This window comes from Excalfactoria chinensis, chromosome 3 (assembly GCF_039878825.1).
Source record: "Excalfactoria chinensis isolate bCotChi1 chromosome 3, bCotChi1.hap2, whole genome shotgun sequence".
NCBI classification, from domain to species: Eukaryota; Metazoa; Chordata; class Aves; order Galliformes; family Phasianidae; genus Excalfactoria; species Excalfactoria chinensis.
In genome coordinates, this window is record NC_092827.1 from 54,497,940 (window position 1) to 54,642,118 (window position 144,179).

Sequence of the window (144,179 nt, forward strand, 5' to 3'; positions counted from 1 at the left end):
TGTTATCTGCTATTGCTCCGTAGTGCCTGTGTGATACTATGGAGTTAAATCCAGCTGGTGACCCATTACAAGTGGTGTCCCCCTGGGTCGGTTCTAGGGACCTTCTTGTTTAATATCTTCATTGATGACCTGAATAAGGGAATTGAGTGTACCCTCAGTAAGTTTGCAGATGACACAAAGTTGGAAGGTGGTGTTGAACTGCGTGAGGGTAAGGAGACCCTCCAGAGGGATCTGGACAGACTGAATTGCTGGGCTGAGGTGAATGGGATGAGGTTCAACAAGGCCAAGTGCCAGGTCCTGCACTTTGGCCACAGTAGCCCCATGCAGAGCTATAGGCTTGGAGCTGAGTGGCTGGATAACTGTGATAAGGGACCTGGGGGTATTGGTTGATGCTCGGCTGAACATGAGCCAACATGTGTGCCCAGGTGGCCAAGAAGGTCAACAGCATCCTAGCCTGTATAAGAAATAGTGTGGCCAGCAGGAGCAGAGAGGTAATCATCCCTCTGTACTCAGCTCTGGTGAGGCCACATCTCAAGTATTGTGTTCAGTTTTGGGCTCCTCACTACAAGAAAGACATGCTCTGGAATGTGTCCAGAGAAGGGCAACGAAACTGGTAAGGGGTCTGGAGCACAAGCCTTATGATGAATGGCTCAGGGAGCTGGGATCGTTTAGCCTGGATAACAGGAGGCTCAGGGGAGACCTCATTGCACCCTACAACTTCCTGAAGGGAGGTTGTGATGCAGAGGGTCTTGGCCTTTTCCAGGCAACAAACAGGACCCGAGGAAATGGCCACAAGTTACATCAGATGAGGTTTAGACTGGACATAAGAAGGAACTTTTTCTCTCAGAGAGTGCTCAGGCACTGGAATGTCCTTCCCAGGGAGGTGGTGGAGTCACCATCCTCGGCAGTGTTCCAGAGGCATCTGGATAGAATCATAGAATCATAGAATTACTCAGGTTGGAAAAGACCTTGAAGATCATCAAGTCCAACCGCAGCCTAACCAGTAGCCTATCTCTTAAAAAACAACCACAAAACAATACCACAACAACAAACCTCTGCTAAATCATATCCCTGAGTACCACATCCAAGTGGCTCTTAAACACATCCAGGGATGGCGATTCAACCACCTCCTTGGGGAGCCCATTCCAGTACCTAACCACCCTTTCTGTAAAGAAGTTCTTTCTAATATCCAACCTAAACTTGCCCTGGCGCAACTTGAGGCCATTTCCCCTCGTCCTGTCACAAGTCAGTAGTGAGAAGAGACCTGCCCCACTCTCACTGTAAGAACCTTTCAGGTACTGGAAGACAGCAATAAGCTCCCCCCTAGGGAGCTAGGAGATACAGTTTAGTGGTTTTCTGTAGGTATGGTAAAGGGAGGACGGTTGGACTAGATTATCTTGTAAATCCTTTCCAACCCTGTGATTCTATGGTTCTATGATTCTAAGTCTGCAAAATATGTCATATTGAAGACAAATTTTATGCAGAAATGAATCTGGTGAAATTCCACAAAACAAAATGAAACAAAAAAACAACAACCCCCCTCCCCCCCCCCCACTTATTATCAGGTGAGACTGAAGTCCTGAGGTTCAGCATTCTGAATAATGTTGGAGATAAAATTCTTCCTTCTCTTCACAAGATTTTGTACAGTAATTTGATTTTTAAAGTACAACTCAGTAACTTAGTCAAGATTTTCCTTGCTATACAATTTTTTCTTTTTTAAGTGAAAAACAACAGTAACAAAACAAACAAAGCATCTGAATCTTTATGTATTTACTTGTGTAAAGCAAGGTAGTAAGCACTAATTACCAATCATCTCTTCCAATCATAGTAGCTTTAGAACCAGAAAATCATCTAGGTTGGAAAGACCTTCAAGATCATCTGGTTCAAACATCAACCTGACCTACTGAGTCCAATCACTAACTGTTATCCTTAGAGCCACAACTGCATGTCTCTCAAGTACCTCTGGAGATGGGGACTTTATCACTTCCCTGACCAGCCCATTCCAATGCTTGAAGTGTATCCAGCCACTTGTGCTCTCCAGTTGTTATGCCAGCAGTGAATGTGACCTCTGAAATGGTCTCTCAGGCCACTTGATTGCTGCTGGAAATAAAGCACACTACGTACATATATACAGCAATTTCAGAGGATCCTTGTGTAGAATTCCCTAAGCAATACATGCAGTTCAGCAAAGTTGGGAAAAAAATACCTCCTTATTATAGGTGCAGTTCTGACAGCATACTGGGAACAAACAATTATTCAAGTAGGTGTGTCATGGTTTACCAGGGATTCACAGGGCAATACAAACTCTTATCATGGATAAGAGCAAGTGTTTCTGAGCAGTCCAATTTTTCAGCTGGCTGGTGTTGCTGAGCAGATATCAATCAGGAGGGAGAGGTAGCAATGAAATCTGCACAAATATGTGAAACAGAAGACATGCAACTTCTCCCCTATGAGTAGAGGCTCTGAAATAGGGAGAAATACATTAATAATGATTTAATTCTACAAGGTGGTAAGATGATGTCAAATGTTTGTTTGTTTTTGCTTATATCCTGTCTTAGGAATAAAAGAGCAAAAGTCTGACAGAGAGCCCTTCTCTCTGCTATCAATAGCTGAGGTGAAGAGATAAACTCAGGTAAGACTCATGCTGTTCTGTGGGATTTTGCACACATGTAGGCTGGTTGATCACTGTGGGATTTTGCACACATGTAGGCTGGTTGATCACTTCTGTTGGTCTTTCTGTAGTTGAATATTTCAGCCTTGCTACTGACATTCTCAGCTCTTTTAAACTGGAAGGAGAGAGAAGTATAAATCACAGGTGCGCTGCTTATCTTGGATGTAAGTGCCATAAACATGTGGTGTGAAAAGAACATGCTAGCTACAGAAAATGATAAGTTTATCTTTAAAATAATGATAGAATCTGGTAAGATTTTGTTTTTCAAACAAAGAAATAAAAACCCTGCTAATAGAAAAACATATATTACAGATAAAGGAATGGAAATATAATTGTTAATTTTATGTTTTTATTTTGAAATTATTTTATCTACCATTACTCTGTCTGAAACACCTGCTGTTGTCTGTGATTAAGATGCTCAAATTTAGATTTTTGACATTATTTATCATTTAATTCTCTTTATTAATAGAAGAATTTGCATGATAATGGGATCTTTGCTTTTAAGAGTTCATGAATTTCTGCCACTTAAATCCCACTTGAAGCCATAATCCTCTGTTTATAATTTCATAATTGTTTGGAGTAGAGGTGATTAAAATCTCAAAAACATAGCATTATGTTGACTTCAGACAGGGAACAGTCAGGGAACTCTGAAAGAACAAGAATGTTGTTATCATATGAATAGCCCAACTAATGCAAAGTAAGGCAATGATAGCTCTTATAAAACTGCAAGTTTCACAACATGGTAGGGTGACATCTTCCAGCAGAATACTTATTCTTTCACAAAGTTTTTCTGTTGTCCAGTCTGGATTCATTACAATAAGCACTGGCAAAATACTAATTAATCATAGAATCATAGAATCACAAGGTTGGAAAGAACCTACAAGATCATCTAGTCCAACCACGGTCAATTTTTAAGAAAGGTAAAAAGGATGAGCCTGGGAACTACTGACCTGTCAATCTCATCTCTGTGCTGGGCTAAGGCAAATGGAAGACAGGGAGGTGATATGGGAGAACCAGCATGGCTTCACCAAGGGCAAATCCTGCCTGACCAACCTAGAGACCTTCTATGATGGTGTCACTGAATCAGAGGACAAGGTAATGTGACATTTGTGCCCAGTGAACCTTTCATCTAAACTTATCATCTAAACAATTTTGTTGTGAATTTTGCCCATCACAGTATGCCTATCAGGAGCATCTGAATTTTAACAGAAAGCATCAAAATTCAGTTTGTGATGTTATCTGTTCCCATATGTAGTCTTTACAGCTATCTTTCCCTATTTCTTTCAGCAGAGTACAGAATATATTTTCTAACTATTGCTGTCAGTGTTTAAACACATAGAAGAGGATCTGTAATTCAGGAAGTCAAATCTTGTGCAGCTAACCGCACAGCATCTTGCTTCTGGCCCTCATCACTCACTGCTGCTTGCCATATACATTCTGTTGAGATTGGAATATGTTTCACACTATGTAAATAGGCAAAACATGGAAATTCATAACATCTATGATCTATCTGATGAGTTAGACAAGCAATTAAGAATTCAGGGTGACTCCTTCCTAAGCGTACATCCTTCTTCAAACACAATACTGCCACAAGAAAGGCAGGTGCAATTTTGAATGTTTATATTGATGAATACCAATAAAATTATTTTTTCTCCTCAAAAATCCTAAAGTATCTTGAAGCTTCTCAGATCCAAGTTCCCTCTGTATGGTTCCTGTGCATCACTTACCACAGAGAAGAGACTGGCATTATTTGTCTCCTTACATCAAAAATTTTAAACTCAACTGGTTCATAATTACCATGGCCAAGACAGCCACCTTCTATTCTCCCTTCTCCCACAAGGTCTTCTCTATTTTTAAACAGCAGATTCAGGAGGGAACCTTTCCTATATGGCTCACTCAATACTTGTGACAGGAAATTATCTTCATTAAGAAGAACGAAGAGTTTGGTAGAACCATATCTTCTCAGGATGTCACTTCAGGAAGAGGAGATTTAGGGACATAAAGGAAATCTGAAAAGAGTGGAAAGGTTTTCTTCATTAGTAAAAATGTATGCATCTTTTTTATTTTAATATTGAACGTGGCACAAGTGATGGATTTCTAGATATTGATGCAGAAACTAGGGATATCTTTTTTTTTTTTTTTTTTTTTTTTTTTTTTTTTTTTTTTTTTTTACGAAGTACCAGCTTATAAAGAGAAAAACAAAACAACAAATATCTAGTTCAATTAGACAGATTTGCAAGGATCTTTGACAATGTGAAAGAAATGGTAAGAAGGGAAATGTCTGCTTTACAATCTGTTTATGTCTCTGGAACTCTGTTTTATCTTGACTAATAAGATAAAGATCATTTGACAGCTATCCACTTATTCTTATCTTGCCAGCAACTTAAAAACTGAATTATTCATCTTCAGTGTGAAATTTCATGTTTACCATTCCAAATTCAACTGCATAGTTAGCATCTAACCTCCACAAAAATATGTCCAATGTAACCTTTATTCAAATAACCTCCATAAAACTGGCATTTACAAAAATTACAAACATTCTATGAACTCAAAAGCTTTCTTGAACTTCTGTCACATAAATATATGAGAGTTACATACAACAGAAACATTCCTCTGGTTTCTTTCAGAATCTTTTTTGATTCGAGAAGGGGTTAGTGAACTCTTAAGCTTTGTGAGGTCTCTGTGTGAGTTCACTTCAGCCACATGAAGCAGCAAATACATGTTAGTTTTGACCATATCATACAGGTGTATGTACAAACACAATTACTGACTGCCAAATCTAAGCTAAATTCCGTAACATAAATGTCATTGTACCACAGATTTTATTTTTCTTGGAAGATATAATGATGAGTAAAACAAAATTTGTCAGTGACAATATCATACTAATTAAAAAAAAAAAAATTAAAATATTTTATATCTGTAATAAAATTGGTGCTTTGTAAATACAACATGTTTATAATCTATTTAGTACTGTTTATAACTGAATCAAACAGAGAGTGGACATTTTAAAATGAATTACAAGAACTTCATGAAAAAGCTAATAAGCCTTGCTAAGAAGTCTTTCGTGCCTCTTGGTAATGCTGAACCATGCAAGGCTTTCCTTAAAAAACTAATTTCCTTCTTCATGCTTTTCCTATTGCTCATATGTTTGTGTATATAGATCATATATCATTTAAGTATTAGCATGTCTTGAATGAAAATCAATCAATGTTAAACATATGCAAGGTCAAATAAGTCAAGCTAGAGAAAATTCTAGTCACCACTTTTCAAAACTCTCTTTTCTAACATTTGAACGTCTACAGCCTTATATTTTTTTCCAGTTTTTTATTTTAATGACATTTCTTTGTTAATGCAAGCTTTCTCAAATCAGTTGTGTCTGTGTGGAGAGTGACGGTGAATAGTCTCAGCTCAGAAGGAATGTAATTTGGAAAGGTACAAGCAGCTGAGAAGGGATTCTTGTGGGCACAGCGTTTGAACACTAAAGTGGCGGCTATCTTTCCCACTGCAATAAAAGGGAAGCTGGTAACAATGGTGTGCTATAAAAAGCAAAGGAACATTTTTCTTTGTCAAACAACCACACCTCTCTGGCAGTGCTGCTGCTGTTGCTGCAGTACACTGGCTGAGATCCACTCTGTCTTTGAACTCTGCTTTTACAGAATTTCAATTAAAACTGAAAACCATGCAAAGGTTGTGAGCATAAAGAATAACAAAAAGAAATAACACATCCATTTTGTTGGTTGTTTTTGTTTTTCTTGGTCTGATTAGGAAATAATAATTTAAGTTTGATGGTGAGAGCACAGGTATCTGCTGTATAGGAAAATTTCACCTCATTAAAGATAGGGAAGAATTACAGAAAATTCTCCAAGATCAGAACTGTCATTCAAAAGAAAAAGTCATACTGGGGTTCAAAATCCCTCCAGATACTGTTTTATTCCTTTTAAAAAAAATGTATTTGAAGCCTGGAGGAAGAATACAATTTAAGAGAGTTTTTACCTTATGTAATGAACCCAACAAGGCCTTATGTATGCTGCATCAAACTACAGTACCTGCAAGGTGCTCATCTACTCTGGAAGTCTTCTATTATCTCATTCTTTACATGAATGAAAGTTGAATAAAGTTTCTTCTTTCTCAGAAACCATTACACTGATTTGATTGGGTCTGGAAGCAGTAGAATGTTTTCTTTGTATGGTTTCCCTCATAGGTACTCTGGAGTTTCAATGACTATGTGAAGGACAGTACTTCCAGTAACATTCAGAAACATTCTGAGTGGAGAGAAAATGAAAAGAAAAGCTAAAATCAAAAACAGGATCCTTTAAGATAAACAGACTGTATAGTTCGCATATCTTACCAAAATCTGATTCAGAAAGACAAATTTCCATCATTCTAATAGAAGTCTTTTATAAATTTGACCACTGTTATTATAAAATTAGCCTTTTGCAAGAGTGAAATTTCAAATTGCTGAAACATTTTTGTCTAGAGTCATGAAGTGAGAAGAAAAAACTGAGAAGTATTTCTGCCTGTATGAGGAAACACATGAACACTGATTCAGAAGGTGTTAAGCCGGCTTGCTGACCATCATTTCTAGGACAGCTGGAAGATCATCTTAAGATCATCTAGTTCCAACCGCTCTGCTATAAACAGGAACACCTCCTACTAGACCAGGTTGCTATGTGCCCTCATAAAAAGTCCCTCTCCATCTTTCCTCAGAGGGAAGGCTTGGTGGGTGATGCAAAGAGATAAAAATTTGTCAGTGCTCAAGAACTATGGACATTTTTAAACACTAAATTGCCTGACCCAAACTAGTGGCCTTCCATGATGGTGCAACTGCATCAGTGGACAAAGGAAGAGTCACTAACATAATTCATCTGAAATTCATTAAGGCCTTTGAAATGGTCACTCATTATATTCTTCTGACTAAGTTGGAAATATGTGGATTTGATGGGTAGACCATTCAATGAATGAGGAAGTGGCTGCAAAATCATACCCAGGGAGTGGTGGTTAATGACTTGATGTCTGGATGGAGATCAGTGATGAGTAGTGTCTCTCAGGGAACAGTACTGGGACCAGTTAACATCTTCATTTAATGACATCTGTACTGGGATTGAGTGCACCCTCAGCAAAATGCAGATGAAACAAAGATGAGGTCAATATACCTGAGGGAAAGGATGATGTTAAGAGAGACCTAGACTGGCTTGAGCAGTGAGCCCAGGTGAATCTCATGTGGTTCAACAAATCCAAGTACTGGGTCTGTTCAGCCTGGGGAAAAGAAGACTGAGAAGGGATCTGACAAACATTTATAAATATCTAAAGGGAACTGGGAGGAAAATGGGTGAGACCAGGCTCTTCTCAATGGGCAAGGACAGGACAAAATGTAATGGACTACAACTTGAACATAGGAATTTCCATATAAGCATTCAGAACTTCTTTACAGAAAGAGTGATGGAGCACTGGAACAGATTTCCCCAAGAGGATGTGGAGTCTCCTTCTTTGGAGATATTCAAGATCTGTCTGGTTGTTTACATGTGCAAACCAATGTAGACTGCTTTAGCATGGGATTTGACCTGATGGTCTTTTGAGGTCCCTTCAACCTCTGCAATTCTGCAATTTTGTGATTCTATGATTCTGTGAATCTGTATTCAGTCTTGCACCTGGGTCAAGACAACCTTTGCTATCAGTACAAGCTGGGAGATGAAAGGATGGAACACAGCCATACTGGAAAGGAATTAAAGGTACTTCTGGATAGCAAGCTGTACATTAGCCAACAATGTGCCCTCACAGCCCAGAAAGTAAACCTTATCCTTGTCTGCCTTAAAAGATGCATGGCCAGCAGGTTGAGGGAGGTGATCTTGCCCCTCTACTCTGTGCTGCTGAGGCCTCACCTGAAGTGCTGCATTCCAGATGTGGAATCCTCAGTACTGGAGAGGTGTAGACCTGTTGTAGTGCATCCAGAGGAGGGCCACAAAAGAGATCCACAGAGTCTCCTGGATGAATCAGGAGAATCAGGATGTGGGAGCTGAGGCTGCTCAGCTTGGAGAAGAGAAGGCTCTGAAATGACCAGATAGCTGCCCTTCAATATCTAAAAGGGACCTACAGGAGAGAAGGGGACAGACTCTTTGGCAGGGTCTGTGGTGATAGAAAAAGGGGAAAAGATTTCAAACAAAAAGAGAGGATATAAGGAAACAGATTTTTACATTGAGGATGGTGAAACACTGGAATATGTTTCCCAGAGAAAAGGTGGATGCCTGGATATCCCTGGAGACACTGAAGATCAGGTTGGAGGAGTTCTGGGCACTGTGATCCATCTTTAGATGTCTTTTTTCATTGCAAGGATGATCTTCAAGTGTTCCTTCCTACTCAAATGATACTATGAACTTGAGCACACCCCTTCTGTCTACCATGATTACCCTCAGAATATGAAAGTAGTAGAATGTCTACTGTATACTTGCTTTCCTTACCCCTGTCTGTCCCCAGGTTTTGCAGATTGTATTTGCAGTTGCATTTCCATCACCGCTTCTTGAGATTGTGGCAAAGTGAAGATAAAGTATGACATTAAAAACAATTTGACTCTAAAAGGAAAAACAATAAGCCAGACTACTGTTAGAAAAGCATTACTTAAAATCCTGTGAAAAATTTTAAAATAGAAGAATTAAGCCCAAGCTGTTTAACTGCATGTCGAAATCAAGGTGAATTTATCTTCATTTGGTGACCTCATCAAATTATTCTCCACTGGTGTGATTTTTTTGAAGACAGCTCAGTAGCATTTGACTCCCAGTTTTTGTTAGAATTTAATGAGAACTGGGCCTCTAAGTTCCCCAGATTCCTTTGAAATAACCCAACCCATGATAAAATAATGCACTTCTGTACATCCTTAATTTTTGACAGCATGTTCATGTCTGGAATATTGATTGCAACTGCTACTGCCAAGCACACAGATCCCATCACTCTTGCCTGCTTTTCCATTATGTCATAAATAGATAGCACAGCTCAATAGATGATACAAATAGATGGAGCTGGACTACTTACATAGGCTTGCAGGAAAAAAAAAAAAAAAAAAAAAAAAAGACTAATAATAACCAAGTATCCAACTTGATTGGAAAATTTGTTTGAATGATTTTTAAAAGCTCTGAAATGAGTAACTTCAGAGAGTGAATAAGAATGAAAGCAAGACCAGGTCCAACAGTAGTAATTAGTTTCAAGGAAAAAATAAACTCAATTGGAAAGTTTTAAAATTTGTATTATGCAAGAAACCTGGCAAGTGTGTGGTAGCAAAAATGGAAGTTCAATTAAATGTTTGGAAAGGCAAAAACAAACAAACAAACAAATATGCAAGCAGAATCATTTAGTATCCTGCTAAGTTGAAAACTCATTCAAACTAAAATGACAACTGAGTTGGTTGATTAAGCCATAGGAAAAAAGGGACAGAGTTGTCAAAATAAATTATATGTGAGACTGGCTTGAGTGAAATTTTAATCCTTGATTCCATTTTTTATGTATTTGTTCCCAGCAGTAAAATCACAATATCATTTGACGAAAAGGTAAGGAAAGGAAAGGCAAAGAAAAAATGCTGGTGATTCAGCCTCCAGGCTCTCCATAAAACCAACTAGATAGCAGAATGTAAAGTTGTTTGCATATGTCTAAGATGGCTTGTTATGTTATTAGAAGTCTATTTCTTCACCTTTTTTGGGGGAAAAAATGGGACATCTCAGGAAGATCACTTTTGGTCTTCATTCTTCTTCCATGGAATTAAAAAAAAAATAAAAAAAATAAAAAAAAATAAAAAAGCCAAAGAAAACAATAAAAAAGCAACATGTACTCAGCAGCTGTGGTTTATAACATCGCATGAAGATTAGCCTAGATATTCATTTTATGAGCAGGATGAGCAGGCCATTTCTTCAGCACTTTTGCAGGATTGAGACTAAGGAACTAGCCTAACAGGTCTTATTCATGTGCAGCAACTCGCCAGTCTCAGTAGATGGGATTAACTTGGAGTCTAAACAGGGAATCCATTTTTAAAATTATTTTGTTTTATTATTTTATTTTAATTCTATTTAATGAATTAAAATGAAAATATCTAGAAAACTATCAAAAACTAGGACTCCATTTTATCCCCTGTGTGTGTGACCTGCTGTAAAACTGCAAAAACAAAATTGTGGTTCGTATTCTTTTAATATTTCCAATCTAAGAATGAGGAAGGACAACACGGGGACACAGAGGACTTGGTGTCTGAGGAGCCTGTGGTATACCTAAGAGATGTTTGAAGCAAACTTGAATGTTTACACAGTCTCAAACCACCCTTCTTGTCTGAACATGCCAGGGGAGACAAAATTTGTCATCCTAGCAAGCAGGAGTGTAAGTCCATCTTCTGCATACCTGCTGCCAAAGGGTATTTGTATGTTTGAAAGTTATTGTGGCAAAGGAATGTCAAGCAATGACTTAAAGACTGATGAAGTGCTTTCTGGACATCACTGACAAAGTTCTCCCTAAAACAGGTGGCCTAGAATCAAACAAAATATAAATACACCTGCTGGAAAAATAGAATGGTTAGTTAACATTATAGGGTAGACAAAAGTTAAAGTGACCTCAAGTCCAAATGAAAGATGAAAGACAGATGTGGGCTTATGACGGGGGCCGGTGAATGCACTTGATAATGTAATTGGGAACCTTAAATCTGATAGATAGGGAAACAGGAACCTTTGGATAGATGGTTGTATAAGTGTAACAAGGTTGAAGCTATGGAAATCTGAAATACTATCCTGTGGTACATTTGCATTTCAAGAATCTGATCACTTAAATAGAGGGAGGCAGTGATGGTGAAAGGAAAGTTTTACTCAATAATTAGTTGTGATTATCCATAATATTGTGTTAGATGGAAAGCGTTCATTTAGGAGAATGATCAGGAAGATTAGTTAATTTTTCACTTGTATCATATAATGTATGAGTACAACAAATTCAACAACATATTGAATATATATACAATTATTTTAATTTATATCAAAGGTGATTTACTTCCTTACACATGAAAGATTCCTATGACCATTTGCAGTCATAGAACTTAGCAGTCCAAGTTCCAAAATTGAAACTTTAATTGGAACTATAGGAAATCTCCTCTGATAGTTCTGAGAATACATAGCTCCTCTGATACACGAATAATTTCACATCCATAGATTTTTGATGCAGCCTTTTAATGTACTTTAGGATCCTCCTGTGTGATGATGATTCTGGTATTGCAAGCTGCTCTGTGTAGGCAGCCCCCTGACACCAGAGACCACTGCTGCTGGAGTTAGGAAGTCTGTGTGCAGATGGAAAGGTCAAACTGCACAGAATAGCTTGCAGGTTCAGAAGCCTGCCTGAAATAATCTCAGCTTAGAACAAACCTGAATTACTTTGTGAGTATGAGACATTCAAAATGAGAGCCTGCAAAAAGTGGTGAAGGTTTTGTATAGAACTGTCTAATGTCAGCTAGCCTGAGGCTTAATTAGCTATTATATACAAAGAATCTCTTTTTAATAATTAATTAATTAATTAAAATTCTGGCATGTGACAGTAACAAAATCAGTTTTGCAGTTGAAAATCTACTTCTGTGTTTTCTTTATTATTAAGCACATCATTTTAAGAGGGCAATTTTGAACTGAGTAGACATGAACCTCAGAACACCAAAATTCACTTTGTTTCCTGATATAAGCATTTTTATTTTTATTTTTTCCCCCTGGAAATTTCACAGCTCTTTTTTAACTTTCTTAAGAAATAACATTACTTTTGTTTCTCTGGTTATCTACTTGTCAAAACTCCAGAGCATATTGGTGTGCTGCATAGTTTGAACAAAGGTTAGTATTGTAAATAAAAACCTTTACCTCCAAATCTGCAGAGGAACTGTATTTAAAGAAATGAAACAAAGTAGAATTTAAATGCTCAGATACAAAATAAAGAAAACATTTGGAAACTTTATCTGCCCACATTCAAACAGTCCCAGCTGAGGTATGATTACTCTGGTTTGCATTTATCAGATACTACAAAAACAGAAGGATTAGTTGTCATGGAGTTGTTGTATAGTGACAAATAAAATACCATGTTCTAAAAAGAACAAACATCAACCCAGTACTACATACAGTATGGATGAAAGAAAGCCCTTCTTACCGAGCTTCAAATTCCCCACAGCCTTCTGGATTTTGCGTATTTACCACAGGCACCCATAGAACTGAATTTTTTTAAATGAGAAAATATCTGAATGTGTTTTCAGGAACAGCCTGAAAAATGTGGACAGCACATCCTCAGAGAGCAAAACTAATATAGATACACTGAATAAAAAGGACAGAGAAAAAGATGTAGATGAAAATACACAACAATAGGGCATAAAAACAGTGTCAATATCCCTAGCTATTTAATTATTGTTGGAAACAAGTTCAGTTACAAATTATGCAACAGTAGTTAACTATCTAATTGTAGATTCACATGCCATTGTTCATTTTTAAAAATATTTGATACAGTGGTCATTAATGAGTTCTGTATTTTTCTAGTAGCCTTGCTAACCCCTCACTATTCACTTACTGGCCTTTTTTGCCATGTGGTTTGATCAACTTTGAATTATTAGCATTTAATTTTTCAACAGATTATTGAAATCTCATAATACAATGCTTTTTGTAGCAAAATTGTTTATGTGATAAGGTGAAGATCAAAAGGAGTGTTCACCAAAGTGAATACAAACAATATAGTATGGAATTAATATGAAAATATGAAGCACTGTGAACAACAGACTTCCATTAACGTATTAGTGAGCATATTAATGACAAAACTGCTGAAAGATATGATGAAAAGTCTCAACTAAGAAAAAAAAAAAAAAAAGGAATATTTCTCATAATATAAATGAATATCTAAATGAAACAATTTAAATGTTGATTCTGTATTTTTTTCTTGGAAATGCGTGTCAAATTTATTCATTGATCAAAAGCACTCATCTACACAAATGAACAGATAAATGGCCTTGATAATAAAAAGAATTTGAAATGGTACATTCAGGTGATAGTGCAGACTACTTTCCTTTGGTCTAGTGAGTCATTCAAGGAATAAGGCTATCTTATCCACACAGATCCAGTGTATTGAAATTTATGACAGTCATTCACAGTTTGAAGGGCTGCTAGATCACATATGTTCTTTCAAAGAGAGCTTATTAGGTATTCTGCAGCTGAGACATCTGCTGGTCAGGGTAATCCTAATGCAGGTCATGTAGGAAGACTCGTGGACATGAAAAACAGCATCTTTCCATTACTAGCTTGATTCCAAAACCAACGAACTATTAGCTATGTTGGAATAGGAGGAGACTTTTCACTAGTGTTTTATTAAGAAGTCCAGGATCTCTAAATTTGGCAGTGCCCATGGGCCCATGGGTTACATTGTGCTAATAAGAAAATGATGATACTGACATCAGCTTCCCAATCCTTTTCCCTAAAGAAAATATGTAGCATATTAATCTGTATAATTAATGTCATGCTTCTTCATATCCTTTCTCACCATTTATTCTCAAAATAATTCTGTTTGACTCCAAATACCTGTAGTCCTCAAAAACTTTGTACCAAAATCTCTATGGTAGATCTTTTTGAGTGCAGCTGTAACTCACAACAAAAATGGTGCATTTCTGTTAACATACAGATAATTATATAAAAAGTCACATACAGACCATCATGAGGATAGTACTCATTCCTATTGCTGTATTTCAAAATTTAAAGATCCTTAGCAGTGAGTTAGTGACAAAAGTGTTTACAATAAATTTGTACTATTCCTTTTAAACTCATATCTGCCTTTTTGATAGTAGAGAACAGTGCAAAAAATAATTAAATTCCTATAAATGTATTTTGTTTGTATGTGGCATTTTGGAGAGAGAGGTAGGTAAAAATCGTTTATTCTAATATTGCGACACCATTCTATGTACCAGAAACTGCATAGGCAATGCACTTGAGCTACAATGAAGATTTTCAACATTGTCAAATGAAACTTTTTCTGATTTGATTTAATAAAGTTGAAATATTTGGTAACAGTTTATTCTTATTGATGGAGAGTTTTACTTTCCATATTTACATTGACTTAAATTGGTCAAGATATGTGATTTTCAGTGGTTCACCTAGAAAGTTACATAGGCCAGTGTTGAGAACAAGATAAACAGGAAGGAAATCAGCAAGAGACATGTAAAAGTGACTGACTGCAAATCACTGGCTTCAGACATGATCAATCAATTGCTACTAGATGCTTATGAAGTGTAGCAGGCTTGAAACTGAGAAGGATTAGATGATGATCTGAAAATTTTTAAATGCAAGCAGCTTCTATAAGCCACCTGGAAATGTGACACATAACCAGTGTTGATTTTTTATTTTTTCTGATATATCAACAGATGCTTAGAAGAGAACAAAAAGCACTCTAGAGATGTCTCAAGAAAGGGGAAGACCTGATACCTTTCTCTTTGTAATAGAAATACTTTGTTATGGAGATCAACTTCATTCAGATCTTCAGAGATAGGGACTTGCATCCTGGAATGTTAAAATAACACATTTTCAACATGAACTGAAGGAACTGAGGCTGGTTAGTCTGAGGAAAAGGAGGCTGAGGGGAGACTTTGTTGCTCTCTTCCAGTATCTGAAAGGTGCTTACAGCAAAAGCTGATCTCTTCTCCTGATGACAGGAGGAGGGGAAATGGCCTCAAGTTGCTCCAAGGTAAGTTTAGGTTGGATATCAGAAAAAACGTCTATACAGAAGGGGTTGTTAAGCACTGGAATAGGCTCCCAAGGGAGGTGGTCGAATCACCATCCCTGGATGTGTTTAAAAACCATTTGGATGTGCTGCTCAGGGGCATGATTTAGGAGAGGGTTGTTAGTTAGGTTGTGGTTGGACTTAATGATCTTTAAGGTCTTTTCCAACCTGGGCAATTCTATGATTCGATGATTCTATGTTTCTGTTATTCCCATTTGAAAAATAATGTTGTCAGTCAAAAAACAATGTTGATGTGAAAACTGTAAAATTCTTGAGTTTTTTGTTTGTTTGTTGTTTTTATGAAATAGGCCAACAGCATGAACAAGGAACACTTTGAATATTCACAAAATCAAAAGCAAAGATCTTTAATGACTAGGAAGTACAGGTGTGCAACTGGAATGCTTTCATTGCAAAGAAAATATTGCTCATAAAAAAAAAAAAAAAAAAAAAAAAAAAAAGAGAGAAGTGGGTTTTCAGTAAATAGAATGGTATGCTTCTGGACAACATATGTTTATAAATATTTAAAACTGAATCAAACAGTTTCTGAAGAAAAGAACAAACAAAACCTGGTTTCCTAAGGATTTGTGCCCTAATCCTTTTACAAAATTTCTCTTCTATTCCCAGTACCAGCCTCTCCTGAACAAGCTGCTACATTTGCAGTGGGTAAGCTGTGCTGCATGTGTGCCCCTTGGCTATCCCTCTCTGCTGCTATGTGGGACTGTCTGCATCAGCTTTTGGGAAGGTAATAATTCCAGAATTTCCCCCAACTAATTTCTTACTTTTTCTCAAAATTCTGATGATAACTTACCTATCAGATTCCGATCTGCATTTCAGATTTTGTGGTTTACAAATTTATTAAAATATGTTGGACAGAATGAGCAAGCAAAATTTATTGCCTTAGAATGCCAGTCTGGAGAAAAAAACAAATAAAATAAATAATAATTGTAACTAGAGAAAATAAAAGCAGACAATGATCAATTTCTAACACAACAATAAGTAAAAAAAAAACAAACAAACAAACATTAAGATGTATAATCGCCATGGGCTGTGTTACTAATCATGTACAAATAAGCCAATGGTGTAAAACTGTGGAAAGGTAAGTAGGCTACCAGGCCAAGGTAAAACAGCTTTAAGTGACTTTTGTGAGCAAAGGTAAAATGAGATAATCGTGATTAAGATACAGTGCAGGCAGGTATTAGAAAAAAAAATAAGTCCACTAAACTGTAGGAATTCTGAGCTCTTCATTTCTTTACTGAAGTAGATAATTTTTCAGATTGTGTGTGCTTGGGTCTGCTTTTTAAATGTAACACGCAAATTTGGTGGCCTAGATTCTGATTTTTTATTTTATTTTATTTTATTTTTTCCTTTTTCCTCACAGTGTTGTCGTGGATAGACACATTCCCAGAAGTCGTGGAGATGTTTGGATTTGCAGTGTAAACAAAAATCTGAGCTGGGGTCTTCTTGTACAAGTATCTGCTTGATGGTTTTTTCAGTGTTGTAGGCTGCCATTTTCCTATGCTGTCTTTATAATCCAGAAAGATTACAGAAATCTATTAGGCACAAAACATTAAAAGCCAGCCAGCAATGTAATTGCTTAAATAGTGTAGAATAAACAAAAATAACCACAGCAAAAACTCAGAGCCCCTACTCATTTCTGAACATTTCAGTCAGCATGAAACATTTTACTGTGGTCTCATGTTCTTAAAAAATATCAAATGAACAAACCAAAATCTAACCTCCAAAAAACTTTTTAATTCCCAATATTGCAAAGCTTTGGTATGGTTGATTATTTCTGTTGTATAGCTTTTTCAGTTACAAAGCTAGAAGCCTGCAAACAACTGTTTAAAGCAAAAAGATTTCCCTTGTTCCATTTCACTAGTAGTAATTCTAGGTATAGGTGCTGTTAATACGCCTTTTTTTTTTTTTTTTTTTTTTTTTTTTTTTTTTTTTTTTTATGTAAAAAAACTTGGAATTCCTTTCATAGCATGTGTTGAATAACTTGTGCTTGTTCTTGTTCTGTAACTGCTTCTAAGCTACTTTAGAGTACCATTTTGCTAGAAGTGGAGATTCTGGAGATATTTTTTAACTCCAATGAGCATGCACTGTGCTCTATTCGTGCACATATCTGATGGCAAATTTCAAACTTGATAGATGAATCTGAAAAGCACTTAGGCTATTGGACGAACTCTCAAATTGCAATGAGTTGTTGCTATGCTGTTACTAATCCAATGCTGCCTGTTACAATGTACCAGCTAAAGGCTTTTTCTAGACTGCTCACCTTCACTTTTTCTGTTGTTGTTGATTTTTCTCATTCTCTATATTTGAACTACTTTAGCTGGAGGTACTTAGCTGAGAGATTCACAGAAAGAACACATAGCATGGGGTGGGTGACCTATGAAGTCAGACATGAAAGGCTCCTGTTTGGATCTTTTTCAATGCTGTTTCAGTTGTATCTGTGACATTGCACAGCAGTCATTTTGTTTCCTCATAGAAGCTAGACAGATTTATCAATTTCTTTTTACCTTGTTCTTTATGGCTTTTTTTTTTTTTTTTTTTTTTTTTTGAATCTGAAAGACAAATTCAATCTTCTTTTACAACTAGTGTTCTGAGAGGAGGTTCACACTACAGAAAAATCTGAGATTGGGGTAAAATAATGAGTTATCTAGCAAGTGGCAAGTTAAAAGCATTTGCTACTAGTATTCCCCTCCCCTCTGACATTTCATTTTCCCCCTTCTTTCCTTTTTTTTTTTTTTTTTTTTTTTTTTTTTTTTTTTTCCCTTGTTTTTATATCAAGTAAAAGCTGTTCAACATAGTGGAACTGAGGGTCAGAGTTTAAATACAGTTTGCTATGCCACCTGGTTTTGATCTAGAGTTGGAGTGTGTGACTGGCAACACTCACTGTCACAGCAGGGAAACCTGGTCAAGGGGGACAGAGCAACGTTTCTCTATTTATTTCTCAAATCATGAAAGGTGCGAGATTGACAGGCTTGGAAAAGCAAGTCCCCTGTTTTATTCACAAAGAAGAAGGAAGGCAGGACAATCATAATACAGTCTTCTTCCACAATGCTTTGCCCATTTGTTTCGGGCCAGCTTTCGCTGAGCTGTCTGGAGGGGGTGAGGAGATCACTTTTTCTTTCAACTGATTCAGTCTTTGTACCACTGCTATGACTCCTCACCAGGGTGCCAATTGTGGTTGCCTTCTTTTCTTGGGTAGTTGCCACCTGTCCATTAGAAACTGGCCAGGCACCAGGAATTCACTTCACATTGGCCTTAGATTAGGAGACAAAGCCTCAAATTAACATTTTAGACACAGGATCTAGGTTTGAAGCAGCAATTTAGATTTGATTGGCAATGTATTTCTTCCTCAATTACTTATTTATGCAGTTACTTTGTATTTGAGCTACATGTACTTGAATAATCTATGTCTGTTGTACACTTTTTCCAAAAAGGTTTGTTTGTTTATTTATTTATTTATAAGTACTAAAGTTCTGCACTGGATTAGAATATGTTCTGTTACAGATGGTATGCCTGTCTTCCACAGCTGACAGAAGACACTTGCCTCTGGTCCGGGGCTGGCTTAAGGGTATCCTGTACCATAAAGGTTTGCAATCACAGCCTGATCCAAGGAAATTAGATGTCCTGAAAATCCATTCCATTCATTCTTTTGTTCATTCATTATTAATTTATTTATTGAAGGGATAAATTATTTGTTATAGTGTTTCACAGTCTAGATGGTGATTTAGAGACCTCTCAAAATTGCACAGCTGTATCCATAAAGTCTGTAGTCACAGTGGCCATTTGTCTGCAAGACTGCAACACTTAAAGAACTGTAGTATACAAGAGCTAGTAAAGTATGGTGTTGTGGACAGTAAGATAAAGATGTGCCTAATCTGTCATTCCTCTGTCACTAAGAATAGGTATCATAATAATATGGAAATACATAAATCAGGAGATGGAATACAAGGAAAGAAAACAAACCCAAAATAGACAAATAAGACATACATGGACAAACACAGATGTACTCCTCTCACTTTTAGTAAGTAAAAGGAAAATAACATGAACTAGATTAAAAATAATGATGCTAGGAATAAATCTTTTCACATTATGGCAGGTGGAGATTGCAGCATCACAAAAACATAGGAGCTGGAAGGGACCTCTAGTGACCATCTAGTCCAAACCAACTGCTAAAATAGGTTCCCCACAGAAAGTTGTACAGGAAAGAGTACAGGTGGGTTTTGAATATGTCTAGAGAAGGAAACTCCACAATCTCCCTGAGCAGCTTTTTCCAGTGCTCTGTCAGCCTCAAAGTAAATAAGTTATGTCTCATGTTTGTATAGAACTTGTTGTGTTCCAGTTTGTGTCCATTGCCCCTTCTCTTGTTGCTGGGCAGCACTGAAAAGAGCCTGGCCCCATCCACTTGATGTCTGCCTTATGGGTATTTGTAGGCATTTATAAGATCCCCCATCAGACTTCTTTTGTCCTGCCTAAATAGTCCCAAGTCTCTCAGCTTTTTCTCATAAGGGAGATGCTCCAGGCCCCTCATCATCTTTGTAGTCTTCCACTGAAATTTCCCCAGAAGACCACTGTCTTTCTTGAGCTGAGGAGCCCTGAAATGGTCCCAGTACTCCAGATATGGCCTCACCAGGGTAGAGGAGTGGGGGAGGATCACTTCCCTTGATCTGCCATGTTCTTTTGAATGCACCCCAGGACATCATTGGCCTTTTTGGCCACAAAGACATGCTGCTGGCTCATGGTACACCTGTTGCCCACCCGGAGACCCGGGTCATTCTCCATAGAGCTCCTCTCCAGCAGGTCAGTCCCTAAACTGTACTGATGCATGTAGTTGTTCCTCCCCAGCTGTAGGACTGTACATTTGCCCTTGTCTCTCTGAATGGCAGCACAGTCATCATCATCATCATCAGTCATCATTCACCATCAGCCTTGCTGAAGGTGCACTCTATTCCTTCATTCTCGTCACTGACATATATGTTAAATGAGATAAGGACACATCTTTTCTTTAACCTTTACAAGAAACTCATTTTGTTTGCTTTTCAGTCTTGAATGAGGTGCTGTTTCCTGCTGAAAGTATGTAAAATTCAACTTTGAAATTATATATTTATTTGGGTTTGGTAAAGACTGCAAAATGGTGTTGGATTTTGTCAAGACAGCTCAATTTTTTCTTACCTCTTAAAGTATAAGAAATTTCTACTATATATTTAGGTAGCTGTGTTATACCATTATTCTCTGGAGTGCTGTAAAACAGACAGTGATAGACCACTGAAAGTGTGAGTGGAAACTTATTTTTCTTTTCTGATAAATGGTTGCCCAAAGTTGTTCCTACAGTTCTTAGCTTTAAAGGTTATAAACCTACAATCTGTTTTGTTGTTGTCATTGTTGTTGTTGTTTGGTAGGTTTTTGTTTTATTATTTTCAGTGATTGTATAATTTTTGTGTAATATTTTAGGCTTTTTTTTTTGTTTGTTTGTTTTTGTTTTCAACAACTTCCTTAATCACAACAAAGTTAACCTAATCAAGAAATAATATCTTGTTTGCTATTCTAAAAGTGCCCACTCAGTCAGCCCACCAATAAGAGCCTCAGCAGTAATATTGATTACATGGTTGATACCTCTTAGGAAAAGAAATGATCCCACAGCATTCATCCCAAGGAAAAGATGTATCCACAGTAACCACTCTTAAGACTGAACAAAGTGTTTTATTTTTCTTTCATTCAAACTGCATCACTCATACTTTTTATTGGAAATCTGATCCCTGTAATTAAGAAAGAATACTCTCACTGTAGTGACAGTAACCAGTTAGTTATAAAGAAGCAATGTTTAAGACAGTCATTTCAATGAGTTAGTGCATCAGCTTTCCAAACTATGTACTTCCTTAGTTCACTCATCATACATGATCAAATGTAATGTTTTGTCAGTTTTTAGACACTTTGCCATTAGGGTTACGTCTACTATTTCATTTAACTAAGGCTTTGCTGAAGGACAGATTGTACAAATAAATATCAACTGGAATGCTTTTTAAGAGCAATTGTTTACTTACTGAAATACAAAAACTGTTGCTCATGCTTGGAGATTAGATTACATGCTTAAGAGAATGCAAACTTTGTGAGTCATGACTCATAAGAAACATCATATCAAAAACATCTTTTGATGTGAAGAGTTACATAATGTTTTGTCTTTATTACAGAGAGCAGTTGCTGACATTTTTCTTAACAATAATTTTGCTAAGTACAGAAATCACATAGCCACCTACATAATCTCTCTAGATCTGTGAAGAAGATTATTGGTAACACATTCAGGAGTTTCAGTTAGGTTTATTACTGTATTATAAAGTCTCATGAGGTTTAAGATGAAGTCCAGTACTGTATTCCTGGATGGCTCCTTTTTTTTAATTTTTCTTCCCCCCCCCCCCCGAACACCCTCCACCCCCACACACACACACTTATTTTGGGACACTGGATAGCAGATGTGGAACATTCATGCAAATTGTGAGGAAAAATTGGTGGATTCCTTTGTCCACACCATATGAAACCATGCTGGAAGAGGCAATGAAATAAAAGAGAAAAAGTAAAGAATGAAAGAGAAAGAAATAAGAAAAGGGAAAGAAAAGGAAAAGGAATAAGAAAAGGAAAAGGAAAGAGAAGAAAGAAAAGAAAAGAAAAGAAAAGAAAAGAAAAGAAAAGAAAAGAAAAGAAAAGAAAAGAAAAGAAAAGAAAAGAAAAGAAAAGAAAAGAAAAGAAAAGAAAAGAAAAGAAAAGAAAAGAAAAGAAAAGAAAAGAAAAGAAAAGAAAAGAAAAGAAAAGAAAAGAAAAGAAAAGAAAAGAAAAGAAAAGAAAAGAAAAGAAAAAAACGTTTATCAGTCATATTAAATGTCAGCTGAGCTCAGAATTCTGTCTCTTAGCATCTAATAGGGAACACTTAGCAAGGTGAAACACGCAATGATCTTTGCCCGTTGATTACTTCTGCTACACTGTGGATTGTAACCCAGGAACTTGAGGTTGGGTCTCTTTGTCCTTTACAGTCTTTAGTGATGAATGCCACACACTATCCATTTACCACCAATATTTCAGTAAAATGAGGCCCTAAAAGAGATGAGGTGGGGTCTGTCACAGAGATGTATACATATTGGTATTGATTCCCATATGTGCCTTTCAGAGAGGCCCAGAATGTGGACATGGAGAAAGGACTTGAGTTTCAGTTGAGACTGTTAAGGGAAATGGAATGAGTATTTGCTCAAAGTACTCTTTCCATATTACTAATTACTTAGTATACCCTTAATAATTTACAATTAAATATGAATGGTTAATAGTACTGGCTGTGTCACCACAGTTTCTGTGATCTAACAAACAATAAATACATTTGACTGTGAAGTATGCGTAAGTATATTAAAATGTCTGAGAAAAAAACTTAACCAATTAAAATTTAAACTCTTGAAATGGATCTACCTGCTAAGACATAACTGGAATTGACAATAGTGATGTATTTAATGAAGTATCATTTCTGCCATTATTAACTTGGACATTGGTAGGGGATTTTCTAATAATCTAAGGTATTTGTATCCTATGACTCCAAGAAGGACACAAATTAAGAAATAATAGATCTATTTTTCATGTCTATGAAGAAAATCTTGAAAACTTGATCTTAATTTTTATCAGAATTCGTAACATTCATACAGTGATGCTCAGATATCTATTTTTAAGGCAATGGGCTATATTCTGTGAAGTGGGAAGAGCAAAATGGGGATTCAGTTGGAGAATTTTAGTCTTTGTGATTCATGAGTAACATGGTCTGATCTCATGGCATACCTTGAACAGATTTAACTAGACACTTCCCGAATTATGCTGTGATGTTTTAGTTCCGTGTTTCTGCAGAAGTCTGTACATCTGTTGGGAGGTAATATCTACTGAGCAAAAGCCCAAGACTCCATTCAATTTTGTCATTATCAACTCTAGAATATATACTTGGACATTTGAAATACTCAGAAGAGATTATATACTCCTGTCTTTTTTGTTATGTTGTTGTTGTTTGTTTGTTTGTTTTCTTTTTTTTTTTTTTTCATTTGTGAATAAACAACGTTTAGTTCATTTACTATGGCCACAGAAAAATACCAAGAGACTGGTATCAGTGTGATCAAATATATACAGTACCTTTGTCCAGTCTCATGTCAGTCATTTAAAATTACCTCAGAAACAATGTGCTATGGGATACTAATGGTATAATCTCATTTGGATACCACATTTAGTGTAAGGTGATTTACTTGCTAAAAGGTCCGTTTCTTCCCTCTGACAAAAAAAAAAAAAAAAAAAAAAAAAAAAAAAAGCGCTAAGGTAGCAAGTTCAGAAGCTGAATCATATCCTTGCTGACCTGAATTCATTGTACCTTCCCCCAAAAAAAGATGGGTGAAAGAGAAAATGGAAAAAGAGCTGATTATTTCATTTTCATGCTGAGTATCAAGTGAAAGACTTTTTTCTGTGTAGCAAAAGAACTGCTAAAGACCATGAATTTTCCGGCTATGAGGAGAAAGCAGAATCTCTATGTCCACAGCTCCATCCCATTGTATTTCTCACACAACTACCTCTGTATTTATTTATTTATTTTTAACTGTCATAGCAGACAAAGCATGCAAGCCTCAGACGTGCAATGAGGTACATACAGATCTTCCCACTTGCCAATGAGGGCTGCATCCATTTCAGCTGCACCACATTTACTGCAGAGAAATGTCTTCTTTAAAGGCATGAAGTAAAAATAAAGGGAAGCAGAAACAGAAATTATTTATTCAAAGAGCAACATAGAAAAATTAAGAAGGAGGAGATTTAACTTTCCATGCATTAATCAGGAAGAAAATAGTCATATATTTTGTGCACACAACCAACAGGTCATCTGTTAAAAGAAAATCCCCATGTTTTGTTATTTGCATTGCTTATAAATGTATAAGGGATAATAAGAAAATACTTATAATAAGAAGATACTTATTCCAGAAAATCCCCTCTGCTGTATGGATTTTCTATCCCCACCCCAGAACTTGTTTCCTCTCCGGATACAGCCTTTTCCCATGTTCTGCAGCCCCAGACTGTCTGGGTTATGATTCTTCTCTACTTCTGATATTATAAGATCATCGAGGGGTTATTTGAAAGCAGTAGTCTCAAACAGGAGTTCAGTTTTGTGAGATATGAATAGCCATAGATTTAGACCAAAAAAGTGAAGTGTGTGTGACCAAATGAAAAACAAGAGAAACTGAATGTGATCCTGTATAAGTTTCTCCATGCCTCCTATTTATTTCTGTGGAAACTACAACAGATACAAAGAGCATAATAATACTATTTGATAGAACAAATTCTATGCTTCAAATTTTCAGCTACAATACACAATTTTTTGCAGTCTAGTTCCCACCATTTGCGATGTATTTTCATCAGTGATGAGCAAAAGAATGCATGCCATACTCATGAAAATCTACGCTTATGGAGATGCCCACATCCACTATTTGTTCTGTTTAAGTGTTCAGCAAGAGTCTATGAAGGTCAATATGTCATCCTTTTCTGTATGGAGGAATTCAGTGATAGACCTTTGCTCCAAATGCACTTTCACGTAAGTTCCGTCAGATTGCCCCTGTGTTTCTCTGTCACATGGTAATAAAATGCAATGGGATATTGGTGGGAAGGTTCAATGTCTACTGCCATACCACCACCGCCTGCCTCAGATGTTGTGGACCAACATAATAAAATAGGAGGCGTTACTTTTGGATCTGCCCTCACAGACAAACCAATCCACAGCATAGGAAAAAAGCCAAGAGATTTATAACTTCTATTAAAACCGTTGGACAGGGAACTGAAAAATCTATATATCTATATTGCCCTTCTTACTTTTATTGTCCTTTTTATATCTCTTGTTAATTAATTTTATGATCTGAATTAGGATGTCAGATTTCAGTTTGGGATGCTGAAACATATTTAAATATAGGGTTAATGGGTATTACGACTTTATTTCAGATCACTGAATCTTCCTTGTGGTAGCTGGGATAGCCTGGACTAGATGTAATATCAGGACTTGTGGAGTCACACAGCTGTGAAGGTATCTGTGCTTCTTTCTACAATCCTGTGCAAGACATGAAGTTCAGAGAGATGCTAGATATTCATCTGACAAATTCAGCTGAATAGCAATCTGCGGATTTCCATTTCTGTGAAATCTTCTCTAGTTTTGTGACACTACAAGCGACATAACTATACAGTCATGCTACCTTCAGAGACTTAGCCGCATGTGGTAGTTGAATATACTGTAGGGTAAATACTATAGATTATCTGTGAGATGAGTTCCCAAAACACACTTATTGAGAACGTTTTATCTTTTGGAGCGTCACTGCTAAACCATTTGATATTTGACTTACAACGTTACCATAAAATCTCTAAGGTTTCTTTTATTGATCTGTTATGAAGAAGTCCCTGTAGGGTAGGCTATAATGTCTGGAGGAGTACTGATCACTAACATTACATAACACAAACACATCAAACACTGATATTTAAAAAGTCAAAGTTTTGTGTCAATACAAATGTTTGTAATGGCCAGTCTGAGGTCAGCAGTTCAGATATGCAAATAGGCATAAACTCTTATGTCTAAGCTCAAATACTAATAACCCCCTCCTAATTAATTCCTCAGAACATATGTTTCTTGAAAAAAATGCTTTGATTCTTATTTTTAATCTCATCTGTTTTTCTTTAAAAGTCACAATTAAACATTGGTTAGATTTGTTCTTAGTCTCTGTAAAAACTGTAATGACAGTGATCTGCTTAAATGGAGTAGTGCTAAATTCTGTATCATTTTCTGAAATAGTGTCAGACATCTGGTCAGATTACCTATTCCTGCCTTCATGTTATTTATTTATTTATTTATTTCCATTTATTTAATTTTATTTATTTATTTATTTTGTTTATTTATTTTGTTTATTTATTTTGATGATGTGGCAATTACTTTCAAAACTAGCTTGTCCTCTTGCAGAAGAAGCTTAGTCATTTGAGAGTTCAACTCTAATCAAAATCTGACTGTAGCTCTGAATTCTTTTCTCTCTTCTGCTTTCCTACCTAATTTTGAGATTTGTCCACAAGAGATTTTGCTAAACTGAACCATTTCTCTAAACAGCATAGTGCTGGAGAAGGCAGTGAGCCACTGTGGATAAACACAATATTCTTCCTGTCTCAGTGATTTCTCACAAGCTGAAGGCTGATTTTATATGTACTGGCAGATGACCAGGGTCATCTCCACCAGGGTGGAGACCATAGCCATGTGGAAGCAACGTCTCAGAGAGCTGGAGCAGACTCAAACATAGGGGAGTTTAGACCTGTGACAGGGTAGTACTGCTTGGAAGAGAGATGGATTTTCTTCATCCAGCTCTTGCTGGGCATAGAGGAATGTATTAACCTTTATATTATAGCCTTCCACATAAGCTATAGCTAGTGAGTTTATGTAGTTACAGAGAATGTGCTGTTTCTTTTTTCTCCACAAACAATAGTAGTTACATTAGACAGTGTTTTGTTTTTTTTATTATTTTAGAAAGAAATTTTTATGAATAAAGAGCTCCTACCTTATCCCACTTCACTGCCCTCATCCTTATATTTTGTGTGATTAAAATATATATTATAAGCTTGTTTTTGCACATGTGAAAGTGGCTTTGTCTTTACTGCTGTTAAGGCCACACGAAAAATCATGTATCTCAGACAGAGGATAAAAGTGACAAGGCAAAAACAGTTTGATTTTTATGATTAGAAGTAACTTTGAGTGATGGTATATAAAAATTATATGTAGGGACAATGTCATAGAGGCGTGAAGCCAGCAGAATACAAAGGAAACTGATGAAATGTCTGAGATTGTTTCATATTAGTTGGTATTGTGGAGGACTGTATGCTGTCTGTACTAGGATGTGCATGAGAATCCTGTGAAAATGACCACCATGTATGGCTCAAGGCAAGGAGGATCTGAACTTACCTAGACCACACATTAGTATTGGGCAAGTTTCAAAGAAATTACAAATCCCAGGTTTTCATAAGATTCAAATAAAATGGATCTGGGTTAAAAAAAAAAAAACAACAAAAAAACCCAAAAAACCAAACAAAAAACAAACAAACAAACAAAAAAAACAAACAAAAAAAAACCAACAACCCAACTCATTTAAGGTATCAGATAAAAGATAAAAGCATGGTGGTTTTTAAAATAAAGTTGTTATTTGTGTGACTATATCCTCCCCTCTTCCCCTTCTCAGTGGTTGACAACAGGGTGCAAATAAAAGTACCTTTGGATCTTGCCAGCTTGCAAGTACAACTTGCACAGGCAATCAAAAGGAAAAAAGAAGAAAAAGATGGAAGATAATATTATTTAAAATCTCCAGTTATTCCCAAATGTGTGCTTTTGGCAGTGTGAGCAGTTAGAATTTCTAGCAATATAAACCAGTACATTACTGAAATCATGCCTAAGCATTAAAATAATAATAATAATAAAATAAATCAACAACACAGAATAATCCCACAGACAATTTAAAATTATCCTTGCAAGCTATTCGGTAACCAGTTATTTGAACTGCAGGGCTTTTATGAATAAAATTGTAAAGTAAACCTACAATGTAAATATCTAAACCAAAATGCCCTAGCTTTCCAGATCTAGAGTCCAAAACAAATTATCTGCATGCTGTGTCTGAATACTGAAGTGGACAGAGAGCTAGTTTACTCCTGGGTCAGAGGATGAAGCTTTCAATTGGCTCACAAAATGAGATCAGCTTGGCTATCCTTCCCTATCTGCAGAGCTTTAGATTTTTCTTGGCACAGAAATCTTTTTGTTTCCTGGCATAACCTTGAAAATGTTTTCAAGCACTGTGAACCGTGCCTGCATGTTTCTGAGGACCCATCTACTTGGGATGTGCACAGACAAAGCTCTGCTCTAAGGGGGTGGGATCTGAGCCTGTGCTGCTGTGTATGAATGTTAATTTCTGCCCAAGAAATGAGAGGTGTTGAGCAAACAACCCCTCAGTTATGGTAACACATCTTCAGAAAGATGAGCAGTGTATGCCTGGTTGCCCTTGAATGTGGTTAAAAACTGCACTGGACTGTCTGCTTCCATTCTAACATACTCCACGTAAGCTGTCCTATTTCTGAACCTTGGCAGGACATATTTCTATGGCCATCTTCAGTCAGCTCAGAGATGATCATCTCCTGGAGTTCTTCAGCAATGTCAGTCATCAGTTTTCCATAAGTTTTAGCAATTTCATGAAAAAGAAGTCAGCTAAGATTCTATTTCAGAGTGTACTGGAATAAACTAGGAAATAATCATTCTTATTTACATCCTGTTTAATTTAAATTTCATATTTGAGAAATCCCAAATATCTTATCACACCTGAAGTGAAGCAAAACACCTCTGGATTCACCCTACAGACCCTAAACTATCATTCATAAAGTCAAGATGATATTTATCTTAGGTCAAATCTCTGGAAAATTTTTCCAGAAAACTCCAAGAAATTTTCTTACGGATCATCTTGCATTTAATAAATTTCTAAAAATACCCTCCTTAATGTATTTTCACAATTGACTTAATCTGGTATACCTGTAAGAAGCACTCTCTCCACCAGAATGAATAAAAGTCCAATTTTATGTCATAATAAGAAGAAAAGAAGAAAGATCTATGATGGATTCCACCAAATGTCCAAACATGTTATGAGCCTATGACCCTTGATACACAGGAGGGAATGAATGAAAGGGAACAAAAAAAATGTAAGAAAGAATTTTCTTGAAGACAGCATGTAGCTCCTCTGTTAGCAATAGGAAATGGCAAAAAGGATTCTGTTGAGGAAAAAAAAAAAAAAAAAAAGCAAAAAAAAAAAAGCAAAGATTTGTATCCTTGAAGCCAATATGTTGTAAGAACAACACTTCACAGCTACTCTGCCCTCTCCAATTTAGTATCAGATGTAAATTAACAGAAAAATCTCTTGCATTCAGATCTCAGGAAAATAAAAAATGGGCATAAGTATTATACATCTAAGTATGCTATCCAACCAGATCTATTAAAATGTACTCATTAAAATAGTTTCTTTTGAGGTTTTTTGTTTCTTGTTTTGCAATGTCTTGTATATTAACTTTTTGGAAGATAATATTTCCTTCACTTCAAACTTATTCATCCTTTGAAGAAGGATATTTTCTAATAGAGTCATAAAATGCCTTATAAATATCTAGAATCAAAGCCAAAACTTCATTAAAGAAGATAGTCAGTATTAAAATATGTTCTCAAATTGTGCTGGTAGAGGTTTAGATAGGATATTAGGAAAAAATCATTGACAGAGAGTGTTCGAGCGTGAGAAGATGATTCCAAGGGAGTTGGTGGAGTCTGCATTCAGGAGATATTTAAGAGACTTTAAGAGAGCAAGGAAAATGGTTTAGTGAAAGAACTCTGTAGGTTAGGTTGGACTTGTTGATCTTAAAGGACTCTTCCAACCAAAATCAAAGAATCATAGAATAGTAGGGGTTGGAAGGGACCTTCAGAGGTTCAACTGCCTGGCTAAAGCAAGTTCCCTAGAATATGCTGTACAGGAAAGCATCCAGGTGGGTTTTGACTATCTCCAGGGAAAGAGACTCCAAATCCTCTTTGGGAAGCTTGTTCCAGTTTCTTAAGGAAAAAATATTTCTTTCTGATGTTCAGATGGAACTTCCTGTATTCCACTTTGTTCCTGTTACTCCTCAGTTACCCCTCTCCTCCCCTTATGGGTAGAAATGTGACATCCTGTTGCTGGGCAGCACTGAAAAGAGCCCTAACCCCTAACCCTCACCCTTGTCTCACTGAGTGGCAGCACAGTTTATGGGTGTGTCATCCCCTCCTTCCAGTTTTGTATCATCAACAGCCTAGCCAAAGGTGGACTCTAGTCCTTAATCTTGGTCATTCATGTTTATGTTTAACAAACATGGATCAAGTTCTGACCATGTCACTATTGGAATATCACTAGCTACAAGCCTCAAACTAGACTGTGTGCTGCTGATCACAATCCCGTGAACTCTTCCAGTTATCCAGTTTTCAATGCACTTCACTGTCCACTTGTCTATCCCACACTTACTAAGTTTATCAAGAAGTTTATAATGGGAGATGGTGTTAGAAACTTTGCTGAAGTCAAGGTACACAGCATCTACTGATCTCTCCTCATTGATCCAGCCAGTCATGACAGCCTACATGGACAGCTTCAAAAGTCATTGAAGTTAGAATGATATCTCACAGTTCACAGCAAATTAAAAAAGATCCCCAGTGGTAACAAGTAAAATGTCAGGGTAAGAAAAGAGTGATATCTATTCTTTGCATACTGCATCTTTTCTTCATACTGTGACTCACTGTAGTGTGAGACTGCATGGGAAAACTGTGATACTAGTACCTATATGGCAGTGTATTTGCTAATCATATCACAGTATGCATAGTGCCAGTTCTCTGAAGCCAACTTGAAAATAAAAGCCCACTTGAAATGAACACCTGAACTGCAGTTTCTTTTTCTGAAGAGTCTCTAGTTACTTCCGAGCAGTGTCTGAGAAAGGATCAATAGAGAGGATCATTGGCATGCAACAAAACCATGTCAGTGCTGCGACTAACAATTTTGCCAACCAAATCTTATTTGGCATATAACAGCAAAAAACCTTCCCTTGAATCACTAGCATAGATGTGCTTAGTGAGACTGAGGGCTATGAGAGTAAGTTGTTCTGACGTAAAGGTTGTTGGCTTTGTCTGTTCCCTTTTGTAATAAGCCTTTTTCATCTGTTGTAATCTGACCTTGTTACAAATGAGGACAGTGTGTGAAGTTATGAACTGATGTTTATCTTTTGTGTAGCATTTATTTCACTGCCTCTTTAAAGAGCTAAGCAGAAAGTGGTGGAATGACTTTTTTTTTTTTTTTTTTTTTTTTTTAATTTGAACCTCTAGTATATCAATTTTATTATTTAATTAAGTTTTGGAAATGGCATCAACTTGCCTGTTATTTTACAGGTCAAATTAATACTAAATCCGCCTATGTTATGCCTGGAGTTCATCAAGTGAATGCCTTGATTTGGTATAGTCACACCTTAGTATGTAGAGAGCTGAATCACAGAATCACAGAATGACCTGGGTTTGAAGGGACCTCAAGGATCATGAAGTTCCAACCCCCTGCCTGGCAGGGCCACCAAAATTCCACGTTTACTAGATTAGGTTGCCCAAGGCCCCATCCAAACTGGCCTTGAACACCTCCAGGGACAGGGCATCCACAACGTCCTTGGGCAGCCTGTTCCAGTACCTCACCAATCTCCTAGTAAAGAACTTCCCCCTAACATCCAACCTAGATCTTCCCTCTTTCAACTTAAAACCATTTCCCCTTGTCCTACTATTATCAGCGCTTTCAAAAAGTTTACTCCCTTCCTGACTATAGGTACCCTTCAGGTACTGAAAGGCTGCAATGAGGTCACCCCGCAGCCTTCTTTTCTCCAGGCTGAACAAGCCCAGCTCCCTCAGTCTGTCATCATAGGGCAGGTGCTCCAGCCCCCTAATCATCTTCGTGGCCATCCTCTGGACCATCTCCAACAGCTCTGTGTCTTTCTTGTACTGAGGGCTCCATACCTGGACACAGTATTCCAGATGGGGTTTCACAAGAGCATAGTAGAGAGGGTCAATCACCTCCCTATCCCTGCTGGTCACCACTTTCCTGATGCTTTCCGAGCTGCAAGAGCACACTGCTGGCTCATGTTAAGTTTCTCATCTGTCAGTACCCCCAGGTCCTTCTCTGCCGAGCTGATCTCAAGGACTACTCCTCCCAGTCTGCACAGGTGCCTGGGGTTCTTCTGGCCCAAGTGCAAAACCTTGGACTTTGCTGTGTTGAACCTCATTAGGTTCACCTGGGCCCACCTTTCAATGCTGTCAAGGTCCCTCTGAATGGCATCCCTTCCTTCCTCCATGTCAATCGCACCACTCAGCTTGGTGTCACCATCAAACTTGCTGAGGGTGCACTCAATTCCATTGTTGGTGTCATTGATAAAGATGTTAAAGAGCACCAGTCCCAAGACAGATCCCTGGGGGACACCGCTTGTTACTGGCCTCCACCTGGACATAGAGCCATTGATCACCACCCTCTGTCTGTGGCCTTTCAACCAATTTCTTATCCATTGAGTGGTCCTCCCATCAAATCCACATCCCTCCAATTTGGAGATAAGGATGTGGTGGGGTACCATGTCAAAGGCCTTACTCAAGTCCAGGTAAATGACATCTGTCACCTTCTCTTCGTCAACCAATGCTGTCACTCCATCAGAGAAGGCCACAAGATTGGTCAGGCATGACCTTCCCTTGGTGAATCCATGCTGGCTGTCTTGGATCACTCATTCCTCATGTGATTGAGCATGTCATCCAGGAGGATCTGTTCCATGATCTTCCCAGGCACAGAGGTGAGACTCACCGGCCTGTTTTTCCCCAGGTCCTCCCTGCTTCCTGGAAGACATCATCACTCTTTTTGTTTCTCTCACTGCTCTCTTACTTATCACCAAACAGCTGTTCTTGTTTCTAATGATTTGTGCTCTGATCACCCACTGCTTCTTTTCACTCTTGAGTATGAACAGCTGTTTCTCTAAGTTGGTGGTAATTTTATTTTTCTGTCATTTGAAAGTTGCTCAGTGATTTATATAAAGAAATTTTGGTTGGATCACCCCCAAACCTAGAGAGAAAGTGACAACATAAATAAATAAATAAATAAATAAATAAATAAAATACTGCTGTCACTGGCACTAATTGATATAGTTAGTAGGAGTCTTCATGAGCCAGAGACAGAACAGGCAATTGAATTTGGTCACATCCACTATCTGCTGGAGAGTCCTTTGGTGGAGCACTGGAGGTACTGCAAGCCATTTAAGGTCTGGCTGGTCAAGCTCAGGCTTGTCATTTTCTTAGATCGAGTTGGGCTTTTCATTGAAAAATCCACATATTCCATGCTGTAATTGACTCTTAAAATAGAAAAAAAAAGTGAAATATGTAGTGATATAAATTTATAAGTAATGTAAATGATGTCCATCTCTGTTTTTCCTTTCAGTTGGTTACCATTAGCAGATATATCTTTTCTTTTCTTTTCTTTTCTTTTCTTTTTTTTTTTTTTTTTTTTTTTTTTTTTTCCTGAAGAACTGTTTTAGGTCCACTAGAACCTATTTAACCAACCTTTAAAGTCTATGAATTGTATTTGATTGTAGATCACCACACACATTTTTTTCCCTATTCACACTGCAAATGTTGTTTCCTGTCTATTGATATGCTTGGCATTGGTTACTGTTCATATAATTCTCAAGTGGTGTAATCCAAGCTGTTCATATTCTTTGGCTCAAACTTTATTTTGAAAATCTGTAGTAATCTAAGTTAAATAAACATAATGCTAGAAAATATACTTCAGAGAATAAATCTGCATTGACTAGGAGATGGGTAAAATACAACTTCTCCATCTCTGCATCTAACTTTCTGATTAAAGAAGGTAATAGCAAAAGATGGATGACTGCCTAATTGGATATTAGTAGGGAAGGAGTGACACATGTTATATGATACTGCTAGAGAACGAGTCTGAGTGTTGCAAAATGAAGTATTTAGGACGAATGAGCCTGTCACATTAGATAAAGTAAAAGAGACAGTCAGGTTTCCAAGAGCTTCTCTGACTCGCAATTAAAAGAATGTCTCCACAGGAGCCCGTATTAAGCATATCACAGATAACAGATACAATATGTTGAGGGTATCTAGCCACCTGTATGGAGAAATCTGCCTTTCAAAGATTACCAGAAAGAAAAAGTCTTATTATTACTTATTTTTTTCTCATGATGTACGGAATATATCTGAAAATGTCGTTAGATAATTATGGCTATTTTTAATATGAGGATATAGTTTTCCTGTGTGAATGTCTGTTTTTTAAACTGAGAAGAATTATTATTATTATTATTATTTTTTTTTTTTTTTGTTAAGAAACAAATGGTGAGATTCAGAGAAAATAAAAGGTGTCCATAGTGAAGAAACTCAGTAACTGAGATGGAAAAGACTTTTACTATGGATTTCCTTGCAATTTTGTCTCACTTGTTTTCACTTAAAAAATGAGATTGTGAGAAAAAGCTACACATTTGAAAACAGAATTTTGGGTGGACGACAGGTTGGCCATGAGCCAGCAGTGTGCCCTCCTAGCCAAAAAAGCCAATGGCATAATGGGGTGCATTAAAAAGAGCGTGGCCAGCATGTCGAGGGAGGTGATCCTCCCCCTCTACTCTGCCCTGCTAAGGCTTCATCTGGAGTACTGTGTCCAGTTCTGGGCTCCCTAGTACACAGAAGACAGGGACCTCTTGGAAAGAGTCCAGTGGAAGGCCACAAAGATGGTGAAGGGACTGGAGCATCTCCCCTATGAAGAAAGGCAAAGTGAACTGGGTCTGTTTAGCCTTGAGAAAAGACGACTGAGAGGGGATCTAAACCAGGTTTATAAATATCTGAGGTGTGGGGGCCATAATGGCAAGGCTTTCAAGACTCTTCAGTGGTACGTGGAGACAGGACAAGGGGAAATGAACATAAGCTGGAACATAGGAAGTTCTGCACAAATGTGCGCAAGAACTTCTTTACAGTGAGGGTGACAGAGCACTGGAACAAGCTGCCCAGGGTGGTTGTGGAGTCTCTTTCTCTGGAGATATTCAAGTCCTGCTTGGATGACTATCTGTGTGACCTGGTGTAGGGGAAGCTGGTTTGGCAGGGGGGTTGGACTCAATGATCACTGGAGTTCCCTTCCAACCCCTACAATTCTGTGATTCTGTGATGAATGGTGACTCCAAATTGGTATTTAGATCCATCCTGTTTAATACCTTTTTTGATGATTTGGATGAGGGAATTGAGTGCTCCCCCAGTAAGTCTGCAGATGACACTGAGTTGGGAGGAATTAATTGTTGATCTGCATGAGAGTAGAAAGGCCCTACAGTGTAATCTATATAGACTGGGTAGATGGCCTAAGGCCAACTGTATGAGCTTCAACAAGACCAAGTGGCAGGTCCTGCACTTTGATCACAACAACCCCATGCAACACCACGTGCATGGGAAGAGTGGTTGGAAAGGTGAGCAGAGTGGTACAAAACAAAACAAAAAGATCTGGGTATATTACCTCTTGCCCAGGTAGCCAGAAAGACCAGTGGCATCTTGGCTTGTACCAGAAATAGTGTTACCAGCAGGAGCAGGGAGGTGAATTCTTCTGTAATTGGCACAAGTGAGGCTGCACCTTGTGTGCTGTGTTCAGTTTTGGGCCCCTCACTAATAGAAGAAGACTGAGGCCCTGGAGCATAGGCAAAAAAGATCAACAAAACTGTGTAGGATATGGAGCACAAGTCTTATTGGGAACAACTGACGGAATGGCAGTTGTTTAGACTGGAGAAGAGAAGGATCAAAGATGTGACCTTATCACTTTCTGCAATTCCCAAAAAGGTGGTTGTAGTGAGGTGGGGATTAGCCTCTTCTCCTAGGTAACCAGTGACAGAATAAGGCGCTGTGGCCTCAAGTTGGACCAAGGAGGTTCAAGTTGGATACCAGGAAAAATTTATTCTCAGATTAGCAATGCATTTGAACAGGCTGCCTAGGGATGTGGTAGAATCACCAGACCTGGAGGTTCCCAAGAAAGGATAGAAGTGGCACTTAGAGTCCTGTTTTAGTGGACATATATTATTCTAATGATTGTTATTTATATGAAATAAAAATTATTTTCTTCTAGTGGTATTGTGGCAACTTGCATTAATGCCTTAAGTTTCTTCTGTGAAAGTGGCAACAAAACCCAGGATGGCTGAAAGTAATGCTTTTAATTTTAACTGCTGAGTCAAAATAACTAGGATGCCTGCTCTGCAAAGGCTTCTGAGTATTGGAAATGAAGAACTTTTTTTTTTTTTTTTTTTTTTTTTTTTTCCCTGATTCTTATGACAGTAAAAAACATTTCCCTTTTTTCCCTTAATGGTATTGGAAAATGATTTTTTTAATTGTGGGAAATATTCTTTACATTATGAGTATTAAGTAAAAGAAGAGTTGTAGAATTGTGATAGAGTAAGTCGTGTACAATTAAGGTGAACAGTAAAAAAATGTCTAAATTAATAATAAGTGAAGAAAAAAGTGAAGTTAAGGAATGGCATGAGAAATAATAATTAGTAGCCAGAAAGATATTTCTTTAAGAGAAAACTATTCCATTGATGACCCTGGGTGGACCACATATGCACAAATAAAACATCAGGCCCTGTGAACTGTTCCCTGCAGTTGGTCACATAACATCCTGGCAAGAGCATGTTAAAAAGGAAGAGGGAGAGAACAACTTTTTCAATTGACCTGACTGGGTCTCCAAATGTTTCCTAAAGGGTGTATAGTGAATTCATAGTGGCATTAGATGAGTTGATCTCTAATGTATAAATCCACCTTTAAAAAATTTCCTGCACTGGTATCCATTTTACTAGTTAAATGATTTTTCATATCATACATTTTTCCTATGTATGTATTCTATTATACTGTAGGACATTATTTCCATGCAAGTTATTGCATTCTGTATATGTGCCTTGGGACATGTTAGGGCACATTTTCTAAAACAGTTGATAAATAAATGAGACTGTTCAACCATCACTGATGAAAAATTGAGGTAGATGTTACATATGGAGATTATTATGACTGGTGTGGTCAACAGTGTTTTGCACACTTGAGTACTAAATATTCCTAATTGTAGCATTTCATCTGATCTGCTAATTATTCAGCAAACTGAGAGGTCACATACTTGATATCCAGAAAAATTACTGGTTAAATTGTATGAGAGTTTGTCAGAAGATTTTAACCAATTTTAAAGGTTGTAACAGTTTCTAGTACTAGGAACTGGTATTTCTGATTTGTTATTCTTTTGAAATACTGAGAAAGATATCTATTTATAAGCAAGCTGAATTTGGTTTGGGAATCAAATATCTGAATTTAACAAAGTATTTCTTCTTCCCTTGAGGTCATCTGTGTATGTTCCGTAGTGTTGGTTTAAATGAGAAATCACTCCCTCTTACATTCTAATTGTAAATCAACTTAATTATGAACAATTAGATAACTTTTATTATGTTCTTCTGACACTGCTTTTGGAAATGTTATGAAAATGCATGTTACAAACTTGTCTTTAAATGTCTCCAGAGATGGGGCACTTACAGCATCTCTGGGCAACCTATGTCAGTGCCTCACCATCCTCAGAGTAAAGAAGGTTAAGTTATAAGTGGTTAATGAGTTCAATTTACCAAACTGATGGACAGTAACAGTTTCATTGTGTTGAGACTCTTTAGCTTAATGTAATTACTTTATATTCTGAAGTGTAAAAAACTTGTGTAAACATTTTAACTAGCTTCTAAAAGTTGGATTGCTTCCTTGGTTGATGTGCAGCACAGCTACATGTTGTGTATATAGTTGTTTAGTGAGCAAACTTCATTAGGTTTCCCAGACTTCATCTACTGCATTACAAACATACAAATTAACAGTTACTTAATACTCTGCATGCTTTATGTGGCAATGTTTTAATATTTATGTTAAATGTTAGAAATGTGACAAGTGAAATAAAGTGAACTATTATATATGTCTCCAGATTTTGTGGTGTCCAAATATCTCTCAAATAAGGGTGTTCAAATTGGGACTTCAAGTTGCATAAGCATCTTTGCAAATTACCCTTTTTACAAGATATTTTTCTACTGTTCAGAAGGGCATTTATACTATTTTGCAAGATCTTTGATGTCTAGAATGTAAAATACTTATTTAAGAACAATACCTAAGCATTTTCCACTTCCTACAAATTTATGACATCCAGGGGCATGGACTAGAGTTTTATAGATTGTGTGGCAGAAAATAGGAGAGGAAGAATAAACTAGCATTTACTTGAAATGCTACTGAATGCCATGCACTCTTTGTTGAGTTTCTGAAGGAAGTTCTCTGCACAGAAAAAACGTTATCTCAGCGTAACAAGTCTTCTGCTCTATTTCCATCCTTCTGAGATCACAATCTGTAAATCTCGTGCTGGTCTGGGTCATACTGTGTGGGTCATCTCCTGAAGCATGTTTGCATCCTATTCTGCATGACCAGATGTGTGTTTTGTAGAGTGATCCATGTTGGTATGGGTATGTATGCTTGTATCCATGTCTCCTTAAAAATACCAGCTTTGTATAAGCAGAGCTGCTTTATCCTCAGATCAGATAGTGGCTAAACCATACAGTAGTAGCATTAACTTCCCAAGTTAATAGAATAGATACTACTGATTAAGGAGACGGTTTGATTTACCCAGAGTTCATGACTGGAACTCTATACATGCAGAGTAGCTTTTGGGTCTGAACTCACAGAGACTATTTAAACATATATATTAATCAATTAATCAATTTTACAGTTTTCTACAAGTTAAAAATTTATTTCCTTGAAGTCAGAGAGAGTTTTGCCTTTGCCTTTAATGAGTATTTAGAATGAAGACTTGGCCCACAGAACTTTGTTATAGCTTAAAAACATACTTAAATGTTTTGTTGAGTCAAAGCCACATATTTAGTATAGAAAAGAATATTTTAGACTGCAGTTAGTATGTATTTAGTCATCAGCTTATATAAAAACAAAATTAAATACTACTCATTTTAATCCTTTAATGGTTAGATCTTTATGGTAAATAAAAAGAAATAAACAAGACTTCATAGGAATATGAAATATAAAATCTAAGTCACATTTTAACCAAAAACTGACTTGTGTTGTGGACCCATGCACATAAATAATTATCCCAAGTCCATTTTAGGAAGGTTTAATTCTTATATTTTAGCTATTAAATATTTAAGGTCATTAAATATTCTTTAAACAAACTATTACACAGGTCACTCTGAAATTAATGCCAGGAAAAATACATCAGATACAAAGAACATAAATAATACATCCGTCCAGTGAAAGAAAGGATAAAAAAAAAAACAGAAAAAAAAAAAAAAAAAAAAAGAGAGAATTGAGTTGGAGCAACCCAGTGCTAACCAGAGAAGTCAGTAAAAGTTTCCTTTTAAGATGAATGTGGGTGCTTCATCAGTTGTCTGATGTTCATATAGTAAATATGTCACAGCATCTTTTATATTTTATTAAAACTGTAAAGTATATTTTAAGCCAGCGATAGTTATTTTATGCTAAAGTGTCCTAGCAACTGTTGTTTTTTTGCTTGCTACGTATTTCTCATTTTGTCATTATTTCTCCGGTTAGAAGCATCTGCTATTATTCAGTGGCTTACAGAGGTCCATCAGTATACATGAGAAGAAGTGAATGCTGCAAAATCTGGACACAAGCTCCTGTTTCCACCTTTGCAAATTTCTGCATTCTACATTTTTAACATCCAGCATTAGGAAAAAATAGCTTGTACATTCAAACTGGTAACCATTTTATCTCCAGGCTGAACTTTCCAGCTGTTCTCAGCACAGATTACCAACCTTTTCATTAGCCTTTCATCATAAACCTAGCCAGGTGTTTGATAGCCAAAGTTTAAATTTCTGATGTACACCTGAAGGAGGAAGAAACTGAACAGGATGAGCAGCAAGTAAAGATCTTTGTGACAAGGTTTTCCTGTGCTGTACAGACTATTTAATATCTGGGTAGCAGACTTGCAAATTCATCTGTCAGAATTGCTTTTGAATATATTTTTCAGACAGATAGCACTAGTGACACCTTAATGTCTTTATCAATCTTGTCTCAAAAGGGGAAAGCCAAACTCTAACATTATGTTCCCCTGATTATTTTTCTGCCAGAATCAAACGGAAACAGCAGGTATCTCTTGACTTCAAAAATCTGCTTGAATTTTTGCTAAAATGAATCAAGAATATTATCGAGTTTACACTGATATTAGGCAAAATATTTCATTTCAGAAAAAAACCATGCATAATTACACTGAAGGTAGAAGATGTTTTTGGTAGCTGAGAGTGACTGAGAACATTCAAGCAGATAACTGACTGTCATTAGCTTCTTAAGTACTTGTTGCCACATTGACTATGTGATTGTTGAGACAGTCTCAAATACAAGGTATGATTCATTCTCAGATGCTGATGCCAGAGAGCTTCAGGGTTTTCATATCTTCAAAGATGACAGCAATAAGCTCAGAGGTCATGCCTGGACAGCAATTTATTGGTGGAAGTTGTTTTTTGAGTAAGAACTGTTATAATAAGTATAGTGATTGACAATAGGAAAGAAAAAAAGGCACAAAAAAGCACAGAAAAAAAAACAAACTCAAGTGGACATACTGATTGAATAAAATTTACTGAGGTGCCAGTTGAGAGTTAAATGCAGGTAAATTTAGTCTTACCAAGCCAATAGCTAATGTAAAGAAATGAAACCAGGAAAAAATCCTTTCCTTTTTTTTCTTTCTTTCTCTCTCTCTCTCTCTCTCTTTTTTTTTTTTTTTTTTTTTTTTTTTTTTAAATTTAATTTAATTCTTTTATTATTTTTCTTTTTTTGGAGCCATGAGCAGAAAAATTAGAGATGAAACAAGACAGATGAATGAAGCATTCTTGATAATGTATATTTTCGTCAAATATGGAAGACTGCAAAGATTTGTTGAAATAATGTTTTTGACAGATGTTTCCAGTTTTCACATCAACATGATTTTTACCAACAAAAAGTCTGTTTGGGCATATTTGCAGTACCCAGCTTCCACTTATAACGACAAGGATATTTTGTTAACTTGCCTGTCATTCACTCTTTAAACTGCACTCTCACTTGGAAGAATATTTCCCTTCTTGAGCTATCTTACCCCAGACTGAAACTTAGATAGTGAATTATGGTAATAAACATCTATGGTGAGTAAAAAGTGCAAAAAATGTGGAAAAAGATTGAACTGGGATTTTGAGTAGGAAGATACTTAAATTAACTTGGGTGAAGGTACATTTGAATTACTAAGGACTTTTTTGCATAAGGCTCACTACAGTGAGGAACAAAAATCCCCATGAAGGAAAATAAAGATGCAGGATATCTGGATATCTGAGAAATACCTATTTCTATGCCCTCCACTTTTTTTTTTTTTTTTTTTTTTTTTTTTTTTTTTTTTTTTGAGTGGAATGAACAGAAAATGGCAAATGGCAAATGCCCACACCCACATGGTGTGGTGTGGCAAAACTACACTAAACAGTGAAGGGTATCCTTGTCTGGAAAAATAATGTCAGGAGTGGTGCTTTGCATCTTTTTATTTGTATTCTCATTATTTTAGGTATTTTGTGTGGGAAATGAGGCAAACATTTAAGTCCATTCAAACTTGTATCTCTGGATTGTGTCCACACTAACAGACTTCAGGACATTTTGGAAAGGGTGAATTCTTCTTCCTTTCCTTGCATTTGAGCAGAAGAGTGTAGGAACAGATTCATTAAAGGACATCTCAGCTTCTCAAGAGAGGACAAACCACTTGCTTGAGCACCTATTCTTATAATAGAGTGTGATGTTCTTTCCCTATCTTCTTCAAGCACTCACTTTCTAGTTAGGTACTTATGTGGCTTTCATAGGGAGAGTACAGCTTTCTGCTCCTTGGCCTTGGCCCTTTAACATACCCAATATATAGGGTATTTCTCCAGAAGATAGTAAAGTTGAAGTAGACTACAGTTCTGGACCAAGGAGTGAAAATCCTAGATGTGGTTATATTTTGAAGATTGTCAAGGCTTCTGATGGAAATATTTTGGTACCATTGGTAGAGATGGGGTTTCCTGGGTCACCTGAGCAGAATGGGTTGCATTCATTACTTCAGCCTAAGTCTCAAGAACTGCTAACAAATTTGTGAGCATGCCAATGTTAATTCTTAGAATAACTGGAAGTCTCTAATGGTTTTGTCTTATCTACAGAGTTGCTATGGGAAAGTAGACTGACTCAGTCTCTCATTATCCTATAACTGCAGATGAGCAGAATGAGACATTTTGAATTATTTGTGATTTGAAATATAACCCTTACAATAATCCCAACAATGCTTTTTTTTTTTTTTTTATAACCAAAGGAACTATAGGTCTAATCACTGACTTGTAGACTGACTTGTAGGGTATTGCATAATATATAAAGGTGAAAATAATTTTCAGAACCTTATGAATAAATCCAAGCTTGAGGCTTCAAGATACTGCATAAAAATAATTTTCATTTTTCAATAAGCTTTAATCTTGTTCATGGGGGACTGCCATACAGCGAGAACTGGACAGGCTGGGGAGCTGGGTGGTAAGAAACCGGATGAGGTTAAACAAAAGGAAGTGTAGAATCTTGCACCTAGGGAAAAATAATTGCATGTACCAGTACAGACTGGGGGATGACCTGCTGGAGAGGAGCTCTGTAGAGGGACCTGGGTGTCCTGATGGACAACAGGTTGGCCAAGAGCCAGAAGTGTGCCCTCCTGGCCAAAAAGGCCAATGACATTATGAGGTGCATTAAAAAGAGCGTGGCCAGCAGGTCGAGGGAGGTGATCCTCCTCCTCTACTCTGCCCTGGTAAGGCCTCATCTAGAGTACCGTGTCCAGTTCTGGGCCCCCCAGTACAACATGGATCTCTTGGAAAGAGTCCAGCAGAGGGCCACAAAGATGGTGAAGGGCCTGGAGCATCTCCACTATGAAGAAAGGCTAAGCAAACTGGGTCTGTTTAGCCTTGAGGAAAGAAGACTGAGAGGGTACCTGATCCAGGTGTATAAATATCTAAGGTGTGTGGGGCAAAGTGGCAAGACCAGACTCTTTCCAGCAGTGTGTTTAAATGGGACAAGGGGAAATGGCCTGAAACTGGTGCATAGGAAGTTCCACACGAACGTGTGTAAGAACTTCTTTACAGTGAAGGTGACTGAGCACTGGAACAGGGTGCCCAGGAGGATTGTGGAGTCTCCTTCTCTGGAGATATTCAAGATCTGCCTGGATACCTACCTCTGTAACCTGGTGTAGGGAATTATCTTTGGCAGGGAGGTTGGACTTGATGATCTCTGGAGGTCCCTTCCAACCCCTACGATTCTGTGATTCTGTCATTCTAAGCAATTAAAATCTTTACTAGCAACTAGTTCACACAGAAAGTAGTTAATTTTAATCATTATCTCTGTTGACTTGAAAGCTTGTTATGACAGAATTTTTAGAACTACTACCATCAACAAGAATGTCCTGAATGCTGGGTGAGGTTCTTCAAATCTAATATTTATATCCATATGGTGAAATGTAAATCTTTGTGATTGTGTTTTTTTTTTTTTTTGTTGTTCCCTTTCCTTTTGAAAAACTGAATAACAGTCATTTTAAAAATATTTTGAGATTCTTTGATGAAAGGTACTATATGAATGCAAATTACAACACTTTTAACATTCTGGCTTTCAGTTTACTATTCTCTGTGTGGGAGTTAGCCACTATGATTTTACTGTAGAAAATCATGATTGTACTAATATAATAAGAAGGAACTAAATTGAAGGAATGATCAGGATCTGATGCAGTTCTGTTACAGCAAGGGCATTTTCACAATGAGAAAATCCATACTAAACTACTACCTTAAGTCCCTTTGTGTATTTTTTTCTTTTATTATGAGAATCTGTAAATTGCTGCTAGTAACAGGGCTCTTGGCATCACTTACTATATTTCTACTGAGAGTTTTCCCAAGCAAAGTGGCTGGCCCTGAGCCCATGATTCTCTGACTTGAAATCCTAAACCTAACTAACATTAGTGGATTTGTTATTACGCACATCACCCCCAAGTCACCTTTCAGAATGGCCAAGGTGGGAGGGAACTCAGATCCTTATACTCTGAACGGGTTGTTTTTGATTTTCATTTAAAACTGATACCAACCATGTAAGCCATTCTACTAGTCTCTTTCATCCCAAATAGAAGTGGCAAAATAATTTAGGATGTAGTGTTTTTTATTTGTTTTGTTTGTTTTTGTGTGTCTTTCTTTGTCCCCTTCAAGTTAATGTATTAAAGGGACTATTCTTAATGCACTCATTATCTCACTATGGAGATATCCATCCAGTTCTTGCATTTGCCTGTGTCTTAATTTGGGCAAAACGGTGGGTTCAGCATATGTCTAGCCCATAGTACAGGTTGGTGAATAAGATGCAAAGCAGATAGTCAGGTATCTTGACTAATCCGTGTGTATGGTTTTGAGATAGCTTTATTCAAATAAATGTTTGTTAATAGAGAGTTACAACAAACAATGTAAGCGTTATCATTCTTTAATGCTTCATCTTTGTTACTTGCATTTATAATTTTCCCTTATGATGTGTTTTATTTCCTCACCCTTACCTCTTTTCAAATACCTTGGGTGAGTTTCTGTGATTCCAGAATCTATTTGTTTGTTTACCTAAGTTTTCTATTGTTCTCACTTTCCTTTTGTCTTTGTTCTTATCTTCTGACACAAATTCTACTAACAGGGAAAGAGGACAGAGAAAGACATATCCCACCTACATCACAAGATTTTACACTCTAAAATAAATATTCAGAGAGAAAATACTGGATTTGATGTAACCTCATGACCATTATACTTAGCATCACTACACTGTGCCTAGATCTGCCCCCAAGAGAATTGACCCAAGTTAGGCAATGGGTTTCTGGCAGGATGTAGGATTTGCTTAAGATGAGTGTTAGCACTGAGAAAGATAAGCAGCTCAAGAGACCCATAATGGGATATAAACACTGATGTGCTGCCAATCTTTTCACAATGGGCACCAAAAAAATTTTCCCACTGGCTTATGACAGAATTCATATCAGGCACATACACTTGCAGAGGAGTGTCAAGGGACTATCAAATTTATTCCTTTGCTTTTGAACGCCAACCAAAATATTCTTTAATAACCAAATAAAGAGGCAGCAGCACTTGCAAAACTCCTAGCAAGTGTACTTCTATTTCGCAGTGTATTCCATTCATATTATTTGATTAAGAAAGAAAATGAAGATATTTTAGGAAATAAAATACTGTGATAAAATCTGTTGTGGTTCAGAGACAAGAAGGTGATCTGAGAGTAAAAATCAGAGTGATGATTCTGACTTAGGAATAACCAGAAGAGCAGTGAAAAAAAACAAAAACAAAAACAAAAACAAAAAAAAACTAAACTAAACTAAACTAAACTAAACTAAACTAAACTAAAAAAAAAAAAAAAAAAAAAAAAAAAAAAAAAAAGTAACCCCATATGTTTAATTTTGACAGTGAATTCGAGAGAGCATCCCTGACTACACAAGGGCCTTCATATCTGTATCATGTATGTAAATTTTGGGATCAGTGACAAAATACTGACAAAACCAGCTATGTCACTGAATCCAGTTTGCTTACTAGAGCAATGGATGGACCTATAATAAATGTTTTAGCTGGATCCACTAGAAAGTTTACTCTCTTTACCTCCATGTCAAAATCCTAAAACTGTCTTTTGTCTCTCTCTCTCTCTCTGTTGCAAATTGAAGGCTTTAGACAAAGAAGGGTTAAAGTTTGGGAGAGAACAGAACTATTTCTGACATCACTTTCTGGAGTATTTTATGTGTACAATACTGTTGGCTTAGTGTTTTGGTCATTTGCATAAAAATATATTTTACACATATTCTTCATATTAAATTATTTCTTTACACTGACACCCCACTGTCATGTTATGCATAATAAGAATAGAACAAAAATACCTTACTATATTTAAATTCAAAGTGTAAGATGAGATACAAACATTAGATCTCCATAATGAAGCTGACATTTTGGTGCTGAGTCTAATAAACAGTTTGCACAATATCTCAGAAGCTTAGTTAAGTAAATAGTTAAGTAAATTCATTGCAGAAATTGGGAGAAAAATTGAAGCAAAAGATTGTTAAAGAAGGAGTACATTTAACTTTTTTTCCCCCCTGGGGAGCTGTAGAGCATCCTGTCCATTTAAGGAGGAATAAATGAGTCTGTGACAGAACCCATCCAATCCTGACAGTCATTTACAGCTGGCTTTTACTGGCCAGGACTTATAGACAATAGCATATTGGGGGCATTCTGCTGCTGCTTGTCCAGATGGTATTTGTCTTAATCATACATCAACATCTCCAGGAATGTCAATCCAACAACAGGAATGTCAATTTCAACAGCAACTTTCCATTTTAAGATGTAGTCTTATTCTTACACCTTTTTTTTTTTTTTTTTTTTTTTTTTTTTTCCAGCTCCTATGGTTAAAAGCTCTTGAATGGTGCTGACAAGGAAATTTTTCTTGTGAAACTCCAGAGATATTTTCACTTGTAATCGGGTTATCTAGATTTATCCGTGATAGAGGCTGCTGCCCCTAGAAGGGGAGAAATGAACAAAAACAACGGCAGCAATCTAAGGAAAGAAATTATTTTACTAAATACGAGACACAATATGATACAATATAACTACAACTACTATATCAAACAAGGCAGAGAAAAAAGAAAGAGAGAAAAAGAGTCCCGGAGAACCGGGGGCCTACTGCAATCTCTAGGCGACAGGCTGGAACGTTGCTGATAGAGCGAGACGGCAGGGATGGAGCGCTCCAAAGCGAAAGACAGGGCGAAAAAAGGGACGTTCCAGCCTGGGAGCGAGATTATATGTGTGTCCTCATCCTCTGGTGATTCATCTCTGGCCGCGTTGTCCCCTGGGATATGTAGTTTCCTCCAAGGGCTGAGTACTCGGGATGCTGCCATTCCACAGATCTGGAGCATGAACCTTCCACACTTCCGCATACCCTCTGTTACACTTCCACATACCCTCTGTTACACTTCCACATACCCTCTATTACACTTCCACATACCCTCTGTTACACTTCCACATACCCTTTGTTACACTTCCACATACCCTCTGTTACACTTCCACATACCCTCTGTTACACTTCCACATACCCTCTGTTACACTTCCACATACCCTCTGTTACACTTTCTTATACCACCAAAACAGTTCATACCGCACATGATGTCATGATGTAGAATATTGACAGCACAAAACCATGACATTCCACCCCTTATTCTACATTATTACATCATGGTTACACAGATACATGGAATTACTGACTGCACTCCCCCAGCATCAATTTGCCCTGTGGTACACACTGAACATCCCCATCCTTCTGCATCACCCACCAGGTGCACCCAGGTCCCTGGGCAAAAATAGTTCCACGGACAGGTTTGCCATTTCCAGAGGCTGGAAGGACCCAAACAGCTTTTCCCAACATGCTCTTCACATGCACAACAGGGACTTTATCTCCTTCTATGGTGTGTAGGGGACTAGATCGGCTAGGACCATCGCGATTGACAGATCCTCTAGTATTGACCAACCAAGTGGCTTCTGCCAGGTGCTTCTCCCAGTGCTTAAATGTTCCACCACCCATTGCTTTCAACATCGTTTTTAATAACCCATTATATCGTTCAATTTTACCAGAGGCTGGTGCATGGTAGGGAATATGATAAATCCATTCAATGCCGTGCTCTTTAGCCCAAGTATTTATAAGTGAATTTTTGAAATGTGTCCCATTATCAGATTCAATTCTTTCTGGGGTGCCATGCCGCCACAGGACTTGTTTCTCAAGACCCAATATGGTGTTTCGAGCGGTGGCATGGGGTACTGGATATGTTTCAAGCCACCCAGTGGTTGCCTCTACCATGGTAAGCACATAGCATTTACCACTGCGAGATCGTGGCAAGGTGATATAATCAACCTGCCATGCCTCCCCATATTTATACTTCTGCCATCGCCCTTCCTCCCAGAGAGGTTTCATCCTCTTGGCTTGTTTAATTATAGCACACGTTTCACAATCATGAATAATTTGCGCAATAGTGTCCATAGTTAAGTCCACCCCTCGGTCTCTGGCCCACTTATATGTTGCGTCTCTTCCTTGATGGCCCGAGGTCTCATGGGCCCATCGAGCTAGAAATAGTTCGCCCTTATTCTGCCAGTCCAAGTCAATTTGAGCCACCTCAATTCTGGCTGCTTGATCTACTTGGTGGTTATTTTGTTGTTCCTCTGTTGCTCGACTCTTGGGCACGTGGGCATCTACATGACGCACCTTTAGGGCCATATTCTTTGTTCGGGCAGCGATGTCCTTCCATAGTTCAGCGGCCCAAACAGGTTTACCCTTCCGCTGCCAGTTGTTTCGTTCCCATTGCTGCAGCCATCCCCATAAGGCATTGGCCACCATCCATGAGTCAGTATAGAGGTAAAGCACTGGCCATCTCTCCCGCTCAGCAATGTCTAGGGCCAGCTGGACAGCCTTTACCTCTGCGAATTGGCTCGATTCTCCTCTTCCTTCTGTGGCCTCTGCAACTTGTCGTGTAGGGCTCCACACAGCAGCCTTCCATCTGCGATGTTTCCCAACAAGGCGGCACGATCCATCAGTGAACAGGGCAAAATTCTTTTCGTTTTCCGGAAGTTCATTGTATGGTGGGGCCTCTTTGGCGCGTGACACCTCTTCTGCTGGTGATGTTCCAAACCTTTTACCTTCAGGCCAGTCCATGATTACCTCTAAAATTCCTGGACGATTGAGGTTCCCCATTCTTGCTCGATGTGTAATCAAGGTAATCCACTTGCTCCAGGTGACATCGGTAGCATGATGGGTGGAAGGAACCTCCCCTTTGAACATCCAGTTCAGCACTGGCAGTCGAGGTGCCAGGAGGAGTTGTGTTTCAGTTCCAACTACTTCGGAAGCAGCCCGAACCCCCTCATATGCGGCTAAGATCTCCTTCTCAGTTGGAGTGTAGCACTCTTCAGACCCCTTATACGCTCGACTCCAAAATCCCAGGGGTCGGCCTCGGGTCTCTCCTGAGGCTCTTTGCCACAAACTCCAAGTGGGACCTTTCTCTCCAGCAGCAGTGTAGAGGATGTTCTTTACATCCTGTCCCGTCCGTACTGGCCCCAAGGCCACGGCACGGGCTATCTCTTGTTTTATCTGCTCAAAAGCCTGCTGCTGTTCAGGGCCCCATGTGAAATTGTTCTTTTTCCGCGTTACGTGATAAAGGGGGCTTACAATGAGGCTGTAGTTTGGAACGTGCATCCTCCAAAAGCCCACCACACCCAGGAAAGACTGTGTCTCTTTCTTGTTAGTTGGTGGAGACATGGCAGTGATTTTGTTGATCACATCTGCTGGGATGTGACGACGTCCATCCTGCCACTTGATACCTAGGAACTGAATTTCCTGGGCAGGCCCTTTTACTTTGCTTCGCTTAATAGCAAAGCCGGCTTGTAGAAGAATGTGAATTATTTGCTTTCCTTTTGTAAAAACTTCCTCTGCTGTATTGCCCCACACAATAATGTCATCAATGTACTGCAGGTGTTCGGGAGCACCACCTTGTTCCAGCACAGTTTGGACCAGTCCATGGCAAATGGTTGGACTGTGTTTCCACCCCTGGGGCAAACGGTTCCAGGTATACTGAATACCCCTCCAGGTGAAGGCAAACTGTGGCCTACATTCTGCAGCCAAAGGAATGGAGAAGAAGGCATTAGCAATGTCAATGGTGGCATACCATTTGGCTGCTTTTGACTCCAGCTCGTATTGGAGTTCCAACATGTCTGGCACAGCAGCACTCAGTGGAGGTGTTACCTCATTCAGGCCACGGTAGTCTACAGTTAGCCTCCATTCTCCACTGGCTTTACGCACTGGCCATATGGGGCTGTTAAAAGGGGAATGAGTTCTACTGATCACTCCCTGATTCTCCAGCTGACGAATCAAATCATGAATGGGGAGCAAGGAATCCCTGTTAGTGCGGTACTGCCGTCTATGTACTGTCTTTATAGCAATTGGTACTTGCTGTTCTTTCACTCGTAGCAGCCCCACAACAGACGGGTCCTCTGACAGGCCAGGCAAAACAGACAGCTGCTTAATATTGTCTGTATCTACAGCAGCTATTCCAAAGGCCCATCGATAGCCCTTAGGATCCTTGAAATGCCCCCTTTTGAGGTAATCAATACCCAGTATACATGGAGCCCCTGGACCAGTCACAATAGGATGTTTCTGCCAGTCTTTACCAGTGAGACTTATTTCGGCCTCTAACACAGTCAACTCTTGAGAGCCCCCAGTCACTCCAGAAATATGGATTGGTTCTGTCCCTTCATGACTGGAGGGCATTAGAGTGCACTGTGCGCCAGTATCCACCAGTGCCTTATATTCCTGTGGTTCCGATGTGTCAGGCCATCGAATCCACACAGTCCAATAAATTCTGTTATCCCTGTCCCTCCCCTGACTGAGGGTAGGGCCCCTCTATTGGTTACCTGTGATAACCGGAGCAGCTCTACTGGTGGTTGGTCTATTCTGTAGTTCTCTCACCCGTGCTCGCAGTACAGAAGTAGGCTGGTTATGCCACTTCCTCATGTCCTCTCCACAGTCACGTAGGTAGCGCCACATGGAAACACGCGGTGCGATTATACTGTTATTCCTTGCTCGAGCTGGGAAGCGTGTGCGTCTAATTGCTGAGACTTCTGATCTTACAGGTGAGGAGTAGTGTTCATCACCTTTAATTAGTTTGATCAGTTCCTTTAGTAGACTTCCTTGATCGTTCTGATCTTCATTGGACAGTGCTGATACCTGTATGGGTTTGTCACGATTGGTCAATGGAAATAGTTTCTCGTGCATCTCATCCAGCCGGTCTTTTACTTGTGAGATGGCAGAAATAGTGGCAGTGTACAGTGGGGAGAACTGATGTTCGAAGTATTGAAGTGTCCTAATCAGTTCACTAACTTCGGGCCTTCTGTTGTGGTCCACATATTCTTTACACGTTGTTGCCAGTGATGACGCGTATTTCTCTGGTGCTGTACTTGTAAGTTTCTGCCATATGTCAGGATCGGTCTTCACATTCTCAGGATCACGTTCGTTTAAATTCGCAGGGTTGTACAACAGTTCCACCATGGCCATTTCCCTCAGGTACTGGATACCACTTTGGATTGTATCCCATTTAATAACGTTAAGCTTCAAAGCTGCCTTGTAGGGGTGCCTTACTTTCACAGCTGCTAAGAGTCGCTCCCAGAGGGTGGCATCTTCATCTGAACATCTGCTAATCTCTCTGTCGATAGCTGTGTCTCCGGAAATGTTTCCTAGCTGGCGTGCCTCATTACCATCTAGTGACAGGCTGTGGGCCCCGTTGTCCCAGCAGCGAAGCAACCAGGCAAGGATACCTTCGTTTTGACGCCGTATGAACTCCTTTCTTGAGCCTTGGATCTCAGTCAGCTTTAGAGGTCGACGATAAACAATTTCCTCCTCCTCATCAGCCTCTTCTTCACGCCTCTTAGTCTTTCTTTTTGCCTTTCTCGGTGCCAATCCAGACGAGGTACCTTCTTCTGCTTCCTCTTCTTCTGCTCCTCCTTCTCTTCGTTCTAGACGCGTGGACACCCGTCTCCATTTCTTGCCTTCCACAGGGGCAACTGATATTGCTACTGATGCCTCCCGTGGCTGATTAGAGTCGACCTGGATATTATCTTTGTTGGTCTGAATCTCAGATCGGAAACTCTCTCTCTCCAGAATAGTATTATACAGAGCACGGTATGCGCAAGCCAAACCCCAAATAATGTTTACCTCCTTAGATTTCTGACCCAAGTACTCACTTAATTTCTCAGGGTCCCTCAGGTGTTCAATAGTGAAATCCCACGACACTGCGGGTCCCCACGCTTCTAAGATCTTTCCTAAACCTTTCCATATTCCCTGCCAGTCAGCATTCTCTGGTTTTGGAGGAGACTTCTGCATAGAACGAATGTATAGGAATACATATACATTCACTGATATTGATAACATGAACATGAGTATGAGACCAAGAATTAATATTACCTCGGCTGTTGAAAAGCGTACGACAATCTGAGAGTACAGCCTGTACACTGGATTGAACATCGTGGTGTCTGTTAAATTAGCTATTCCATCTGGAATGTATGTGCCGACAATTAAATTATACCACACTGCATATAAGTACCAGGCAGGTGTCTCCATCACGGTTCTTATTAGGTTATATAGATACAGAATTCCGCAAAAAGAAAGCACGTATGGACAATATGTTGAGAGGATCATGATTGCTTTCAATCCCCTAAACAGAGCGACTGGAATGAAGAGTGGGTTCATAGCTGATAGTAGCTAGCAGGCCCTGTGAAAGTCAGAGCTAACTAGCTGTGCTCTGAGAGAGCAAGAAATCTCTTTGTTTTCTTTACAAAAGCAAGATAGTAATGCTCAGAGTGAGCAGCTAGCTCAGACTGTTGACAGTTCGTCTGGAATTTCAAGGTCACGCTCTCAGTGAGCAGCTATGAAAAAATAACACTCCTGTAACAAAGCTTTTAGAGAGCAAAAAGAGAGTTGTTCTGGAAGCTAAAAAAGCAGCAGATCTAATCGAATCAGATTGCCCGCATCCTCCACCAAGATAATGTAATCGGGTTATCTAGATTTATCCGTGATAGAGGCTGCTGCCCCTAGAAGGGGAGAAATGAACAAAAACAACGGCAGCAATCTAAGGAAAGAAATTATTTTACTAAATACGAGACACAATATGATACAATATAACTACAACTACTATATCAAACAAGGCAGAGAAAAAAGAAAGAGAGAAAAAGAGTCCCGGAGAACCGGGGGCCTACTGCAATCTCTAGGCGACAGGCTGGAACGTTGCTGATAGAGCGAGACGGCAGGGATGGAGCGCTCCAAAGCGAAAGACAGGGCGAAAAAAGGGACGTTCCAGCCTGGGAGCGAGATTATATGTGTGTCCTCATCCTCTGGTGATTCATCTCTGGCCGCGTTGTCCCCTGGGATATGTAGTTTCCTCCAAGGGCTGAGTACTCGGGATGCTGCCATTCCACAGATCTGGAGCATGAACCTTCCACACTTCCGCATACCCTCTGTTACACTTCCACATACCCTCTGTTACACTTCCACATACCCTCTATTACACTTCCACATACCCTCTGTTACACTTCCACATACCCTTTGTTACACTTCCACATACCCTCTGTTACACTTCCACATACCCTCTGTTACACTTCCACATACCCTCTGTTACACTTCCACATACCCTCTGTTACACTTTCTTATACCACCAAAACAGTTCATACCGCACATGATGTCATGATGTAGAATATTGACAGCACAAAACCATGACATCACTGTTCTGAATTTTTGGGAAAGCTGAATGCTCCTCGCAACATCAACACTACACTAAAGAAATAAATACACAGCTCAAGAGTATTCTGTGAGGAATGTAAAAATGTACTTAACAAGACAAGAATGTAGTTGGCCTGACTTTTGTATTACACTGTACCTCATACTTCAGGCATTTTGTTTGCCTTACAAGGTATTACAGACAACACAGCAAATACAGATCAGAGCTGCAGTAGCAGAATACAACATAGCTAAATAGCTGATTTAATGAGGTAGGAATCTAACATAATGCTTTATTCATGGAATATGAGTACTGAAGCCCAGCTGGTGCCAGCAGTATTTCCCACTGGCTCTATAGCCAGAATTAAAACATAGTTACCTATTATCTTAAGGCTTTCTGATGAGTTCTCGTGTTTTCCTTGCAGGTAGCACTTTGCTGAAATTGCTGAATTTTTTTCCTTTTACCTTTCTGAAGTATATACTGAGTTATTAGTTCATAAAACACAAAAGTAATTGGTGCTCAGTGCACCAAAGAAAAGAACAACACAGTCAACAAGAATGCTACTTTAAGGGCTTGGACAACACAGCGGCTAAGTGAGTTAGATCACAGAATCATAGAATTATAGAGTCATAGTATGGCTTGGGTTGGAAGTGACCTCAAGGATCAACAAACTGCAAAACCCCTGCCACATGCAAGGCCACCAGTCTCCATATCTAATACTAGATCAGGCTGCCTAGGGCTCTGCTTGGTGAACCATTCTTAGGTAGACAGAATTCATAGCCTTCTTTCCTTGCAAGGATCCTTACATAAGGCACTCTTAACAGCAGAAAATATATTCCAAGTAACACTTTTCCTCATAGAGAGATTCAGAACAAACTCAAAGCCCCAGAGAACTACCTCTTAACTCTTTAGACTATGAAATAAAAATCAGTCTTTGAAAGGAGGTCAAAGTTCCTCACAGTCTGCCTAAGACAAAAGGCTTACATTCACTAGATTTGATTTCAGTCAGAAACTGGATGACTCAGTACTCAGTTGAAATTTAACAATCTTATTGCTGTGATGCAGGAAGTCAGAGTAGATTTCTCCTTATCCTGTACTGACTATCTCTGACAAAACTCTGCTGTGGCCAGTTCTTTAAAGGCAGGTGTTTTCAAAACAGCATTTCAAAATGAGAAAGTGAAGCTCTCAGTCTAGCAGGAAAAATGGCTAGATCATTTCTTCTTGCATTCTGTGTTTCTAGTCTGCACCTGTACATTTCCTCTCTCGAAAGTGCAAATTCACCAGGCTTTGTTCTGGGAGATGGATGTAGAAGTCTTTTCTGGGCAACTTTTCTGGGTTGCAGATTACCAGCTAAATAGTTCCTGTTTTTAACTGGAACACTTTCTGTCCCACAGAGTGAAACAAAGTCTCTGGAAATTCACCCAGGACAGAATTTGTCTATGCAAAAATCTCCATCTTACTCTTAAAGGCCTCAGCAGATAAATCTATTATCCCTTTTCACCTGTGCTTTTACTCTGTCCTTTCACATTCCCTCACACAAATCTGTATTTGGAAGCATTTACCTAGCTTTTTATGTCAGCAATTGGTCAGTCACTGCCTGATGTCACAGAATGAGCAGTTCAATCCTGTTCTTAATCCTAAATTATGATAAATATAAAACTCTTCTTGTCTAGTGAACTTGGATCGACATATATCAAGATGTAGAAGAGCATCTGGCCCATTGGCCAGAAGTTTCTGAGGAGTTTTTTTTGTTTGTTTGTTTTGACTGAATTGTTTTACTTTAACTTTGTTTGAATTTGTTTCCTTGTTTCAAGGCCCAGCAGGGATGAATGGAAATATAACTGTACCCTGAAGAGAAAGGAGGGGGTTTCAAGTGGCTGGAGTAAAAATGTTTGCCATTGTCAAGAAGAGAAGTAAGTATGCGGGTTTGGGTATATAATAATCTCCTACAAGGCCAGAAGAGTAACAGTTTGTCAACACACCTAGAAGAAGCATTATAAATGGGCGAGTAAGTGTGAAGAGACTGAGGATATGACAAAATAACACTTTAAAATTATCTCAGTGCAAATTAGAAAAACTGGGACAAACGGAAGAAGTTGCTTTTAGTTTTATAATCTTTAAATATTGAACTAATTAATATTCATACATATAAATATTAAAATCCTTGACAATCATTACTATAATTGTGATAGAGTGATGCATTTTCTAAATTGTGTATAGGATTCTGCCCAGTTGGTTGTGCTCAGGAGAGATGAATTTCAAAAGAGTTCAGAAACATTTATTTAAACTTGGAGAATGGCCTCTTTTGATATCCTTTTTATGCTCAGATTTATAATTTGCAAATAAAAGACATTTCTGATTCTTACTCCTTGTCTTTCATCTGCTAATAATAATAATGATATTTAGTTCATATCTAACTATTTTCTAACTAGCCTAGTTACAAATCCTGTTGTGCTGCAACTTACTTGGCAGGCATTCCCAGAGCTTTGGACTCTGAGCAGTACTGGGATTAATAAAGTCTATGACAGCACAAATAATGGTTTGGCAAACACCTTTCAAAAAAATGGATGTATCTAAGCAGCATTACTCATACTCAGTTCATCTTCTCATCAGCTTTTTCTTGCAAAGGTTGCCTCCCACCATTCCCCTACTGGCAGAGCAAGTAAAAAAACATAGCTTGGGATGAAATAAGAAAAATCCTGAAGAGTTTGGAAACAGAACTTCCACTCTTCAGAAGCTGATTGGTATTTAAAAAAAGAAAAAAAAAAAAAAAAAAAAAAAAAAAAAAAAAAAAAAAAAAAAAAAGAAAGAAAGAAAGAAATGAACAATGTAAGACTTGGCTTGAGTAGCTTGAATTCTAGCCTTAATGAAAGGAAAAAATCACAGTATCACAGTATCATGCGAGTTGGAAGGGACCTTAGAGATCATCGAGTCCAACTCCCGGGATTCGAGCCCCTCTGTGTAGCAGAGCAGCATTTCTGCTACTTACGCCACAGGGGGGATTCGAACCCCAGGCCTCTGGTGTAGAAAGCAGCAACTTATACCACGTGCACCACCGGAGGCACACAAATTCCCTTTGATTTCAATGGAGTGAGTATTTTACACTTTGTGATAGACTTTGTGAACTCAAAAAAGACTAAGACTAGGATTTGAAAAGGTAACTAAGGATATTAGGCACTTCTGGGATGCCTTGAATATTCCAACATAAATCATTTTCATTGTTGCAGCAAGTGACTCAGACGCTCGTATTTGATACTGGCATTCTGTGTCTAGTAAACCAGATGGATTTGAGCTGGTGTCCTAAAGAGGAAAGTATGGTCTCCTTTTAGCAACCATTTGAGTCATCTAGACTTACAAAATAGAGAATAAGTGTTTCTATAATCATTTTGTAATATCTGGAAATTAGTCATGTTAAAATTATATATTTTAATTTATTTTAAAAATATTAAATATTAAAAGTACTAGCACATGACCTCTAGATGTAATTAATATTACAAATGATAAACCAGGCATATAATTAAATACCCATTCCAAAAATAGAATAGTGAGGGAAGCAGTCATTAAGTAAGATTACATTACTGAAAGGGAAAACATTAGTGCAGTCAGAGATCACTGTAAGCAGCAGCACAAGGTTCCTTCCTATGCCTGTGGATATCTATTTATAGTATAATGACATGGGCTGAAATGGCCACATGACATTTCTTCCAGTATGGGAACTTGTGGATATCTTTATCAGAATAAAGAACAGAACAGGCAATATTTACATTCCCTGCTCTTATTCAAATGGAGATGTGTGGGAAAAAAAAAAAAATTAATTAAAAAAAAAATAATTGAATAAAATAATGCTTTTTATTTACTGCTTTGTTTGAATGGTTAGATTTTTACAGTTTCACCTGTGTTGTCAAGATCTTTTTTCTTCTACAAGAGGAACAGCAATCTCATTAAAAGGAACAGAGAAAATATAAACCATGCCAGTATGAACTAGCACAAAAAATGAACTTTATCAGGTGACTGAATTCAATGTTGCCTAGTTTAAATTCATAACTTTCAGAGAGGGTAGCTCTTGTTTTAATGAAATACAGTTTAATAAGAGTCATATCATTAAATTTCCTCATTATTCTGACAAGCTAGGAAAATAATTGATTGAGTAGTGGAGAATAGGGACATTTTACAGATCCCGTTTCTTAAATATTCTCCAGTATAGTCATCACTCTGGTGGGAGAAAGTTCTGGGTGAACTGATATGAGTTTAGTTGCAATGAAGACAACCAAACCTTTTGAGAACAAGCATAAGAAACCTGGCTTGAATTCAGCTTGGTTTCATCTGTGCAGTGTAGGGATAAGAAGGCAGGTGGTGAAAAAATAATGACAGAAACTGCTAGATCTTCATGCCTAAGTAAGAAAATATCCTATCTTATAGTGCTTATGGGGATAAAAATATAATAATAAAAAAAGTAAATATTTTTCAGTTGTTATTCCAAAGAAATTGAAAGAAACCCACTTTAGGCTACCTGCCATAATAAGGCTAAGATAAATTAATGCGCTAAGGTTGAGGAGCAGGTTATATGCTCCTTCCAATTTTGTTCTGAGTTACTCTGAATTTTGTGGGATCAGACTGCTCTGCATGTTAGTGAAAGTGGTTGCTGGGAGGAAGGTTTCTGAAGAGACTTGTTCTTTACTGTCACCATGCTGAGGAAAGGATATGTAACACTGTGTGTATGTGTATGGTTCCCATATTTTCCGGCATGTTACATTTACTCTGCTGATAAGCTGACTTGCCTTCTGGACATTCCTCTTCTCCAGCAAATGAGCTAATGACAGTCACAAGTTCATTTCTTCCTTTTTGTTAGTAACCTCTTAGATACGTAGCATATTTCTCAGCATTTTAATTCCAGCTAGACAGAGAAATGTTGTTTCTTTGCAAATATTATCAACTCCTTTTAAATTAGTGATAATTTATTTCAGAGTACAAGTTTATTTCACCTGAAATAAGCACCAACACACCATAAGACATTAAAAATTGAGACCACACTAAATGTGTTCTCTCTCCTCTCCTCTCCTCTCCTCTCCTCTCCTCTCCTCTCCTCTCCTCTCCTCTCCTCTCCTCTCCTCTCCTCTCCTCTCCTCTCCTCTCCTCTCCTCTCCTCTCCTCTCCTCTCCTCTCCTCTCCTCTCCTCTCCTCTCCTCTCCTCTCCTCTCCTCTCCTCTCCTCTCCTCTCCTCTCCTCTCCTCTCCTCTCCTCTCCTCTCCTCTCCTCTCCTCTCCTCTCCTCTCCTCTTTAGCTTCTTTTCTCTTCTCTTTTTTTTTTCTTTTGTGTTGCTATGTAACTTTGTCTCATTTATAATTCAACATCTCTGCAAACCTTCTGTGATTAGTTGAAATTCATAATTGCACTTCTAAAAAATTTAACTGTGTAAGTGACCTTATTGAAACTCTTATTATAGAAAGATGACATGTCTTGAACGAATGACAGATTTCATAAAAGAAGATCATTAGGTCCAAACCTCTGTCCTTATTCCCTAGAGTATATGAGTCCCAGAAGTGAATGACCATGAAAACTCGGTTTTCTGTTGATCTACAGTAAGAAAGTAAAAGCTTGTCTTGGGAATGCATCTCTTAAAATAGTAAGAAATTACAGGCTGTCTTTGGAATATATTAAACACGGCATTTTCATCTCCATAATTTCCACCTGCTCCTGGAAATTTCAGAGAGTGAGACATTCCTTCTTAATTCCCATTTAAATATTATAAAAATAAATCAATCATACAGGAAATATTATTAATCTTTTTTACCAATTATTGAGTTAATTTTAAGAAGCTCTAGTAAAAAGTAGTTTTCACTCAGACAAAAGAGTAAACAAGCACAAGTCTTCATAATTTTTTTGAACACATGCCCTTTTCAAAGTTATCTCTGTAAGTTATGATACTTGAGTTATTTAAACGTTTCTGTACTAGCGACACTCCAATAATCAGAAGACAGTGTGGAAGGCCTCACTTTCATACCCGAAGTTAAATAATACAAAATATGCTCATGTACAGAGAAAGGCCCCGTGTTAGTTTTAAATCATTCCAGATATTCTAAATCTACAACAATTTTATGTTGGGAAATTAATTAATAATTCTGCTTTTTATCATTTTCCCAAAGACACAACACAGGTAAGAATCAGAGTTATTTTATTTTTTTCTTGAAGAGAGCTAGCCACAACTGACTTAAAATATTTTTATAATCTTTTCTGACCATATTCTACTTGTATTCACTAGGAGTTCATTGGCAATGTGGTAGTCTGTACTGACTGAGGATCTGGATGACACATGTATATGAGGCTGTAAAAAGTTATATCTCCTTCTCTGTAACTAAGAAAAATGGGACAGATTCTTAATCATTCCTGCCTGTGGCTAGATGTGATTATGAGGGATTCTGCCACTTGAATATGCTTTAGGCATCACTGATTTTTCTCTTCAGTCATCAATTATCTGATACCTGTGTACAGTTTTTTGCTGTATAACACATACTAATTCCTTATTCATCTTTAGCAAAACAGGCTGAAATATAACATCATTTATTTCCTACCCAAATTATCAGGAAATCCTGTTCATTTTGTTATTACTCTATCTCAAATCTCGGATTTGAGATTTAGTAATTTTTTACATACACACACACAAAAACCAACATGCAAGACCTAGGCTTCTAATGATCTAGTTAGACCTAGTGTCCACCTAGTGTGGACCTAAGTGACACAGTGTAAAGAAATAAAGTGGAAGTATCTCAGCTGCATTTACTTTTCCGTAGTGCATATACTATGTGACCTAATGACCTTAGGCTTGCTTTATAGTCACTAGGGCAAAGTAAGGAGCTGATTTCTTTTCAGTGCCTGTTTTAAAGAGATGAAGAGTAAAGAGATGAACTGTGCTCTTGCTTTGATATTTGAACAGCTTCTATAGATTTTTTCTTTTCCGTTTTCATCCATAGACTGATAATTTCTTTACACTGGTGTAGTTGTAGAATACAACTAGGACTAGAATAAAGATGTAATTTAGGCAATGAAAATTATGCTTAACTCTGTTTTCAGCTGATCCAAAGAAAGAGTTGCTGCTCCTTTTTTAATTCCTAAAATCACTGTACTGTAGAACCCTAGAGCCTTTTGTTCCAGGAGGAATAAGCTGATAACATCAGGAATGGTGCATCCATCTCTAATTGCCATCTTGTTTTGTAAGTGGCAAGGGACTACTTCTCATAGCCCTACCTGGTGCATCCCAGAGTGCTGAAAGACCTGCAATTTTTAATGTGCCTCCTGCAATATCCAGTATAGCTCCTGGGAACAGGTACAAAATATTTCCATACAAAGTTTATTAGCATTTTTCCCTCCTAAATTGTCCTCATTTGTGATTTTGCCTCCTTAAGCTCAAGAAGTTCCTTAGAAATGCTGCAGAGCCAAAGCCATGCTTGTCCTACCCTATTGGCCTGGCATATGGAGACTTAGGAATGTAGTATGCACTTCTCAGCAAAGACACAAGAGCTGGCAGTAGAAACGCACAGATATTGCCATAAATTCTTTCCATTCATACAGTAAGGTGCACCACAAGATGTGTTGTTGTTGTTGTTATTTTATACAAAAAAGGGCAGCTGTGCTCCTTTCTGTAGAGAAAATGTGGTGAACGCCTCTATAGAATACATTCTTAAATGTTCCCTTCATTCGGTTCATTGGTTTTCTTTCTTTCTTCTCTATTTACACTCCCAATATTTCCCTCAGGTTAGATACAATCAAATCATTCTACTTTTGATGTGTTTGAGTTATCAGCCCCCATCTGCTAGCTGAAAACATTTTACAATTCTTTGAATGGCTTTTTGACCACCTTCTTTTTCTCACATCTTAAAGAAAAGTAAACCGTCCTTGTCTACTTTAAGTGGAGTGGAATGCAATGAATGCAAGAATAAAGCAATGCATAAATACCTTCTAAGACTCATTTTCACCATCTCCTTTTTCTATGCTCACAATTTTATTTTCACATTTGAACTTTTTTACTTCTTGTGGTGTGTGTTGACTACAGACAGCAACTAAGCAGCTAAGTTCCCAGCAGCCTCTCTCTCACACTCCTTCAGTAGAATAGAGAAGAGAATGAGAAAGGTAAAAGTGCAAAACTTATGGGTTCAGATAAAGACACCTTATTAAGTGAAGAAAAACTGCATGCAAATAAGAAATTATTTCAATAATGTCTATTGGCAGATTCCAACCATCTCCAGGAAATCCTCTGCAGACAAAATATAATTGCTTGGGAGGACAAATGCTGTAACCGTGAGCTTCTCTCCTATCTTCTCCTTTCCATGAGTCTTTACTGCAGAGCTCAAGGCCATATGGTAAGAAATACTCTTCTGGTTGATTTGGATCAACTGCCCTGTTTGTGTTCTGTTCCCAGATTTTGCCAAACCCTGCTTTTTCTTGGGGTGTCAGAGTAAAAGAGAATGCCTTGACACTGTACAAGCACTGCTCAGCAATAACCAGGAAGGTATTATGATTTCTTTTTTTTTTTAAAGTCACCTTATAGGCTTCTGAAGAAAATTAACTCTTTCCCAGACAGATCCAGTACACTACCTCACAGGTTCCAGTGAGGGTTCCTTTTACTTTTTAGTTATCCATGTGTCATTTTTATTGAGTATATGTGAACACTGAGATTTCTTTTCCATTACTGAAAGGATAACTTATGTTCATACACTGCTACACTGAGTTGTCACTGCAGCTACCGATATCTATAGTCTCTGAGAAATTCATCTATAACTATGTTCACTGGGGAAATGCATTGCCTTCAAACAGATTTCCTTAGAACTGTATTCTGGACTAAAGCAAGACATTAATCAGCTCATGATTTAGCAATAAACAGTGTAGTAAGTGAGAGAAAAATGTATGTGTTCATCTGCATGTATTTTCAGCAGCTACATATGACTGCTAAGTCTCAAGGTGAGGTTACCCACTGACAGAATTCAGACTGAAGTATATAAACTAGTACAAGAAATAATTTTGCAAGCTTATAGAGTTTTCTCCTTTGTTTGGCATTCTTTGTGTACTGTTTAAAATTCATCATATACTGGCTTTATCATAAACCATCCATGCTTCATTATGCTCTAGCATTCTGCTAAGCAAGTGCTTTAAGTTTTAATTAAAGGTCTATTAAACTTTGTTACATCAAAGACATAGCCTGTGAGCACCTATTATTATAAGCCGCTATTACAGAAAGTCACAGTTGCTTGCACAGCGACTTATTGCTACCAAGTTATTATTATGTTGTTACCTTGGTCCTTTCAGTTCTGAGTTTTCAGTAGCTATTCTGATTATTTGTTGAAAAGTAGATACTGATTGGTACACACTTTTCATTCATAAAATGTACTTTCATTTAACTGTTAGAGTTTGTGCTAAGGACAGCTGAAGTTCAGTAGGTTTCTGATAATCCTTTGTGGGAAGAGTGTAAAGTTCTCCTCTTTCTCTGACTGCAAAATGGGAATTCTAATTAGTGCCATATGCTGCTGTATAGAGAAAAATATGACCAAGTGATGTACAGAGGAATGTTTGCCTGAATCTCACTGGTATTCAGCAGTGCATGCGTAACTTTGCTCTGTTGTTTCATGTTTACTGATTTTAGTGCTTTTATGAAGACTATGTTAGTGATCAGTTGAGCTCTGTAGAAGGTGTAGTTCTAAGACAGGCTAAAAACTTTTGGGTTCCCCTTGACCTCTAGGAACACTGTTACTAAGTGTGTTACTTACATTACAGTGAACTCTGATATTGCTCCAGCAAACAAGTTGCTTCACTTGACAATCAATGAATACAGGATTAAATGACAGGCTGGTTGACTAAACACCTAAAGATCAAGAGACAGGCTTATGCAGTTCTTCACTTATGCTATAGGTGTGTTAAAGTCGGTAAAATTTTGTTGGAAATCTGTAAGTGAGGTAGCACCCTTCAGCATTTACCACAGTAGTTATTCTCAATTCCTCCTCTTAAAAAAAAAAGACACAGTTGCATGTTTGATTCATCTACAGATAACTTAACTGTCTTGGCATTTGTAATATTTACCATGACATGGCAAAATTGACTGAAATAGCTTTCCTCATTTTATTATTGCCATAGTACAAACCTCCAAAGGAAAGGGCCTGATATCTTTCTCTTTGTAATAGAAAGACTTTGTTATGGAGTTCAACTTCATTCAGATCTTCAGAGATAGGGACTTGCAGCCTGGAGTGTTGAAAATAACACATTTTCAACACGAACTGAAGGAACTGAGGCTGTTTAGTTTGGGGAAAAGGAGTCTGAGGTGAGACCTAATTACTCTCTTTCAACATAATGAACTAATTCCAAGGCATAATGTACTCATGCTATGACAATCATATTTATTTCCAGATATAATGGGTATAATAATGATCTGAAAATACAAAGAAAAGGATGGTCTAGGCTTAGGGATTTACCTGTTTCAATTACAGTTCCTCCTGAGTGGTAACTATGTGGGATAAGTAAAAAGCAGTTCTCCTTGTGTTTTACAGTTAAAAAGCAAGTTCTAGTCTATTCCTTAACCACTAGTACTCATTAAAAATGGTTCTGGACAAAGTACACTGCTCCATGTTTGTATCTATGACTTTTATCATCAGCCGTATTAACCCAGAATGTGGAACACAGGTAACAGCAGTCAAGCTTGGAGCACTTGTTTTCAACTTCTTTTCAGCATTTCAGGTTGCTACAATATCATATTTGAAGGAAGGAATTTGTGCTTGGAAGACTGTTTTGCAAAAACGTCAACTATCATAGGAAAAAAAAATAGCTATCCCATGGTAATAGGAAGTTTGACATGTTTGATATCGTGCATCATTAAATTCTCCAAAATGTTCTGTAGCTGATACTCATTTAAACCATACTGTATTTGGCAAAAACATAACTTTCTGAAAGGCATTTATTGTTGTTCTTGAAACCTTAGGAGATCAAAAATCTATTTACTCATTTGGAGATTGCTCCAGTGATTTTTTTCCTTGTAGTTAGGAAAAAGTGGGCCTTATTTCTCACTTCATTTGCTTGACTTCAGTTTTCAGCTTTTACATTTTGTTATACCTCTATTAGTTTAGAGAACCCTTGTATTTTCTCCCTGTGAAGGTACTTATGTTTAGTAATCAAGTCTTCTCTCAATATTTTTGATAATCTACACAGATTGAGCTTTTTAAGTTACTTATGGCAGAGGTTAAGAGCACTGCTTCTGCCTCAAGTATTCAAGCATGTTGTGGTCAAAAATTTCTAATTAATGTCATTAGAAATGGGCAATTTTTATGAGTGAGAGAGCATCACAAACAACTCTCAGCTGATGAGTTTAATTGTGTGGACTGAAATACCTGTAAGCTGGTTATCTATAATTATGTGTGTACTCGTGAAGACAGCAGATGCCACTACTTCATTTTAAAGTGGTCTGAATAGAAGAAAGGTATTTAGTTACGAGAATGAGAATTAGAATATCTACTGTGTCATTTTTTTTTTCTTTTTTTTATTCCCCCTAATAAAATTATATAACTCTCTTCTGTCCTAGTATTTCCTGTTCTCCTTTACATTACTTTTCAATAAGACAAAACTGATAGTATAATTACTAGGCAGAAACTGTAGGTACAAAGCATCTTCTTGAAAGCATCTTCTCTTCCTCTCCATTTCCTTGAAAGCTAGAATATATTTAAGATTGACAGGTTGTTCAGCTTTTTGAGTTTACGCGCATCTACAAAAAGTTTGGTGGCAAAACATCCAAGACCATATTTCTGTATGAGTGAACACACTTGTCTCACTACTTCAATAGCAATTTACCGTGTCTGATTTTCTTTCTACAGTAATTAGCAAGCTACCCTTAAGATATCACAGATATCTTTAGAAAATCCTAGAGGAAATTACTTCAATTTGCAATCTGAAAGCAAGACTGAATTAATATTTTCCTAACTTTTGGCTTTGTGACTACCTTAAAACAGAAGCTAACTCACCTACTGTTATGATAGATATACTGTGAAAATATGGAGAGTCAGGCTTGAGCCTGTTTGTGCTGTGCATCTCTCTCCTCTGTGCAGAATATATTTGTTCAGAGTCTGTGATATAGGAATAACTGTTCACACTGAGCCACATTTATTCCCTAGTTCTAATCACTTGAGCTCACAGATCCAAAACATGTAAAGTTACTTGAATCATATCTGGAAGATTTCTTTTACTCTCTGCTCCGTTGCCATGATCTTGGAGCACTGACCTCTTCATTGTCAGTACTGTCAATTCTGACAGCACTGAAGCAGGGAAAGAAGTGGACAAAGCAGAATTTGAATTTTGAATATTCACTTTTAGTAATGGCAGTTCCTCCCCACGCTGAAGTATTTCAGGCTTTCCTGTGAAAAGGTTTCCATTAATACTGGAAATATATTCAAAACAAACTTTTGAATGACTGATAGCTTAAGTACAGTTATTCCAAATGCAGAACATGATCTACGTGCATACAGTACACAAAGCTTTGTTATGCATACTAGTGTGGAAATGATATCAGAAAAATTCTGGGCAGAATTACAGTATCAAACTGTGGTGATGATGTTGTCTCACTTTTTGGCTGACTGCCTTGTAGGGGAGTAGTGGGAGGTTGAAAACACTCTCTGTTTTATTGCTGAGATCAAATTCAAACCAGAATTAAGGTCAATAATGAGCTTTAGACTGTGGTGATCTAAAGAATGAATTTTTATTCTCAAATGAGGTGGTTGGAAAGAATGACAATGTCATGTAATTGTTATCATCTACATTACATAAATTAGAGAATGACTTGTGTGATTTTTTGAGTTGAGATGTGTTTTCACCTTGTGCTTTAGAGAGTGGGATGTGGATTGAAGACACAGCATTAACCCAGATATGATCAGCTCAGCCAAGTAGCTGCTGGAAGGTAAGGTGCTGGGAGGATGCTTTTCTCTGTGGGGAAGACCTCTCCCAGCAGGGTCTCTCTGAATGTTTCCCACTCTCAAATATGATAGCATATTTGTTTTACTCTTTTCATAATACAGCCATATCAACCTTGTTAGTGCTTGCTGCATTCAATGGTTTTATTTTGGTATCTTGATTAAAGTCACTGCTGACGGAACCTTTGATTAAACAAGCAGACACATTCTTCCAGTTTTTCGATTTTCCCCCTCCCTCTACTATACAAGTAAAACATTACTTCATCATCATGTTTTTTTTTATTTTTGTCTTCAGAGAAGCATGTGTATGTGAGCAGAGTATACCCTGAAGATACAAAATCCACACAAAAAGTAATATTTTTTACCATAAAGAATGATTTCTATGACTAGTGAAAATACTGTTATTCTTCTATAATTGGTTCTATACTTTCTGAACATTTAAGATTGCTATAGTTGATGTTGTAGTTATTTCAGTTTGGACCAAACATCTGGTCTTTCCTCAAGGGTGACACTTGTTTCATTTCTTTGTCACAGTGTTTTGAATTTCCTAGTTTTTCTGGTGCTGTGTAGAACTATTTCAGAGGCAAGTAATTCAGTGGTAGACAAATGAATTTCTCCCGGTCTATCAAGTATTCTTCCTTGATGTTTTGAGATTTCTTCTTTTGTTTATCGTGTTGATATTTTGCATGAAGTTTGAGATAGCCTGAGGAGTCTTTGTGTCTTCATATCACTACTGGAAATGAATATATATGCATTCTGATACTAAGCTAGGTTTTAGCATATGTGTGAAGAGACTAAGAATGGTACTAAGGCATGATATATTTACTTTTCCCATGGAAGGGGAAAATACTATTTTTTTTTTATGCTTGAGAATCCAGAGAACGGTATGCGGAAAAAGATGAATGAAGAGAGATTTGTGAAGAATGGTTTCACTTTATACCATCAAGCATGATGCTAAGTTTATAATGCAGTAAAATGTTTTACTTGCATGCTTAAAAATGGGTGAGGCAGTAGGGTAACAGCACAAAGTGGGAGAATCAAATTAGATTGCTTTCACGTCTGTTTGGAGGTTACGAGTCCAAAAACACACAAAATTTATCTGATGTAGTGCTTTTCTCAAACATACAGATAAATAGTTACAGGCAAGTGATTTGGTGGGGCACAATACCCTCCTTCACAGAGAAAAGAAGTACATTTCATATTTCCTTTTAGTTTTAGATTCAGAAAGAATGATGATGCTGGCTAAATAGTCAGTAGAGCTATATAAGGAGGTGAGAAACTAAAGGTTATGCAGAGCTATGGGAGGAAAAGCCTGAAAGTTCTCAAAACAGAAAATAAATTTTATGCAGAAGCAGATTTGGGGCCAGAAGCAGAAGGTGAAAAACTGAGAGCTGAGCAAAGATTCTCAGACTCTACTGGAGGGGAAATGTCTGTCAGAGGACTGTGGCCTCGTCACATGCATTGACAAGTGACCCGAGCATAAGTTACAGTCTACACTATTTAATTATTCTTCAGAGAAATCTAGACCAGACACAGTTAGCAGTACTGAGGCAGAGAAGGCCAATGAACAACCCTCTTCGATAGACTGTTCTAAAAGTACTATACTGTAAGACAGTTTTGGCTGTTGCTTCTTACATTTGTTGTTGTCTACAGGGTATACGTTTTCTACTAAGGTTCATCCTCAGTAAAAGCCCTGTCTTACTTAATGTCTGCATTAATAAGATCTTTTTTTCCCCACTTTAGCTGTCATAATTTGCCAAGAGGATTTATAGGCTGTGAACGAGTATTTAAGAATCTCCAATTTTTGTCATCCCCCCTACTCCCCTACCCCCCCCCCCTTTTTTTTTTTTTTTTTTTTTTTTTTTTTTTCCCCCTACTGAGAGAGATGTGTTTCATTTGCATTTGAATCTGATTAATGTTATACAGGAAACTTTCAGTTTTACCCACTGTTTTCTGTGCCTAAGTATAGATTTGTTCTCAGCAAGAAATTCCATAGACTGTAAGACTGTGGACATCTTATAAACTGATGATAGCCAAGTCTCTTGCATGCTGAGCCTCCCTGTATTTTGGTAATCTTCTATCCATGGGACTACATCTTCTTTTATTTTTAGAAGTCGGTCTGAGCTATGGTAGGTAGGCTATATCTTACTGTCTTGCAGATTAGTTCAGAAGACATTGAAATCTAATCTGGTGATAGAAAGGGTTTGCTCAAATGCAACCACCAGTGCTGAATGGGTGCTTTCTAAAAGAAGCCACGTGGATGTTTTTCTTTTCTGATCATTGTAGACAAAGGTTTAAACATTTTAAGCTCACTTTGTCTCTTTGTCTGAAAAAAATATAAAAAATACAAGGAGATATGTCTTTGTTTGTTTGTTTGTTTGTTTTCTTTTTTTGTAGACTGCTACATTGAGAACTGGTATGAAATTTACAAAAGATAGTTGTGGAGCAAAGGAAGGCAATGGCAGTGCCTTCTATTCTGATACACCCCCTCCTGTCACACAGATGTATTGCTTGCACATGAGCTCCTTGGGTTAGCCACACTTTCTCTTCTTGTGGTCAACCATTGGTTCAGGACATGACCTGGCAATTCCCATGCAATAGCAAACAAGAAGATGCCACTTCAACCCTGCTTAAAACATTTCTTTGATTTTGAGCCTTGCTGCAAGAATGCTAGAAAGCATGCAAGAATCTGATCTTTTTAGGAGATTTATTATTCTGTGCATTTCTATATAAGCTTTATCAGTGTGGATAAGAATTCAGGAACACGAGAAAAACTTAGAGAATAAATATTGTGTTGGGCCATCACCATTTGCAATTCTTTAAACAATGCTGGTGATCATTATAAGTGTAGCGTTCAGGAGAAAATAAAACCAGGAACATTGGGAATTGGAGCTTTTTAATATTTTAAACTGTCTTTCACTAAATTATGTTTGCTTCTTCACATAACCTTCTTGTGAGCAAAACTTCCTGTTAACTCTAGGTGGCAGCATCAGGTGATATCCCTACTGAATAGTGCAGCCAATACCTTTGAAAGTGCTGTGTGAAAACTTCATGTTTATCAATCTTTATAAAGGCATCTACAGTTTACTGTTTACAGGGCCTTGCTGTCAAGCAGAAGTGCTAGGCTCAGTGTGTGAGCCACGTGTTCTCAGTCTTGTAAACATTACTATTGGATTCAGCTTTATGCTTCCATAATGTACGCTCGTTTGTTCAGTTCTTAATGCCTTATACTGGTTTTACTCAGGCACTGAAGTGAGTAGAAAACTGAATAAAATTATTATGTCCAAAGTCAAGCTTTTGTATAATGTTTTGTATAATCCTACATTATACTATTATGCCTCAAGGTTTTCTCATAACTTGGGGTAATCTGTGAAGTGGTCAGTTTGAATATATTTCTATTTTCCCATCTCATACTTCTTCCCTAGATGACAGACAGTAATGAAACACCCTGAAAAAAAGAATTTTGTGATTGTAACTGATCCAACAGTTTCAGAAATGTCCCTGGGACTCCAAAAAGATGAAACATGATGCTTAGTTGACCCATGGTAATGGGTATATTCCTAAGATAAGGAGAAATGCTTCAACAGCTTTATCTTGGTTTGAAATGACCATTCTACCTGAGCACGTACAGTTTGTTACCTGCTAGAAACTGGTATGCTATTGTGGTTGTTACTTTTCTATTTTTGTTGTTGTTATTGTTGTTTATATTTGGGGGGAGAAGTTTTATATTTGATTTTAGGTTTGACTGTTTTTTTCCACTTGTAATGTCTCCTTGCAAACTGATATTGCCCAGGGAAACTATGGAGGACTTGGAAAAGATGCAGAATTATAATTGGAGGCGGGCTCAGTTCTTATTGACAATGTTGCGTTTCTAGTGCATAACATGCAGACATCCCTAAAATGTAGTTATCTTACGCACCTAAATTACTTGCAAGCATTGCACAGTTGGAAGTAGCTGTTGCTATAGAAGCACTGGAGCTGCTGACAGTGCTGGCAGCAGTATCAACAGCAACAGCAGAAGGTTCATGATTATCTTACAGGTTTGGGAATGAGAGTTTGCATTTTATATCCTATTTCTTCTTTTTGCATTGGGAAAACTATAGCTTATTTCCAGGAAAAGGACAGAGAATACAGAAGAAAAAAGAGAAGACATGAGAAGATGTGAAATGATTATTATTTATTAATTTTGTTTTTACAAATTTGAGTGGAATGCTAACGTGTACCAAATTTGCTGAATTTGCAGAATGAAAATAAGGAATTGCTCATAACTGTTTGGGTTGTCTCACAACTATTTAAAAGCAGATATGAAGTAATTTTGACAAAGATGAAGAACTGTGCTTGGCTGTAAATGGCAATAGATGCCTCTGTGAACATAGAAGAAGTTTCATAAAAAGTCTCCTGAGTCTGTAGTCTTGCATTATGTCTTCTGAATAATGCTTCTTTTGTAGGACAAGTCAATGTTCAATAAGTTTAAATGCTCCTTCTCAGCAGCAGTGTACTTATATGAGAGCAGTGATGTGTGACAGCAATATCCTACAGAAGCAGATGAAGTGTTTCTTCTCCAGTTTCGAAACACAGTTCCAGGAAAATGGTCTCTGCATTGCCACCAGAAAGAAAGCAGAAAGGTGAAATTTCATTGCGGTCTTTACTTCCTAGCACTTTCTCATACCTCTTCTGTATTGCTGCACCCAGCAAACCACTTCTCTTCTTCAAGTTCCATGTCTGTTTCTTCAAGGCAGAGCTTTGTTTAATAGATGGTATCTTTCTTTGACTCTGCTCTCACTTCTCTTCCTTCCAGAGGATCTGAGCAAGAGAGTGCAAAGGGACTGATTCCCCTGTCTTCTGCTATCAAAATTTGAAGGAATTTCCTTTTTCTCTCTTCCACTGAAAGGAGAGAAAGCAGTCTGTGTACACCCCCAATTTCAGGGCTATATACACAGCAGGAGAAAGCAATAAGCATTTAGCTAGAGTGCTGAAGAATTCACACTTCCACAAATTAGTCTGTTCCTAATTTCTTTCTCAATAATAATGTTTGAGAGGATTCAAAGTACTGCATATTTTTTATTTTTTTTTAGTAGCTAGAATGTGAGAACAGAAATACTACATCTGAATAGAAGCTCCTGCAGAAAAATAGCCTCAGTGTAAGCTCAGAATAAGCAGATAGAGATCCTTCTGTTTTTTGAACTCCTATCCACAAGTGATCTGTGGCCAGGAAATTTCCAAGCAAGATGTAATGCCTTTGTATTTAGTGATCAGAGACTGAATATTCTTCCATGAAGTTTTTGAGATGATTTACATACCTCTGTGAATCCACAATGCTGAAAGGTCCATGGCTTCAATATGTGTTATAGTACACAATGGCATTTCCTCTTTGTTTGAGCTTGCTTTCTGCAATTTGCATTTGATGCATCCCAATTTTTATGGCAGAAGAGGCAGAAAAAAATCATGACTGTAATGAAGTGCATACCAAGGAGAAAACAAAAGAAAATGATCCGATGATTTTGTGAGGTAGAAGAGATTATGATACTTGTATGTGTCTTAACTATGCATATACTGTGTATAAATTGGCATATCTGATCTGCGTATATCTGAACTCTGATGGACTTTGCCATTACAAGACAACCTTGAAGGGACTCTAAATATATCTACACTTTGTCTTTCAGCCCACTTAATTATTGGATCCTGATAGATATTACCACAAGTACCTGTATTGAGACTGTAAAGGAGTTAAAGGCTGTAGAAATTTACCAAGCCATTCTCCATCCTAAATAAGCCTAGAATACAAAAATGCTTTAGGGTACTTTTGTTTCATTCCATGAGTGACTTGTAAGGTTTAAATGTCAGCTTTCAACCTTTTGAAAATATTCTTTATTAGAGGAAAATATAGCCAAGATAAAATCCATTTATTTTTTTCATTTTTCATTAATTTCTTCTTCTTCTTTTTTTTTTTTTTTTTTTTTTTAATTTTCTGTTTGAACTTGTGTAAATAGTAAACATTGCTGTCAATATGATTTTCCTTCTCTTTAGTGTCATCACTTCAGTAACAACAAAAACAGTGAGAATGAAGCCAGAAGGGGCAATCTTATCCTAGTAAAGGATATCATAAATATAAATAATCTGCTTGAAAATATTTTATGTTTTTCTTGAACTGCTAGAAACACTGTAACCATTATCCCATGCAGCCTGGGAAAAGAATCAATTTAATGTGTAAAAGCATTGCTAAAACAGAAAAAACAAAAAAACAAAACAACAAAAACCACAAAAAACCAACCAACCAACCAACCAAAAAAACAAACAAATAACACCCACCACCAACACCACAAACTTGTACATAATAATAAGAACAAAACTTCTAATTGAATAGTATGCAGCACATTAGAAAAAATGCAATCTCAGTGTCCCTGAAGGTAAAATGCAATAGAATATAGCCTATTTAAAACTCCATTCAGTGAATATGATTTCTGCATACTAAAGAAAATATATTTTGCAACACAATGGACTATTTAAAATGACTCATTTTTTTACTATTTAATGTTCTTATTGTATAAGCTGCATTTTCCACAGTACTGGCTTTAAGAAATCATGTTTTTCTAGCTGTGGTTTACTAAGGAGTGCATTTTAGAAATGAATAATCAAGAAGTAGTGAGATTTCTCTATAGTTTATTGAACATATAAATATTTGTTGGTATATTTAAGGTAAACAAAGAACTCTGAGGAAAAAAAAAAAAAAAAAAAAAAGCAAGTCACCAATATACCAATACTTAACAGAATTTTTACTATTTTAAAAGGTATTGCCTTTTTATCATTTATTCTAGATTATTTTTAATCTTCGTTTTCAATGTTTCAGTATGTTCAGAGGGCTTAGAAGAAGAAAATAGCATTTTCATTTCAAGTCAGGCTAGATCACAAATGAATATTGTAATTCGTCTAGAGTCTAGACCATAAATGGAAATGCATGTCCATCATCTCATCCAAAAATCATGACCCTTTCTGAAAAGTGAAATACTTAGTTAATCAGTCTGCATGAAGTTCAGAATTATTATTCATGCTGGTGACAAGATCACAGCAAAACAGCAGCAAATTTTTTAATGTTGTCAGAAATGTTTAGAAGTGTGTAAATATACGGTCGCTACAAATATGTAGGCGAGCAGTGCAAGGTAAAGCAGTGGTCCTCATCTGAAAACTGTTTACCAGGTGCTGTGCACTTGGTAATGCTGAGTGTTCTGGATAAAGTCTATATTTGCTGTTGATTTGAGTAGTGGTGCTCAGAATGATTTGCATCAGTTAAGTCATGAATCTGGGCTTATGACACATTTTAAGAGATTTTCATGTAAGCAAGTACTGTGTGACCAAATTTTGAGGGTGGTTCTAATGTTCTGCTTGAAGACAAATAATGTTGCAACTTTGCTATTTTCTTGTATTTGTGAGAAACAATTTTTGATCAACATACATACATACATCAACATTGACATACATAGGAGTATCAGAGCTAGTATTTTTGTAATATTTCATAGCATTTGCATTCTTGTATTTCCATATCTTTCTGCTACTTTTGTTCAGCTGCTGAGTATTTCAGATGTACACAAACAGGTTTTGGACTAACAAACATGTTCTGAAATGTAAACACAATAGTAATAAAATAAAACTGGAATTCAATCAGAAGGCACATTATTTGTTAAATTTTTTAGTGGTCTGGAAATCTTATTCAATGACCAGATGTGCTGTCTGGAATAAAGTTTTTCAATAATTCTGACAAGGTTTTCCTGGTAAGAAGACTATGACCTTTCGCTTTTAACATTATTGAAGTTTAATCATTTGCTGGTTGAATTACTTTAATAAGTTCTAGAACATGTCATAACCAAATATGAGGTTGAACTCTCTCCAAAGCTCCGTCCCAGAGCTTGTTCACTTATTTTCATGACATGAGAAAAGGTGTCTCTCTCTGGCAATAGAAATGATAATATTTAGGAAAAAATGACTTTCCACTGGACACTGAATTAAGACCCACAGAGTCATGCTGCCAATCAAGACTGACCCCTGAGGATTTAAAAAGAGCATACATTCTATTTGTTCTGGGGAAACTGAGAAGGACTCAAAGCATTTTCAAATTTTCATTCTTAATCTAGGCGAAACTGTAGAATTATTGAAAATATTAAAGAAGTCTATTTCAAGAGAATAAAAGCTGAGGAAATGTCGGAGATCTGTTTTTTGTTGATTTTTCCATTACCTACATTTCATATAGAGAGTATATTGCCTTCATTTTAATTTGGGAACAGTGAAAATATACAATCAAAAGTAAAGATTAAAATAATGTTTTAAAAAGAGGCTGAGAAAGAAACATTATGGAAATTGTATGTTTTAAGTTATCTATATTGATGTATTCACTATTTATGTCCTTTGTACTTTCCTAAACAGTTACTATCTTTATCTGATAAACTATGCAGCGAGTGTAATCTATTAGGCATCCCTCATATCTTTAATACTCCAATTCCCTGGACACCATCAAAGTGCTCTATTTGAGTTTTTATTAATCATCGTATTTCATTTGTAAATATGTGTGAGATCTTCCCCAGTGAACATTCTGTGCATGATACAGCTAAACAACTAAAAATCATGGCTAATTAATGCAATCTTTTGTGATGTTAACAGTGGATGTTTACAGTTCTCTAACATCACAAAGGTGGTCCCATGCCACTTGTAAGATGACACATCTGGATGAATGAAAGGGAGGTTGTGTGCTTTTTCACGTAAATATGTCTATCTTCTGTGTATAAAACATCATTTGCAGTTTTTTCACGATAATTTTGATATTAGATATATGTCCATGCCACAAAATTGAAGGAGCAGTTGGCTAGCAGAAATAGAGTCAAGCTAGTCCCAGTGCTACAGACAGCAGAGCAGTGTAAGCAGGGTACTTTTCCCAAGGTGATAAGCCTCAGCTGGGTTTGAGAACCTGCATAGCTCATTTGCGACTCATGGTGTGTGCCTAATACAGCCATTATTTTTGTTACTTGCTTCGTCATATTTTCATTATTTACATGATGCTTCGTAATTCTGAACTATTAACATATAAACCAGGACATTTTGAACTAGTATTTGCATACAGAAGTTTATCAGCTGCATAGAGATGGAGGGTAGAGTTGATGGAGATGTCTTCTCCACTTTAGTATAACAGACCATACTATGGGTTTTAGGAATTGCATATGCTGTGATTGATGGGAAGTAATCTCAGTACAAAGATTCGCCACTTCTTTCATGAAATGTGTGCTTGGTCTTAAAGAGTTCAAACTGATGAACTGTAGTAATCCCCTTTGAGCTACCTGTCTCTGATGTAACTTGTTTATAAAGGGGATTTGTTTAGTAAATATTTAATTAACTGACATACTGTTAGGATGCAATGAATAACTGTAACTTAACTTTTAGCTTCCCCTACAGTCATTCCTCAGCAGTATGGGAGATACAAATTAGGATAAGGAGCCATGTGGGTTTTGTCAGCTAGACTAGGTGCAACTTTAACATATAATGTCTAACACCCTAAGGGGAGCTTATAAAATCTTGAATGTGAAATCATTGCACTGTTTTGTCATGCCATAAAATGGCTTTACATAGGCTAACTTGATTTGTGATGATTTAAATACTGAAACAAATTCCCTCTTTTTCCATCTTACATTTAAATGAAATGACAGCACATTGGCATTCAGCACTGCCTCATCTTACTATAAATTAGTAGAAATGAACAAACTGCCAGTTTCCTTATCCTTTTTAGTCTGTGCATCTTCAGTATGTACATCTTCTTCAGACGAAAAAATAACAAATACTTCTGTGCTCCCTCCGAGTCTGTCTGTTTTTAAGGTCCTTGTTCTAAAGTTCTAGAAACCTATAAAATCCTCATGGGAAAAATAGCAGGCTTACTGGCTTACTGGTGAAGAAAAAGCTGGAAAAGTTGTGCAGCAATGGTAATGTCAGTATTAGTAGTGAACAGCTATCATGTATTGCACTGGAGATACTTCCTAGAAGTAATGGTGTTGAAAAACTCAGCTGACACTAGTTCTAAGACACAGACCTGTTCTTTCACAGGATGAATATTAGCCAGTCCTGTAAATAAAGAATAATACTCTACTCTCCAAGTATTCCTGTTGCTTTCAGAAAGAAACAAGCTAATGTACTGTGCTAAGAACATGTTCAACTTAGGAAGTATGATGCAGTCAACAGCTCACTTAAAAACTGAGTTTCAATTTAGATTTACCTAGACTGTTTAGATTTATTAATTTACCCAGGGTGATTTAGACCAGTGAATCCAAGATGACTTGTACAGCATTCAGTACTATACAACCCACGTGTATTGATTGATGGCTTCTATTAGTAAATGGATATGGTTTATTGTTTCTAATGATGATATTTGCGTATGATACAGTACATAAAATGCACTACCAAACTGCATATTATTTGCATATGAACATGCGTACAATCTCTATGTAAAACTGAGAAATTTTATTCAAAGTAGTCTATTACACCTGTAGTAATAGTTCCTCTGTTGCTTTTGTTGGGGTGTTTATAATGTGACTCTTTTGTGACTGTTCAAATACCCATGAAGATTAAGCCTCATGCTTTCCAGGTAGCAACAAGTATGCTTTGTCTTCACTTTTATATTTCTGAAGTCCATTGGAGAAGAACAACAACACAAACAAAGTGGTTATTATTTCTGAATTCGAATGAGAGTATAAAACAGACCCAGACTGTGATAGTACTAGTGTGAATGTACCAGAATACAGTTGAGCATGCTACGAAAAAAGAAGGACAGTGAAGGAAAGTGAAAAGAGACAACGAGAGATTTTGCAATCATTATATCTGAATCTTTGACTTTTCTGCTCATTATCTGTTCTGTGATAATCAGAGAATAGTTCATAGCATACTTTTACCTTACTTATATGTTCTTAGCATAATTTTACCTTACTCATATGTTATACTTCCTACTTTCTGTGCTACATGTAAAGTCTGCAAAGTAGGCACAGCTGAAATAATTGTGCTTCATGGAATTACACTGTTTTTGAGGGTTTTTCTGTGAATAATCGCTTTTTCATCTTCTTCTCTCTCTTTTCCAGATCCCCCTCCCTTACTCCTTTTTCCCTTTTTTTCCTCAACCCCTCCACTTTCCCTTTCCCATTCCAGATCTATTGGTCTATTTTTCTTCTAGCATATATATCTTTTTTCTTCCAATCTTAATGTTTTCATTTACTCCTGTCCTGTGTATGGAACTGACTTCAAATTATATGATATCCTCAGTAGTGTTGCAGATTCTGACAATCCTTGAAGGTAAAATACTGGAAGAAATTTGCACATAGGTAGGTAACTGGTGTCAGCCCCATGACGTATCAAGTATCTCAATGACTTGTGCCTTTATGCAACATGAAAAATCTAGAAAGTACTTAGAGTAGGGTCAAGTGTTCAGTATATTATGAAACTTACAAAAGCTCTAAGAGAAAATAGCAGTGCATGAACTTATAAAGTGACAAACCATTAAGCTAATCCTACAAAGATCTTGACTGTCACATAGTACACTTTCCAAATACTTGGGAGGCACAGGGAAAGGTTTATTAATGGTTTATCATCCTGCTAACGCTGCCTCCTCTTCTCATATGCAAACATTACTATTTGAGTAGGGAGTGGGTGGGATTTTCCATGCATCAGTTTGTAGCCATGAAATTGACATTATTGTTCCACAGCAATTGAAGCATTACGAGCAAGACAATGATTGATAGTATCTTTAACCATCCAAGAACACTGCCTGCTTTTCTTACAAATATGTTGCATATAGATGAAGAAGAAAAACAGTAAAAGAACTATAGCAGTCAAAGAATATTGCTTAGAGTATTCAGTTGATTTTTTCATTACCAATTTAACAAACCACTTGTTTCATTTCCCTTTTTAATTTTCTTATTATGATGTCATTGTCAGAAAGCAAAATGTTGCTTTGAAATACACGGGACATAATTAACTAGGCACACTAATGCTGGTGACAGAGGTACTTAAGGCTTAAGCATTCTGAGATTTACAAAGATGTTGTCAAAGTTGATGACAACAAACTGATTTTCTGACAATGCAATAAAAAAACTTATTTTTCTCCTGTGTCTGATTTGATGCAGAAAGCATTTATATTTTGTAACAGACCAGATCTCTAAGACCTTTTCCTCATAGGGGAGATGCTTTAGTTCCTTAATATCTTCATGGCCCTATACTAGACTTTCTCCAGTGGCTCTATGCCTCTTACCCTGAGGATTCCAACACTGATCCCAGTAATCCAAGTGTGACCTCAGCAAGGCTGAGTAGAGGGGAGGGATCACTTCCCTCATCCTTTTACTTCTGGTAACACAGCCTTGATTGCTCTTGGCCTTCTTTGCTGCAAGGGCACACTACTGGATTATGTTTACTTTGATGTTCACCCATCCTATACTGACAGGACTCTACCCATCTGATCTGCCCCAAGCACTTACTGATTAAATAGGGTTATTCCTCACCAAGAAAATTTTCCTTGTTGAACTTCATGAGGCTCCTTTGCAATTTTCCTCGTTGAACTTCATGAGACTCTTATCAGCCCATTTTTTCGAGCCTGTTCTGGTTGGAAAAAAGCATGCTGTATTTGGTATATCCTCGACTTCTCCCAGTTTTACATCAAAAACAAATATTCAGAAGATACATTCTACTCCATCTCCCAGATCATTAGAGAATGTTTTACATGGGACTGGACCTAGTATTAACCTCTGGACTACTCCTCCAACTAGACTTTGTGTCAATGTCAGCTAGTTTTCAGTTCACCCCATTGTCAGTTAATCCATATTAACTGATCCATGTACCAACAGCTTGTTTATGAGTTATTTTATGGTATACACTGTTGAAAGCCTGAAGTGAAAATAGATGGATCAACTGCATCCTGAGAGGGATGATCTTCATTAGGGTAACAAGAGAAGTGAAGATTCAGCTAATGTATCAACATCTGGGAGCTTTGTAGTAATACGACCCTTTTCATTGCAGAGTGGGGAACTTCTGGTTTCTTGGGTAGCGTCAGCCAGAGGCAACTGTGTAGTGGCAGAGATTACAGCCTCCAAAACTGTTGTGTTAATCCAACCCAGAAAACATCTCTATCTGCTGTTCAGGACTTTAACTTGAGTGTTGCTGAGTGTACATCTTGGCAACCAGAAGAGTAAAGCCTCAGAAATATTAGTCCTAATTTAGAAAAACTATACAAGAAAAATAAATGTGATCTCCATATAGCAGCAACGAAGAGGCAGTTCCTACAACCAAATTCTTCTTCTCAACTACTGCACTTAATCATTCTTTTAAAACAATTACAAATCAACATCTCTGTTTCTTTTCCTTCACCTTTTTCTTCTGTTTGTTGTTGTTGTTGTTTGTTTGTTTTTTCTTTTATTCTGCCTTTCTCACAAGCATATGTTCATCCACATACATCTTTTTATTTCTTTATAAGTCTGTTGTTTCTGTGGTCTTCTGAACTATAAACTTTTGCCTATTCCATTTAACCTTCATATAGGACTCACCACTTCATCAAGGCTTGAATTTTTTTCAGCTTTTACACCACAGTAAATCATAAGTGATTCCTTTGGAATCAATACAGTGACACTGCTGTAAAACAGATTCAATAGGGAGAATCAGAGATCCTAGTATTTATAATGCACCAATGAGAAAAATTTAACCATTGAATATTGATTTATTCAGAGTGGTTAAGAAGACTGACAATAATAAAGACACAAGTCAGAGCAACATTAGGAGAACTCATTTTAAATGAAGATTAACAGACAAACCTCAGAAAATAACAACTGAACAACAGAAAAGCACTGGAAAGAGTCAACAATTATTTTATCAGTTATGCGTATTTTAAAGAGCCTACTTTTTCTGTTATTAATGTGAGTTACTTGCACTTCATTTGTCAGGGGAAGGGTGAATAGTACTGACATTATCTCTGTTCTGAGGTTACCATAATAATGTTAGATCTGTGCATTTTCCAAGTTATCTTTGCAGCTTGCCACTGAAACAATATATCTTAGAGTACACTGGAAGTGAGGCTTTATTTTTTCATACTATTTCACTTTGAATTTAGAACCACAAAAAGCCCCCAAGAAGATTTTTACTTGAAGTGTGCAAAGAACAGTGTTTTTCTGCTTGGTCAAAGTCAGGGGGAAAATCTTGATTCTCCAACAACATTTTCTGCATCTCACTCAAAATCATCTCTTGTTCAGAACTGCTGTTGCTAAATTCTCTCTATTTGAATGTCCAAGGTATATGTATTTTGAAGAGAAAAAGAAATGCTATGAAGCAGAGCAGTCACAAGAAGGTTTTTGACCTGAATAAAACAAATTTTTGTAAAGGATTGTCCTATGAGCCACCAGAGAGTAAGAGTTAATTATGATGACTAGAACTAATAGTGCTTTCTTCAGAGAAGTATTTGGTATTTGTATTTGCTTTTAGAGAGGCATTTCACCTAATTCATGCAGACATTCTTATGACGCATGTACATATTCATCCTAAGATTTTTCAATGATTTTAGGATCTGTATGTCAGCATGAAGGCATTGTCCTTACTGAAGTTTAACTAATCTCAAGATTATCCATAAAATGATATGCTGAAATTCATATTTTCCCCTTTATTTTCAATAACTAAATTAAAATTTCTGTCTTCCAAGTGTTTTTCCTTCTCTGTGGAAGAATATCTGGAAATCCAGTTGCAGAAAAAAAGGAATACTGTTAGAGAAATTCATACACACACAATTCAAAGTGTTTATACTTATTTGGTTTTCTGTCAGCCATCTTGAATGTATATTCTATCCTGCAGGCCCAACTTCTCTACTAAACTGCATAGGTAAAAATACGTATTTGTGGGAGACTGAAGAGTAAATTTCCCCAATGCATCACAATTACAGAAACATCTGTGCAATATGGCTCTGACCCAATATGCTGTGAAAATATACATCATTCATGATGGTCTAGTGACTGCATATTGCCCTGCATTTAAAAGCCAGAAACAATGGGAAATTAGTTCAAGACTTACCAATAAAGAGTTTTCCTTCTGGCACCTGTACATCTCAGCTGTTGTTTCTTGCCTGCACTGTAAGTGTATAATTCCATTTAACATCAGAAGAGAGAAAAAAATGTTTTACATGCATTAATGAAATCATACGCACATCATGTAAACACAGGCAGGAAAAACATCTGAAAAAGATTCTTGAATAGAAATAGGTTGGTAATTTGAGACTTTTTTTAGTAAAATCTATATATACTTTTACCCAGCTCTTGAGCCAAGCTTCAATTTGACCTTGTTTGAAGTGTTTATGATAATTCCCCATTTTTCTTCTGCTTTGTACAAATTCATTCATGCTGGATAAGGACACAGAATGCAAAACTATCACAAAAGTCCTTATTTTGACTTAAGAAAGGTGTTTTTTTTGTTTGTTTGTTTGTTTGTTTTGTTTGTTTGTTTTTGTTTTTTTTTAAGCAATTTCTGTCTCTTTCTGCTCCTAGAAACCTTTGTATTTGCAATTTCAGCCAGAGCTGCTAGTTTTCACCATATTTGACAGATGGGCTATAGGATCTTACTGTAAATGCCATCACTTATCTCTAGTGAATTGTGTGATTTAGTAGAGATGAGAGGTTCTACTCATGTCCATTCTAAGTGGAATGCTGACACTAAATACCAGACAAACTACATGTTCAAGAAACTTAATAAATACCTCATCCGTGGAAAAACTTACTGGAGATTAATTATCTTATTAACCACTGGAAGATCAAGCCATAAAAAAAAGTTGTATGGTTTCATTAATTTTCCAAATTTGCAATTCTGTATAATGAAATACCAAGACCAGTTTCAGAAATATAAACTCCTATATTACACTAATATCCAGCTGCAGGCATGCTAGTTGAACTCAAGATCATTTTAAATTTCTGTTGCAGATAATGAAAACACAGTAGTTGTAGGCTTTGGGCATTTCTTCAAGCTTAATTTTTAAATCACATTACAACAGGGGAAGTAGAAACAGAATGATGACCCTGAAGAGTGATTTTGATATATTGTTCCATGGATCAACATGTATATTAATAACACTATTTTAGAAGACATAGAATGGGTGTTGAGAGTCACTAAAAGTATGAAATTGCTTTTTTATTTATCTTTTCATCTCTCAATCTGTAAAAATGAATAGAGACCTAACTTGTCTTCATATCAGTAAAGATTTAGCAAGTTTTAGATTTCTATGTTAGGATGGTTGTTTTCTTCCTTTCTGTCCCTTCTAGAAAAAAGAATTTACATACATATGTATTTTAGGTTGCTGATATATGCAAGGGAGTAGACAAAGCTGATAACTTCTGTTGATGTTAAACCTCATTTACAGGAAAGGATAAAAATCAAGCAGAGGGTCTCAAAATGCAATAGGTAAGGATGACCCTGAAGAACTTCTCTTGCTAGAAGTCAGCTGTGAGTGTACATCTTACTGGCTAATTCATTCACTTTCCTATAACCATTCTATGAGTAAACAGACCATTTTAAATCCCTCCCAATATTAATTTCAGAAAACTGCAGAATGAGAGAGGTGGATGATTATGTTCCTAATTAAAACACAAATATAGTAATTACAGTTTATATGCCATTATCCTGAATCTATACAGGATGACTTTAAACAGCAAAACAGACATTAATTTTACTGTTCAAAGAAATGCTTATAATCTTTTAGAAATGTCATATAAAATATTCATTTTTAAATGCCCTACGGTGATTTCTGAATTTATTTAAAGTGGGCTGTTGATAGCTCTTTTATAAATAAGCAATTACAGTACACTAAATATATCATGGCCCATCACATTATACATTCTATAATTTCATGGATGAAAACCCTACAGCTGATCTGCATAAATGTGGTACATCTCACAGCAGGTGAAGAGTTTGATTACACAAGATAATCAGTGTTATTATTTATAGTAACCATTTATACCTGTTATTTATTAAAGCTCAGCAAATCAGATATTGGATTATTTATGGAAGTTGCTGTTTTGTAGGCCGAACTAGACACAAGACTATAAAAAAGGTGTGAAATGCACTTTTTTATTAGTAGTTTGAAATCAGTGAAGATTACTGGGGAATGAGAGTTGTAGTTACTGGAGGAAGTAGAGAAAGTTGTATTTAGGGATTGTCCAGGCTCTGAACAGATTCCCCTGGACAAATATCATCATTACACATAAAACTGTCCTACTGGCAACATCAGATATCACTGCTATGACATTGGATGAAGAAGCTAAGGGTTGATTAGCTGCAGAAAGTTTGAAATAACTTCCATTGCACTGAAGTGACTTTTCTAGACCTGAGCGGAAGGATTTTAATGAGGCTTACTCTGCATAGATTACAATACTGCTACTTATGATGTCCTTATTCCTTGGTCACTTAAGAGAACTGAACATTTCTTATAAAGCTTTAATAGGCAAAAAGTAAATCAAATGACAATCTTGCAGATTATTTGAATACAGCTGTAGGAATTGAAAAACTACATACAGATTTTCTGCCAGCATGGTGCATGTGTTTGTCCCTTTTTTGAGTAGCATTATGGCTTTTCCTTCTCCTTGTACTGTATGCTGCCAATGGCATGGATGCAGCAAAAGAGAAGAGGTACCAGTGGTGGATCCTTCTGCCCTATGTTATCTGATTCTGTGAAGCTTCTCTCAACTTCTGCTGAAAGAGGATAGCAAAGAGAATAGCCTAGCATCAGTCCACTTTTCCGAAGGAAACTGCATTTCTGTAGATGTTCTTAAGCATGCTAGTTAGTTAGCTTTCAGCTCTTGATCCCTGAGGATGGTCTCTGGCACTACTTTCAGACTACTCATTCAGAACAACAACTGTGATCTAGGAACTGCTTATTCTTCAAAGAAGGCAACAAAATCTCCAGAGAAAATCCAGACCTATAATTGACAAAAATGGCAGGATGACAAGAACAAGCTAGTTTAGACTGAAAGAAGAAGCATATTGAGATGACAGCCCACTTGGAAAAAACACCTACGCTGACAACGTTGGCATTTTGATGACAGTAGCATGGCAGATCACCTTGTACTCCTAATGTATTTTTCTTAAATGAGAGTTAGAATTTACAGTACTGAAAATTATCTCAACAAACACAATTTATTCCATTTAGGTGGATGCATATTTCATATTTAAAACAATGTCAGCAAGTCAAGGGAGGTTATCCTCACTCTGATGAGAACACATCTGGAGTACTGGGTGAAGTACTAGTCTCCCCATTTCAAAAAAGACAGGGAATTGCTGGAGAGAGTCCAGTGAAGGGCAAAGAAGATTATTAGGGGACTGAAGATTCTCCTTTCCGAGGAAAGACATGTGATTGTTCAGACTGGAAAAGAGAAGACCAAGAGGGGAGCTTATCATTAGTTATAAATTTTTGAAGGAAGGATATTGAGTGGATGGGGCCAGACTCTTTTTGTGGTACCCAGCAATCAGACAAGTACCATCTGAACTTGCTTCCTGACAGCACTGGACAGAGAAATTTTAGATTCTCCTTCCCTGGAGATGTGAAAGAGCCACCTGGACACTTTCTTGTGCAAACTACTGTAAAGAACCTGGTTTGGCAGTTTACTTTGGACCAGATGATCTTCAGAGGTCCCTTCCAGCCCCTACAATTCTGTGATTTTGTGACTCTGTGGTAATGAAAGTACACATCTAACATTTTAGACGTCCGATTCAAACAGAGCAGCACAAATTGTCAGTTTTTCAACAAATGAGCGTTGATGCAGGGAAAAAAAAAAAAAAAAAAAAAAAAGCTGGGACTGATGTGAGTTAAAGATTTGTTTTCAGTCTGAAGAAACATTTCACTTAAATATTTCATTTCTGGAAAACTGTAAGAAATGCAATGAAAATAATGAGTTTGGTTTCAAAGAAGCTTCATCATGGTCACACAAGTGAATAATTCAGTAAGGCTACAGTGAATTTCATTCAACTCATTCCTTTGCCTAGAATAGAAAAGTACATAGTAGAAATGATGGAAAAATGAAAGTTAATTTTTCCATGCCCCCAACCTGAGGCACGGACACCTAAATCCATTAAATACCTTCTATAAAAGAGCTATATCACCAAATTATCAGGTACTCCGAGAGTGAATGATCTAATTTTTATCTGATGATGTGGTTCTACTTTAAAAAGTTACAAAAAAGTATTGAAATATTATTTAGATGTTTCACGAAAAGTGGAAGATCACACTGTAAACAAGTAAAGCATTTTCACATGACACAAAACGGCATAAAAGGGAAAAATTCACTGAAATATTTGTTTTTCAGATAAGTAGTTAGAGAAAAAAACAAACAAACAAACTCTTTTCTTGCAATTTTTAAGCACGCATTCTAATAAAGATAATGTAGATGATTTTCCTATAGGTATAAAAAAAACTTTTCAGCAAAAAATTTAAAGAACTTTAGTTATACCTTTCCCTTTATGGATGAGAAACTGAATATATTGAAGCAAGGATGGGTGATTATATATCAAGAAAATTTTTATAGTAGACAAGTGGCTGGGTGAAAGGGGACTAATAACCAAATAGAAGACTGAACTCTCTCAACTGAAAATAGTGATAAGTGTAATCTGAAAGGACAGGAAATGGAAAGTTAAATGAAAGAGCAATGCTGCCAATAAAAATAGTATTTAAATGCTGATTCTTGAAATTTCCTTGGAATTATTTTGTAAGGAAAATACATCTATACAAATATTTTGACAGTTTTCATACAAAAATCTTACAATTTTCTGTGAACAAAGGAAAACAGGACAGAAGAGGTGCAGAGAAGAATTAATCTTTCATTATGAATATCAAATTTTATTTATTTATTTACTGTGTGAAACAGAAAAAGGTTAGGTTATGAATTCTACCTGAACTGCATTTATTATTCCTGTTGTTGAATGGTCATATATTTAGTCATTAAAAAAGTGAAAAACAGAAATCACCCAACAATAATCTCTGCAAACCTTGTTAGTAAGTTTCTTGAGGAGTATAGCTCTAGAAACTGTTGCGATAATACAGACTACACCAAACATACTCTTTGGAGTTTTCTGACTTGGAAAATAATGTACAAATGTCAGTATAGCTAAAAATTCTCATATTGTCATTCATACTGAAAGACCAGACACTGTCCTGGAAATATACACTCTCTAATTTAATAAATAAATAAATAAATAAAATCATTATCTGTATAGAAGTTTCCCAAGCTATGTAATGTTGTGTAATACAGTAAAAATTTAATAACGCTTTTTTTTTTTTTACTCCCTTTTTCTCTAGCAGAAAAATTTAATTCCTCCAAACTTGGTGCTGCATAATGAAAATATGCTATTCACTGATTTTCTTCTGCTGCTTAATCAGTGATGTTAAATAGGATATTAATTCCTGTGTCCTGTTTGATTGTGCCAACTCTATCTTAAATTTCTCTTTCTCTTGTGTATTAGCTCTTCACCTACAGCCATCAACGTCTAACTTGTCAGGACTGAATATAAAATATGCAATAGAGGCAGCAGGGTGAAAATTTTGTATAAAGCATGGCTGAGACTTCTCCAGGTTTCTGTCAGAGAATGTAAATCAGACGATACAATCCAGTGGAAGCAGGAATGGGTTATTTTGGGAGGACTACAAATTTGTCCAAACAGCCAGGGATCAGGTTAGGAAAGCAAAAACCCACATAGTATTAAATCTAGTCAGAGACATTCACCTCTGAATGGTGAATTCTGTTGACATCCCAACGGTGATTGGCCCCTGTGTACAAGAAATTTCCTTCCCTTTGTGAGCATTACCCTGTGGAAAAGTTAAGTATACTCAGTGAGTGTTTGTGCAACACCTATTCTATTCATTTGAAGGATTTGAGCAGGTTAACTTCCAAACCCTAACTCACTTGAAATATATATGTAGTACAACCTAGAACAGAAATAAACAAAATAAGGAGAGGAAAAGCAATAAGCTGTGGAATAAGATCTTTATAATAATAAATAAATACATTACTTTATAAAGTATTACAGTGATTGTTTTGCTTTTCCTTTCAGATGTTTCCATCTGAGATGATAAATACATTGTCTGGTGACCTGGAAACAAATTGGGAAGTTATAGTGTTAACTGGACAGATGAAGATATTCATTTAATTGGCTTTGATAAATGGCATCCCTTTTAATGAACTGTTAGTATCTAATTCTAACTTCAGTTACCCAAGGGTAAAAATCCATATTGAAGTTTCAGATTTACTTAGATTCTATATTCATTTGGTATAGATATATTAAAAAAAAATAAAAAATAAAAAAATAATTAAAAAAAAATCATCATCATTTTCCATGCATGCAAATATTGGCTTTTATGTAAAGACAAGATGTTAATGTAATATAATAAATGTAGTAAGTAGAACACATTTTGGAGCTCAACCATCTTTTTTATTCTTTTTGTATTCTTTTTGTTTCTTAGGAAAAATGCATTAAAGTCTGTTCATTTGAAATAATGCTATGCCCATTCAGGGCACTACAATGAAAGAAGACCTGCAAGTTTCTGGAGCCTTTTACTACTTTTTAGAGACTCACTTTACTGTGTATCACAGCATGCTTTGGTATGTCTTCTAGAGCAAAGTACACACAAAAGTACTAAAAGAAGACAGTTTTTCACCTTGAGTTGTAAAAACCAACCAATAAAATATTAATAAGTACAAATCTATACAAAACACAAACTGTAAACTTTCAGTGCCACGGGCAACTTTCTGAGAATATAGTAAGTTAGAACAGGAAAAAAAATCTTACTGAATTCAAGGGAAAATCAGTAATGTATAAGTGAGGAGCTCTAGTAAAGGTTTTTATCTTGAATTATCTTTCAACCTAATGAAAGCACACAGGTATAAGCAATCGAGAAAATTGTTATGAAGAGGCTGAAATGGGAAGATTTAGAAATGGAATGTGTAGAAAATAAAAGTTGTTTAGGGATAACAACCCAGTCTTCATGAGTACAATAGTATGGATATATAAATTTAAAAATAAAATGAAATAACAAAAACAAAAGCAAATAAAAACAAATGAAATACTACTATTCAAAGTATTTACTCTTTTCGACCAGTGTGAAAAGTACTATCTTTTAACCATTGGATGCTATAATATAAAGCAGAAGAATTCTGTTGCTGGTGCTGAGACAGCAATTTCTAAACATAAATGATTCACATTCTCCTTTCTTTGTCTTTCTCTAATTATAAGTGTCCCAGTGCTGAAACATGGTTTAAACTGCTCTGTGACTCACTTTTATTGAGTAGGCCTCAACTATATAATGCTTAGATAGCGCTTTTAAAAAAAACAACAAACTTTCCCCTATTTGATGTCCCATTTAACTGTTATTTAGTGCAGTTGACTAAAGTAGCATCCATTGGTTTCAGAGGTAATACTTATTTGTTAAGAATTACATTTCTTGAGTAGTCCATTTCTTCCATAAATTATGATTAGTGAATTGAGATCAACTGTCTTTTTTTTTTTTTTTTTTTTTTTTTTTTTTGTCTGTATGTATCACTGCACTTGTCATTTGTTATTTCTTTACAAGGTGTTGTTAGGCACAAGACACGTTCTTAATTGCAACTCACAAAGCATGCTGGCCTAGGATTGGTGTGAGGGAACCACAGTCCGATACAGCATAAAATCACAGGTTAGATGAATAATTGACCTCACAGAAAGAATTAAAATATTCCAAACACTGTTGTGAGTAATGGAATTTTGAAAACAAATTTTAGGATAAAATGTGAAAGCTCTGAAACATAACATTTATAGATAGGCCTGATGACAATAGAAGTTATAAACAAAATCATGGCATAGTAAAGGGGCAGTAATTAATTAACATTGATTTTAATTAATGATCCTTGATGTTTAACCTTTAGTGGCTGAGCAACTTCAGTTGTAGCTGCAAAGGTAGTGAAAGGAAATGTTTCTGCCTGAACTTAGGTGAGCAAAACACAAAAGAAATGAAATAATGAGGAAGCCACTCTTTTGGAAGAAAGCTCTCCAAACGCTAGGTAATCACTACTTTACCATCTTATGATATATTTAAGGCCTCTCCACAGTTTAACTGCTGAAGTAATGCAATACAACTTATTCATATTGCTTTATGTTTATATAACCATTTTTATTTCTCATACCATAATCTATTGTTTTAGTTTTACTTGTCTCACTGATATCATTTGTTCTATTCAACACAGTGAAAACTCCTTTGCATTACACCTTATCTAGGAGTCATGCCTTATGAATTGATAGCATGCTATATTGCGATAGAGTTTAACTGACAGAATAGTATATTAACTAATAAAGATCATTGTATAATTACATCATATGATTATATTACTGCCATTATCATTTACTTTTATTTGATTATATTAATATAAGTTATTAAAAGTCAGCAAATTAATATACTAGTAAGCCAAAGTATGAGACTCATCTTGGTAAACTGCATGATAAAATTCCACTGAGTTTACTGGGAAAATAGCACTGTTTGCAGAAACAATTTATATTAGGTGCCTGAGGATGGTAAAATGCAGCTAAAAGCATTTTTCAGATGTGCTAAAATCAGTTTCTGACCTGGCCATTAGTTTTTAAGATGCTCTACTGTGTCACTGCTATTAAAGATAAAAAAAAAAAAAATCATTGTGAACGGCTACATCAGAAGAACAGTGTGTTCTTTTTTTTTTTTTTTTTTTTTTTTTTTTTTTTTTTTTTTATATATTTGATTAATCTATTGCATGTAGCACTTTTAATGGGAGATTCTGACTAACTAATTAAGTGTAAACTCCATGTGCCTCATTTGGAGACTTAAATTGTAATAAATCACTGCAAAGGTCACTTTCTATGGATTTGCAATAAGATCTGAATGTCACTAAGTGTCTGTTGTGTTCATACAAGTCATGTATGGGTAACATCTATAATTTCTGATCCATTGAATTACACTACTGATATTTTTCTAATCAAAATTGCTGTAAGAATAAATTAATTTAAAAACTAAAAAGAAAGTCAACTTTTCTTAAGTATTTATACTATAAAAATATTACAAATATTTAATGAAATTTCTATATTTCTGTTACTGTGTGACTCTTAAGTAGGGTAAAGATATGCCCATGCTTTAGACAAATGCAATTTTAAAGAAAGTAAAATTTATATGCAAGAGTTCTGTAATATCTTTCAGTTCGTAGATCCATTGTTCTCCAATGATCTGTGTTAGCACTGATGGAGATTCAATTGCATAAAACATAAATTACTCATATACATAACTTATAGTGAACTTCAGTGAGTGTTGAGTTCCAGTGATCATCCAGAAGCACAGTGTTGTTGGACTAATGCACTGATCCCAGGTCATTTTGCTGTTAGAAAAATATCTTAAGTTATTCTTCATTAGTTATGAGGAAAAGAAAAATAGAAAGAAACAAATTTTCTTCTGCGGTGTTTGACAGTCCCCCAGAGCACTTAGATGTTATATTTAGTCACAGTAAGAATTAATTTTCAAATATCTATTGTTCTTCGTTTTTAGAAACTATATTTCTTTAGCTACTATTTATCCACGGCATTTATGCAAAAGCTGAAATCCATTATTCTGCTAGTAAAAACAAAAGGTAAGCAAAATGCCACAAATGGAAAGTGATTCTTCTATATCTCTTCAATTGATTTTTGTCTTGACTCTCAATGTGTGCTTCTGAAAGGAAGTATAGATTCTGTGACAATCCAGCAAATAATGTGTTGTTTTTTTTTTTCACTTGCTCATAAATGGAAAATGCATTTATATTTTTCAACTGCAATAGTTAAAAAAAAAAATAAATCTATTTATACGTATGTATATGTATGTATGTATTTAGATAGCTGATGCATAGGAATACAAACCTTGTATGAATAGTCACATGTTGATGCTACATGTGGATGTTGTAAATGCAGCCTGGTTCACGCACTTTCATGAAGACTGGGGCACCTCTCCAATGAAGACAGGATGAAGGAGCCTCTTGATCAACCTGGAAAAGAGAAGGCTTCAGAGAGACCTTGTGGCCTTCCAGTATTTAAAGGGAGTTTATCTAGATGAGAGAAATTAACTTTTTCTAGGCTAGACAGTGACAGAACAAAGAGAATGGTTAGATTAGATGTTGGGGAGAAGCTTTTTACTGAGTGATGAGATTCTGGAAGAGTTTGTCCACAGAGGCTGTGGGTGCCCCTGTCCCTGGAGATGTTTAAGGCCAGGATGAATGGAACCTTGGGAAATCTGATCTAGTACTTGATCTAGCAACTGGCAGCCCTGCCTGCAGGAAGGGAGCTGGAATTTGATAATCCTTGAGGTCCTTCCAAACAAATCCATCCTATTATTTTATGAAACATAATTTTCCAAAATTAACCTTCAGAAAATTTGAGTGGAACATCACAGAGGGAGTTAATAATCAGCTCTGCCTGTTCTGCATGTGTTCTGAAGTTTGTCTAAGACTGTAAAAACAGAAGCTTTCTCTTCTTTTATGGAGAAATTTAGGGTACAGTGCTATATTGAATGCCATCTTTTAGAGTTTTTCTAGTGACCTCACTTAGTGCCAGAGTTTCACCTTTAAAATGAACTTTCCGTAATCACTCTGATTTAGAAATACTTCGCCCCCAGCTAAGGCAGAGGGGAATTTTGCTGTAGCCTTCAGCAGTTTGAAAGTAGTGATTATGAATTGATCGATGCTGTAAATAATCCCATATAAAACAGTTCATTTTTTGCCTTTTGTTACCTTTTTTACTTCATTCTTAATTCTGAATAACTATAGCATCAATACAATTTACAGACTAATGGTTCAAAGTACCAAGGTTTCTCAGGTTTATAATAAATTCAGAAGCAGCAACATAGGTCTTTTATACACTGCCCAGCTGGTCTGCATTACAATAATTCTGGACAACAGATTTGGGAAGTCTCTCTGCTAGTTCAGACTCTTGAGAATGTCAACAGGAGCACTTGTTTTGATTTGAACATCTGTGCCAGGCTAAGAAACACCATCCTAATGCTGCTGAGTGGCTATCAGATGGTAAAAATGGCTTTTAGCCACTTCTGACCTTATTAAGATTAGGCTCTGCCAAGTGAAAGCTTTTACAGCTTTTCTCCAGTGTTTCACAAACTCTGCTCTCTAATTCATTCATAAAGGTTATCTATATTATTTTAATTTACCATGCTCTCAGAGAGCATGGTCATTATTTTTTTATTATTACTATTTTTTTCCCCCAAATAATTGCAACACTCTTCCTTGCTTATTCTCTAGTTCTTCAGAAATACAGTGTATAGTATGTAAAGCATTTAAGAACTCCTAAGCCAAAATTTCCACCCTGAGAAGACAGGAATAATGACTTCAGAATTTGGGCAACTTCAAACTCTCATGACAATATTAAGAGCAGCAGACATATTAATGATAGTTTTGAAAACAAGGCTGCTATTTTTTATTCTCAAAATTTATAGCTTGAAATTTTGAAATAAATTATCATTTTCTGCCCAGAATCTTCACTGTCAGTTCCTAAGTAGAACCATCATTAATCACAAGTAGCCACAGTTTTGTGCTGATTGTAATTTTGTCACACTGAATAAAAGACGAATGATATAGAATACTATTAGCAATGATGGTTTTAATGTAGACATTTATCATTGATTCAGGTTCACTTGATACGACTTGGGATAAAAACAGGGAAAAATTGCCTAGCTGTTGAAAATTTTATTGCTATTAAATCATAATTTTGGCAAAGCTGTGAAAATAAGACTGGCAAAGCTTTCTTTTCCAGAAGAACCCAGATGCAGGGAAATTAGAGAAGTGAATGCAGATTCGTTGCCATCTATCTAATAGCTAATAATAGAAGAATCATTTTTGGCAAGCTCTCTATTTATAGGAATCATTCAGCTTACTGAGCGCATCAGAATAAATGAGAGAAAGATCTACACACACATTCAGCAATGTAAAACTCTTTCAATAGCCGTGCATAACGGAGCCAGTGGCATTGATACTGATGACACACTTAAGAAAATCTTCGTTATCTAACTTTGTTCCAGGGTATCAACCAGAAATACAAGGCAATTCTAATTTTGTTTGACATGTAAAAGAAGAAAATCAAAATGATTATATACTTTTCTTGTAGAATATCTATTATGCTGCATGTATTAAGCATAATTTCTCATCTCTAAGGTAACTTCAACATTGTAAAACAGACAGAAGGAACACTGTATAGAAATGCATCTGTAGTTCAAAATTATGGGGGCTGCTCTGAAAATAATGCCTCCTATTTCATTACATTGGCCCACGATGTCAAAGGTGGATGTATGGCAGTAGAGGCTGAATTTAGAGAAGGATATGGAGAGAAACCATGTCAAAGGCTTTGCAGAAGTACAGGTAGATGACATTTATTATCCTTTCCCTGTCCATCATAGAAGGCTAGCAGATTGATCAGACAACATCTGCCCTTGGAGAAGCCATGCTGGCTGTCTATTTGTCCCACTAACATTCTATTATGTTTTGTTACCGTGTTACCATGTTTTCAACTGTGTTGAAAAAACAGTGTTTTGTAGCTGAGAATTTACTCTGTCAAGTTCTATTGTGCTCTTTGTATCTATTTTAGTTTCCAAAGAAATAAATAGAGGACATTACTTTTGGAGCTACCTTGAAAGTTATCTAGAGATATCTGACTTCACAAATACATGCACTCTTGGAGCTGAATTTCAATTTTCCATCAGAAAAAAAATATGAAATTTTATATGTAGAAATAATGAAAATCTAATGTCTCTTGCTTCTGGTTTGTCTTGGACACTGTGGATAGAATCTAGAACATCCGTCTGTATCTGCAGAAGGACCTAGACATAGTGACTGTCTCAGCTCAGTCATGCAGTTGCATGCTGGGGAGAGGTTACTGTACAACATAAACCTGAAATATTTGATAACCCTTTAGGGAAATGTTAAAAGGGGATTTAAATTTGATTAGGAGAGAAAAAGAGAGAAGCTTAGTCAACAGGTTTGCAAATGTCACAGATCTGCATGTCACAAATACCATATGGATTCAAAGAATCACTTGCAACTAATATGACCCAAAGGGGTATTTCCTCTCCTCCAGCTTTCTTTTATTCTATTTTCTCAACAATTGCATTATACATATAATTATATATTATAATTATAAATATATATAATTGTAATAACTATTATTTCTCTCTTCCCTTTTTGCTTTAAGAAGTTTTTGTCTCAACCCATGATTTATACATTTTTATTTTTCTGATTCCTCCATCACACTGGGAGAAGGAGAAAGAGCAGTGTTTGTGGTGTTTAGCTGTTTGCCTTATTGCACCACAACAGTCATTTTGGCACCAAACACAGGGCTCAAAGTGTTGAGATAATGATCTGACCAGAGCTTTTTAAAACAAAATTCTTGGAAGTAGTATAATAGCTTAGTAGATATTGGTCACAAAGGTGACCTTTTTGTTCACAGTGCGTTATTGTTTTCAAGGCTGTTCTTAACTCCACTATTATTGTCTCTGAGGTTTTGGTTTTGCCAGTTTGTATATAACATGTGCTGCTCCTGTTATTTATATAATTGTGTATTATATATTGTGGATTTAATGTGGTACTTGTACTCAGTAGTACCATCATTCTCACACTTCAGGAACTTTACTGTAGAAACTCTCAACAAGTATACTCTTTATTCCACTTTATTTCCTTGAAAGTGATTGCAGACTACCAAAAAGGAAAATATTTTGGAATAACTCCAGAGGAGGAGGTGATGCATATTAAAGAGGCCCCACTGTGTGATAAACTACAAGAAAAAGAGATGAGAAACAGTATTTCTTCTTCACTGAAACCTGTTGTTATATTGTAAGAAAGCATCAGAGATGGAAGACTGCTGTGAAGAGTTTTACACAACAAATTACAGAAACTGCTTAATGGACTGCTGTACTGTGGAAAGATATTGCTGCTTGGGTAGAGAATATGGTGGTAGGTGGTAGTATATTATTTAGATACTCATGTACCCAAGGATCACACCATCAAAGAACAACAAAACAACCAATAGGTTTATCAGGCTGCAAGAATTGTCAAATAGATCCGGACTGCCACAATTTTAGCTTTGAATTCAGCTGTACAACATAATACTGGTAACAGAATAACCTTTAAGACTCTTGCTGGCATTGAAATAAAACTTTAAATTCATAATATTCCCTTTCCTTAAGGATTCCCTGAAGATCACATGAAGAGCAATATTGCCTCTATGTCTAACACAGATTATGCATAAACTCTAATTTGAAGTGACACTGGTGAATTCCAGCAGTATAGTTAATTGGATAATTTCATATACACCATGAAGATCTATCAAGATTTTTATCCTTTGCACACAGCTTTCTAGGATATCAAGCTACCTCACTGGATGGGTGAAGACAGTGAGTTAAGCTAGTGAGCATAAAGCAAGTCATGATCTTATTGTATATGGAGATAGTGTCCTTTAAAAGAAAATTAGTAGTGATTTGTTTCATCATACTTTGCAAGGGTACAGAATGTGTCCAGCATATCCAACATGACTACTATACAAAAGTGAAAGAAATAGCTAGGTCTCACCCAGAACCCTTAGTTTCCCAGAGAAGACAAAAATGGTTTCTACATTTCATGTTGGGAATTGTATGTTTATAATGTAGGTTTATGAGTAAGCAGCAGTTCTATGTTTTTGTTTTTTGTTTGTTTGTTTGTTTGTTTTTGTTTTATTGTTATATCTAATACATAAATGAAATGTATGTTTCAAAAACTCTTCACCAATCAGGTGGTTTAAATAAATCATTCTTGATATGTGTATTGTTCTTGACGTATATTTTACAAGTCTTGCTTCTGTTTGAGTCCTGATGTATTTCTGTATTTTTAGATTTTTTTAATTTTTTCTGCAAAAAAGTTGAAAAATGGAACATCTTCCTTTTACTATCAGCTGATCTGAGTCTGGCAGAGTAAGACTGGAGTTACAGTTGTAAGGTATGATTCCTTTTTATTTATCTGAGTGACATGTAGTTGGAAGTGTAGTTAGAAGCTTTTGATTCAGTAGCACTTTTTGGAAACAAAATCTTCCCTCAAAAACACAAGTATATCTGTGACTAGCCCAGGTAGAACCTGGCTGTAAGCATCCAGCAGAAGAGTTTGTCCAGTTCTTTGCATCTGATTACCAGGCAGTCAGCAACCAGGAACAGCACTGAACAAAAATTCCCAAACAACTTCAAGGCTTTGCTGATTTACTAAAGACTTAACAATACAGTTTATGCTTCTGTATATTTTTCCTGTCACTGGTGTGAACATGATTTCTATAAAGAGAGCCTGCAAATTTAGACTAGGTTGTGCAACCTCTTCTGAGCTGTTCTGCTTCCTGTATATATTGATGAATAATAATTCTCACAGAAAGCCATTCCCAGCAATCTCAGAATTCCAAAGGGAAAGAAAAAGTCCAAACCTGTCTACTTCTAAAATTATTTCTGTTGTTCACTGAAGCTAACCACAAATTCGTGTGTGGTTGCGTGTTTCCACTGCACACTTCAGAAAGACCTTGACTGCTGTGGGCTACTGTGCTTATACCCTTTCCTAAAACCATAACAAAAGAACACATTGTTGGCAACTGTATCTAAGATACTGAAGGTCCTATTTGGATGCTAGATTAAAATAGTTCCTGGGATAACATGAGTCTTAAGTGTATTTAAAATCCCTGGAATATATTTAACTAAAAGAAGTTAGCAGTGTGATTGACAATCTTATTAATAGGTTTAATTTATGCCAAAATCTCTGTTTGAATAAGGAGCATTGCCTATACTAAACTGTCAGCTTTCAAAACTGTGGAAAAGTTCGATTAACATCCTACAGATCCTAGATCAGTAACAATCATGCCTAAAGAGCTTTGTAGAAACTTTTTGTTTGTTTGTTTGTCTAGTTTTCTTATCTTTGCAGGCTCCTTGGGCATTTATAGCTCGAATAAAATAATCCTGACAAAGATGTAACCTAACCTCTGTATTCTTCACTTACTTCTAATCTTCAGACAAATCTTTATAGTGATTCCTCTTGTAGTGATTATTCATTTGAAGATGTTACTCACATTTTCAACAGCTTCATACTCTTCTCTACTTAATGTTGAATTAATTATTTTCTCTCAAAAAAAAAAGATATATCCTTCCTTTCGTCTTGTCACCAACAAATTAGTAACAGTTTTAGTAGATTTCTAAGGGTAGTATATTATTGCTACTATAATTGCTAAGTTCAAATTAAAATATTAATTTTGATTCCTCCCCTTTTGACAGTATTTAAGTCTCAGATTAACAGAACTTCTAATTTTCTTGATCTCTGAGTGTTCTTATAAGGCACTTATGGTAAGCAAATTAATAGCTATTGAAATGTCACACTGGTTTGCATATAAGACACTCAGATACTGGGATTAGATTGAATATGACATTGGATATTGTGTGTGGTAGCTAAGATTGGCCATGAAAGATTTCAGTTTTGCCAAACTACATTAAGATTTACAGGCTCGTGTTCACATGCAAGGAGGAATTGATGACAGTGAAGTAGTAGTAAACACATCACCAAGAGAGAGGAAGTTCTGCTTCAGTGCTGATGTAGAGTCAATGGGGAGAGCTTTTAATCTCTAATCTTTCTAAACACTAGGAGGGTGCTCCTCTTGTTGGGGTCCTTGCCTTCATCAAAACCCTTTCTTTGGAAGAACAGAAGGCTCATCTTTGTTTAGCTGCTGGTAGAAATTATTACTTGAATGACTGTAGAAAGTAGAACATTTTCACCATGATACATGGATATGTGGGCATGTTAACATACATTTTCTGTCAGGAGTAAACTAGCTCCTCTCTCTTACTTCCCAAAATCCTCCCTCCTCTGCAGTTTACATGTTTGCCCAGGGATTTTGGGAAAGTCTGCTTAGTCAAGTATAGGTGATCCTATTCCATAATTACCCTCTGAAATGGCAATTATAGTATAAAGTTTTGACTGGAAGTCAAGCTACAGCACTACATGAAGTTAGCAGATTAAGTCCCAGTAATGCTCCTGTAAAGAATTCTCATTTAGTGATCCTTGGAGCGAAAGATATATGTTTGCAAAATGCTGCGAAATATAAAAGGCAAGAAATATCTTCTGTGATGAAACCACAGCTTTCTGAAAACCAGAGGGATTCTTTGTGGATGATAAATTTTACACGGTTAGAGCTTTCTGAAAACAAGTCCTCTGAGAGAATCTGCTGCTGTGACTATGTTAAAAGTATGCTAAATGATTTTAAAAATCTTTAAATACTGAAGATGCTTTTTGGATCAAATAGAATTTCATTTATTTCTGGCAGTACCAATTTTTCCTTTTTTGTTTAAGAAATCCCCTCATGAATTACCTCATGCTGGATAAATGTCCTTCCTTAACCAGGAGTTTCTTGTTTTGAGAACTGTTATTAGAAGTGATAGAGCTGTTGTTACATTATATGTCATTACACAAAGCAATTCCACAAAACCTTGTTAAATAGATAATCAGTTAAAGGCAAGACAGAAAGTTCCAGTTATTTTAATTTGTAATGATTTCTGATCATGTATTTTTTTTTTTTCTTTTTCTTAACATGATATGATGTTGGTCAAGTATTTGATGCTGTGTTCTTCCATTTTCTCAGTATTTGAGCAGGTGTAAAAAGATAGTTTTGCTCACCAGTTCCTGATTTGTGATTCTGAAAAAAACTGGAAGAGGAATATTTTCCCTAGAGGCTTCTGGATTAAACACTCCTCAGTCTAAATATTCTTTGGCTCTTTGCCACTCACTGGCTTTATCAATCATTGACACTTAGAGAGCACTTTGCAAACACTACTGAAGTTATATCTTTCCTCATTCCTGTGTGAAAGGTAAATATCCTGTCACATACATTAGAAAATGGAGATGAATTTATGTAGGCACTAGAGAGAATATGGAAATCCAGTAAGTTTTCTTCTACATATTTGTCTTTTTCTCCTCATTCTGTACTTTGGCAAATGACAAAATTACCGTGTCACTTAAAAGATATGCTTCTGCTTACATTTTAAACCCATTTTAAATTCATAGTTAAATGTGCGTATAGTCACATCATGATGACTCTTAATTTATGTTGATGTCACCCCTTTCAAATTATAATGCCATTGTAGACCAAGTTCTTTGTTCTCAGTCTGGGACATGGTTAGCATTTCTGTGTAACCTTTTAGGCTATCCTAATCACTCCAGTTCAAGCAGTGATGCTACCCACTCGTGCATACATAAGAACAGAGTGAAGACACAAGCTGGAACCAGTTACTTCGTTGCTAATGTTGTCAATTTTTTAACAGTGCCAGACCTGCCCAGTATTAATTCATCTAAAATATACATTAGTCTTTGTATGGTAGTACAGACAAAGAAAGTGGGATGCAGTAACCTACAGACAGGTAATTTATGTTTGTATTTATAGTGGAATATAAGTGGCCCATTCAATTTTATGCCTTTCATAGTATACACTACAAAACATTACTATTTAGTGAGTGAATTCTAAAATGGGTGTGTTGCAAAAGTAAAATTTATTTATTCGTATTTATTCTTAACAAATTAGACAGATTACCGTAGAATTTCCCCCTACTGATCTTACTTTCTGGGCCTTATTGAAAGTGATATGTTACAAACTTTCCAGTTAATAGAGATGAGAACAGGGAGAAATGGGAAAGTGCAATGAATATGCTTACGCATTGCATCCCTATGTCCTGTGCAGACCCTGGCTGGCAAACTGAAGAAGAATTTTCCCTCCTGCCACCACATTCAGAAATGTAGCCCTGTGCCTGTTCCCAATAAGCCCTGATATTCCAAGGCTGACACAAGCACCTCCTTTAAAATAGCAGGAGGTAGCACAGTCTAAGTTTTGGAAGATACAAAGCAGTTGCTTTGAGTTGCAGTATATGAAAAATGCTTTATCAAAGGAAGGCTTCAGAAAGTTCTTACTGTTTCTTCTTTCTCCCCTTTCAGAAGGCTGAAGATGTTCAATCAAAAGCAGTTATTTATAAGCTATGACTTTTTACATTGCTATGGATTTCTCTCATGTTCTAAGCTTGTTCACCAAAATCCCACTCTTATCAAGAATATAAAAGGGTAAATAGAGAAATAAAAGAAGAATAAACACCTTATGTTAGCCGAAAATGTTTTTGTTGCATTTCTGGCTGCTGTGTTTGATCTGCAAAATTGAACACTAAAATGAGGCCAGATAGGTCAGAAGTCTTGTTTTGCACTTCTAGCTTCCCGTCTAGAAGAAATGATGGCAACTCTCTCAGTCAAATTCATAATAGCTATGCCACTAGTAGAGGATCAAGATCTCTTTTCTCTAACCCACAAGCAATTTTTCTGGAAAGAAGTGGCAATTACTAGCCAAGAAAAACATTTCTCATGATTTTTTTTCATTGGCATTTAATAAATGTTTTCCACGTTGGTTTTTTTTTTTTTTTTTTTTTTTTTTTTTTTTTTTTTTTTCAGAAGGCTAAGACATTTATCAATTTATACAATATTGTTATTAGTGTATACTCAATAGTAGACTATTGATTCACTACTGTTTTCACAGGTTGTTTTTATTTGGTCCACATCAATATAGGTAATTCCCTCATATCCTATCTGCAACATAGTTAATATAGTCAAACAGGATTAAAAGTGCAAAAAAACCCTATCTGGTCCTAACATCAAACATAATTTACGCTAAATGTTATAATGGAGTTTTGGTGCTTGAGTTATAGAAAAAAATTATATGAAACAGCCATGAAGAACAAAACACCTCTTTTCAAGAGAAAAAACAAGATATTTAATTTTTGAGTTGAACATTCTATTTTTCAGTTCAGCCAGCAAAACTCCCAAAGCAGTTATTCATAAAGTTCTTGTAGTGAGTATCCTGATGCTGCTGCAGAATCTGTTTTTCATATTCACTTCTCATAGCGCTCATCATCTTGGTGGTCATCTACTGGCTTTTCCCAGAATAGTGCCCAGTGTGCATCATGATGATTAGCAGGTGCCAGTTGACACTTACACAACTCTGGACAGCTACCAAACAGATAGGGCCCATAAGACAGGGCTGAGGGTGAAAGGAGGAGCCTGGAGTTAAATGAGAAGTACATGAAGGAGAAGTCTTGTAGAAGGGTGCATGAAAGTGACACTGAGGAGGCAGGTGACAGAGAAGGCTGGCAGTATCATTGTGGTAAGTAGAGAAAGTACAGAAATGTGTGTTAGCTGCCCCTCTTGTGGCTACAAGAATTGGTGGTTACATCTACTAGCATCTCCATCGCTTTGTTAGGTATGAAAAATTATGTAGCAAAATGGACTTTACATCTATTTAGTAAATTGCTTCTACCTATTATGAAAGCAGGTAGAGAATTAACTATAACAGAAAATCCAGCAAGGCAGGAGTACTTGTAGGTGATAAGGAGCAGATGATCTGCCAGGTGTAAGGTAAAATAGACTTTTAATTTTGATCATTTTATACCTTCTTGTTTGTTTGTTTCTTTGTTTGTTTATATATATATATATATATATATAATAGTATATATATATACACTAACACACTACTTACATCATTTTTACCAGTTCATTGCTTTGTGTATCAGGCATTACTTCTTGGTTGCCAATTAGTCACAGCACTTCAATAGGATTTGCAGCTCTTTAGTCCACAGGTAAATTTGGCCCACACCATGTGCACAGTTGGATGTGGATATATTAAGAGTAAACTTACTTTGTGTAAGTATCATACAGTACCTTTCTCTCAAAACTGATTAGGACTGAAAAAAAAAAAAAAAAAAAAAAAAAAAAAAAAAGAATCCTACTCCCTAAATGCTTTATTGAAGTCGAAGGGTACATTCTAAAAGTGTTTTTTTCTAAGTATATCTTATTATTGCCAGTAATATTTGGTTGTTTATCTTACTCTAAAACATTTATAATCCCTCAATACGGTAATAAAGACCAACTAGTGGCGTAAATCAATGAAAAAGTTATCTTCTCTGCTTTCAGGTTTTGATTACTGAAGAGCAGGTCACTTGCAGTATTTTCCAGATTCAAGTAACTAACTATCATAATTTTTATCTATGTAGTGCTGGTACCTTTTAACTTTCTATGTAACTTTGGTACAGACCTATTTCAATCACAGAACCTACCTAACTCCTATGATACCACTTAGGCTCCTGTCTTGCAATCCCATTTGCACAGGTGGATTCATGTATCAAGATCAGGTCCATGTGTGCCAAAGAGGTTCCATTCAATGAAGGCATCAGCTTATGGAAATCCAACAGCAAAGGCAGGACCTTAATTCCATTTAGTTTTGCCTCTTCCTAAAGAGAGCTGACACTTACAGTAATTAGCTGGGCAATGGATGTTAATGGGAAAAGATTTTAAATGTGCTACTTCAAAATTATATGGATAAATCACATGAATTTCTTTTCTTGCCTTTCACCATATGTCCTCCCTGAAATCCAAGTCATTTATTTTACATCTGTTAAAAAAGGCACATAATATACAGGTGCTGCAGTTGACTTTAAAGGACTGCAATGTTATTGCACCAACTTTACAAGAACTGTCACAAAAGTGGTAATTCAGCTAACACTAGAATTGAAAGTAAAGTTATAGATTTGCTAGTAGAAATGCTCCATTCTGTTCTTTTGTGTGTGTTTGTGTGCACTACCAGTGTTTACTACTGAAACAAACTTTCTTCACTAAATTGGTCTTGATTTGTCTGTTAAAGGCAATGAGACTTATTATGATTACAAGGGTATGATTAACCCATGCATTTATTTTATTTGTGTCATTTTTTAATATCAGCAGAACTCTGATGGATCTCTGTCATTTCCTCAAAAAACGGCTATCATGCAAATATTCAAAGTAAAAATGCAGATTTTCATCTATCTTCCTGAGTATAATACAACTTCATGCAAACAACAAATTACAGTATGTATTTTATTATGCCAGACACTGGATGTCTGCTGTGGAGAAAACAAGCCTGAGTTAAGCAAAAAATGTCTTTGTACTGCTCTACTGCATTGTGCTCTGTAGCTGGATCAGGTCAGCATTAGACAATTACAGGTTCAAATATTTTAAATAGAGTCTTTGCAGAGAGCACCATTAAATAACTGCACAGATCTATTCATTTTTTCCAAACAGAGGCAGTAATTGGTAACTGTTGGCCTTAAGTACAAACACTGTGTTCCTCCAAGAATAGCCCAGTATGATTAGGATTAGCTCTCAGTAGACGGACTGTTTTTTTTTTTTTTTTTTTTTTTTTTATGAACTCTCTCGAGTGGTTTTTTTCTATACACATTCACAGATAAAAACACTGAAACTGAGCACAGCTGATGAGTCATCTCACCGAGTTCTGTACATCTGTTCCAAAACAGTTCATTGTTTTGACGAAAAAAAGAACAAACTTCTATTTTTAAGGAAGTCTAGGTCTTCAACATTGTTATTGAAAAAAAGCTCAGGCAGACATCTTATAATCTTAACCTGTGACATGAACACTCCTGCTTCATCCTAACAGTAATACTTAGTCTAAAAATGCCTTATTGACATTGTTTTTCTGTCTCTTAACTTACCTTTCTCTTACGTAAATGCAGAATTCAAACTGTGTTTTTTTCCCATTTTCTCTCATCTTAGTTCCAGGAATCCAGGATGATTCAAAAGTAATTGGAAGCTGAATGCAGCTGGAGTGCTCATCTAATTCATGTGTAATCAGAACTCTTACCATTTCTGCCAATTCCTGGCCTTTTGAAATGTAGTATTCCAGCAGGGTATTTAGTTCACACTTCTTCAAACAGCCACAGACACATACATCTGAAAGACCAAGGGTTTAATCTTTGCTATGAAGATAGACAACAATGTATCTTTGCACTATCGAGGAGTTGGGAAGTATACTAAAAAGTAATACTTGAGCTAAATAATGTACTATAATTTAAAAATATTTATTACCATGTATAAATTTAGATCTGTGGCTCTTGATGTGCTATGACAGAATACTTCAACTTGCAGCTCTGGTGGGTAGGACTTAAATCCTTTCAACCTGTTTAATATTGATTTAGCAATAATCAGAAGAGCTTGAATGTTTGTAAATGGAATCTTTTGTTTATATATTTGTTTAACTCTTAGATAGTAATTTAAACTTGATGGCTGCTAATTCAGTAGTGGTATAGGATCAAAATTTGGGAATTAAAGAAATAAAGCTCATCAGTAGTCGAAAAACTCCTACTGATTGATTCTGCCTTTGAGGTGGGAAATTTGCTTCCTGACTTAATAAACTTCCTTAAACTTTTTGGTAAAGATCAAACAATCCCACATAAATTGTAACACTTTTGCAAGCAGTAAGATTTTAATTTTCACAATGAATGTATTATGGATTCATTGTGGTTTTAGGATAGTAAGTGGAGATGAACTTGCTTGGCAAAATGAAGAAAGTGAGCATATAGTCAGCATTCTTATCATATTATCATATTAGCTGGGATAATAATGTTTTTTATAAGTGAAAGGAAAAATATAATGGTGAAATGGAGAGCCAATTGGAAGAACTAGTTGTAGTCAGATTTGCATCTCCTCAGGGTAGCTGTTATTTGAAATACAGATTTACAGTCAGAGTGACTGCAACTGGAAGCCTACTATAGAAAATAAGATTTTGTTTCCATTGCAGTGTGTCAAGAATTAGACAGTTTTCCTGTTTGAAAATATCTCTTTGACTTTCACTTATGTCTTTGGTCTGATGCATTTATATATCAGTGATGCAGATCCCATAAAATTTCAGAGGAAGAGGAAGCTGACGAATACAACCTGCATCTTCAAATCAAGACTCTTTCAATGCAAAGATGTTATAAAATCTCATGAACAAGCCAAGTGTCAAGTGTCAAGTGACAAGTGAGAACTGACCTTTTAAAAATCATTGGCCATACAGGGAGCTCTTTGAGAATCTCTGAGAAACAGAAAGCTTAATTTTATTTATGGTTTGAATGTCCTTGTATTGACATTCTTAGCTTAAACAGCTGTTCATCTTTCTACTTACATATTATGATTATTATATATGTATCTTTCTAGTTTTATATTATAGCCATGGCCTTACTCAGATTCTGTTTTGTTAAGATAGATATCAAGTTCTTGCTTCTTTGTTTAATAATTTTTTTAATGTTCTGATGCTTTTAGTCTTTTTTCAATGCCTGTTTTGGTCTAACTTCATCTTTCTTATGAGAATGCAGCACACTACTCCAGCTGACGTCTTTGCAGGTTCTCTCACACAACAGTCAGTTATTTTCTGGGACCTTTGGAAACAGAAAATGGTGAGTGCGAGATTTATGTTGTCAAAAAAAAAAAAAAATAAATAAAAAAAATGTTGGGTTATGTGCTTCAGAAAACCACTCCAAGTTTTGTTTTTATGTTATGAAACTTCAGCAGTTTGTTGCTGATTTGAGATCTAACACCCTAGATGGCTTGAAGCTCCCACAGTTTTACTCAGCTGAGAGAAAAAAACTGAAGTTTTCTCAATAGAGGTGAGATGTCATTGCTGCCATTGTGTCAGATAAGGACGATAATATTTTCCAAGACTCTTTATGGATTCTCTCTCAACCTTCTAATTTTAGATATATTAAGATTTTAAGCACCCTGCAAAGTTTTTTTTCTAATCTATCCAGTGTTAGGAATACAATCTTGTTCACAAGTATAGAAATCATTAGGCCCAGATGGGCAAATACCCATTTATTTAATATTCTGGTTTAATAGTAAAACTTACACTGTTATGCTGTGTGTGTGGTTACACATAAGTACACACACCTATCAAACCTGTCTAATCATTTGTCCCAGACATCTACAGAATAGCTTTTGAATTAGTTCTCTGATTTGAATCCAGTATGACTGAAGAGTAATATTTACATAGATTCTTAGTGTTCTGTAGGATTTTGTACAAGATGGTGGGAAGGTAAAAGGTGAGTATCAATTCCCCTGAACTCTGGGAGAATCTGCATTCTGAAGTCGGCTTTTATTGGACACCAAAGGCTCTGTGCCCAGGAGAAATATTTTTTGCATGTTGAACCCTGGGAAGGTTTCATTAGTAGATGACATATTCTTATTCCTATACATAGGACACTTAGCTTCCTTTGTCCTGGAACCTGGGGAGATACTTCATTTATAAACTCTTAGAATTAAGTAAAAGTGTGAGTCTTAAATATTCGATTAAATATTGTGCTGTTAAATCATGTAGGTGTGTCTTTTGAGTTCCTCTGAACTTCTATTAGTTCTTAGGCTGAATAATCAATCACAATGTATCTAATATTTATTCAAAATACAACTTCCATAGCTGGCTTCTTGCCTGTTCACCTGCTGATTTCTGTGGAGAAATTGTATAAATTAAAGACAGAAAAATAAAGTGCCTCGTGCAAGTAAAAGCATCTCAAATATACTTAAAAATACTTACAGTTCAGAGGAAAATATGCCTCATCTTTACACTTGGATTTTAGTTGAAGATTTATTTAAGGAGCCAGAGGAGAGCAGACAATAGCGTAAAAGAAACAGTAAGAAAGAATCACAATTGTATAGCATGAACTGAGATGTAAGGATGAATAAAACCATCTGTCAAGCTAGTGAGTTTTTCTGCCTCTGGAGAATGCTGTGGTCATACCATTTCCCCAGGCTTGGTCATTAGCAAACTTTTTACTTGTAAAAAGACTGTAAAAAGCAGTATAGAGGCTGAGGTAAAGTGCAAGCCACAGAGAGAGGGAAGTAAGAGTTTTAGATGGTCTAGAAAGTACATTTTTTGCTCTGTATGCTAGTAATTTCCTAAAAATGTCTGAACTGTCATTACTGAAATCTTCCTCCTGTGAGAGACTTTCTGTATCCCTGACTTCTCCCACCATATCATGTGATTTTGTTAGAGAAAAAAATAAATAAATTCAAATAAACAAATAGCTCTGTGGTTTTGTTTGTTTGTTTGTTTCCAATGGTGTTTATTGTGCAGGAATTAGTATTTTTACTCACTGTTTTTTACTCTCAGTGTCTCCTGTGTTTTTGTTTTCTTTTTGTTTCTTATTAAGATCTCTTTGTGACTGGAATCCAGACACTGGAAATTTTGAAATACCTCTTATAGCTGAGTTGTATACAAGGAAATGAAGTCTAACTTTTTAATGCTTCCTGTAGAAGTCACTTAAAAAATTTATTGAAGAATATTTATAGGACATATGCCTTTCTTGTAGAATTATCTGTCTGAAAACATACATATCCTGTAAAGCTTCCCTTTTCTCCCCTCCAAATAGCCACTATTCCGAGCATGTAGTTAACTTCATCAGCTAGCGTGGAATCTGAAGGTGAAAAACAAGAAATAGACTGGATGGATTTCCCAGAATATTCTTAATTTATTTGGACTGAAATTGTTCTTTTATCCTCTTTCCAGGAATGCTTCCAGGTACCAAAGGGAGACTGTAACAGAATGTTACTCAAAGTCACTTGGGTTATGAATTTTTACAGTCAGGGAATGGGTAGTTTTCTACTGGTTCTGTCATAATATCTTCCAGAGGAATTGTTCTCCTTGCTATAGGAATGAAGGAGGTAGAGAATCTTTCTATGTAGTATGATCTTGTTATCATACAAAAAGAAAGCTTCTTATCCCTCTGTAATGTGCTGCCCAGTCTAGAAACAGCTGAGTGGGAAGCAAAGGGAAGCTTTCTTTCCTACATTCATGTATAGATGAACCACTCCATGGGCTACATGAATTTATTCATCAATCTTAGCTTTACACAATTAGCTTTTGCTCTTTACCTGTATCTGCAGTACCATTATTGTTGTTTATTGATTAATTCAATGGGTAAGATGGCAGAAAACTGGCTTTTAGAAAAATTGTCCTTGTCCATCATAATTTTGAAGAATTTGTCTTCAGATCTGATCCTTATCTGTCATATTCATTTCAGTGAAATGGGGAAGTGTGCTGCCTACATGAGGCCTGGGCCAGGGATTTTTCTAGGAAACATTCTAGTCTGATTCACCTCTCTGGTTATTATCCTTTATTGATAGTTCAAGCCAGTAGTGATGAAGTCTCTGAGAGAAGCCCAAGGAGTATCAAAAAGAGCCTCAAGGGACTGGAACAGTTAGTGGATGGAGTGGGCATACTGGTCATATTTTCTTCTATTCCTTCAGTGGCAGGGAGGGATACTGAGAGGAGCAGGAAAACCCTTCTTGTAAATACATGGCTGAGAAACTGGTGCAATTGCAGGAATTTTTTTTTATTATTATTTTAATTTTTAATTTTTTATTATTATTATGGGGCACTTTACTTAGTGTCTTGCCTGATGACTGCTAATACATCTCACTTGTCTCAAAGGGGGAAAAGGGATCCTGGCCCAGGAGGACAAACTAAGAGGGCTTTATATTAGGTGTGAAGGGGGAAGGGGATAAAACCAGACTCAATAGACACGAGCCTATTGGAACAAAGATGGGATTGGGGGTGAGGCAAGTGGCTTAGCTGAAGTGGATCTACATGAATGTATGCAGCATAGGCAACAAAAAGGATGAGGTGGAAGCCATCATCCATCAGACAAACCATGATTTAGTTGCCATTAAAAAAACATGATGGGATTGCTTCTATAACTGGAATGCTTCAGTGGATATCTATAAGCTCTTGTCATGGTTTTATCATTTTTGGTTATCAGTATTCCGCATCCTAACATCATGTAGTGCACTGGGAGTTAAAGAGTTAATGCTCCAGTTCTGTGGATTGTGGATAGTTCCTGGTACCTGGTTCTCAGATGAGAAGAAGAACTATATACTACATACCCCAGAGGACTTTTTGTTATTCTGTTTTTGTTTTCCATTCAGAGGGAAAGACAAAACTGTTTGCATTGCACAAAACATTCCCCTCTTTTCACTTCTGTTTGGCCTGGCTAGATTGTGGGGAAGAAGATCAGAGTGGATGAACAGGAAATTTTTCCTGAGGTCAAGGAGAGAAAGAGACTCTAGCTCTTGTAAAAGAAGGGATGGGCATCTTGGGGAGAGTACAAGGAAGTTGTTAGGAAATGCAGGGAAAAAAATAGAAAGGAAAACATCCCTGAACTCAACATGACCACAGAGGTAAAAAGAAGAATAATTTTATTACAAATGTGTTAACAGTAAGAGGAGGACTAGGGAGAATCTTCATCCTTTTCTGGATGCAGGGGTTACTGTGACCACTGAGGATAAGGAAAAGTCTGTTTGTCAGTGCCTTCTTTACATCTGTCTTTAAAAGTCAGACCAAGTATCCTTGGGGTGCTCTACCCCCTGACCTGGAAGTCTGGGATGGGGAGCAGAATAAACCCCTCACAATTCATGTGGAAATAGTTAATAGACGTACTTCTCCAAATGGACTGCCACAAATCCATGGGGTCAGATCTACCTAAGTGTGCGGAGTTGGCAGAGGTGATAGCCAGGCCATCTAAACATCTAGTAGTGTTTAGATTGAGAAAAATCTAGTTATCAAAGTGATTTCTATCACTTACCCTTTTGTTTTTATGTTCAAAACACAGCATTTAAAAATGCTGTCAGGTATGCTATTTAGATGTGCACTACTAGTATGCTTTATTGGAAGTATTTTAGATGGATTTGGTTTTAAAGCTCATCTTTCAAGTGAAGTGACTGGAAGAGTTGAGATTTTTGGGGCAAAATAACTTTGGGATTTGTTCAGCTTCCAACCTCAGAAGTTCAGTTTGCACACAAATGTAATTCTAGAGAGGTCTGCACAATCTGCAACCTTGTTTAGAAACTGGTAATCTGCCAGCAGGCAGTCATTTGTACCAATACCTCGTTTCCTTTACAGATCAGGGCTGGAGTGAAGTAGAATAAATAATCCATCAATACAGTTTGAACTTTGACCTTCAGCACTTCAGGCTCCATTGAAAATGCATCTTCAGCTATGGGAATGAAATGGATCACCTTGACACCTCCTCGGGTATGGAAAGCATAGTATCAGTCTGAAGTTTGAACAAAGGATTTTCCTTTGGAGAGATGAGCATCTTGTAAGGATCAGGAGGCTCAGTAAGAGCACATACAGATTTATCAAATCCAGTTATTGCTGAATACACACACATACACAGAGACACAGAGAGCTCTTGTTCATAGGTTATCTGCATTTTTATATATCGAGACTTCTGAACTACCAGCCAGCCTTGATGTGTTGTATGGCTGATGGCTTAACATTGTAAAGAAAAACACTTAGCATATCTGATTAGGAGCACCCTGTAAAGCGAACCATTCTTTCTAGAACAAATTATTTAAAGAGTCAAGAACTCTCTTATCATTTAATACATTATGAAGAAAGATGTTCTGACCCTGAGACTACTTGTCAAACACGATTTGAGAGTTTCAACATCACTGAAAGTGCAGAGTCATTGCATATATAAATTAGTAATTTGAAGTACCTAGATGACCAGGAAGACTGTGCTTCATTGTAGGATTTAACTAAAACACCAGATAGTCCAATTAGCTCCCAAATGAAAATATTTCATAATCTTTAAAATTGCACACTAATTTTAACTGTGGTTTATTTTAAATTTGATAACTCATGTAGAGATGAACATTAAAAAGAGGCATGAGTTTTCCCCCATGTCCTATTTTGTCACAGCTCAAGTCACCCTAAATGTCGCTCTTGCTCACTCTTCTCCCAGCAGTGTCCCAGACTTCCAAGATCTCCTCCTGCTCATCATCCTGTCCTAGGCTCTTCCCATCAGTACCACTTCCACATTAAGACAGTCCCCCTGGTAACCTTGACACTCCGATGAGGTGCTTTTCTTTCACTGCAGAACATGGATGAAACATACAGTGGAAAAGAAATCACTCTTGGTAGTCCCCCTGCATCCCTCAGTAAGAGGAGCAGATGCCAATCAAGGGGCAAGAGAAGAGATCTGCCCCCCTGGAGAAAGCTCTCAATCCTAGTAGATGAGACTTTCCCCTACCACACTAGAGCTGCTCCATTTGCCAGGAGACAAGGTCTAGCTGTCATCAGACTTTTGGTATTGTATTCCATGGCTCCCAAAAAGACGAGGGTTGGCAGGAATTTAAGTGAAGGAGTCAGTTGCTTAGGAAAATTTTGTTCTAGTACTGAAATAAGGGGCTAGTTGTGTTAGAGACTTCTTTGTTTTGAAGGCTTTGGGAAAGTTTTGACTTGTAAGCAATTTACTAACCATATGCTGGATGTCCACAAATGTACAACATAAGCCAATAACTCAAATCATGTGGACACCAAAGGGATAAAAAGTCCAAGGTGATGGGCAGAGTAACACCAAAATTCAAAAGCAGAACAGGACACATCTCTTTTCAGCAATGAAAATGAGAAAATGAGAACTCTTCCAATGAGGTTGCTTCTATCCTTTGCCACTGTGCATTCATGTCTTGTTATAACATCAGTGATGTCCAGCTCTTCATTTAAATAAACTGAGATTTTTATTTTTTTTTTCCACATGTGTAACAAGTGGTAGTATCAGTGTTAATAGTGAGGTTTAAATAGTCAGCCTTACAACAATCAAACACAGATTAATTAGATTTAACTCTGCAGGAACATTTAGATCTTCAGATCCAAATAAAATGAGACACTTCAGAATAAGTCTATTGTAACTTTTATTTTGAACCCAGGAAGATTTTGGAATGAATGGGAAGCTTACTCTTATTTCTGAATACTACAGAATAATCAGTTTTTCAGTGTATGATAATTGGAAGGGTGTTAGCAGAAGTCCTAGCGTTCATGGAGCAATAGCACATTCGGTGTCTTAAAAAAATTATCACAATGACATTTCACTGAGTTTATTCTTGTCTTCTATGAAGGATGTAATTAGAAACATAAGTTGTTTCTTAATATTTAGTAAGTAGATGTATTGATTCTACTTATTCAGATTTATAGCTAAGCATGTGCATTTACAAATACTGCTTTAAACACAGCAGGAGGAAAGCACTTTTCATTTTATCCTTAAGTTTTTGCTGTTATTTTCATTTCTACCCACTGTGCTAAGACCCTCAGAAACATTAACATTTTTGATCTTTTAATACTAATGAATCACATCAGCATCATATTGTCAGTCCGTATTTCTCTCTGCTGTCTCCACAGTATCCTGGTTTCCTCCCCCCCTCTGTTAGTTTAACTCACACCCCCAGAGTTATATTGATTTTATCAGCTGTGTTTAAATATGCTACTGTTACGGAGGGGTTAAGCAGGTAGGATGATTGCTCTAATAAAAATTGATAAGTATTCAGGTTATCCTTCCTAATTTATTGCCATGGCAACAGACAGCACATGTGGCTTGTTGCTGTAGAACAGAATGCTAATAATCAAATGTGTCTTACCCAAATGAATATATAACACAGCTTACTAATACAGAGTCTTGACATTGTATACATTACTGAACAGAAGCACGCATTAATTCTGCATCTAAGTTGCTTGATGCATATGCTCTGGAGGATAGGAAAAATGAAAAAGCGTGTCTGCTACATCAAAGCTGTTCATTAAAGTAATGTATTTCAAATAGGATGTACAGTGGAAGATCCAATTCTCCAACACTTATCTTATTTATTTCAGTAGGTGGTTGGTATACTAGGAAAATGCAGTAATGCATAGTCATTGTGAGATGGCATAAAAATAACTGACAAAGCACAGGAGTTCAATTAAGCAATAATCTCTTGGGGGGGGGGGGGGAGGGGGGGGGAGGGAGGAAGGGAAAAAAAAGGAAAAAAAAAAAAAGGTCATTACTAGCAGTTAATGGTTGGTTTGTTAGTTAATGGCCCGAGGCAAAGCTGATAGCAGCTAAACGTCTAACATACTGGTTGTGAATCATAGCAACAATGTTTTCTTCTGGGGATTTTCCCCCCTTTTATATATTAGATATGATAGTTTGTGATATAAAACATATATTTTTTAAAACAATAGTTACACAGTACGTTGTTGGAAACATTGGGTTTTTGAAGAAATCCACAACTGATTTTATACAGAAAAGGAAATTTTCACTTTTAAATATATGCACATGCATAGTATATATTTTGTACATATATACATATAGTACATATGTATTTCATATTAAATATATAAGGTGTTATGCACAATACACAACAGAGTATGTACAATATATGAAACATGTTTCAGTGAATCAGTAAGGAGAATAAATTATGAGAGAAAAATCAGCTCATCTCAGTGTTTTACAAATGTAAAGCCCCTGCTTCATCTGTGCTCAGCACTGTTATCATTTAAATTCTTGACCTAAGTCCTTGTACTACACTGTCTTGTTTGGTCCCACGATCTTAAAATTAATTTCTTTATGAGTTGTGCTTTCTATTAAAGGTCATTGGATTTTCTTTAACCAGAACAAGCTATGCAGCCAAACACATAAGATGAAGCTTGAAACAACTATGCATGAGACTACAGTATTGTGTCCATTTTAACTCAAAGCTTATTACATTCAGATGGTTATTTTACTCACTGAAATTGTTGGTATGCAAGTGCAGTCTACTTTCAGAAAGCAAAGTGCGGTGGGCTTTTAATCAACTTCCTGGAGATTTAAAAGTATCTTGATAAACTGAAATGGTTAGCAAAAATTGCCATGATGTTATAGCAAAACAGCTTCACAATGAATCTGAGGTGAGGCAATTTCAGATAAGACAGGGAGCCATAAAACTGTCATGAACATAAAGCAAACTGTATTTACAGTATGAGTACTATATATTCATTCTGAAAATGTTCGTGAGTACAATTCAACACTCTGTCATATAGTACTCATTTATTTAGATGCTAATTCAAGAAGTGGTGAATTTGGATGAGACTGATTTCTGGTATTAGCTCTATACAGATTCATAAAATAATTATTAGTTAGATATGAAAAAAAGGAAAGACTTTTTTTCCAATTATCTGCCAAGAGTTAAAGTTTTCTATATGGTCTTCAAAGGATGGGGATTTATATTTGAAGAACTGCTGAACTATTTTTCACTTTCAAAAACTATTCTCAAGCATGTCTTGTATGTGTGTATTTATACATATTGACACAACTGCCAAATAACCTGACTTATCCTGGGACCTTGACCGTCTGGGGGACAGAGACATAGTCATGGATGCCATGAGGTCTTCTCTCAATTTATTGATGCATCACACACCTTATATACCATCCTAATTCCTGTGCAGACGCATACACCCGCTACACAAAACCCAATGCACACGAGAGGACCTATACACACACCTACCTAAAACCCCCGCCCACTAACTCTTAACCTGCAGGCCAGAATTCAGCTATTCTAGAACACTCTATCTACTCAGAATTACTGTATGCACTCATAAATCCTTACAAAGACAACTTAGTACCCCAACACACATATATTTATGTATAAATGAGGGCTGATCTGAAAATAATGCCTCCTATTTTATGATGTTGACCAACAACTTCAGAGGTGGATATTGGTCATATGGCAACCAGTAGAGGTTGAATCTTCCCACCCATATTCAGTTATGTTTTGTTTCCATGAGACAGATGGCAGCAAAGGAGCAGTCTGACAAATGGCATCTGACATGGAAGTACAGATGAAGCAAAAATATGTCATTGAATTCGTTCATGCAGGAAGAATGGCACCCACTGACATTCACCGCTGATTGCTGAATGTTTTTTGGAGACAAAACAGAGGATGTGAGCACAGTAAAGAAGCAGGTGTGTGTTTCATCAGTGGTGACAGCAACATGAAAGACAAGGCATGTTTTGGATGGACATGCACAGCTGTCACATCATGAAATGAAGAGCATCTTGATCAGCTCATCTATGTGAATTTTTGTATTAAAAGCGGGGGACTGTGGATGAAACTGAATATCGATTTCAATGCATTGGAAACAATGAGGGCAAATTTAGAATATCACAAAGGTGGGTTCTATGAATGCTCACACAGGAGCAGAAAAGAAGACAAATTCAAGGATCTACTGAATGAATATGAAGCTGAAGGCAACAGCTTCCTGGATCACATCATAGAATCATAAAATCACAAGGTTGCAAAGGACCTAGAAGAGTCATCTAGTCCAACCATCCTCTCACTATCATTGTTACCACAAGCCACTAAACCATATCTTACATCTCCTCATCCCAATACCTCTTGAACACTGCCAGGGACTGCGCCTCCACCACCTGCTTGGGCAGCCATTCCAGTGCCCAACCACTCTCTGAGAGAAAAATATTTCCTTATGTCTAATCTAAGCCTCCTCTGGTACAACTTGCAGTTTCCTTGGGTCCTGTTTGGTGACCTGGTAGTCTCGGCTGGGGAGCAGACTAAACCCCCCGTGATTCTGGAAGAAGTGGTCAGAGACTTAGTACTCCAACTGGACTGCCACAAGTCCATGGGGCTGGATGACATTCACCTGAAAGTGCTAAGGGAACTGGCAGAGGTGATAGCCAAGCCTCTTTCCATCATCTATCAGCACTGCTTGTTGACTGGTGAGGTCCCAGAAGACTGGAGGCTTGTCAATGTGACTCCCATTTACAAGAAAGGTTGTAAGGAGGATCCGGGGAACTACAGGCCTGTAAGCCTGACCTCGGTGCCAGGGAAGGTTATGGAGCAGATTGTCTTGAAGGAGATCACGCGGCATGTGCTGAACAGCTGGGGGAATCAAGCCTAGCCAGCATGGGTTCATGAAGGGCAGGTCCTGTTTGATCAACCTGATCTCCTTCTATGATCTAATGACCCATCTGGTGGATGAGGGAAAGTCTGTTGATGTGGTCTACCTAGACTTCAGTAAAGCCTTTGACACTATCTCCCACAGTATTCTCCTGCAGAAGCTGGTAACCCATGGCTTGGATGAGTACACTCTTGGCTGGGTAAGGAGCTGGCTGGAGCACCAGGCTTAGAGAGTGGTGGTGAATGGAATTAAATCCAGCTGACGACCAGTCACGAGTAGTGTTCCCCAAGGGTTGGTGCTGGGGCTTCATTACTTCTGCTTTTCAGTCCTACACTGTGCACCCAATGCCTTCAAAGGTACCGAACAAAAGACTGCTTGCGCTCCCACTCCTTGAACTAAGCCCCTGAAATCTCTTTTCATAGTTTGTAGGCTTCTCTCAGAAATTTCATCACTGCCTACCTGAACTATGAGTAATGGAAAGTAATCAGTGGACCTAAACAGCTTTGGGAGTGTTTTAGTTATGTCCCTGACCCAGGCCCCAGGAAAGCAGCACATTTCCCAATAGCTCAAGTCCAGTCAGTACATGAAACCTTCCATTCCTCTGAGAAGGGAGTTGCCCACCAGGACCACCGTTCTTTATTTCCTGACAGAGGCAGTCTTAAGGTGTGGGTGTAACTGCCTTGCCTTAGACTCCCTTCTAGGCAGATCCTTCAACACCTCCTCACTCACGTCCCTTTCAATTTCCAGTGTTCCAAACCTGTTGCTTAGAGGGAGCTGGGGAAACGGGGTACGCAGGCAGGGGGGCTCCTGTGACACCAAGATGAGACTTTCTTCCAACCTGTCAGGTCTGTCCAACTGTGACAAGGCAGGGGGTCAACCACTTTTCTGGGGTTATCTCCCCAGTCCCCTTCTCTCAGGCACTCCAGTGAGTCACTCTACCAGTCTATCTCCTGCTCGCACTCCCTGGTGGTCCTTAGTCTCCTTCATCACCACTCTGAAAAGCCTATCCATGTGCTCACACCTCACACAGATGGAATCCCTGCCACACTCCCCAGGCAGCAGCAAGCACAGGAACTCCCTGCAGCTGGAGACCTGAACAGCTACATTTCTGTCAGGCCCTCCAACTGTGTTGCCTTCTTGGAATAAGCCTGCTGTCTGGTGGAGACCATGTTTAGGCCTGTGGTCTCAAAGACTGCTAAGAGGAAAGCCAGTCTCCTGACCAAAGAGGGACAACACTTCTAACACTCCTCACCACTTGACTCACCTCCCACATTCACAGCTGCAGCACATATGGGCAGTGTGGGCTATGCTCACTTGCTGAACCTCCCCATTCTCAGTAGGCAGCAACCACAGTTTCTCACCTGGTGCGCTCTGTGGGCAGAAGCAAACTCCCTGAGACTATTTAAAGCTTATTACCAGGTGCCAAGATCAAGGGCAGATGATCACACATTCATAGGGTGTTTAAGGTGTGCCGCTAATGTGTCAGCTTCACCCCTTCTCCTCTTCTTGCATAGCAGCCTGCCTTCAAGCTGCCAGGCCCCCAGCACAAGTACAGCACTATTTCTGGCTTCAATAAAGCCTTAAAAAGAGCTTTTCTGTTGGCCTTTTTCACTCTAGATCCCTTACCCAGTGCAGTTTTACCTGCTCTGTAGCTAGTCTCCATGGCAAATCAATCATTATTGGTGTGGTACTAGTCAAATCACATCTTTACTGGTGATGAGATGTGGCATCATCACTATGACCTGGAGTCAAAACAGCAGTCTGTGCAGCAGCAACATGTGAAATCCCACCAAAAATAAGTTCAAGACACAGACCTTAGTGGACAAAGTGATGTCTTTTGGGAAAGCAAAGGGGGTAATCCTTCTGGATTTCCTGGAACTGACAAAGCATAAACTCTGACTGCTACATCACAGTACTAAGTTTACTTTCCAGAGTCAAACCAGAAAACAAGACAATCTCTCTCTTGCAAAATGATGATGCCAGGTTCTGTGCCAGTTTGAAGACCATGGAACATATTGCCATCTTGACCAGGCTGTCCCTACCACACCCATTATGTAGTCCAGATTTGGAGCATTCTGACTGCTGTCTGTTGGGGTTGATGAAACTGAAAATTGTGGAAACATTGTGAGCAACATTTTATTAGTGATATCACTGTCACAGCAGCCATTAAAGAGCAGTTCACCTCCTCTCGTGCATATATTTACAAGTGTGGCATGCAGGATCTTGTTCACTGCTGGTGAAAGTGTAAAGATAATGGTAGTTCCAACGTTGAAAAATGGTGTTTTGTAGCTGAGAATCTACTTTATTAAATAGTGTTATTTTACTATTTGTATCTGTTGTACTTTCCATGGAAATAAATAGAAAGCATTACTTTTGGAGCAACCCACTTATGAATCCTCATTGTTATTATTGCTGTGTGTACTTTATGTTCCCTTAGTTCATTCAGATCATGTCTAATCAGGATTTTTCAAATAATTCTCCTCTGTGTCTGGAGAGGAAATTAAATCAGAAAATCTTCTGTACATCTGAAAGTATTTTGTGTTAGAACATAGAGTCAGACATGAGAATGGGGTGGAAATAGGAGAGTTGTATTTGTCAGGAGACAGAAGCCTCAGGCAGTGTACTATTTGTTCAAACAACAGTGAGAAATACAAGTGGGGAGTGAGAGCTGTGTGTACATAAAATATCAAAATGGGGGCAGGAGACAAGAATAAAGAGAGGCTGAAACATGATTCTGGAACTGGGTTGGGCTGGGTAAGAGAAAGTTGTGGCTGAAAGGGGGAATAGAGTCTTCAAAAAGAAACAAGGTAGGCGCTGAGCAGAAATTAAGGTAAATAATTAGAAATCATTATAGAATACCCCACATTACCTTAATTTTGTCCTCCTGTGCATATACATTATAGTTCTGTCTTTAGTTATATAATCTAGTGCTTTATTTTTCAGTGGGCAACTGCTTTGCTCTGTGCTAAAAGCTGGGCAAGAATCACTGCCATGTAGCAAGGGAAGCCAGCTGACATGGAGCAAGACTAAGGCCTTGATATTGGGATTGGGTCGGAAGGGAGGGCTTAGCCTGAGCTATTAAAACAAGTCTTCGTGATGGAGGAAATATATATACCCAGAAAGTTAGAGATCTGTACTGAGAGATAGATTTCAGTATACTATGAAATACTACAAAATTACATCAACAAGAGAGGATAGATACAAAAAAACTTATTCTCCAGAAGAGTAGTTGGGCACTGGAACAAGCTGCCCAGGGAAGTGGACTTACCATCTCTGGAAGTGTTCAAGAAGTATGTAGCTGTGGTACTTAATGACATGTTTTAGTGGACAGAATTGCTGGTAGCTGGGCAGTTGAACTAGATGATCTTAAAGATCTTTTCCAACCTTAATTATTCTATGATTTTATGAATAAATATGGAGCATATGGTATATGTAATGTGTAAAATTCAATTTGCATGCCTTGCTGCCTTCATCAGACCCCAGTTTTTCTGTTTTCTTGTAGAGATTTTCCCACTTTCTTCCTACTGCTCAGGAGTGACAGGTACAACATAGTACTACCAAAACAGACGAGAGTTGCTCTTAATCCCTCTGTTCAGGAAAATGGCAGCTTGTGAATCTTGCATAGTCAGAATTTCAGGGAAAGTCCTAGTTTGCCCCTCTATTTTAGATATGTCAAAACTGAATCAATCCCTCTTGACTCTGAGTCAACCCAGTTTTAAACACTTGATTTGAAGGGGAAAGAAAGGGGCAAGTGAGTTGAAAGTGACACACCACTGCTAAAATGATGACTCCTTGCCAGCTTTCTTTTCCCTATTCTAAAACCAAGATTTCTTAGAGCTTTTGTGTACGTGCATATAATTCTATAGAGTGGATGAAATAATCATCTAAGAATAAGACGTAGCCTCCAGAAGATAGCTGCATGGAAATCATCATCTGCTATTGTTAAAATTTAACTAAGTTTAAAGTTCTTGAAAAAAAATACCTTATAGTAGGAAGATGATATATATGCCACCTCTAATTACAAAGTCACATAGAAAGGAGTTGATGAAACCACAGTGATGAAATTATTGTAAGTATCTGCAGTGTAGAGGTAGAGAGAAACAGACACATATGGTAGGGAAGTTAGCAGCCAGCTTCTCCCAAAAAATGAACTGACAATACAACCCAAGATTTTGGAGAGGTTTTGACAATCTTTTCCAATGCTGTGGTTTGGGGTTTTTTTGTTCATTTGCTTTGTTTTGTTTGTTATTGTTGTTGTTTGTTTGTTCTTTTTGGACAGGGAAAATAATAATTCACTTTTTGAAGATACAATATATTTAAGGCTAAGCTGTAGTTTACATATGTATTTCTTCTAAAGTAGAAGTTTAATTCCATGAAACCAGAGCTGCTAGATGAGACTGAGGGGAGGGTGTAAGTTAGCAGGAGACAAAAATAATTAGCATAAATCTTGAGTTAAGGATGCTAGAGAAGAGAACACACAAAAAAAAGAGATGAAGTTGAAAGAAAGGCTGGGACCCACTAACGTTTGCTGAGAGGCTGTAAAATTTTTCTTTAAAATGCTGTTTTGACTATCTTTGAGTCTGTCATCTGTGTAGCCCATACTCCTTGTGATTAGAGCAATGAATCTCTCAACTTTCTTTGAGCAGAGTCCAAAACTTTGACTCACAAATAAACCTTTATATGCCCATTTTATGGGGGTGTTGTGTTCTAGACACAGTGCTTAAATTATTTCTGATGTTGTGATGTTATACCTGGAGCTGTGATTTATCTTGGTAAGCAAAATCCCTGTTCAATTATCAGCCTCTGCTGAAATAATTCTGATAATCTCAGTAGAGAATAAGAGCATAGTTGGGTGAGATTTTTTTTCAACAGAAATTGGAAAATATAGAAGAAACTAGTGATCATCTAAAGGAAAGGTTTTGCTCTGTCCATTTCTCATTTTAAGGTGTAGAATAGTGGCTTTAAATGGATTGACACAGGAAGAGGGATATCTCTGTACTGTCTTTTGAAGCTGTTTCCTGTGTCTATTTACAGGTGTTTCTATTTGTAGTGAAAAGTGCCCTGGGTGTGTCCCTAGAGTATGCATGATGCTAGGAAGGCCAAGAGTCTTGCTTCAGTGGTTTAGACAGAAATTCTATGCAATACAACCAGCTGAAAATGCAGAAAAAGACTGTGTATTTTATCCATGCATTTGTGCAGCCACCAGTCCAAAGCCTGTATGTATAACCAGTTCACATCAGATTTTGAATGGGCGGAATAAACAGAATAATATTTATATATAACAAACTTTAATCACTGCTATTCAGACTTTTTTATTTTCAGGTTTATTTTATTTTATTTTATTTTATTTTATTTTATTTCAAAAAAGAATATCTGCAGTTACAGTTGTTGAGAAAACTTGGAATGGAATCACAACAAATCTTGATGGGAAGCTGAATTCCAAAAAGTAAATGGAATGGGGAGAAGTATAAAGAGTAACCTAAAGAGCAGTTCTGCTGAGGTGTAAGGGGACTGTTGAATTGTTAACTCTCTCAGTATTGGTAAAAGTCTGTAAGTGAGAATGAAAGGAGAAGTCATCCCACAGACTTAGCTTTCCCCACTATCTAAAATAATAATTGAAAGAAAAATGTAAGGAAAAAAAAATAATAATAAAGGAAGAAAGAAGCAAAGTGAAAGCTCTTAAGAAATGAAATGTAGCCTTGTGCAAAGGTGTACTCAGCAGCACTGTTGTTTTTTCTTTGATTTTTTCTGAGGGGAATTTCATCTTCTGGAATACAAATAAAACTTCAAAAGGGAATTTTCCTTTGGAATGCAAATTACTGTAGTGACGTTCTCCACACCACAGAGGGAATGTAGTAATGACATACTGATCCAATTGTTTCTATTTACAGCTCTCAAGTACACTTACATTTGCTTTTGTGAACCTCTAAAAGCAGATAAACATTGGAATTGGAATTTTACTACTGGGGAAACTGAGGCTAAACTTGTTATCCATGATCTTACTGTCACAGTTGAGTGTGCTCAGTTTATACACAATTTTTCTCTTGGACAGTTAGTAAACTGCCTACAGGTGTTAATATTTGTATTTTTGGGATCAGCAACTACACAATCTACAAGTATGGGGTGGGATTATGTCAGCACAACTTTGCTGTAAAGATTGAATCTGATAACTATCCACACTGTTGATGTCGGCATCTGCTTCTGCAGGCTTCACAGCTTTGATATTCTCTATGGTCAGAGGCAGTCTGGAGGAACAGAGCATTAATTTTTTTCTGGCACAACTCTAAAGTCATATTTTGGAGGCAGAAATATCTTTCCTCATCTATCTGTGGGGAGCCTGAGGTTACCATTTCTTAAGCACAGTGTAAGAGTTTTTGGTCTAGTTTCACTCATTCTGTCATTGTGAGTAGGAAGAATAGGAATCCCAAGTTCACCGTGTTCAGTTATGAGTTTGAGCACATTTTATCGCTGCATGCACAGTCATCTAGCATTGAGTCTTGAATGTCCCTAACTCCTAATTCCCAGTACTCTGTTTTAGGTACATTATTTCATGCTCTTAATTCTGTAGAACTTTCTGCAGACCAGGGACCATCCCTCTGGGGACACCTTTATTCTGTCAGTTTTACTTGTCTGAGGTTTGAGGCACTGCTATCAATGATAAATATCTGCTTTGAGGTAAGAAGCAGAAATATCTGCTGAAGTATATGTATCAGTTGTATGAAGTTAATGCCAGTGAAGGACTATTTCATCTGTCACATTTGTGCCCTGTAGTTTAAATTAGGGAGGATGCCAATTTAGCCAGTGCCTGTCACCATTTTTTCTCTAGACTGAAAGAAAATCAGACTCTGTTGGAGAAGTTCATTACTCAATGGAAGGAGCAATCTTCTGGCACTTAAATTTTCTCATTTATAACCACAAATGAAATGTTGGATCTTCCTCAAGGTAGAAAAAAATTCTGACTTTAGAAATCAATATAGTATAAGTTTTGTTACTGAAGTAACTATTTTGCTAAAAATGAAAATGGGAGAAAAGTTCATGCTTTATTGATCTGTCATTCTTTTTATTTTGAAATTACTGGTTTGGTATGTAGAAACTGGATATTTAAAAGAAAAAAGAGCAAAAAATAGTGGGGGGTAAGGGGGATGGAGAGGAGGGGATGTAATAGGCAGGGCTCCTCAAATAAGTTAAAATACCCACCAAGAAAGTTTGTAATGCTCTATTCAATTGAAAGACTAAAGCACATTTCCTTGTAAATGTATATGATTGATTCAATACATTAACATTGTGCAAGAATTTTTAGAAAAGCTAAGACCTAATGCTAGAGATATCAGTTCTAAACAGAACTTTCTTTCAGTCTGAAAGACAGGAAAACTTGGCTGAACCTTTTAAAATATATATCCTATTCAAATGGAGCAAATATTTATAGATCATTATCAGTTTTTAGTAAAGGTTTCCCCCTCCCTTTTTAGTTATCCTATCTTTAACTGTGCAGTTCTGAATAGCAGCCAACTCAATAATGAGTTTTCAGATCTATCCCTCAGTTTTTCATAATACTCTTAAACAAGGAAGATATTGATTCCCTCATTTATTGTCTGATTTTATTAAAATCTGGAGTAAATCAACACCAAATGAATCTGCAGGATTCACAGCCACAAGAAGCCACCAGGCTCAGTGGGATTCAGAGTAATTATCCACTTAAATAGATAAGAACTTTTGCAGTTTCTATGGCTCATTTTAACGGCCACAAGATTGTGCTTTCTCTTCCTTAAAAAAACAAAGCATGACCTCTAAACTTTGGAGCAAAAACATGATTTGCTTTGTGAATTATTTTTTCCTATGGGGGGAATAGAATAATTCTTCTCTTGATTTATCTCTTTTTTTGAAAGACCACTAATTACATATTGAATTTTTTATATCATCAGTGTGATATGGCTATGAAAATTATGGTATTGCTGCAATATTACCACACATGTGGTTTTTTTTTTTTTTTTTTTTTTTTTTTTTTTTTTTTTTGAGATCAGTTTATGTTTCCTTGTATTGTCTTTGCTTCTACTAGTAATGTTTCTAACAGACCTTTGTAGACACTTGTAGTGAATCTCAGTGATATCAGTGTATGGCAACTCCCATAACTACAGTCTCAAAACTACTGACTATGCTCAGTTTCAGAGTTGAATTGTTCACTGTGATCTTTTACACTTTACACTGCAGCACTTCATGATCTGAACCCAGATTATTCCTATTCTATAAAAGCTATTTTTTTAAGAGAAAAATAATGTAGAAGACTGAAAATTAAGGAACATGATGTTATGTATACCAACAATGACTTTTCTCTTGTTAGAATAAACTAAAACAATCCCCATTCACTTCCCCACCATTGACATGGTTCTCTTTGCAGGCTATACTACTTGCTGCTTTCCTCCATATAACTGGGTGCACAATTGAATGATTAATGCTATTTCTCTTTGACTGAGCAAACACACACCACAGAAGTCAAAGCTCCCAACTTTAATTTGGCCTTGATAAAAACATCTCCATCCTATTACCTTATTAATGCATTAAAGTTTCCTTTACTTATTTTCCCAATGAATGTATTTTCCTGTTCTTAGTTTATGTTTGGTTTTCCTCAGAGGAAAAATCCTCCCTATAAAATATCCCTGTAGCTACTATGAAATCACTCAGACAAATCAATGTTAGCATTTTTTTTTCCTGATGACTGGTATCATTGGAGACACAAGTCAACCACACTGTGCCAAGGAAAGGTGTTCAAAAAAACTACTGAAAGAGGACATCCTTTCTAGAATTCCCATGTTGGCATACATCATCATCAATTTATTTGCAACTGCTCCACCCCTTTCTTCCTGCTTTGCACACATGGGAGTGACTCATGGAAGAACTAGGCTGCAAGGTTTCCCAAAGCTGTCTGTGTAGTCCTTTCATCTTCTCTCCTCCTGACTGTTTAGGAAGCAAGCTGCTCCTGTGAGTTGACTCATTGGCTTATTCCTGGCTACCTAGAACAGACAAACAGAAATGTTTATGAAGCTAATGCTGAATTAAATAACAAATTTGAGTCACTGAAATTCACCATTTCTTAGCTTTCCATATCCAGGTGCTTAGCTTCAGACAACTGATACACTGGCTGGGTCTGATGAATGAGATAATGAGATGCTTCTGGGAATTAACTGGTGAGTTAAAATAAAAAGTTAGCAAACAAAACAAGGTTGTAGAAACAATTCTATCTCTGTGGATATCTGTACTATGGGAATTTCCCCTTATGCTACTGGCCTTATAGTGTCAATCTATAACTTCAGGGTAGCAATGTTCAGAGTAAGTAGCCCAGTGAAAAAGTTGGCAGCACTTTATGCAAGCATAGAAGACTGTCATAACCTAATCCCTTGCTTGTATGGAATATTTTTTAGCATGATAGATAAAGTTAATGGTTGCTTACATGAAGGAAATAGATTGTTCTATAAAGCAAAAAACACCTACAAATTCATTTGTAAAAAACATTTTTATGCAGCTTATTTATATTTCTTTGTAGAGAACAGAAGAAAAAATGTATGTCATGGTGTTGGTTACTTACGAAATCTGAAGCATTACAACTGAAGCTGTACAAATGCTGATTGTGTCTTTCGCAGAGTACATAAAAGAAAAACAATAATATGGTGTTTGAAAATATTTATTGCAGCTAAATTCAATCTCTTTCTTTACTTAGTCATTCAGAATAACAGGCCATTTAAGAATCTGTGGAAAATAGGACTTGTTTTTACATTGTACTATTATTTGCTTGGTTTATCCCTTTCATTTCCTTTTCCAAGCATCTTGTCACCTTCACATTCTGCTCCCTGGGCTATATTTCTAACTAACTGCTGTCTGCAGAATCTAGTACAGCCTTCACTGCTCTGCTCTGCTTCTTTGGGAGTATGCCTCATACCACATAAGATGTGAATGATCAGCAGGGTAGAGCTCATGCTAAGGACCTATTTAAAGCAGATGCAAAAAGTCCACAATGGACCATTAGCTTAATTGCCTTGAGCTAATGAGGTCCACATAAAAAGCAGAAAAACAGGTTTTGGAGGGACTTCACATTCTGCTTGAAACCTCATATCTGAAAGATGCAAGTTGAGAGCACAAGCTGTATAATGAAAAGTACTGTAGCAACATACATTTAATAATGCACTTAAGCATCAGCAATGTTCAAACAGATTTCAGAAATGCAAAAAGAAAAGAAATGTGGGAGAGACAAAAAAAATAAAAGACTACTTAGAAAAATAAAGAAAATTCCTAGCAGTGTTTCCAAAGAACTCTTTGCCCTCATCTCATCATTGAAAAGACAAAACATTCTAGCTGCCCTAGCTACCTTTTGGACTACAGAAAAACTTCCCTTTGAAAGTGGACAACAATTACCTTATATACAATAACAGAAAAGGAATATCAGCTTTGTTATATGAAGAGGAAAAAGGAGACCAACCCATAGAACTTCTGCCAAAGAATGTCCACAAGCACATGGATACTGCAGTTACTAAGCGCACATCAACTTATGAAACATCTCATTGCTATGAGTCCCGTTGGGGAAGATGGAGAGTCATGTTAACAGGCTGTGGTGTAGGTCAGGATTTTGAAAAAGACATATTTTACTGTCTTTTTAACTTGATTTTTAAAAGTATTATACACAGAAGTCTAAAATTAGATCCTTGCTTTTGGCTAGTCCTAGCAGAGCCAAATGTTTCCCAGAAAAATTTCTAAATAAGACTTTGCTTCTGTTGCTCAGCATGTACATGAAATACCATGAGTGAATAGAATAATTTTCTTTCCGGTCACTCAGTCAGAATTCAAGTTACAGCCAGCTTGAAAATGTTTGGCTAAGTAGTGACTGGTTATTTTTAGCTTCAAACAATCCATGTGTTCACTGTATTTCATGGTATTACTGAACGCTGACCTGGTTTCAGCATGACTTTATTCTGAGGTATCAGAGAGAACCAATCAATCTCTGCCACTTTGCAGGTATCTTAGAGCTGCATAGGAGTCCTCCAGAGCTCATTCTTCCTGTGATGCATCTGACAGAGGTACTGGAAACTTGTCCTCAAACACATTTACTCTGTTAGCATCTCAAAGATTGTCATGATAGTTTCAAGGAAAAAACAAACAAACAAACAAACAAAACAACAACAACAACAAAACCAAAACAAAACAAAAACAGATCCAAGTAAAATAGTCCTACGAACATTGAGTATAATAACAAAATCCAATTCAAATACAATGATTCCAGTCTGGAAGAACTTATTTTCCCCGTTTGTGTACAGTACCTGGTAATTTATATACAGAAACTGAACTTTTGCTGATCATATTGGCTATTTGCCATACTTAGAGCTTGTGTCTTAAAGGAAGCTGACTGCTGTGGCCCCCAGATACCTGGATTATGTATACATCATATTGTATTTAAGCACAGTAATCTCTGTGACTGTCATGCCGTCTGTGGCTGCTGCCCACAGATCAGCTACAAGCATCACTTATGAATATCAGGGACTTGGACACCTAATGTCCAGTTTGCGCAAAGTTTACCATAAACAGTGGGACAAGCCTTCATGAATAATTATCAGCAACTTGAGGGCAATCTGATCTGTCAGAGAAAAAGATCTGATGTTGTGCTAAACTGGTAGCATAGGAGCAACCATAACAGGACCAGGGCAGTTCTTACCATAGGTTATAAGCCAGAACTGGCTGACAGTCATCCTGCTACATCCACCAGTTATTGTGTGCTTTTTATGACTGTCCTGGGTTCAAATTTTATCTAATATAGTTGTCAATTGTTATAGGAGTTTCTTGACAGAAAATTTCCTTCCCACAAAGCCCATGAAACTAGCTTGAGTTTGGAATCCTCCAAATTATTAGCTACTATTGTCATGCTGTAATCATCTAGAAGCTGGCAACAATAGTAAATGACAGGAGAGAACATTTTCTGTTTAAGTTGTATAACGTGTATGTTGTGCTTAAGGAGTATGCTGTCTTTCTCTCTGCATCTTTATTGATAATGGATTCTTTTATAATTCACTGTTGGGTGTCAATTCCTTATTGTTTTCTCATGGACAATGCTCCATTAAATACTCTCCTAGAAACATGCTAGTAACAATATACAGAAGTTCTTTTTCATAGGGGCGTATTATAGAATCATAGAATTTCTTGGGTTGTAAATGACCTTTAAGATCATCTAGGTCCAATCCTACTGCTATGGGCATCTCCCTTCAGACCAGGTTGCTCAGAACCCCATCCAGACTGACCTTGAATGTTTCCAGAGAGAGGGCATCCGCAGACTCTATGGTCAACCTGTTTCACTACCCTCACAGTAAAAAATTTCTTCCTAATATCTACCCTAAATCTACCACCTTCTAGTTTAAAAGCATTTTCCCTCTTCCTTTTGCTACATGCCCCTGTAAAAAGTCCCTCACCAGCTTTCCTGTAGGGTCCATTTAGGTACTGGAGTCAGCTATGATGTTCTCCAGAACCTTCTCTTATCCAGGCTGAACAGCTCCAGCTTCCTCAGCCTGACCTCATATGGGGGTGCACTTGCCCTCTGATCATGTCTGTGGCCCTCCTCTGGACTGGCTCCAAATGCTCCATGTCCTTTTTGTGTTGGGGGCTGAAGTACTGGACTCAGTACTCCAGCTGGGGTCTCATGAGATCAGAGTAGAGGCAAAATCACCTCAGCCGTCCTGCTGATCCTGCTTTCTAGATACTGGAAGGACCTAAACTGCTTTTCCCAACATGCTCTTTTCATGTTCTACAGGGACCTTATCTCCCTCTACAGTACGTAGGGGGCTGGATTGGGTAGGACCATCACAATTGATAGATCCTCTAGTATTGACCAACCAGGTGGATTCTGCCAAATGCTTCTCCCAATGCTTAAATGTTTCACCACTCATTGCTTTCAACATAGTATTCATCAAGTCATTGTATTGTTCAGTTTTACCAGAAGCTGGTGCATGACAGAGGATATGATACATCCACTCAGTGTCGTGATCTTTGGCCCAAGGATCACCACCCTGTTCCAATACAGTTTGGACTAACCAAATGGTTGGGCTGTGTCTGCACTCCTGTGGCAAACGGTTCCAAGTATACTGAATGCCTCTTCAGGTGAAGGCAATCTGGCCTACAGTCTATGGCCAAAAGAAATGGAAAGAAAGGCATTAGCAATGTCAGTGGAGGCGTACTGTTTGGATGCTTTTGACTCCAGCTTGTACTGGAGTTCTAAAATATCCGGCATAGCAGCACTCAGTGGGGGTGTGATCTCATTCAGGTCATGGTAGTCTACCATCAGCCTCCATTCTCCACTGGCTTTACACACTGGTCAGATGGGGCTGTTGAAAGGTGAGTTTTGCTTATCACTCCCTGATTCTCTAGCTAATGAATACAACTCATGAATGGGGAGCAAGAAATCCCTGTTGGTGTGGTACTGCTGTCTGTGCATTGTCTTTGCAGCAATTGATACCTGCTGCTCTTTTACTTGTAGCAGCCCCACAACAGATGGCTCTTCTGACAAGCAAAACAGACAGCTGCTTAATGTTGTCCATATCTACAGCTGCTATTCCAAAGGCCCATCAATACCCTTTAGGATCCTTGAAATGCCCCCTTCTGAGGTAATCGATACCAGGTATGCGTGTAGCCCCTGGGCAGGTCACAATAGGATGTTTTTGCCAGTCTTTACCAGTGAGGCTTATTTCAGCCTTCAACACAGTCATTTCTTGAGAACCCCCAGTCACTCCAGAAATATGGATTGATTCTATCCCTTCATGACTCGAGGGCATTAGAGTGTACTGTGTGCCAGTATCCCCCAGTGCCTATTTATGTGGTTCTGTGGTTCTGTTCTGTGGTTCTGATATGCCAGACCATCAAATCCACACAGCCCAATAAACTCTATTATCCCTTTCTCCCCCCCCCTGACTGAGGGCAGGGCCCCTCTATTCATTAACTGTGGTAACTGGAGCAGGCATACTGGCGATTAATCTGTTTTGTAATTCTCTCACCCTGAACAGGGGTAGGTTGGTCATGCCACTTCCTCATGTCTTCTCCATGGTCACATAGGTAACGTCATAAGGCAACATGCGATGTAGTCTTACTGTTGTTCCTTGCCTGAGCTGGAAAGCGTTTGCATTTAATAGCTGAGATTTTTGATGATACAGGTGAGGAGGAGGGTTCATCACCTTTAATTAACCGGATCTGGATTTTCATTAGTTTGATCAGTTCCTTCGTTAGACTCCCTTGATGATCCTGATCTTCATCATTTCTGATACTACTATGGTATCATCATGATTAACTAAGAGACACCTGCTCTTCCACTTCATTCAGTCCATCCCTTACTTCTGAGATAGCTGAAATGGAGACATGAGCTGGGGGTAACTGTTGTTCAAAGTTTTGCAGTGTAAGAACGAATTCAAAAACTAAGGGTCTTCTCTGTTTTTCCTCGTACCTTTGAAACGTTACTGCTAGTGTAACCTTGTACCTGTTTTTTGCGAGTTTTTGACATATATCAGGCATCGTCCTCACTCCATCAGGATCATGGTCTGGGCGAGGATTGTTAGGATGATTATACAACATTTTCACCACGACTATTTCCCTCAAATATTGGATAACCTTTTCAATTGTATCCCACTTATCCATCACATGCTTCAGATTGTCTTTAAAGGGAAGCTTTTCTTTCACAGCTACTAACACTCATTCCCAGAGGGTAGCAGACCCATCCAAATATCCTTCTGTCAATAGTTGGGTCTCTGGCAATGTCTCCTAGTTGGTGAGCTTCGTTACCATCTAGAGACAAGTTCTTCTCCTCAGGACTGCTCTCAAACCGTTCTCTACCCAACCAGTATCTGAGCTTGGGATTGCCCTGACCCAGGTGCAAAATATTGCACTTGACCTTGTTGAACTTCATGAGGCTGGATTCCATCTGATGTACCTTCACATGTTTCAAGAGATAACTCTCTACAATAGTGACCATAAAAACATTGGAACTACTAGATTTCAAATTTTGAACTGGAAAAAAAAGGTTAAGTGTTGTTCATATAATAATTTTATATTTGAATTAATAATCATTTTTTATTTATAACAAGAATAGATGTTTCATTTCAGTACACATCACAGAGATGAAATTTTACTGTTTATTGTTATTATTATACTTATTCTCTTTACCAATTTTATTTTTAATCAATTCATCATTCATATAAATCACACACACTATATATATATATATATATATATATATTTTTTTTTTTAAATCAAATGAGCAGGGAGATAGCAGCAAGCTCAGAGGAAGCTATTTCAGGGAGGGTGGGAGGTGGGATGTGGTATCGTAAACAAGATCCCAGAATGAAGTGAAACACAGGCAATGCCATAAGAACTACTGGTGGTTGTCTGAAAAGCAAAAGTAGTAAATTTCCACTTTATGATTGAATTAATTGCAGTGTTAACTCAACTTCTTTTATTTCTAATCTAGTAACCAAATTAATTTGACAGTGTTTATGTATAAAACTGGGTTCCAAAATGTGCCATTGACAGAAAGCAACCTGACAAAACCTGAGCCTGCAAGTTGTACCCGATAATATTTGAAATAAAGTAACATATCATAGCATTCTTTATATTTTTTCCTAATGTTTTCTATCTCGTGCTAGTTCTGCTTGTTACTGAACAAAAAAGAATCCTACGTAGAAAGATATCCTTGTATTTTTATTATGCTCTTAGTAACATATATAAAGCCTTGTTTTCCTAGGACATAGTTTGCGGATTGTGTGTTAGTGTGAATGTGACCAGTGATTTTATACAAATATATTTGTTAAGTTATTGGAAAGCATATGATACAATCAAATATGTAAATATATTTACTTTGAAGTGATAACTTATCAGAACCAAAACTTAAGAAAATTTGTCTCCATTTTTATTTGTGTTTGTCAGATAGAAATACAGTTTTTATGAAAGCTTGGTGTCAATAATTGTATAAACTGTTTTAATTGGTCTGATAACTATTTTTCAAAATTATTTCTAGATAACTACATTAAATTTTGCTTAAAATCCTCTTCAGGCTAAAATTTACTTTTTTTTTTTTTTCAAATTAAAAATGCTTAATCTTTCAATAAATTTTAAAAATTCAAATTCAGTTACATCAGTTCTATGTGTCTGTGGTAACAGTCATATTTACAATCGCTGTTCTAAGTCCAGTCTTTGTCTGGTTACTTAGAACACCCAAGAATATAATTCTATGTCATGCACACATGGAAAGTGAATATTCATGGTTTTATTCTGCTGCTGGATGTGAAAAGATTTCTCCTGTGAATAAATATTAAATAAATATTAAATACTGACAAGGTAGAACACCTTTAGTCAATCAATATCACAAACGTAAAAGATTGTTTGACAGTTTTGCTACACGATGTTGGCCATACACAAAAAATCATTTTTAAAAATAGTCATACATAGTAAATATATTTCTCAATATGCTGATATTCTTTTCTTTTCCGTAAGACTGTAATTCCTTAAACGGCAAAAATTCTTCTAACCTTTTCTTAATTATTCAAAGCATTTTGATGAAGATCACTGAGCCAAGACATTATCTTAACTGACCATGTGTCACCAGCAGTTAAATTCATGTATTTCTGAGTTTTGATTTGCTCAAATACAGTGAATGTTTTCTGAATAAGAGACTTTTAATTCAAAAGGCTGTTGACAGAACTGACATGAGTAGAACACATAAAATGCAATACACCGTTCCGTCTTTGGAACTGTACATATTGTTTTTCTTCCTCTGTGGATGTTTATTTGAAGGATGAATAGGTCACTCTTAGCAGGAGAGCTCATCACATGAGTGCCAGATACAGAAGACAGATGAGTCAGTTGCACACAGACTACAAATTATGTATGCAGGATAAAACTACATTCATATTTGCATTTGACCTAAACTTCAACTTTCAAAAATAGATTTTTTAAAAAAAACCTCTGAGGTTCAGAAATTGTTTTGCAGAAAGGAAGCAGTTTAAGAACAAAGAAGTCTCTACTAGTAGGAAAAGAACACACTGAGAATGAAATACTGTGTGAGCTTCAGCCTGTATTTAATATACACTTTGAAATGTGTTTATCTGATGCATGATTGATTGATAATGCTGCAATGTTCAGATCTTAGTCACTGTCCAGTCATTGCTTATCATTGTAAAATATGGCTTAGTATAAAAAACTGCACCATTTTTGTGATGAGTACAGTGCAAAACCTATGTCTTCTCAGTACCTTTATTTCATATGGACTATGCATCTTTCATATGGACTATGGATATACATCATCTTTTTCTTTCATGATTTTTCAAAAATACATTTTTTTACCCACATGGTTTGGATACAGGACAGTTTCTGACTGCCTTTTCAATGTGTAAAAATGAACACAAGCTGGGAAATTCACACAGCTCCTTACAGGAACTGCAGCAAATTCTAAAAAAAGAAAGCTGCAGTGAACAAGAGCACAGTGCTGAATATGGCACTTGTATTTGTATTCTCTTTTAGCTATCTTAAGAAACAGGATCTGCTGGACATATGACCCAAATGTCTCTGTCCAGGGTTGCTGTTTTACCATAATAGAGGCATTATATTATTTGCAACACACATCAGAATTCAGAAATGTAACAGATGATGAATAGTACAACAAAGATTGTAAAAATAGGTAGGCGAGGCGTATTTCCAGCAGAGTTGCAGGGTGATGGGTATTGTAATGTGCACAGGTTAGCCAATTAAAGTGGAGCCACATGTACAAGCAATCTCAAGAGAAAGTCTAGTGATCTTGAAAATAGCATCATGAAATAAAAATGTGAGCTTGAATACTGTCGGAAAGGGGTAGTTTAGTGCAATAAGGGAATAGGAGAAAGCATCAGTCAGTCTACTAGGTCAGTTAATTATACCAATTCTTATCCTATTCAAATGTAATTCGGAATGGGAATGTGGATCCTTTGAATGACCTACATTAGCAGCAGAATTACGTATTCCTCTGGGGCAACAAGTGTTTTAATAACTGCATAAGTCCAAACAGTACTGTGGCTATATTAAATCAGAGGTGTGATGGAAGATATCCCTAACAGACTGGCACTGACCATCAATGTATAAGCACACAAAGATCTGTTGTTTTGACACTCTTGCTCAGCAAATTCAGTGTTTCATCAGCTTGCCATGTAGATGATGCTAACTAGAGTAGCAGGTAGATGCTCTGACATTCTAGTCAGTAACCATTAGGTGCAACATGGAAACGCCAGTAACTTCAAAAGAAAGCAGTATAACATAAGTTCCTTAGAAGCATTAACAGTTGTTCTGTTCAAGCCAGGCAAGGACATCCCGCTCAGTGATCTGAGAAGAGAACCTTCAAAATTGTCATCAACTAATTTAGCAATGACAGAGTAACTTGCATGATAGAAGGGAAGGCCCTTCAATACAACAAGAGGTCAGTTCCATTCTACAGTCCAACCTTGGGGACCCAGCCCTTGCTGCAGAAGTAATGATATGCCATGTAAGTAGTTTTAAAACTAGGCTAAATTTTGCTGAAAATTTCCCACAGCTTTAAAATAGTCGAGGGCTCCTCACCATAATAAACAGTTAAACATCCCAGAGCATACACCAAGAAAAAAGCCTCTTCCAAGCTGAGTTGTAAATATTCAAAAATCCTAAATGGATTTCTTCTGCAGACTAGTTTTTCCTTCTAGACAAAATTTTCTTGCTCACGAGCGGAGCCCTCTTCATGAGCAGAGCCCTTTTCAGGATGTAAGCTATTTTCTTCTTCCTCTTGCACAAGCACATACTCTGGGGCATGTTTTCTTAACTTGGCCATGTTGCATGATTCTCGCTCAGGGGCCCCCTTTGCCTTGCGGCCACCATGTGCATGAGAACCATGCCTCTGGAGGTCACTTGGGCTGCCTCTTCCACTTCAGCAGGCTCTCCTTCTGTATAGGCTTCTGGCAGAATTCCTTCTGACATTCAGGACTTAAAGTCCCTATGTTTCCAGTATCTGTAGAAGACTGCCTGGAAAGTATTTTCTGTGTTTGGGCCCATTGTCTCACAGTTATCAGCAGTTTGCTCAGCTCCACCCTTTTCCAAAAATGTAAACTCAAGAGACCTAGTGTAGTTATCAAGAATTTTGCTCATGGAGCAGCTACCAAATCCTTGTTCTTGCAAAGCACTTTTGGCCCAATTAACACACTGCTGGTACATTTTTGATGTGTTTATAGGCATGTTTAGGTTGACACCTTTTATCAGTTGCTAATGAAGCCAGTTATATTCTTTAAATAGATCAATTAATTCGCCCTTCTAATGAGTTAGCATGTGTATTTTGTGTAATCTTCATTTAGAGCAGGACATCATTTAGAACATCAGCTGCTAATTACAATTGTGGATCATGGGGAACAAGTCATCGCTGGCTCTTTGTGCAAGCATTGGTGGAATTAGCTATCATTCCAGAAAGCTACTCATAAATCAGAGTAACACACCTTTCTGGGAACTTTGGAAGAAGGATGTAAGGCTTGCTGAGGAAAAGCAGGTGAAAAAAGTAATGAGTCTAGAATGATTTATCTTGAATTGATGGTGCTGTAAGAACAAAAAATCCTTGGTGAGTTAATTCCATCATTTTCCTCTACTATTTCTAAGCAATTGAAAGCTGAAGATCATGGCTTCCCAGATCATGTAAGGCTTATCCAACATGTTATTCCAGCTAAGTTGTGAAAACCAGAGCTTGGGTGCACTGTCTGCCCTGAAGTCAGAAGCCTCTATAATGCAGTTTCCTTTTTTCTTTCACACTCATGTCCCTAGAGTTGTGTCATCTCTGTATAAATCATTTGGCTGTAAACAGTGACCATCTCTGTGATGACAGATAGTGTACCCAGAGGGTGTTCATCATTATCTCAGTTGCTTTAATGATTGCATCACTTACACAAAGAATTGAACAAACCAGTGAGATTTCTTTTCTGCTTTTTTTTTTCTTCCATACTTTTTCTCAGCTGAATGATTTAAACTTTGTTTTGTGTTCTAATTTTAAGCACATATCAGCATTTTTTTAATGAAAATCCCAGTGCCTGAGTTCCTGTTTCTGCCACTTTTGTACAACATCCCATAGAGAAGAAATAGACCCTAACATATGTTAAAAGCTGTGTAGTTCAGAGAGTAATTGTGAAGCCACTCTACTCTCTTTTCCACAGACATAAACAAGTTGTCTGTAATTTCAAAATAAAATACTTCTACTACCCGTTTGTTCTTTTCCTCACTTACTGGTAAGACTTCACAAGAAAATTGATAATTTTAAAGAACACACATTTTTCCAATAACCTGCCTCTGAAAGTAGTTCTTTCCAGTATTTTCAAGGGGAAAATAAATAAATAAAATAAAATAAAATAAAATAAAATAAAATAAAATAAAATAAAATAAAAATTAAGAAGTAACAGAAGATTTGCCTAATTCTTTAATTTTTATTTTATTTTATTTTATTTTTCCCTATGATGAATAAGAGCCTAAGTAGGTTTTTTTCAGTTTCCATGCATATATAAATCTTTCTATACTTTCAGCTCCCTTTGGGGACTGACTATTTATTTATTATTTCTGGTGTATGTCAGACTGTCTGCTTTTTCAGTCATTGAAACTGTGGGAAAAGTAGCCCCTTTAAGTTTCTGCTTGTAAGAAAAACTGAAACATCTGCTAATCTTTAATTCCTAGTTGGATGTGCTTAGTAGCTGAGCCATTTGGTGTGAATAATTGACAGGACTGATCAATATACATGCTTGCATACTGGTCATGTCATACTAAACTGTCATATAATTCCTTATTAATCCTACATAACTCTAGAACAATTTAGCATTCTGGGTTATTGTAGTGTCATGAAGTGTACCTATAAATTACTTCTATGTAGGAACAATTTCCACATTTGTGAGGAAAACAAAGTGAACATTGCTTACATTGGAGCTTGCTTAAACAACATGAGTTAGGGCTATTCTAATGATCAACACACTCTTAGAGTAGCTTCAAGGGCATTCATGACACACTAAATTCCATATGTGTCCAAAGTATCTGTAAATATCTTCCCATCTCATCTACCTGTGTAAATCTGGCCATTTCAACAATTGTTGTAGTGTCAGTATGGAGAAAGTTTTCTTTCAGCTTCTTTTACAAGCCAGTTACCACAAACCAGTCATTCAGCATTTAAGATGAGTGCTGTTTGCTCAATAATCCAGTTTATTTTGTTGGGCTCGTGACAGCTAGTAAATCAAAGACAAGCAACCAAACAAAATCCTTAAACTAATATTGAATTCCTATGTACTGCTATTGGCTGAATTGTTTACTGTATAAGGCAATACTGGTTATGAGATTAATGAACTTGACAATATTTGCAGTGCAGTCCCAATTTTTCAAACTTTGTTCCAAGTGTTTCAGTTTTCTAGGCTTCTGGACATCAGAAACACTGATTTTATTTTGGACTTCATGAGGTGATTTTACCTTGAAATGCAGTATCATGGTGTGATGACAATCATCAGAATGTGACTACAAGATGCAAAAATGCAAGGTCATCCCTTGGTATGGTGATATGATCATACACATGTTCAAAAGTTATGATGCAGCAGCATAGAGCCACAGTGTTTCTCCACCTCCTCACAAAGCAAATCTGGAAGGTATCACTTGTGTATCATGCTGAGCAGTTTGCCTGGAGAATGTTGTGGTGACAATAATATATAATGAAGGAAAAAAAGCCGACTCACAACAGATAACTGAATAATGTACACTAAAATGACTCACACTGGCTTCTGTATGGAGAACATACTTGATATAGGTGTTTGAATAACCATGTCCACTTTTTGATGGATGCCTAATCTAAGTATGTCTAGTTTGTTTTTGCTACTGCTGAATTATTATACTTATGCGCTTAAATTCAATGTAGATATTTGGGAGTATTGTTCATCAGAATCCTGAGGGATGGTGTTAGCTTGAGACCAACAACCAAGCTATTTTAAAGCTGCTTCAGATATAAGAAACATAACAGACCATTGATGCTAAGCTTTAGATGCTGAAGTGCACAGACTTGTCCATAACCTGTCATTTGGGTAAACAAGACTACAGTTAGGCTTTTGTAAAATATTACTTAGGCTTGCTATTGGTAAATCTATTGTGTGAACAGATCTGAGGTACACTTTGCAAATTAAATGAATAAGTCAGATGGAAAAGTTTTGTATAAATGTTAATGCCTTCCCTTAAAATTAAGAGAATAAAATTCTGTGAAATAAGTATGTTCATATATTTTGTGACTGTTAATATTGTGTCATGATATATTGCTAAAAAAGTACTCTTTAAAGAGGATGGCCCTTTTGAATACACACTCAAACATTTTTTAAAAGATGCAAAAGTGAGTTCTCAAATAGACTTGCTTCTTCTTTTGTAACTCCAGTCAGCTCAGAGAATATTTTCTTTCTGAGAATCTGTCTACTCTTATGAATTTTCCCAAGGTCAGCAGTTCTAATTAAAATGCAGTTTTCATAGTTGGTTGAGAACCATTAAAACCTAAAAATGTGTAATACTGGTAACTCTTGCCTTTTTGATATACTTCAAGAACATCTATTTCCCTGGAAAACAAACAACAAAAGCAAATAATAATCAAGAAACAGACTTGAATATGGTGGTGGGAAAAGTGGATACCTGTGGGTATTTTCTCTATCACCTTTGCTCCTGCCAAGCTGTTGTATCTGACTGATTTTTCTCCATTTGAGATTAACAGCCTGAACTAGCTCCATCCTCCTGCTAGGCTTATGACTTACCAAACACTGCCCAAGATCATAGAGGAAATCATAGCCTTTGTTCTCCAAAGGATAGCACTGGTTAAATATGTTAACTATTTGTACTCAGTAGACCTTACAGCATAAAAAGATAAATAAATCAGAACAAATTTATCACATTTTTATGTGTCAACTCTGGCCACAAGTATTTATTCTACTCTGAGTACATTTTAACTATTTTATCTTTTATCTTATTGATTTTCTTCTTTGTTTGTTGATCATTTTTTTCTTTCCAGTAAAAGGAGTAAAACGTTATTGTTAATAGGCTACATTAAGTATTGTAGAGAATATAGATTTCTTTCTGAATGGGAACAGTGCGTCATATGTGCCTAGGTAGGGGAAAGGCATTTTCAATTTTCAGGCTTAATGTTGGTCAAGAGTGCTTGCTGATTCACTCTGAGCAGGGTGAGTCAGAGCAACTAAATTAGGTTTCTGCTCTGAATCATCTTTTACATGAGACAGTCTTACTCTTCTAACTATAGACAGAGCCTTAAGAGATCTGCAGTATTAGGCTAAAATTACACTTAGTCAATACCTCTTTCTTAAATGTTCTTTCTTGAAGTCCATTCATCTCTTAACACTGAGAGATAATGAATGAGAATGAACAATCTGACACTTGACATTTTTAGATGGTCTTGAAAACAACAGAAAGCTGTAATTTATATAATCCTGGAAATATTCTTCTCCCATATTTTTGGTTTAGTAATATGTCTTTTTTTTTTTTTTTTCTCAGTGGGAGTTGTAACACTACTTGTGCCATTTGAAGGCTTTATGGCCGCTAATGACTTTACGATCTTGACTCCCTAGAAGCCCGCAGCCAGTCCAATTACCGAAGTGACACCAAGGTGGTGAGCAGTAAAATGGCGATTTATTAAAGCATTACACGTCACCGATCCTTCCAGAAATGGGGAAGGGCCTGCCTCGTAATGGCCCGATATTCCCTGTATTTCGCCTAATACACAACAGCCATTTGTTTAGGAGAAAATATGTATAGAATTCAAAGATTCAGATAAACAAAACTAAACAAAACTGTACCTTTTACAATCTACTAAAAATAAATAAATAAATCTCTAAAATTGCAGTTTAGTTTGTTAATTCTTGTGCTACTTTCCAAGAAATTGTAGACTCTATCAGATAGATCTTTTAAGTGGAGTTAAATAAATAAATTTTTCCCCCAAAGTATGAATGTAGAATCCTTACCAAAAGGGGAAAACATTTGCTCTTGTTCTTGATATTCATGGTAATCATATTTAGTTATTTTTGCTGGTAGTGTAGTTGGAATGCTGAGAAATGGCTGAAGTTGATACTGTATCAGACAGTTTCCATTTTTACATAGAACAAATATTTCATGAAAAATATCTCTATAAATCTCCTACATTTAGAAAACATTCTTTTTTTTTCAACTCCAACTGAATGTAAAACACTTTGCATTCATGTAACTATGTATCTGTAACTTCATCTTTGTTTCTATATGTATCTTTTCAAGTGAAACATCCAAATGATTAGAAAAATCATTGCAATTAACTTATTTTGCTACTCGAAGGCAAGAATATATTTTTACTTTTAGTGGTAAAATAAAAGATTTCTCAACTTTTCTAGGAAGTAAATGCATCTCTAGTTTTCCCAGGTTAGCTTGGTGTTTCAAAGTTTCTGGCAAAGTCCTTGTTTTCCCTTAATGTATTTTAAAGTAGTACATTTTTCATCCTAGTCTGTGAAAGACCAATTTTTATAGCATTTTCAGGAAAAGGAACTGAAGAACAAAGGAGATTTATTTGAAAGGGACACAAAGAACTAAGCTTAACTAGCCCCTATTGGAGGGAGTGTATTTAGAGTTGTGTGAACCAGATGTGATTCCCTTCGGCCTCCCTTCTCCACACTGGCACTGCAGCTGCATCTTGCTTTGACAACTCTGGTGTATTAACAGGGGTTGAAGTGTGCCACTGTTTTCACTTCTTTCAGTTTTCTTTCATCTTATGGCCTTTCTACTCCAGACTGATCAATTGTGAGTGAAAATACAAAGCAAAATGTTTTTCTTTTGGCTGATAAACATCATATTTTTGCAACTTCATTTGTACCTTTTCAAGAGAACATTGAATGAATGTACCTTTTCAAGAGTACATTGAGTAAAGACAGCAAATAAACAGTGTTTTGCACTGCAAAACATGAAGAATGGCTAACAAAAGCTGCTCTGTCTCTGTTCCATTTGAGATGAATAGCTGGAGAAGTTTGATCTGTACTACTGACAACATCACTGTACTAATCTGGCTAATGCATTCATACTTTACATTAATGGGACATTTCAAATACATTGTATTATAAGTAACATTACTCAAGTTTTGCAAAGTCAAGCATTTAAAAATTGGAAACTAGTGGAATCAATGAGATCTATGCATCATTAAGCTGGTTCTCCTGCTCCTGGATGGGTTCAGTAGTCCTCATGCAGGAGGGTTTTGCCAGGAGATGAGGCTTGCATGTGCAACATCATTGCCCCACTTATAACAGCATCAATGATCTCTACCAGTCTTCATCTGGAAAGGGTCTCAGAGATATTCTATTACAATTTCCATGAAGCCAGTCTGCTTGGTGAAAGATTCAGTATCAGTGTAAGTTAGGCCCTTCAGATCATATTCAGAAAAATGTATTTTCACCTCTCAACATTTTTGTCAGTGTATGTGAGTTGTTTTCACTTTGTTTTGTTTTGTTTTCCCCTGTAAGAGTTGCTGCATCATTGCTTTGGCAGGGGGATTGGACTCGATGATCTCTAGAGGTCCCTTCCGACCCCTATAATTCTGTGATTCTGTGATTCCCTGGGGATGCACATGGGCTCTTGTCTATGTCTCCTCCTTCCCTTACTCCATCTAGCATGGCTAAGCTTTTCCTCTGGAGTATGAGTCTTCAGGTGAGATCTGTGTTCTTTATCAACCATACCCCTCAGTTTCCTTTTAGTTTCCTAAAATTCTTATTATTTTCATCTAGTTTGTTTCCTACTAGGAGAGGCTTGTTTCTTTCTTCCAGCTGCTTATCTCTCACCAGCCCTGTGCAGCAGCAAGCAGCAATTGCAGACAACACCTTGTTGCATGCCTGCTCCTTGCTTCAGCAAGCTTAGCTGTTTACTGTGTGAGTGTTAAGACACAGATTCTCAGTACAAAGGCTTAATAACATTGAGAGAGGATAACTTCATCATAAGTGTATAGCTGCTAAAACTGAAAATGCCTCAACTACAATTACTACAATTTACCACAAGCCTAAGAACTGTCAAGGTCTGCATTATTTTTTCCTGAGAAAGGCAAAAAGCTCTTAATAGATAAATAAAGTCACACTTTATTTTTACATTCTCGTAATCAGGTCATCTAAACCTGGACAAAGAACAGCTACTAGAATTTAGCCAAAACTTTACTAACATCCATTTTAGTATTCAATCTAAGTAGATCTTTGCTTTGCAGCATCTGCCAAAATATATACAGATAGCATTATACATTTAAATTCATATAGATTTTGAAAAATTAGAAGTAACTGAAAGAAATAATGCTGTGACTTTAGAAGTCTGGGACAGTTCCTCTGACAGCCAGCCAGTTGTGTTGTTTCTATGAATGACAGTATTTAATGTCCAGCAATTGAATGTTATAGAGTAAATCTCTAGCAACTGCATACTATCAATGATGCCTCCAAAAACTATTATGAAAGTGCCTGCTAGTATGCAGATGCATGAGTTTTATGCTGTACTCTATTAATCAAAGACAGATGTCATTAATTCTTCCTCTTTACAGCAGTGTGAGTCTTAAGAATCAGCAAGACTTCTGGAATGCAATAATCCTAAAGAGGTAAGTATAAATATTTAACATTTACAGTATTATTTTTTATTTATAATGATATGTTTTGTATTTATTGCATGGAGCAAGTGTGGGTAAAGCTAATGACCTTGCCTCAAGTGTCTGAAAATATTAGACAATGCACAAACTCAAAAATGAAAATTGAATTTGGAATAACAAAGGAAATACAACCATTAACCGTATGGTAACATTCTGTTATAGATCTTAGCTTCGAAAAATCTCTCTGATTTGCTTACTTAAGGGAAATAATTAGTGCTAATAAGCTTTTGAAATGGGTAATTCTTCTCATGAGACCCAGGTTCAATGAAAACAGATTACAATGCCTCCAAAACACAATATGCAGATAAATGCTCTTAGCTCATACTGTAAGTATTATCATTAGTACTTCTTCTGTGAAAGTGACATAAGATAAAAATATAGGAAGAAACTGGGTATGAAGGCAGATTTTTCCTCTCACTGTAAAGCCATAAAAATGATAATGTTGAGAACCATAGCCTATGTAAACAGAAAATTTAATTGCATTTGATTGTAACTGTTCAGTGATGAAACATTTAAACCCAAAAGAGAGCCTATAATTGTTTCAGCCATGTTGACTGACTTTAATTAACAATGAGTTCATACTGTGAATGTACAAAACTATCAGTGAAAATGAGTGGACCTTTCAAAGGTGAAATGCGCTGCAGATAACCACAGTAGCAGAAGAGAAATTTTTAATGGTTTGAAAATTCAAGGGAAAAAGATCATGTGTATACTTATACACATGAAAAAAAAAAAAAAAAAAAAAAAAAAAAAAAAAAAAAAAAAAAAAAAAAACCCACAAACAAACAACAACAAAAACCAAACAACACAGCAAAACCTTTCCCTCTTTTTATGTTAGTTGAAACAGTTAATATCTAAGCTTTCCTCATATTTCTTTCTATTTACTTTCCTAGGCTGCTGACTACATCTATATGCAGTGACTGAAAGAAAATACTTTAATTCAGTTATGCATTTTAAATTATGATACTTTCTAATCTATCTACATCTGAAATCCATGAAGTTAACTACAACAAATGAATTTAATGGACAAAGACTCAGGCCCCCATAGAACCATTGTTACTAGAGTCTCTGATCTTTTAACTGACTCCACATGGGAGTCAATTGAAGAAAATGAAGCTTCAAGTGGGAATGGAATCTCCCTGTGCAAAGTCAACTGTAGGACTTAAGGCTTTGTAACCAAGCTCTGTGTTTGCATTAAAACTTCAGTGATCTACTATGAAGAACATAACAATGGCCTCTACACACAGGATAGTATCTCTCCTCCCTACTTTGTTTCATCTTGATATTTCTTAATTCATAATACACAGTCTGTTTTTTAAGATGTTTTTAATATGAAGGGAGTTACAATATTCACTTTTGGTGGTGCTTTGAAGATGATATACCTGCTTGCCGAACTTTTATATGAGAAAATGATGATGAAAGGAAAGCTGCAAATATGTTACTGGTCTATAAGCAACATGAACATAAGAAAAATTATGTCAAAACTCTGTAATTCATATATATTAATGATTTAA

The 144,179-nt window shown here is 36.9% G+C and overlaps 1 pseudogene; it reads right to left on the reverse strand.

Annotated features, from left to right (window-relative positions):
- Positions 1 to 134,227: 134,227 nt before the first annotated feature.
- LOC140249926 (tRNA-splicing endonuclease subunit Sen2 pseudogene) lies at positions 134,228 to 137,486 on the reverse strand (annotated as a pseudogene).
- Between the last annotated feature and the right edge of the window lie 6,693 nt (positions 137,487 to 144,179).